Source organism: Ptychodera flava, chromosome 8 (genome assembly GCF_041260155.1).
Source record: "Ptychodera flava strain L36383 chromosome 8, AS_Pfla_20210202, whole genome shotgun sequence".
Taxonomy (NCBI): domain Eukaryota; kingdom Metazoa; phylum Hemichordata; class Enteropneusta; family Ptychoderidae; genus Ptychodera; species Ptychodera flava.
This window is the reverse complement of record NC_091935.1, coordinates 12,195,111-12,300,463: the sequence shown is the minus strand read 5'-3', so window position 1 is coordinate 12,300,463 and position 105,353 is coordinate 12,195,111. Positions and strand designations below refer to the sequence as shown.

General features: G+C 38.1%; 1 protein-coding gene across 2 annotated transcripts; it reads right to left on the bottom strand.

Moving 5' to 3' along the window:
• Positions 1-20,910: 20,910 nt before the first annotated feature.
• Positions 20,911-105,141, bottom strand: LOC139138502 (ubiquitin carboxyl-terminal hydrolase 24-like). Of its 2 annotated transcripts, none has more exons than XM_070706903.1 (51): positions 104,742-105,141; positions 98,680-98,869; positions 88,579-88,790; positions 87,631-87,792; positions 85,635-85,706; positions 85,303-85,443; positions 84,355-84,513; positions 83,221-83,335; positions 79,414-79,517; positions 75,788-75,895; positions 75,204-75,461; positions 73,379-73,459; positions 72,629-72,778; positions 71,289-71,420; positions 66,681-66,872; positions 65,720-65,860; positions 65,084-65,250; positions 60,248-60,425; positions 59,908-60,006; positions 58,768-58,884; positions 57,989-58,143; positions 56,945-57,029; positions 56,459-56,593; positions 55,493-55,683; positions 54,248-54,461; positions 53,384-53,567; positions 52,379-52,537; positions 51,661-51,895; positions 50,861-50,922; positions 50,159-50,344; positions 48,978-49,089; positions 48,153-48,297; positions 47,246-47,365; positions 46,711-46,932; positions 45,154-45,236; positions 44,784-44,922; positions 44,278-44,397; positions 43,530-43,741; positions 42,730-42,869; positions 42,098-42,260; positions 41,191-41,419; positions 40,581-40,684; positions 39,635-39,748; positions 38,657-38,876; positions 37,373-37,480; positions 35,609-35,723; positions 33,997-34,118; positions 33,368-33,481; positions 30,475-30,613; positions 24,395-24,549; positions 20,911-23,821 (listed from the first exon to the last, which is right to left on the bottom strand). In XM_070706903.1, the coding sequence occupies exons 1-51, from the start codon at positions 105,009-105,011 to the stop codon at positions 23,540-23,542; spliced, it is 7,812 nt and encodes a 2,603-aa protein (XP_070563004.1). In that variant the 5' UTR covers positions 105,012-105,141; the 3' UTR covers positions 20,911-23,539. The 2 variants fall into 2 exon arrangements, with proteins under 2 accessions (XP_070563004.1, XP_070563005.1); XM_070706904.1 differs by having other exon boundaries at positions 35,609-35,720.
• Between the last annotated feature and the right edge of the window lie 212 nt (positions 105,142-105,353).

The following is a 105,353-nucleotide window of genomic DNA, read 5'->3' as shown; positions in this document are numbered from 1 at the left end:
TTCAACTTTCACCAATCACCATCGTACTTTTTGATACAGTGTTTACATCGGTCGTATGGGTCCCATACGACCTTTGAGCGTAGTTCCTTTAAGCGACAAGAAACGTCAATATTTCGCAGCGAGGGAGAACACACGTCTATACATTTTCCTCCTGTTGCCACGCCTCTCCCGGTAAGAAGTACATCAAAACTTTGTGCATTCTGTTTTAGGAAAACAAACCGATATGACGATGCAAAAAACTAAAAATATCTCGCGCCAAACCGAAATTTGAGAAATGGTGCATGATCCTTCGCATGCAGCATAGAGTGATCTACTTTTTACCGCTACGATGTATCCAGTGACCTCTCCTCATGGACGTACCACGGGACGTCATGCTCTATTCCACGAAATGACGTCACTGTAGGTGTGAACAGAACAATGTCTGCGCACCCACAGTGACGTCCTTGCGTGGAATAGAGAAGGTCAAAGTGAACTTGACTTACATACGATAACACTTTTGCATTCATCAACAGTAATATTAGCATGTGAATAACAATTAAATTTGCATTTCAATACCCATTGATACAGTCTCAGGCTAACAATAGCATATTAAAACACGTATTTTCACCTTTATTTGTGAAACGTCGATATTAATGGGTAAGTGTTTTCCTCTACTATGCGTAAGTAATGACTTGATAATTTTCACATCATCCACACATCGATATTCATAGTTATATCGTTATTTTTTAACTCACCGTCAACAGAGCTTTTATAAAATGAGCGTCCGTAAAAACAAACAAAAATATTGACAAGAAATGTTAGGGTGTTGGTGTTTCCCAGGATGAATCCGGTGTTCTCACAGAGTTGCCTTATCTTTAAGGTTCACGGGCATTTAAAGGCCAGGGATATGGGTGAATCGATAATTTTTTTATTCAATTTGTGTTAAATCCCGCCGTGTACCTTTCTACAAATTATGTCTGTTTTCACAAGGTTGATGGTACTCATTTGGAAACCATCCAGTGGCGCGTTGCACTCAATGAAACTACATGTACTTCCTATACTTCTAGGTTATTACGATGCCAAGAACTAATACAAGTATGCCAAGTTTTGAACACAACGCGCTGTAATTCGTTACGGTGTCCATCCACTCACCCACGTGTGTGCAATTCCGAAGCACGCACAGCGATATGCCGATGTCAATGTACTTTAATACTTGAAAGGGTGAAATGAGTGCATTTGAGACATAAAAATGACTCTTCCCTCTTTTGGCCCCGACCTTGACTGCAAACGATGCTACAGCAGTAGTGCATGACTGTCATTTTTTGACTTCTAACTGACCTGCTTTTGTCTTTAATTTGTAATCGTTCTCACTGAAGTACATTCACACAGACCAAGAAATTATGACAGTCATTTTCCAATCTCTTCGAAATGCGATCCCTACTGTTTTTTTTATTAATATAGAAACACATGGTGCGTAAAACATCACCCTACGAAGTTCTGCTGAGTTGTGTTTTTTATCGTGGATAGTGAAGTAGCAAGCTTAGATTGGTTTACGGAGCTTTGCTTATCAATGCCAATATATTACGACAAAGGTGAAAGTGACGAAAGGAAAATCTCACAAACGTTTTGATGCACTAGTGTATTTACATGTATTTGAAGTAAATTAATCTTGCCAAGCACGAGGAAATTCGTGTGTCATGCATACCACTTTTAAGGAGTTGCCGGCCGTTAATTTCTCAAATTTGTGCGCTGATTGGACACAATTCAGAGCAGCAGGCGAATAAAATACAGTTGATGAACAGACATACAGTTGCACATATAAGCAGAGAGAGAGAGAGAGAGAGAGAGAGAGAGAGAGAGAGAGAGAGAGAGAGAGAGAGAGAGAGAGAGAGAGAGAGAGAGAGAGAGAGGAGAGGAGAAAGAGAGGAGAGAGAGGAGAGGGAGGAAAAGGGGAATCAATAAATAATTGCTTAAGGCTATTGTAGGGGCTATTTTAAAACACTAACCGTGTAGTACCTTGTTTTCAGAGTTTGTCATCTTTTTGTTGCAGTAGATGGTAAAATGCAGTGCAGGGGGAAAAAACCGGATATTCGGTTGCCGTGGCGACAATTTCAGGGTTAAAAATATGAGGAAATTTGTGGCCAAAGATATCTATTGAACGAAAAGTCATACAACAACCGAATTTTTTCTGTAGCATTCAGATGTATATGTATTACAATATGAACCTAAATCTATGACTGTATAAGATGTCAATATAAATTAAATCATAGTCATCTCGGTAAGATTGAAAAATTAATAAATTTCACAACTTTCCGTCAAGTTTCTACTATGACATGATTGGATGACCTTGTTTTTTGAAGTTTATTTTGTAAAGTATTTAATTTCACATATGTTGGCTGATTTTCATTGCATTCCAACCATTCTTTCAAGAGTTATTGCTGCCACAAGAAACGAATGCAGTACAAAACATAATTGTTGGGAGTATTGGATTGAAATGTTTACAACATAAAGGTGATACTCATACTTCATGCAAAGTTTACGACCTCAAAATAGGGTATTGGACAAGTTTAAATTGTCAGTTAGAATTCTATTTACAAAAGCCTGGTTGTAATTGCTTTCTAAGTGAAAAATGAACTGTTAATTATCAAAAAAACATTGATTTTATAATCAGCATGATAATGAAATTCATGTGAGATTCTTTACTTGTTATGTATATGGACACCATAACGTCTAATATGGTTTGTTTTCTGGTTTAATTGCTATACCGAATGAAAATCTTCATATGCCTTACAGTAATATCCACACAAAATATAAAACAGAATCATTTGTTGCAAATTTCTTCCCGATTACTCATTGATCTGGCTTTTTTAGACTGCAATTAGTCTCAAACTCACAATTTCCACAACGCCATATTTTTACCTCTGAAAAAGCTGCTTCAATAAGCAAGCAAATGGTCACTACTTCATACATGATGCCATAACTCAACAAAGTTTTTAGGCAACCAAAAATAGCGATTTACCTGTTTTGAATATATAATTAGACTAAATAAAATTTGACCAGGGGTCAGTGGGAAAAAAACGCGATTTTTCTCGATTTTAGTTAATATTTTTTGAAGAATGATATAGCTTATTTGAAAGTATACATGTCGAGGGTGACAATGAAGGAAGAAAATAAAATTAGATTTTTTGAGCATTTTGACCGACATTAGCCCGACGATGGCCTTAATTATTCAAAGTTTATGAGATTATCGTTTCTAACATGCAGAATAGCGAGACCTTTATTCGGTTACTGAAGTCGCTTCTAAAGGCCGTTTTGTTTCAATGGAGGATAATAGCATTACATGGTGTTCACAAAGTCACAATTAGGTGATGAGGAGGTCTGATGACGTCACTTTCAGGGTAGAGAGCAAACGTCTATTTCATCTACAGTTTTGATTGATGACAAGTCATAAAAGATTGAAGGGGCAATATACATAGAAGTACACAAGAAGTGAAGGTTATGATGTAACCCCTGACCCTTTCTTTCAGCTCGAGTACGCTTACATGTATAATGCATGGTTGAATAACAGCATTGATGGCTTGATATAATTATTGACGTTTTCGACAAACAGTGTAAAATGACGATTTGAAAATCAAATGTCGACATTATATATGCTGAAGGTAGCCAAACACCTTCTCATATTGATGAAGAGTCGATGTATGTATGTATGTATGTATGTATGTATGTATGTATGTGTATGTATGTATGTATGTATGTATGTATGTATGTATGTATGTATGTATGTATGTATGTATGTATGTATGTATGTATGTATGTATGTATGTATGTATGTATGCATGTATATATGTATGTATGTATGTATGTATGTATGTATGTATGTATGTATGTATGTATGTATGTATGTATGTATGTATGTATGTATGTATGTATGTATGTATGTATGTATGTATGTATGTATGTATGTATGTATGTATGTATGTATGTATGTTTAAGTATGGATGTATGTATAGTATGTATGTATGTGCCTGTCTGTCTGTCTACCTAGCTACCTAAAACCTATCCACCCATCCATCCATCCATCCATCTATCTATCTATCTATCTATCTATCTATCTATCCATCCATCTATCTATCTATCTATCTATCTATCTATCTATCTATCTATCTATCTAATACATAAAAATCTCTTTTGCCTAACATGGTTGCATTTTTTCCAACAATGTGACCAAAGATTTGGGAAAAACCGTAGTACGATGTAACACTATCATAGAGGGCGTATCTGTATTAATTACCTTTAACATCCTCGTACAAAAAAAGCAATGACTACCGTGAGAGGATGGTGGTTAACAGCCGTTATAGGGAAGAAATCCCTTGTACTATCAGTTCTTTGGTTTGTGTGGATTTGATATTAGTCCAAAGTGTTGCGTTATGTTATATACCTCATCCCCCTGCTTCTGGACAAGAAGCCACAGAAATGTATGCGTGTCCCAGTAGGCGTACATGTATCGTAGCTGTGGGTCCAAAGCTGTTGGTGTTTTCGGACGGGATTTCTGCCTTTTACGGGCTTGTTTTGACTTTTACGTTTTCAACCCCGCCAACGTAAAAGTCAAAACCAGCCCGTAAAAGGCAGAAATCCCGTCCGAAAACACAATGTTTTAAGAATCAAACAACACGAAAATTATGAAAATGAGTGATCACACAAGCTTATTGACTTTTTAAGTCAAAGTGAGATCTCGTAAGTTCACCACATAATTTTGTAAAAACAGGTCAGCGTGTTTCATCGGTCAGGTTCGGTCAGACTGTCAAGAACACATTCTTTTCTCCCGGTTTTCAAAATGGTCTTGTAATTGTGCAGCACTCATTGAGTAAAATCATAGAATCGGCTTTATTTTCCTGTAAGTGGGCGCACTAATTCATTGTAGCACAGTCACAAGTAAAACCTAATTTCCCATTTTTTCACTTTCATGACGGATACAGCTGTCAATCGTGATTTCCAGGACTGCAATCATCCGAGTCCGTTCAATGTCACTGCCAATTTCAGTGAACAAAGTCATCCTGTCAAGTCTGGTTTGAATAGATCGATCATCGATCATCTACCATGGTTCCAACTCTTCATAAAAGGCCAGTAGCAGAAGCCTTGGTGATTTTCCACGTTGATTGTACTATAATTTCTTGTTCTATTCCCTAAGGCATGTTACATTTCTTCTAGTTAGCTTGTCAACACAGCGTCTATACTTGTAAAATGGACTAGTCATTACGTTTTAATTCTAGTCCGGACAAGAATTCACTTGTCAAAAATAACAAAGCTGTCTGCACATGCGCATGCACAGGCTGAGTTGACAAGCTGAATACCGTGTATCTCAATATGCCTTTGGTCGTGGAAAAAAGAACTGTAGATGACATTAATCAAAAGTTATACAGCTACAGGCCATTTGTTGGTTCGCTGAGACCTAAATCTTCACGGAGTTGATTGTGTCTCAGAGGCTCTCTCGGAGGAGGCCGGAGGGGGAGGAGGGGTGGCTGCTGTTGTCAAGTCTCTCATTCACAACGCTACTTTCCCGTCTAATCTGAAGTGCATTGTGTAAGTCGATCAGTGTTAAGTTGTCACAGGGTTAGGGAAAAGTAAATTAGTGATCAAGTGGTTAATAAAAAAGGTGTTATTTAGATACAACAGCAGTGACACACACATACACACACATGCATACACACATGCAAATCATTTTCAAGGAACTCTTTTTCTCCTAACTGGTCACAAATGTATTCATGGTGTAATCCATGGGTAATCGCGTTTCTATGACACCATCCATGTTCACAAAAGAGTGGGAATCCCGCAAAAAAAATAAACGAACACGCGAACATAAAAGAAATATTATTGTTGAAATGATTCCCATGTTGAAGTATGAGTCCTCGGCTCTTTGTAGGTTGAATTGTGTGTCATCGCGCCCAGAGTGTATCGTTTTATTATTAACAAGGGGCTTTTGTCAGTTTCAATGCATTGCCGACAATGATTGATGTTGCACTGACATGACCTTGACAGAGTCTGCCATCACATGTCATGCTTGGATCAAAACTTACACAAAGCAAAGATAAGTGCAGTGAACCCTAAACAATGTTATAACCGACACACACTAGACAGTTAGAGACAGACAGAGAGGGAACAACGGAAACAGACGCTGATAGATCTGTAGACAGGAGATGGAAAAGACGTGCAGAAAATAAGGCGGGGACAGAGAGAATCTGTAAAACCCATAGGAAGCAAGGGTTTGTAAAATTAAGGCCTTCTCGGCACCAACTAACGCTTAAAAGAAGTTTTCCGATTATTCAATAAATCAAACAAATATTACATAAATAATGTACTATAAGTTGGGTTCCGTTCATATGATGCTGACTTCGCTTTGTTTGCTAAACTACACTAACAAGGAATTTGCAAGACTTAAAAAAAATACCTCTCATAGTACAGTTATTGGTTCGCAGCAACGACATCGGGTATATGTCAATCGTTACGTTAAACCTGACTGCCGAAACGATACGATAACAATAATCAGGAAATGAACGTCCATTGTCTGGTCAGTTGTTACTCTATTGTTGAATATTAAAACACGCAGTGAACGAAATAATATTATCAATTATCGATTCGATCGATTCTTAATTCTCCATTAGGTTGACGCCTTTCAGTCAAAATTTACTGTTGTGTTCAAACAGAGCTGGGAGGTAAGCTTCGTAAATCTCATTATAATTTAGAGTTTAAAATTAGTTCACTGTCATTTGCTATTTCAAAAGCATGCATGTAACTAGTTTTGAACATTTTTGGCTCCTATCAACTTTTCATGTTATTCTCTTACCGCCTGGTGTCTACGATTCGTAAACTTTGTGAAATTTCAGCTTTTACAAAGACTTGGTTCATCATGACGTCAGATTTGAGAACAGACAGAAAGACAGTGATACAGACACATGCAGAGGTTGATTTGAGGATCGACGGACAGAAAGCGAGATGGATTGACAGACAGACAGACAGACAGACAGACAGACAGATAGAAAGACAGACAGACAGACAGACAGACAGACAGACAGAAATAAATACACAAGGACTAAGTGTACGACTACCGCTGTCTGACAAAACGTACTTAGCCGACAAAACCTGCCCCATTTCGCTGTTGTGACACAACACATTCATTCGACAGGGTGAATTAGGCCTCGGCCGGTGCCGTTTTTCACGCCCGGGTCTGCTGTACGCTTGATACGTCATCGATCAATCGACCGATCTGATCGATCGCGGACGACGTATTGGTTATAAAACGGGCAAAGTACATGATGTTTCAGCTTTTCTCTTTGTCATGAAATACCTCATATACCAACGATTTACAACCATCGATTCTAATCATAAATTTAATGATACGAGCACCATCATGTGATAAAACCTTACCGTACTGTGTATGGTTCTTTACCGGTTCCATGATGCATTGGGCGCTAGGGTATACAAAGCGTGCATTACTCATAGAACTTATTCGCTGTAGGGTCAGTAAACGCAGGGTATGTTTCTCATAACACACTATAATTGCAGATTGCACCCTGACCTATATTTTTGTCGCCTATGGATACAAAATACACGAGGCATTTTTATTGCAAATTTATGTCATTCTTTACTATTCGATGTACACACAAAAACGGTATGTTTTTGTTGTTTTGAGTGTGTATAAGGTGTTTGAAGCAGCCACAGCAATGCATTGTGGGAAAATCGGGAAAAGGTCTGTACGCCTACGTTTATATTTCGTGAGAGCGCCTGCCGTAAAATAATTTGCATATATTTTGTGTAGTAGACACCGAAAGTATGTTACATGGTTTCCTTTCCCTGTTCAGTCTATAAGGAAGGTGTAAGGCATGTTTTGTGGACTAATGATCTGACCAATAAGACTGACGTGTCACATAATAACATTTGTCAAAAATGAAACACAAAACAGAGCTGCTGTCCTTTTGACGGTCAATTCAGCAAGAAAGACTGGGCTGACATGGCAAGATCACGCTAAAGAATGAGAAGCTGGGCGGTCCAGATACCATGGTGACAGAGATTGGTTCACATAGACGATCAGTTGGAATCTGCAATCAGGGATTGATCAAAAGTATCATCACATTTTATCAGCGCTGGATTGATGGAGTCGTTAGATGTGACTATTACTGATGTGAAATGTTGCAATGGTTACAGTAATGGAACGCCTATCACTCAAGTCAGCTCAACGAATTATTGACAAGAATCAGCTTATTGTTATATTGCGGAGACAACATCGCTTTGAAACACAGTGACGCGCTAAAAAAGTGATTAAAACGTCAATATCTAGAGCACGGAGCCCTTGGCCGATATGAATAAATTTTGCATGTCATGGATTTTAAATACCACCTTCGTGCGTATGTATGTATGTATGTATGTATGTATGTATGTATGTATGTATGTATGTATGTATGTATGTATGTATGTATGTATGTATGTATGTATGTATGTATGTATGTATGTATGTATGTATGTATCTATCTATCTATCTATCTATCTATCTATCTATCTATCTATCTATCTATCTATCTATCTATCTAACTATCTATCTATCTATCTATCTATCTATCTATCTATCTATCTATCTATCTATCTATCTATCTATCTGTCTATCTATCTATATATCTATCTATCGATCGATCGATCTATCTATGCAACTGTGTACGTACGTACGCAAAACTGCATGTTTCTCTCTACCTTTATTTGCCCTCAAACAAACTCCTAAAAGGCTTTATTCATCAAAGACTGTGTGGTGCCCTTCCCGACTGCCTGCCAGGTAACGACAGAGATTATATTCTCCATATGGCTTAATCAAGAGCAAGCATAGTTGCTGAGTGCTATGATTTGGATTTATGAACAAAATACTCGCGCGATATCAGACATAATTATTATTGTTATATTATAAAATAATGATGACAGTCCTGACATGGTGTTAACACGGTTGAAACTGACGCACAGTAAAAACACGAATAACACATATATTTTAGGTATATGAAAATATATTTGTAAACATTTAAAGTACCTTGGATGAACTCGAAAATTAAAGTTGTGCTTTTAAAGATAGTGCTTCTCAGTACATCCATTGCGTAAAGGAAAACATAATTAAGAACACAAATCTAATTATAGTGATTCATTATCAATGCTTCATCCATTGATATTCCTTGAATCGTGCACTATATAAAAAAGGCAGTGGAGCATCAAATTACGGTAGAGCATCCTGTTCAGATATACAGCCTGTGCGAGCTATTGTGCAATCAACCGCGCAATAATACTTCAAGAGTCGACAGGGTCGTGCCGAAATACTCGTAGGGCATTAATCATCACTGTTCGGTCGTCCCAAGGTCAATGACCCTCGTTGAAATCATCATGTGACGTCATCAGACTCGAACCAATTTTATTATCTTCATTTTTAGCGTTCAAATAATACTATAAGGTGAAATTAAAAGAAGTTTTGGGGTTTCAATTAATATGCTTTCCAAAGTTGGGTAAGTAGGTCAGGATTTTTATTCTGCCATTTTTTTATTCTATAATTCATAAAGTTTGTAGTTCAGAACAATATAACGGCGAATGGTTCCTTTATAACACGAATCTGGATGGGATATTGTTGTTATATCACAAAGTAATCAACACGAAAGTATATGTGTGTTTTAATTCCATCAAAACTGAACTGACTCATCACGATTCTTCAGATGGAGTGATGAATGCTCGGAGATCTCGGTTACAACATATGGTTGCCTTTGATATGACGTCAGAATTTTTCAAAAAGAAAAACAAACACGATCAGTGCACAGTATGCATAGTGTTTAACTTTTGAAAGTATGTATTCAAGGCATTAATCAACTAGGTATTAATTATATGCGGTGTGTGTAAGGTCTTGGCTAACTTGTGACTATTATGCAGATGTATGTTGAGATACAATAACATATACATACGTTCTTTATATTGATAATTAAAATTTTGTTGCAAGACGAATATGGCTTGTGAAAATTGCATCTTTAGTTTTCACCATGCAGCTTTCTTGTTTCGTTTTTGGTAAGAGAAATCACTTCAATTATCGACTCTACAACGTCAAAATTGCCTCTGAGTCAATATAGGATGCGTTTAGTCGTTCAGGTGAGACTCGCCGTACACTTCCCAGTCATAAAACCATTGAACGTGTCTATTTTCTTTCTATGCAGACTGTCTTCGTAATAGTCGAAGTTCAGAGCCTTATTATACCGGTGTGTTCAGAATACGTGTTAAATATCCAGCCTTTGCTCAAATGCACGGAAAGAGTTTTCATAGACAATATAATCAGCATCGCCATTCGAACGCAAATATATTGCTGATAGCTCAGAAAATGAGAGGCGGGAGTTGGAAAAATAGACAAACTGCAGCTATAGTACATGATATAGAGTACATTACAAATAAAAAAGGAAACATAATAAACAAATACATGAATGAATGCATTCTCTGCTCTGTTTTCAATTGGCCTGTGCCGACTCCACTGTGTTCGATAAATTCACCGCATGACGTGGGATTTTCAAACTCTCAAAGAGGGCGGCAAATCGCGAACGGCAATCATACTTAAATTATTGTGTTTTAATCGTCCATCTCTTGTTTCAAGTATGGCGAACACATTGGCAATTTCCACAACGGCAGCGCGTTTCCTTTGAAGTAGCCGCTGACTGCCCTATTAGATCCGTTGAGATGTTAAAAAGACTGAAACTTGAATAATTGACTTAAATTATTCTGTATTACCATGCCATGTGAAGAGGAATGCTGTAATCTACAGTTCCCAATAAAGATTGGTTTTCAAGATTCAAGGTTCCTTCCAAATCAAACATTACAGCAATTGGAATGGCCACGTCGGGGTCATTTGATTATTTCGGAATCCCCGAAGTGTGTCGATTTAATCACCAGATGAGTGCGCCGATTGTCTGTAATTTACCCATTTAATTATTCACTGTAAATCCAGGCAACTTCCTAGAAGGAGCATGTTGAAATATAATAAAAACAGGGTCTAGAAATTGGAATCTGATGAATAAATGCGGTCTTTAAAATTCCACACGGACCATCTCACATTAGTTGGTTTGAAACCAATATTACGATACCATGTTCACATTTCAACTGCGAAAATTACTCTTGGGTGTTGGAATCAGGTATCTTCTCCTGACATTTTGTGAAAACAGCGCTAGCAGGGGACAGTTAGAATGGTGCGAATAAAATTGAGGCGGATATTAGTCGATTATTAGTTCCTTGGGTACCGCGCCAATTTTGTCATACAATTAAACTCATGTCGGTCATAGCACCTGGTGTCTGTCGTACTCTTTTGCGTGACCCCCTCCCTGATGAAAAATCGATGATTGGCTACCAATGATTACAGGTGACCGAATTCCTTAGAGGTGCTTTGTAATTTTGCGCAGCGGTCAATCTTTCGACTGGCTTGCCATTTTATCGAATCTAGATCCAAATCAAAGATAGTAATTTCCTCTTTCTGGTACCTTTTATTGGCGAATAATAAACTTCACAGACAAATTACAAAATTACTCTCCTTTTCCTGGGATTTGACATTCTGTTGCTGCTTAAAACCTCGTCTCATAAGTAAGCTTACAGCCCCATGGTTTTACAATGTAAGGTAGTTGGTGCCTCGAAATTGACATACTTCAATTTTTGTCAATTTTTTACCTAAGAAACATTAAGCCATTCCCTTTCGGAGACCACTTATAAAAATCAGGGCCACCATGCAAAAATTTATACCAGAGAAACAAGTAACCAAATATTTAAAGAAAGTGAAATTCAAAATGGGCGCCATCCCTGTGTTAACTCTATGGGGGAAATTAGATTTTAGATTTTCTCAAAAATAAGACGCTAAAGTCTTTATTTTCTCAATGAACTTCAAAATGAGTTCCTACAAGTGGTAAACTAAAATGTCTTGTAATAGTTTGAGTGTCCCATACCTGTCCTTATGGCTAGGCGCATTCTACCTTAATGTAGATAGTACAATGCGATACATTAACCTAGCTTGGCCGCGAGGATAGCTTTAAACGATCAACAAGGATTAGTTGACAAGCTCTACGGCCGAAAAAATTAAGTTTTTCCGTTCAATTGCCTTAGAGATGTAGGGCAGGTCAGTCGGTAACCATTTAACTTCATTTTAATGGGGTGCGACCAATCACAAACTAGCAAACTATTGCAAAAATCATGGTCGATTTTTAAAAATGGCAAAAAAAGCGTGAGCACGTTTCGGGCCGGAGGATAGGTCGAGTTGCCGGCTGGAAACACATATTTTTTATATGGCCAAATCGGTCGTTGGAACAGACAAACGGAACGAATTCAAATAAAAGAAATAACATGTATGGGTTTTAGTTTTATGTCCCCCGTAAAGTAGTTCTCATTAAATGTTCGATCGAAAGAGCTTTTTGTTGAGATGGTTTGTGCCATGCTTTACAAATCTGTACAAGCACTATAAATCTCTGTCTCCAGCTTTCTGTCTCCACCTTGAGGATTTCTCGTTCACATTTCTTATACAAGCTTGGGTTGAAACGAGTAAAAATTTCCACAATAAAACAATTTGCAGTAACTTTCGCCCCGTCAGCGTGAAATTGTAGGGTTTCCTGGTTGCTTGGGATATACACGACCTTCGATCAAAGTGCCAATCACAGTGGCCTTTTCGATGACATGTCTTTAAGCGTATTGTGTTTAATGAAGACCTTTACGTCATAATCTGTTTATTTCAACCCCTCACATAAACCAAAAGACAAACAACAGCAAACAGAGAAACAAATAATTAAACAGAGGAACGCACAAAATGAAAGACCAGATGTCGATTCAGTTGGTGCGGTTGATGGGCAGGATGGTGCCTGTGTTTCGGGACGTCTCGGAACCGTGATTCTGAAGGCATACAAAATTGTGACGTACAAATGTAAAGTGCTGCCTGATTTATGTTTCTATATGGTATGTATGCCCTGACACCATTAAGTCAACCTTGAAACACCCGACTGAACGCTAGTGTGATCATAGTAATGACTAACACATTTTCAATGTAAACACAGTTAAGTGAAATGTGGAATTAACAAAACGACACTCGCTTATTCGGCAGAAAATTTATCACGACAAAAGTAAATATCAACGGGAAAGCGTTTAGCTGTGCTAACTATAGATTGACTAAGATCAGCTTTCATATTTTTAGGAGAAGCCCACTTTAAATCCAGACATGTGAAGACCAGGTAAAACGGACCATATTATATTTGTTATCTAGTAGTGTGATATAGAAAGCCCCCCACTGACAGTCTGCGCATGGAGACCGTGACACGTTCCTGTCTGGAGCTAAAAGTACAATTCACCTTTGCCGTGTTCAGCACGTTCTAAATCGTGTTAATGGAATGGGATATTAATCCGGTTCACACCTATCTTCCATTTCATTTACTTTTCATTTACATTCTTAACAGTGTAAATTTTTCTATGGTTTTAAAATGCGGCTTGTTCGCGATGAAAGCGAGTAAATTCGACAATCGAGTACTGCCGTGAAATATTCAGTCGAAATCTCGGAACGATGTATCTAAATTCCCGCACTTCGACCTCGCGTTAGCGTCGGGTTGTCCCGAAGCATTAACGGATTATTGTAGCATCAAAAGCTAAAGTGGATAAAATCTTTGCGGTCTTGTAAAATCTTTTGTTATCTCCGCCGCTAGATTGCTTTGATTGAGGTTTTCATTTTGTCCAAGGAGATCGAATCGGCTCCTCATTGAGAAAGAACATTGTACAACCCATGTTAAGCGACCTACTTTCGTGAGTTCGCCAGGAATTGACGTGAAACATTTTGAATGACTGCGACAAAGATAGAAATATACCAAATAATTAAGGGAAAAATGACAAAAAGGTGAACAAACTTTGGGTTGCAATGCTTTTAGCGACGTCATTCATGTGATTCACAGCAGCTTATGTGATAGCTCATTAATTGGTTCAGTTGTTGATGCGAGTATACCAACTTAGACGTACAAAATAGTCTTCGCCATTGATGTTCAATTTTGCCTCAGGCCAGAAGAACGTTGTCACAATGCTACGAGCCTAATGTGAAATTCGCTATGGCATCTGCTGTTCTCTGGAGCGCGGTGGCGTTTAAAAGCGAAAAAATTCTATTGAATTGTTTAAATGTTTAAAGTCCCATTACTCTGCTGGAATTATCGATGCGCGCCAGCCTCAGATACAATTGCCATAATTTTGCGTTTATGGTGTGGGAAAGTCAATGCATGACCCATATTCCTCCTTATGTGCAGCGTGCTCGGAAACTTTTATCTGATTGGTCGATTGTCACTATACACAGCAACTTGAGGAGTCTATTTGTATTATGTTAATTATAACAGTAAGATTCACCCACCCAATTGGATAATAGCTTCCGCTGCACACCAGCCCCATATTTTCCTAAAACGGCGGTCTGTCTCTCTGTCTCTGTCTCTCTCTATCTGTCTCTCTCTGTCTCTCTGTCTCTCTGTTCCCTGTCTCTCTGTCTCTGTCTCTCTGTCTGTCTGTCCTCTCTCTCTCTCTCTTCTTGTCTGTCTCTCTCTCTCTCTCTCTCTCTCTCTCTCTCTTATGTAATTAGCAACTTTCAGGGGGGATAGGGGATAAAACTATTTCGTCTCTTCGCGTGAACAGACTCATTCTCACTCTCAAAGAAAATGTACGGAGGTAAATGGAGATAGGTCCTTGAGAACCATGACTGCAACTAAACATGGTGAATGTGAAGACACATGTACACATATATTGGGCAGGTGGAAAATTACCATTTCTTTATCTTTGATTTGTTATAGAGATAATAAACGATGTTTACTATATTATTTCTGAACGCTTGAATCTTGTCCACTAAAAATAACTGCGCCCTCATGTGCAGACCAACCCTTCCCTATAGGTATTTCAAAAATGTCGTCGACGCAAGTTTACGCAAGAATTCACGACTTTCCGGTGTTATCCCGGTTTGGACAACTGTAAATCTTATTTATATCACAAATCTTATTTCATTGAAATATGAAGCTCTTCAAAAATAAAGTAATAAAAATCTCCGATTTAATTTGTTATGGGTTTATTTCCGTAAGATAACAAAAAAAATTCACTGAAGATTGGAGTTTGGTAACTCAGGTCATCCGTAATTGATCTCGTGTCAGCTTATACCATTACTGGAGGATTAGGAGTGTGATTAATTTTTATGGAATATGATAAAAAAAATATGTATAATTCTTGTCATCATTCGAATGTGTTCGATATGGTCGAAATCTTCACGGTGATCGCAATTGGCACGTCTGCAATGCTATCCTGTGTGCACGTAAGTACATATAATGTTATAAGAAATAATGTACCAAACGGACGCCTCGAGCGAGCGTGTTCGCCGTCGATATTTCGGCCATTCCCGAGACACACCAAATCATGACAATATTATATACCATTTTTTTATTTCATGTTACATAAAAATTAATCACGCTTCCAATTTGTTTGCAATACTGTCATATACGAATAGCACGATTCACTTTAGTTCCTTACATCTCATCCTGAACAGACTTGCGCATAGTCTCATATCTGATAAAATTAGTAAAGACAAAACACAACAAGTTTTGTCGTATATAAACGTCATGGTTATCATACTTAGCAGTTCCCCAATCTTCTTGGGTATCGGATAAGGTCCATAGATAGGGGAAGAGGTAGCTGTTATGATATATACGTAGTTTTGAAATATTTCAATGTGATATTCAGCTGGTTGGTAACCAGCGGAGAACGGAGTCTTCAAAATCGGTACAAGAGTAAGCAAGGTTTCCGCCCCAATCTCGATGACTCTGAAATCTTGAGTAATTTGTTGTTTCTCTTGTTCCAAAATTTGCACAGTGACTCCAAATTTGTATTCTTGATTTTGAAAGAGAATGATTGAAATATTCTTTGAGGAAAGTTTGAGCAAAAGATTAAGTCTTTTACTTTCGAGGCGCTTACTACCTTAAGCCAATTTGAGCCGGCTCACAGACAGTTATATAAAGTCTCTCATCAACATGTAGCACATCTTGCCGACAGTCTAGTCGAGGGGACGAAATCTGCTCGAAGATGTGAATCTAGTATCAAATATTATAACACGCCACATGCTCATTCCGTGTCGCGATTCGCCAGAATACGTCACGTGACGAGAAAATAGATACGTCTAGTCCCCACCGGATCGACAAAAGTGACGTCAGAGGGTATTTTTTGAAAAGCTATTTCCCTAGGGAAATAGTTCTGACCAAATTTGGAAAAGTGCCCGGTCACGTGACCGTCACGGGCGGAGTGTCGTCTGCAGCTTTGCAACAATGGCGGGTGACTGGAACGTGATGTGCGTCCGGGATAGGTGACGACACATTCTCTAAAACAGATTTTCCAACATTCCAACAGCGTAGGAACTTGAACAGCTCATCGACGGAAAAGATTAAAGTGCAATTGAGGATGTCGCTAGGTATGCTTCGAATATTTTTTGAAAGAAAGTAGTACCACGTACAACTGAAACCGCTGTACATCGCTCAGTAAACTTGTCACAATGGATTGTTGCGAAGATCAAATATCATTAACAAAAACACATTAAAAACTATATAACATTACAACATGACCATGTGGTGTGTTATAAAACACCTATAGCCTGGTCTTTATTCGGGCTATAGCGCTCGTCTATTACCCCTCGTGGCCGTGTGTTACCAGAAACACATCGCTATACCCCTCGGCCTACGGCCTCGGGGAATAGCGATGTGTTTCCGGTAGCACACGCCCCCTCGGGGTAATAGACGGGCGCTATAGCCCTCATGACTAGGCAATAGGTGTTTACTAGTACCTAGTCCTTGTTCGAAATTATTGTATCATCAATGCTATGCGATCGGACAAAATTCCATCCTGGCCTTCGGTACTTCAGCATGCTTTAACGGGGAGAAAAAAAATGACTGCAAATATATCTACTTATATAAAAACCATTCGCATTTTATTTATTGCCCGTGGAAAGTCAATCAAGAAAATACATGAGCGCAATCAAATCTCATTATCACCACATTGTCCGTCAATTAAATACATACGAATTCATGTACACTTTAAAAACACCTAGAAATTCTATTACACACAATTAGACGTCATAGTCACACATATTCTAGGCTATCTAAAACCTACCACGTGTAGACGTTTCTATACGTAAAAAATTGCAGTTTTCAGAGTTTTGCGAAGGTATATTGCATAATGCAACTTTTACAGTATTGGGTACTGACAGTAGTTCATGTTCTGAAATATTGAGTATTATAACTAAAGTCCCTCTACTTCGCAGACATTTGTGGGCAGTACTGGCACTACTACGCCCCTTTTCTTGAAGTAAATTAAAAAAATGATAGAAGTCTGAAAGGTCTTTATGCAAATAGTTGCCATGGTTACTCTATTAGCCAAGGAGACTAAAGGCTTCCTAGCTTCCTGATGGCGAAAAGGATGGCTGAAATCTTACTTTCACAATATTTAATCATTATCGCAACACTGAAGTTTAAGATGTATTCCTGGGAAAACATAACCAAACAATTATGGCACACTGAAAATTACCACACAATGATTGTTTTCTCGTGTTTATCACGGTGAGGGCGCACTCGCTAAAATCTCATCTGCAACTCCTTACTTTTTTGCAAGCAAACATTTTATTTTTGCAATTTTACTGTAAATGCTTTTGCTTACAAAATTATAACATTACATTTCTAGACAAAATAGTACATATGATATATCAGATATTTGTACTGATTGACAAGACACATCTACTTTATTCTCACTTGAGTCGATATATTCAGTCAATGGTCGGTACAGAGGTGAGTTTGGACTTATCCACATGTGAGTGGGGGGAACAGGTAATCTGGGTAAACAATGGAAAATGATGAGCGTCCTCCTAACAAACACACTCATATTCTGTCAAGAATGTTGAAAACTATAAAATGGATAATGAGGGAGCGGTAGTCATTTTGGGAGAACAGACGCACACAATTGTTTGGGGTTGAATCACGGTTGAAACTGAATACTGCTGCACAATTCAAACTTTTAGCACCCTGCTGTGATTCGCACCAGCGCATCATATCTACAACTGTGATATAGACCATGTACATTAAATGCTTTCACTTGACTTTGCTTGTCAACAACAAACCACTTCATAGCATTGGCACTTGACAGAATTCGCACTGTTAAGCATATAAAGGAAGTGTCCAGCACAAAAAAACTTCACATTTGTCATTCACTCAATGACATACTTTGTTTCTGAATTTTTAGTGATCCATATGTTGGTGGATATCCCCTGAATGTTGTTGAAAAAAGCAGTGAAAATAGCAAACTCAAGGATTGAATGATACAACAACTGCCTATGTTTACCATCGAAATGTTTGTCACACACTTGTATAACTATCTACACACACCCTCTCTCCCAACCAACATAATGGGAACATTCAACAATTTGTGAAAATATCAATAATTAACCTGTCAATATCACTGTCTGTTTTTTTGGAATGAAAACATAGGGCCAAAGTCCCTGAAGCTACTATAGACATGGATACAAAATTAAGTATTTCCTGACTGTATGAAATTATCTCACTAAGGTCATCCTAGGGACTTGTAAACCAAATATTAAAGCTGTCTGACCAGCGGTTTTGAAAGAACAAGCAACTCAACAGTTGACAGAGCTCTGCTGTGTTATGTAGAGAATAACCTTTTGTGACACATGTATTGATGAAGAAGGTGGATATCTTTGATTAACATTGTAAGTGAGTTCTGTTGAATAAGTGGAGACTGTACATACTCAGAGAAAGCACACTAAAGAGACAAATGCTTGAAACTTAAGAAGCTCAAGGTCATCAAAAGCATTATAAGGAATCATGTAACTTTCATTGCACTGTTTACACAGATTGCATAATTGCTACAAATAGCACATGAGGAATCTTACAGCCCAGCTTTACCATAAAAACCCTATCACTTTGACCACTCTTTTAATTGACCACTCTATTTTTTTCCTCAAAAAGTAATTTTATTTTATCCTTACCAAGTCAACCATAAATGGAAATTAGAACTTTCTCTATCTCTATCTCTATCTCTATTGACTGTTTTGAGCAATTTCTTTTAGATAACATACAGGGCACAATAAATGACGGTTCAGAATATGTCAAAGTTGGGATTCAGGAAAGTTGCCTTTACATGTTTTAATCCTCCAAGATGGTTAGCATTTCACTATGAACTGTCAAAAAAAGTTGAACTTTCTGATAATTCTACACTAAAATTATTTTGGCTTTGATGATTTCCTAATTAATTCAATTATTTAAAATCATATTAATTATTTTTTTCTGGGTGAATTGATAGGGTTTATACAGTACAAGAATTACATACGATGTAAGTCAAATTTTGACCAAAAATGACAAAAAATTCCTTAAAAATACACGTTTGCATATTTCATCACAATTTGAACAAATCTAAGTTGGGTTACCCCTAGGGACCTGTATACCAAATAACAAAGCTGTCTGACCAGCGGTTATGAAGAAGAAGATTTTTTACCAAAAACACCTTTTTTGGCATTAATTTGCCTATTTTCAACAATATCAAAAAATCAAAAAAAATTGTTTCTCAAAATCATATTTTTCATCTACACAACAAATATCAAATCAGTAAGTACTGCAGTTCTCAAGATATTTGAGTGGACGGACGCCTCACAAACGGACATACATACATACATACATACATACAGACTGACGCCGGACGCCGGACGGATACCCATCCCAATAGCTTCTATAGACTATAGTCTATAGTAGCTAAAAAAAATGCACTTCACAGAAATCACACACTCTTTTGCAATTATCTTCATTTCAAGTAAATTATTACTGGAACACAGGCATCTTGAGCAGCCAGTGTTTAACACCAAGGATTCATCAAAGAAAGGACACAAGCAGAGGACCATCTTCTAAAACGCTTCTCAAAACCAATCACTTGACCTAGACTATTTGCCAATTCTTCGAAATAACCGTGGTTCATTGTGCTTGTATTGTGTACAGGTTTTGCAGCAAAGTAAAGGATTCTATAGCCATGATGTCACTGATGAGCTGGATAGAGAACTGCCTTATCACTTGCCAGTGTTAATGTACCAGTGAAAAAACATACACAACACTGTATTTAGATCTTCTATCAAAATGCATTGAAGGAGAGGAAGGGTGGAGAGAAAAACACTCTTTACAAAAAATTGCACCTAGTGTTGAAACGGGAGAATTTTTTTTACTGTACTGGACTTATAATATAGACTTGATGTGTGCAATATTGAAAAATATGTACTCGTTGTTTTGCTACGTTGTCGATATTTTGCGGAATTTATGACTGACAGAAGATGGTTTATCAGAGAACCCTGTGAAGTACATCAACATTGAAACCCTTGCATGTTGCATGGCTATACACACACACAATGCAGTCACACGCACAAAGTACTAGTTTACATTTATAAATACATACAAACATTACACACATTCACCTACACATACATCCCAATGAATAAACACATACATACATACTTTTCCCGCACGTAGAAATGCACACACACACACACACACACACACACACACACACACACACACACATACACATTCAACACTGACCTTTAGCATCTGCAAGTTTACAGTATACTACACAATAGAAATAATGGTTTTGTTTACTGCAGTACTGTTATGTTGTTTTAGTTGGACACTTTACATCACAGAAAACTACGAAAAATGCAAGGAAACAAAACACTGGTTCGGTTCATAGAGAGATACAGTCTATACATGTAATAAAAATCAAATCTCCATGAAAATTCTGTTTTGGTTTGATGGTGCACTAGAAGTGTGCACTTGCCCCTCGTATTTAAAGAATGAAATGCCAGCGATTGTAAGATCTGTTATAAAAAGATTTCTCTTATAATTGTCATTAATCAATAAAAAACAATTACATTGACCACATACACACGGGTAAGGTTTTACATTTAAAAAAAAATAAATAATCACCAAACTTTCGCCGCAGCTAGGGAGTCATTTGATCATGGGTTCAGCACTTTCCCAGTAAGCTTTGTGGAGTTACACATCAATTCAAAGTAAAATCATAACATATCCCTGTAAGATTTCCCCCAGCCCACACAATAAGGTGTACCTGAAGAACATTCAAATTCATCTTCATTATGAAAATAGTCAAGATTCTTAGGGGGCCTCTCAAGCTTTACCAAGCAACTTGACCCTCTAGGATCATGCTTATTTGTTGAATTTTTCTTGTCCTATTTTAAAAAAACGGCATACATTTGAAAGACTTTTGACAACATTGGCCCGGGCACTCCAATCACATTTCAAAATTGGCCAAACCCATCCTACTGGCAATGCTTTCATGCAACATTTTAACCCTTTCAGCACGATGGTTTGGTCCAAACCTGATTGTTATCAATGGTGACTGTGGACCTGTTTAAAGAAAATTGGGGGGTAAACATGGTAAAAATAGCAATAATTTTTCCACCGTCCTCCTTTCCCCTGCTTTTTCACATTTCACAGCTCAATTCAGAGCCAGTATGATCGGACCAAGCGATTCTGCTTATCACAACACTGGTTATAAAAAAGGGAAAATAGTACAATTACACATGACAAGACACATAAAGATGTGGTCCCCTCCATAGCATATAACATCCAGTACTGAATAGGAAAAGTTGAAAGGGACAAAGATGAGTTAAAAATCCATGGCTAATATGACTGGCCACTTTCCAGAAGCAACATAAGTTTACCATGGTGATATTCCAGGTTCAACAATGAGGGCAGCTTTTAGAATTCACATGCATATTATTATTGATTTAAGTTTGGCCTGGGTTCAAATACTGTAATCAAATTGTCTCAAATGGGAAATAGATGGTATTGTTGTATTAGTTGCAAAAGTGTAAAGACTAAAAATAGTAATTTTTTGGCAACATGAAAGCAACCACTATATCCGTTCTTGCTGATTTTTGGCGAAGACCACTTTTACCTCCAAATAATTTCTTTTTAGTGATTGAAAAGAAAACGTTTCATACATTATGAAATACCTGTGACTCTACTTATTTTCCCGCTACTTTGAGTTGTACATGCAACGCTGGTGGTACATTTTCAGTCAATGGTTGGTACAGTTTTGGGTTGTAATCTGTACATAGCTACTGTGGCGGACGTCAAGTCTGAAATCACACAGTGATGTCACACGAGGAGGATCAATGTCTTTCGAGTGAAATATTTGAGTCACCTTGTGTGGAACATATCTGATCAAAATACAAAACAATAATTGATCACCAGCTTAATATGTGAAGACATTTCACTCACGACTTAAACTATCCTGCAGTAGCATATTTGCATAATTTTGAATGGACCGATCCACTAGTGGGAGGGTGGAGTGGCATGCACACATAATTTTGAATGACCTATCCATTTGTGGGAGGGTGGAGTCTGAACACAACGAAAACAGTTGGAATTAAAGTCTGTTGGCAAAATTATGCAGTGGAAAAACTTCACATACAGTCTACAAGGAGTAGTAATGTCCTTGACTTTCAAGTAAAAGAGCTTCAAGTTCACATTTTCCTGAAAAATTTCTCACTCACGTATCATGATAAATGGTATATTTTCAAAAGTGTCATTTCCTTGATCACATGATTACCACTTAATTCGTATAAATTGCCTCGCCTGATTATCTTATTCCGTCCAGCTTGTAAGACACCATTTGCCAATAACCCGTCTCGTGCCTTCCGTTATGCAAATTTTATCATGATCATGAAGGGAAAGTAACCAGTTTCCTGACAAGCGACAAATTCTGGATGGACTTCGAACTATCAGTACTCAGAATTCATCTTATTGCAACTATGTTACGGGGAGCATATAAAAGTTAAAAACTGTCGTCTTCAAAAAATTGCAAAACAATGAAATCGTTGACACCAAAACAAAACTCACTATCAATCTTGCAAATTACCTAAGGTTAAAGGTCACAAGGTTTACAAAAAAGGTCTGTACAATGTCAACAGGAAATTATTTACTTCTGCATTTCAGTTTTTTCACTAGATAAAAACAGAGACAGAGACATTCTAACCATATCTGCTTTTTCACTATGATTTGTTACAAATACACAAAGAGATCACCATCATTTATAAAAATTATCATTTTCACAGCATGCTTTTTTTTCTTTCCACTTCTAAACAAGGCAAATATTTTATCATTTGTGTTGACATAATATTACAATATAATTACACCTCTAAAAATTTGCATGAGACTTTCCCACCATCTGTCATTCACAGTATGCACACAGTTGAGCCGGTGTGATCCAATTAGCAGTCCCTATGCAAAGCAGGGGGACACCATCCATCGTGGCTCGATTTGAAATCTAGAAATTCACAACACAGTTGTGCACAAAATTTTTTTTTTAAAAAGTTGCTGATCAATCCTGGGTGAAGACAACATCACACGGTGAGGTCCAAAGTGCAAAATGTACACATGAATCAAGGTTTCAGTGTCTGGAGCACACAGGCTTTGGATCACGAGTCGATATCGTCAAGATCCCCTATACTCTCGTTATTGGTATCGTTTTGAACTTCCGTGTCCACATCGTCATCAATCTGCGTGTCCTCCGTCCCGTTCTCTTCCATGGTTGAGTCCGGCATGGTTCCCGCTGCTGCGTTTTCCTGTGATTCCAGCTCCGTCAGAAGTGCCGTTGCCTCGGCCAGGGTGTCCTGGGCACTCACCGTTCTCTGGAAGGATTTCCCGGACGCGGACTCGTTAGACGCCGATGAGTGGGGGCTCCAGTAGTATTCAGTCATCTGGGTGAACATCACGGGAGAGAAACTCAAAAGTTAACATCTTAGAGGATTGCTTTTATGCTTTCAATCATAACAATTAAGTTTTGAGTCAAATTTTGAGCTTGCAGTGAAAATACAGTCACATACACATCATACACATTTTCTTCTAAATACCACACATGATATGACATGAAAAGATGGTCATAAATGGTAAAAGTTCTGCACAGCATAAATGTGCAGAAAGTGATTTTTTGCAGCCATTCTGCGATTGCAACAAAATCTTCACACTGATGGAAGCTAAAACTTGAGTAAAGTTCTGTGAAATAAGGTCGCTGATTCTACTGGCTCTAAAATACGCAAAATATTTAAATGATCAAAAAGATAAGTGCTTACATGAAGAGAAATCTGTATGACCATAACCTGACCTGATATGACATGACACAACAAAACAAACAAGAAACTGATGTACAAAACATCACTTTAAATTTAGGCTGTCCAAAATTTGACTTTTCACTCAAATTTTAACATTCTCAGTTATCTCTCCAGTTCAGCACAAGTTTTCGCACCTCAAACTTAGAAATGAGAGCGATTTACCTTCTTCTTCAGCCAGTTCACCGCCCACTGCCACCTTGACGACGCGGCCATCAGATACTCCTTGGCAACAGTGCATCGGTTGGCCAGGTTGACCAGGAATTTGATGCACTGGTAGGCTCTTCTGCTGTCATTCACATTGCTGGAACGTATGATTGCTGTGTATATATGCATGGGGAGAAACAACAAGACAGATTGCATTTAAGCAGAATGTACAAAACACTGGATGTATCATATTGGCTGTCAGGAAGGAAATGGGAGCACAGTTGTTAAGATATGGAGTAAACATCTACAAGTTATCTGCTAATAAGAGCCTCTCTGTAGACTGAAAAACCTGTTCTGAAATACTTTTCTGATCAAGAAAGTCACGTAATGTATTGTTACGATATGCTGTGTCTGAATCCCTTGTCAGAGAGACCTGGAGAAAGCACTGCAACAGTAACTTTTACAATATTTGTCATAATGAGGCTATTAATGGTGCCCACAAGCATTCAATAGCAAATACAGAACCGGGGGGGGGGGGAAACATTAACAAATTAAGCACTAATAATCACCAAGCAAAGCTTAATGATTATTTTTTGCTAAATTCCCTGTAGAGGAATTATACATGTATTCACTATCAGCTACCCCTTGCTTGCTGTTTATAACCTCTTTTTACTAATGACTGGAGTAAAGTTTATGTGCCAAGAAAGAAAGAATGAGGTAATGAGCTATTTCATATTATGAGTATAGTGCGCTGCAAATAAATATGATAATGAACAACGCCCCCACCACTGTTTCTAGACACTTACATATTGCTTGTGGACAATAATAATATTGACCACAGGCCTAGGCTTGTCAAAAGAGTGCTAAATTTCTTGTTATTTCACTTTCATAAATTTCAGCTTGGCTTGAAGTGTTTTTTTATTTCTGGGTAAATTTGGTCGTCCAACTAAGCCTTAATGACAAGATTGGCAAACTACAACACAGTATCAGTAATTTCATGGAAGTAAGTACGCGCCTTGAGGACAGATATGCGGACTCTCAGTCTTCCACAAGATTTTTCTTGCTCTTTGCACTATGCCATGTTTAACCCTTTGAACACTGTAATAGCGCTGATCGCAAATGACGTCACTGTTCTCTCTCATTAATATGCATAAATAAACATTTGTCCGCATTTTCCGCATAAACGACGAAAATAAAACCTGCGAGAGTTAGAAAGGCTATTTAGCGCCACACTTATTCGTATGAATTGATGACTGAAACTACAAGCTGCGACAACAGCCGCGCATACAACGACAAAATTTGTCCGAATTTCAGCTTATTTGTCCGAAAGTCGCGAGCGTGCAGCTATATTTAGTAACAAACCCGAAATCGCGATCAACGCTATTTCCCCCCCCCCCCAAAAAAAAACATCAAGGCAACATTTTATCAATTTTTATAAATTCTTCTGTAATTTTTTCCATGATTTTGGATCAAATGAACATAAATTTTTACAGGCTGCACTTTTGGCCGACATTTTGGGAAAAATCTGAAAAAAATTGACTAGATGTGAAAGAAATTGTTGGCGTTGTATAGTATAAATGCAATAAAAATCAACTTTGGCACTCAAAGGGTTAAACCCTACGAGGGAAACTCAAATAGCACCATTTTAACCCAGAAACAAGACAATAACAAGGCTTCAAAAATCTGTGGAATAAATGAAGTTTTTATTATCTTGCTTTTTCATTAAACACTACCATCTGCTTTTTTTCCTGAGATAACATTTCAAAAGGGTACATTGTATAATTTCAAAATGTATCAGGGCTTGACAATTTTTTTTCCAGTTCACTTGTCCGTCGGACAAGTGGATTTTTAATTTCACTTGTCCTCTCAAAAATTTTACTTGTCCTCCATTTGTAATAATCAAGACCAAAATACTTGCGACGAATTCCGTAGCAGCTTTCAGGGCTTTCTTATTTTGGTAATTTTCGCCGATGTTGACGCCGATTTTTCTCAAAAGTTTACATTGAAGTAGGCCTGCGTACGGTCTGTGTGTTCCCGGCGTTATACGGCCTCCACCACAAGAGGCGGTATAACGCCGGGAACACACAGATCTGTACGCAGGGCTTACATTAAATTTGAAGGTACATATCATACATCGGCTTCCTGTGTTTGGCAAGCATAAATGCCGTCGTAAAAAGATTGGTCAGTTTCTGTCGCTGGTCGTCGTCATTCGGTTCACGCATTGCGAGTGCATGCGATTGGGGTGTTGGCAAGTGAATCCGTATCGGGCTCAGTGGAACCCACAAAATTTCCACAATCATTGTCCCCGTCACGATCTCATCTGCGATGCGCCAAACAGTCCAAATGCGGTTGACTAAACTCGTGAGACCTTATCGATTCAATGCGAAACATGTCGCATCCGTCAAGAAAAGCATTTCGCTTGGTTTGGCCATGGAGGTAGTCTCTTCCTACCTCCATGGTTTGGCAATGATGGGGTATTTGAGACACGACGTACAGAACATTTTGGAACCGTCATATTTCAACCAAGGCTACTGTGCTTTCCATTTCGGCAGATAACATCTACGGCGTTTTTCCTCATCAAAACGCTTATGTTTAGATCTTTTGTCAGAAACATCGTTCTAATCATCACATCGAGTCGTCGATTCTCAGACGATCCCACTCACGCTGGCCCTCGTGGCGCTGTCGTAAATCATTGCAACGTCGTTTCTCAGAGTTACACAATGCCCATCGTCGTAAACTACGCGCCTCTTTACGGCAACAGCTTTGCTTGGTTTTTGCGGAGGTCTGCGCAACTGCGGAGCGGAAATTACGCTCTGGCTCGCGAAAATGCACAATGCCTTGTTTGCGTTAGTGGAAATATTACCGTAAAATACTCATATTTACAGCGATCACTCCACAAACTATCTGCCAACAATGTTCGTCTACTTCGCGAGGCTGCATAAATGATTTTGAAGTACTGCACGGTCGATCGCCGATAAGCAATATGATTGGGTTTTGCAAATTTTTACCTAATTTGTTGGGGCGGAGCAGTCAGCATACAACAAAGAAATGCTGTTTACGCCAAATTTTAAGCGACTTTTTAATTGGACGATGAAACAATTTCATGTCGATCATCGAAAAATTGCAACATTGTGTGAGTCGGCAAGTGAATCGCAGAAGAACGTCACAATTGTATCTAAAAAAGTCAGTGATTGACATTTATTTTGTGTGAACGACAACGCAAATCGGGCGACACATGCACAAACCGCAACTTGGGTTCGCGTTGATTGCGCCAGAAGTTGTATAAACAACTTGTCCGGCGGGCGACCAGATTTTATTTTTGACTTGCCCGAACGTAAATTTCACTTGTCCCGGGCGTCGGGCGATAGGAATTGTCAAGCCCTGTGTATGTGCCATTTGGAATTCAAAGTATTGTAAGTTTTTATACATTCTTGTTTCCTTAATCAAAAACTTTGCATAGAAATCCCAAATTTTTAGTTTCCTTTTGGGTTTAAAGTTTCCTTAGGGAAGTTTAAGCAAAAAATTTAAGACTTTCTGTCTTTGATGTGCTAGTCAGAATGGATATACAAGGATAATTGCTTTGGGCAACTGCCATCCTCTGACAAGTGCGCATTGATATACAGTGGGGAATCAGAACTTTACTAACATACAACAACTGCAATAAGGTGAACGTGGTTGTAGCAAAGACAGCATGCGTCATGTGTAAGGTTTTTCTCAGATCATGCAAGAATTGTTATTGCAGTAATTCATCAACACCATAAATTTTTATGCTATGATATATGATAACTGCATTTTGTCGATCAGAGCTACATTTTCTTTTCGAAGGCGGTGAAAGGTGCTGCCCTCACAGGCATCAAAAAGCTCAAGCTTTTCAATACGGGACACTGGTTCTGGAGTCACATGTCATAAGGATTGGTAAATCTGCTCATAGCATCTGACACACGTGTAGTTTCATTACCCTGTGTCAATCATAGATGCGATGGCATGACCTCATTCTGTTTCAACCCATCCAATTCCTGCTCAATCATTCAATTAAAGATGCCTTGTTCTTAAAAGTCTAATTCAGGGAGCGATTATTTCTGCGGAAGTAAGTGAACAAATTGATGCGAGACCACCCAATGAAGATGAACCAAACTAATACTGGAACAACGCCATTATTACGTTAGATTTTAATGACCCATGACTACCTTCTATGATGTCAGAAACTTCCAGTGCCATATTGGATTCCTCGATATCTTGAGTGGTGCCCTATTCCAGACTGATCTTACATGTGTTCACAGTATATTTGGTACAGTACTTTTAGTACACCGTTGGACTCAAGGGCTCAAAGTTACAATCCTCTCTTTAGTGAAAACTTGCGACAAAACCCTTGCACAACAAAGGCAGTCTATGAACCTTGCTTCTCAAAATGTGTCACGTTATAGAATGAAATGAATTCCCACAGTGCTGCCCATGACCCACCTACACAAAAAAATCAATGCTCACTTGGGGAAGAACAAATGACGCCAACGGATGGCCTGACAGTGTCAACAAAACTGTGTCACAGCCAATTATATTGCTTGTACTTAAAACAGTAACACTTGACACCGCATTCACATTGTTCAACATAGTCATTTTCTCCCCTTACATATACCATGTATACAAAAGAAGTTTTGAGTTTCCCTGACTCGTGTACAGTAACAATTTTCACTGTGACAAATGAAGATCTAAATGCACCTTGTACACAATCAAGGTAAATTGTGCCTGTTCAACAGATATTTGGACTCACAAATTCTACAATACTTCGCTTGCACACTGCTTGCCCGGATTCATTTCAAAGCTGTTTGAAGTTTTCACCATCTTGCTTGTAGTGAAATCATAAAGTTAACATAAATGGACAGCCATTTTGATTTTAAAATAATATCACAATTTGTTTTCTCAAGCCCAACATTTCAATGAGTGCCACCTGATGTTCAGTCATGATTTTCAAACGGAGTGGTTTAAAGTACTACAATGACTGCAACTCAACCATCCTGGATTACTCATAGGAAACATCAATAAAATGGCGAATGACAACAAAGATTGCGAGAGCCGATACCACATCTAGTTGTACTTGAAACAACTGTAATACACACACATGCATGGAAGCATCCCGCTTTGAAAGATACATGCTGTGTAAGCTAAACATAAAACGGATGGCTCCTTTGTGCATGCATTTATGACATAGCAACTCTAATCAGTTATAACACTCGTTCACAGTGCAACTAGATGCCGTCTCATCTCTTGCAATCTCTGTTGTCTTTGACCAATTTTTTTTGGTTCTGATCAGTAATTTGCAGTCACTGTGGCCGAGCTGCAGACATTGTAGTACCTTCAGAAAAGTTTGAGCAATAGTTTAAATCTTTCAGTTTCCAGGTGCATACCACCCTAAACACTGATAAAATTCTCTTAAATTTCTCCCAACAAAAAAAAATCGCCTCAATGTTCACACTATGTATGTTTGTAATGGCATGGTACTATTACAGCACAAATTTCTCTTATCACAGGATACTTTGCATTTTTCTGCGCACAACTTTTAGTCGCCCCAATAACCTGGCAGTATAAAGACCATATTACAAATCAACATGGTCCTAGGTGGTATGTTTCTATTTGTTTATCATAAAAGGCACCCTAGCACAAGTCGATTACTGCCACTCTGTCATTGGATGAGTATTTCAATGAACTTAAAACCTTTTTATTCAGAACTATTCTGCATAGCTGTCTGCAAAACCGCTCGAAGCTTATAAAAATCTGTTATCTCTTCCCACAAACAATCATCATTCAAAGTGAGGGATAAGAATGAAAAGGCGCCTAAGACATCACTATCAAAATTGATAAAGTTCCTGTCAATTTCTTTACACAGAAGAATTACGTGATCACTCAAGGCATTTTCCTTGTACAAAGATCAAATGGAATTGTGGGTAATCTCAAAAACCTGTGATGATCCCCCTGCCTTGCCAATCTCCATTTTGGCTAGTTATTAAGACATTTTTAGAAAACTGATATTATACTGACTCAATAGAAATAAAATATGTGGGGTAAAATGTTTTTTAAACAGTTTTGTATTGAAGTTGACTTACATAAGAGGCCGTCGTTGTTGGTACCATCTATTGTCCATTTCAACCTTGTCAATTGCAGGGGATCATCCAATAGGAGCAGCTCTAGCAATAATCCCAGGACGCTCTTCAGTTCATTGGCTGGAACAACATTGACTTGGGACTGAAACAAAATACACAATCCAAGTGATGAATTAACATGACAGCAGCATCAAATCTCTAGATACAGACGAGGAGGAGGCACCATGGGGAGTGGTTAGGGTACCGGACTCACTGTCAGAGGATGGTGAGTTCGAGAACCGGTAGGTTCAGAGCAACGGACTCATTGTTGGAGGATGGTGAGTTCAAGACTCTAGCGCGGTGTTGTGCCATGAGCAAGGCACTTTTAATACTCCTCATTGCTCCACTGGGTAGTGGGTAATGTGCAGCTCATCCTGGAATTGGGTGTTCGCCTCTTGGATGATGGATTGAATAAAAAAAAGTTAGTACATTCACAGTCACACTTTCTCTGTGACATTGACACTGATGTACATCAGGATAATGGAAATGTTTTCTTAGACAAATTAAGTCAAAAATCACAGTGGATTGGCTCAATGCAGCAATGTGTATACCATGTAGGGCTGTGTCGACTGAATATTATGGTATGTATCCATTTGTACTTGAACAATGAAATCTTGGTGATTTAATGAAACAAACACTGCTAATCACGACTGGGTTTGTTACTACATACATCATTGCAGACATGACACATGCTGCTCCTGGTAGAACTTGGGACAAATGTGGTCTGTTTTGAGCCATGGTTACATCTTCACTTTGTAACCCAAATCCCCCATCAAGCAATGTTGAATAAGCAATTCCTGACAGTCTTGTCAAAAAGTTGTAAATTATATGATGGAGCTGTGATATCATTAGGAATCCACCCTTTTGCTTGTTTGGTTACGAAGTCAGCTTTATGAAATACCGGTGTTATGCTCCGACCAATGGGAAAAATCATGGTGTTAAATATATTATCTATCCTTCACCCAGTCAACTTAAAAAAATTATTATTTCAGGCAGACAAGCAACCTTAATGAAATTGAGTATGCCTTTTTATAATAACAACAACAATACTCTCTTTTCACCAGAAAAATATTACTATTTCACAACATCAAAAACTGACCATGACAGAATATTACATCCATGGATGAGGGAATTTTTGGATAGTGACAAAAAGATCTGATGAGGACTGGAAAGGTTGCTTTTCAAGAACTAGTCTAGACCCTTGCCCCTGCAAATCAGAATAAACAAACTAAAGAGTGAAAGAAAATAAGTAAAAACACCATAAAATTTCACAGAATGAAAATATAAATGCATGATGGGGTGAGGCAACGTGCTTAGAACTGCAGAGTCATTGATAATTGGGTCAGTACTCCTGACCATTGAGCAACTGGCCTTACGTGTGTTACAGGTAAATGCCTCTGACCTTTCATTGTGTAAACATTGACGTACAAAGAACGGAAGGAGAGTGAGAAGCAAGACTATAAAGTGGACACTGAGGGGGCAAGTGAATGTCCCTAAGGAAGACATCATGCATTGTATGATTTCCTCTCATCTCGCAGATGGTCATTCACCTTTCAGATCATTATAGTATTTTTTTCTCCAATGACGTCCAAACCATTTTAAATCTATTTTGGCAATCGCTGTGAAGTCCTTGCTCACCATGTCTGTTCAGGATGAATTTTCAAAAGTCTAGGGATTACAAGTAACTAGACCATCAACATATGATGACACCACTCTTTGAAAAACTCTGGCTTCAACAGCTAGTAAAATACACCTAAAAATAATATTTTGATTCTTTGGATTTTATTTTGATCATGGAATTATCTACACCAACCATCAATAATGCCAGCAGGTCCTGGTAGTGAAATAGTTACAATATACAATTTGCCTCGCATGAGATACTCCCTAAGTCAACCTCACAAAATTGGATTGTTTCTGTAACTTTTGACATCCAAAACCATGACAACTGTATTTCATTACAGAATACTTGCTAACATCAAAAGTATGGCATAAGCACTGCATACAATATTTTGTATAAAGTGAACTTGAAGGGACAAAGTCACACTTTTTTTGAGCTTTTTCTGAGAATTTTGTTTGATATGAAAAGTAGTTTGTGTTGTTTGATTTCCTGAAACATGCTGAAATACTGGTCAACTGTGCGCAACCTCAACTCTGCTTGCAGCCAGACAGGATTAAACATTCAGTGAAACATTTTGCAGGCTGTATCAAAACATCAAGGTCTGTGCACCATTCTCACCTGCATAGCTGAACATACATTGTTACATAAAGACTGGCCTCCTGCAAGCTTTTGTCATGAAATATTAAATGGTCGTGCCTTTTCATATAGATAAGGATAGAAGCTTTCCCTTACATCATGGCGATATTTATTTGTGATGGGAAATTAAGTGGTAACCGGAAAAATCCATGTTGTCTAGAGATCAAAAACAAAACCATCTATTTGCATTCAGCAAAGGGGTAATTATTGACGCATTTGCAGTTATGTATCATTGTCATTTTGTACAATGAGTGACTTCATGCAAGTATTTCATGTTTTCTTGATGTAATAAAATAAAATGGCCAAAAAAAAGGGAGTAACTTTGTCCCTTTAAGTGCCCTAGATTTGAAAATATTCAGAGCTCATGACAGCTTTCTGGGAAATATGTAGGAGAAACAACCTATTGACTGCCACAAAATATCAGATAGAGAACATCCTTCTTTCTAAAATGCAAAGAAAAAATTTGAGGACTGGCATTTCCTTTAAACAAGGTCTCCCTTACCTCTTTCAAAAATAAGTTTGCTACAGCCTTATGTCCTCTATAGAAATAATGGACCTTTACACTTGCCAGCAGGGGGTTCAAAGGGTTGGCTTGGCTCTTACCTTGATCATCATGAGTACTGCGATAGAGAAACTTTCATTACAGAAAGAGCAATAGAGAAGGACATCTTCTATGGCTGTTGTTGATCCAGAGACTTCCCGACAGGCTAGAACAGCCTAGAAATAACAGAGATGTAAAGGCTGTTTGAGGGGGATTTGTGATAGATTGTTTTGAACTCATGGGCACTAGTGAAACAATATGTGGATAAATAGTGCTGTGACAAGAAGAGTAATGCTAGCGTGAGTATGAAAAATGGGGGCTGATTTGCAGCTTCTAAGAAAGTATTATCCAATTGGATAGCTGAATCTTACCCGTTATAAATGAACAATACAAATAGTCTCCCTAAGTTGCTGTGAATAGTAATAATTGACCAATCAGAGATAACCTACCGAGCACGCTGCACATCAGCAGAAAAATGGCAAAAATGACAAAGTGAGACCATTACGAAGAGAACATAACTAATTTACACAAAGTACAATAAAATAAGTATGTACGGGACATTTCCATTTCTTATATACAAATTTCATCATGACACATTGGAACACAAGTTTTGCTTTAATTTGATGAGATTCAACATTCAGAAAAAAACTTGTCACAAATACTAACTACTGAGGGGTTAGACCAAACTCACCTCCCGGACATATCTTATCGTGTCATGCTGGAATAACCGTATTTTCACCTCCATTGGTAACGGTATGAGGGTCTGAGGTTGCCTTATGCTATGTGGACTTTTGAAAGTGCATTCACCTGCATCTGTGGAATGTACAGAAAATTTCATTGCAGAGGATGCGCAGCCTGTCTATTGTAGATATATGTAGATATCCAAAGTTAATGATGATACGAATGACTGTACATCCAGTTCTGAAATTAAGGTAGTACGCACCTCGGGGACAGACATTCGGACTCTCAAACTTTTACGATTCTCTTCTGATACACCACATGTGGGGGTTCATTTTAAAGCTCTCGGTGAAAGAAAACTTTTCACCGGCTTAGTTTTTCGAAATTCGAAAATTATTATTTTTCTCCATAGAGTTAACATAGGGATGGCGGCCATTTTGAATTTTAAATATCGGTAAATCTTGGGTAATTTGTTTCTCCAGTACCAAAATTTGCATTGTGACCCCCCTATTTTTATTCTTGATTTTGAAAGAGAATGATTGAAAGATTCCTTGAGGAAAGTTAGAGCAAAAGTTTAAGTCTTCCACTTTCGAGGTGCATACTACATTAAGGTAGTATGCGCCTCAAGATTGAAAGACTTGAACTTTTGCTCAAACTTTCCTCATTGAAACTTTCAAACATTCTCTCACCAAATAATCAAGAATCAGGGGTCTTTGTGCAAAGTTTGGCATAAGAGAAACAAATTACCTAACATTTAAAGATATTTCAAATTCAAAATGGCCATTCTCCTTGTGCTAACACTATGGAGAAAATAAAATTTTCAATTTTCAGAAAACTATGACAGCGGAAACTATTTTTATTCCATGAGCTTTAAAATGAGCCCTCACATGTGGTAGATCAGGAAAGAATTGTAAAAATTTGACAGTCCGAATATCGGTCCCTCAGGCGCTATCTACCTTAACATGTGACGTTTTAAACATTGTGTGAATGTAGAGTTAGTTCAAATAGCTCACAAATTTTCAATTCTCTCGGTGTACTCATTGCTTGTGGCTGGTACCGTTATATCGATGGATGTTATTATAAAATGGTTACTTTTATCTTTTTCCTTTTATTAACTGATACATTTCATCCTCATAGGCAACTTGTACATGTAGGGTACAAATACAATTATGGCACCAGAGGTATTGAGTAGCTGGATCTCAAAGCGTCAATCTACACACAGCTACAGACAAACTCGCAAAGATGAAAATAAATAGAACAAAATATAAGACGTTGCATGCAATGAACACCTTCACAACCTGTTTTAGATGGATGATGTTAGAATCAAGGTTAGCATTGTATTAGTCCGTTATACAGTTTTGTTATGATTTGGAGGATTCAAAACTATGATGAAATCATCCTGTTGAACTTCTGAAGAGCAGTGGAACTGTGTGTTCAACAGTTGATTTTGAAAGACTGCAATTAGCGATGTGAAATGTACAATGGGTTCCTTCAACCCGTTGAAATGACAAGTACAAGTTTGTCTGTGGGAGAGTCTTGCATTTTTGTTTTCTGAGCTTGTTTGAGTAGCAAAGCCTCATATCAATGTTGGGCTGTGTGAGGAAGCCGTGTTGGGGTTACTGTACCTGTGGTCCTTTGGGATGAGATATCACAGTGTAAGACTAATATTGCAAGAGTGGAGTGTAAAAGCCCAAAGTCCCTGGTCTGTAACGACGTCCACCTCCTCCTCATTAAATCCTGCTTGAAATGGAAACAGGAAACAGTTACAACTATTAGCATTAACAGACAATTATCTGCTTTTCAGTTTAACCTGATGCAAGTGGAGTGACATACAGTCCTGCTCCAAAACCATACAGCATGAATGTGTGTGCTATGGTAATAGTCTTTCCCGTACATGCAGTAGGGCCATACTGGCTTTCATTTCTGTTTTTTTTCTGCGTAATCTACAAATGTATTACATGGCGTGCATTGCACTTATCCATTTATTTATTTAGTTCAAACCGAAATGTAGAGTCACCTATATAAACATGAAAATCCTGTATTTATTTTGGTTTTGATTCATTGCAAAGATTTTGAGCAAATGCCCAGACTTACGTACCACGCCATGTGATTTACGTTACGACTCTCATGATATGTATGGTAAAGAAATACATACAAGCAGTAATTTTGATGATGAGAATTTATTTAATTCTCTTCTGACCAAACTGAATTTGCTTAACGTCTCCTTTGTACTCTTCATATCTCAACAAATTTGAGAAATTGAAGTTGTAAACATGAGCAAATAACAAGTTTACTTCTTATATTTCACTGAAAATTGGGTGTTATTGAGGTAAAAGTAAACCTATTGCCCTTATGGCAGCAAAAGAACGAAGACTGACATGTTTGGATTTGCCTGTCAGTAGTTGTAAATGTCAATTGGAAAAATAGTGTGTTAGTCATCAATCGTAAAATTCTACAGGGAATACCAAAGTTGCTGTTTGTCCGGAAGAAACAAGTCTTGAAGCTTACAAACACCATTGTGGCGCAAGGCAATTAGTACGATGCAGTTAAAATGTCTAAATTGCATCCCTGAAGACACAGTCCGACTCCAAAGAGGTATTAACATTTTTGTGAAATCACCCATCACACATTTATACTTGTAGAAGTGAAATGACTGTATTCCTGTGTGCTAGAACATTTACTGCAACAACGTACTGTAGTGGCGATTTGCGGTCTTAGTGAATATCAGTTGAGAGCCAAGCCTGTTAAACATTAATGAAACACAGCGAAAAACCAATCAACATTAAATTTCAAATTGGTATGTACAAGTAAATGTACCAAAGGGAAAATTCTGTGCCGTTATTAAATTTTTCATCTAATTGAGGTTTTTTAGACTTGAATAGCCATGAAAATTAACCTTTTTGTGAAGTGAGTACAAACTTTGTGAAATCATGAGAGTCTTGACAACTAAGAAGATGGTCAACACCACCAGGGGCATTATTGACTGTGACGTCTTTCAAAAACTTTGCTGTTGGCCAACACAACACGTGTCAAGAACTATATTTCTGAGTTGTGTTCTGGCATGATTCACCCACTCAAGATACCAAAAGGGGCACACCGATACATGTGACACACAGTTCACGTGTATCGACGTACCCATTGTTGACAACTACACCGTCGGGTACACAGTACCTCGACATGTGACTTTCACAAGCTAATTGTCGCATATGACTCAGTGTTCCGCTGGAACCTGTACCATTGGGAATACAGTTCATTCACATCTCGTTTTCAGACAACCGATATATGAGGCACACCATAAAAAAAGATTTGTTCTGTAAACTACACAATGGCACATCAATAGCCATGACGCAATTACATTTCGATTTCCATCTCATTCTGTTCCGTCTTACCTCATGTGACATGTCCCTCCGGGATGTCACTGGCATTGGTCCAAGGAGAAACATCAAGAGACGCTGGAAAGCATTTCTTGCAAACAAATGCTGGCAAGCCTTCAAACCCTGTCATGGACATTGGAAAAAAGACATCAGCAGGAATATTTTGAAGATCTCAAATCATACCGTATACCCACTCAATCCATCACAAAATCTCACATTTCTGAGAAGTTGACTTACAAACCAAAATTCATAATTATCGCAAATCCTTTCAGAAATCACTTTCCAATTATTTGCAATTAATCAGCATTTGCTTACAATACAAGGACACTTAGAGGTTATGACGATTATTCAAGTACGAGAATAAAATTGGGTAAAAATTTAACACTACATATGCCAGTTGTCAGATGAAAATTTGCACAAACGCAAACACAATGGCCAGGGTAACACATCAAATGTTGAACCACAGTTCTACCTGAACAGCTATCCAAAAGGCCTATAAGCTAAATCTCTTAGTAATTTGATGGCATAGAAATATCTTGCAATTTTCTTTGATATTCATTCAAGTCTACCCTGGAGTGAGATAGCTTTCTCCTCCATTAAAACAACATTCATTCATGACAGACTGGGCTGACAGAGTTAAAGCTTTCACTTCACTTTAACCCTTTCACCACCATGGTTTGTCCCAAATCCATTGTTTTCTATGGTAAAGTTGGACCTGTATACGGGAACTGGGGGTGAAAGGGTTAAAGTTCCTGCCATCCTCATAAATTGTCATACTGCAAGGAATACTGAGAACAAAATGTCACCATGGAAGAAATTCTGTGCTTTGAATTCAAATGGATGACATCGACAAAGTGTTGTGTCTGTGAGGGTTTCAATCTGTATATCAACCATGTCCATCTCCTTGTCTCATATTCTACACGGGTGGCCATATTTGAGTAGAGAACTTATTTCTTATTTCTCAAATTCAGAGTTGCACATGCACTGCCTGTCCATCAAAGCTCCATTAGCAGTAGGTAATGATGTATTTTTTCATAATTTTTTTAAAATTTGAATTCTATACAAGAACATAACCTCGCATTTGAAGAACCACACAATGTGGGGGAGGGGCGATTACCAGAATAAATGTAGGTACTGTACTACTTTAAGTTTGGAAGTAAAATGAAAATAATGCAGGAGTTTTAACTGATGTGCCTTTAACCCTTTTCACCATAATAGTTTGATCCAAACCCATTGTTATCAATGCTGAGTGTGGACCTGTTTACATGAAATTGGGGATGAACAGGCCACTGTACTTACCATATGTACATACATATCCAGCAACCAGAAGTACTGTGTGCAAGTCTTGCAATTGTCTGGAACATCTTTCTCAAGCATTGCTACCAGTATCTCCACCAGATCGTCAAAGGTCTTCACCTGAGCGTTACCGCCATGGTTGAAAAACCACTTCAGGGTGCTTTCTAAAATCTTGCTGAAGGCCTCCCGGACCTCTTTGGTTGGACATTCTAAAAGGAATGGTCTGCAGAAAGACACATAGAAATTGCTGTTACTTTCAGTTTAACTGTTTCAGCACCGAAAGTTAGTACAATCCATGCAGTTTTCTGCAAAGTTGTACTGAGATAGGAATGTGTCTCAGCTGTAAGTCATTTCTTGCAATTTTCCAGCATACTAACATGACGGATCTCAGCTTGCAATCTATACTGTATACTAGACCTTCATGGTGGAAAATGGGCCAAAATTTGCAAATTTTTTGTGCAAGTTTTATAAGTAGATTTTAAATGCAAATTTTCTAAGCAAATTTTCTATGCAAATTTGAACAATTTAGATGAAATCAGAGCAAGATACAGCTGCCTTACAATTGATTTACCCAATTATGCTGATTTACCACAGCTGTGTGTTGGAACTTGAGAACAAAATTGGCAATTCACACACTAGCAACTGTAAGTTAAAGACAAGAAGTGCCCTATCATTGCATGATGTCTTCAAAAAGTGGTATGAAATGAATAGTCTTTGGCTCAGGGTTCATCAATTTTACCATCATGAGCCCCATCCCCTGGACACGGAACAAAATCACGATCGTGCTATCATGTATTATCATTGAAATATTCACATAATCACACAACACTTAAATGGCTAAGAATACTGCCAACCAGTATATTTTTATGTCTAACAGTGGATACTTCTGCCGACAAATGCTTTTGTCTTGCGGTTTGAGTGCCACACTTTCACATTACGGAAAAAGACAACTAAAAAATGACCCAGTTCTGGTCAACTTACTTGATGTATATACTGCCCTGTTTGCTTGCAATGTAATCGATTAGCCAGAAGCAAGCTTTCTTGCTCTGTGAGACGATAGTTTCAATAGTACTGCACCACTCACCAATCTCTAACCTGATAACAGAGCAAATTAGTTTGTAAGTGAGAGCAGCGTGACGTTCCTTGCACTTTGGAATGATGTCTTTATCAAGAAAGTGTCTTTCTTTTAAAATGAGCCCTAATACAACAAGATACCAATGTTTCATTTTGGTTTGAAAGTTTGAGTTGGAATCTGCATTGTCATTTGTTACGATGTCATAGCAATGTGTGCAATTCCAATAGAACTCTATGTTAAAAGGACCTCTATAAACTCAACACCTCTCCAAATGAAAAATCTTCACATTCCCTAAATGGTTCAGTTTAGACAGGTTTTATTGTATTATGTACCATATTATGGACCGTATGTATGTATATATGTATGTATGTATGTATGTATGTATGTATGTATGTATGTATGTATGTATATATGTATGTATGAGTACATGGTATGAACGTATGTAGATACATGTATGTATGTATGAACGTATGTAGAGATATGTATGTATGTACGTATGTAGATACATGTATGTATGTATGCATGTATGTATGTATGTATGTATGTACGTCTGAATGTATATACGTATGTATGTACGTAAATATGTATGCATGTTTGTTTATGGGCATTAAATATTCTTGCATGCACATGTATATATATATATACATGTATATGACATCTGTACAATGCAATGCTTCTATGTGTTTTGTCAACTCTTTCATCTTTTTTGCCTGTCTGAGATAGTCTCAGGGAACCAAAGATCATGTTATATACTGTATATACATGTACATGTAAAATTGCAGATGTGCTTCTGTGTTTTTTCAACTCTCAGAAATCATTCCTAATCAGGGACAAGCCAAGCTGTGAAGTTACCTGAGTTTCTTCTTTGTCCTGAAGTAAGTATTAAACAAAAATTGTACCGCTATCCTGAGACTGGTGACTTCCACCTCGTCAAAATGACTCAAATGTTTGTTCCTCTGAAAGAAAGAAAGAAAGAATGAAAGTAAAATGTTCATTTTATTTCTGCCAACTCAAGTAGTGAGTGCAGTAAGTTTATTCAAAACTGGTGACCAGTATTGAAGTACAGGGTGCAGCTATGTATGAAGTGAAGTTTACAGGTATACATCTAGGTACCTACAGAGTCAGTTGCAATTTCACTGATAAGTGTCTTTCTCTGTTTTACATGTAAAATATATGTTTTACAGGCTCACTTGAATTCAATCTTCTAAAAGATGATATGATGGTTCCTTGAAAGAGTTAGTTGCAATGAGAAATTTCATCAAGAGGTATGGTGTTTTTGTCTGTTTTAAAAGTTTTATAGGCCCACTTAAATTGCATCTTCTGAAAAATTATCAAATGATCATACCATATCAATTATGACAATAATAATATCTTAAGGCATTCTCCCAAGGACATTCCATTTTAAAGTAAAAATCAACTGCTTTGAGATGAGATGTAAGCTGCATTTCAAGATGAGACTTACAGAGTTGCAAGAGACCAACTGCCGGACAAACTTGAAATATTCCACATTATGAACGCCTTTGTTTTTGACAAAACGTAGATTCTCATCCCTGATTTCCTGCTGGATGCTGGCCGGCATCTGATCCAGGAATATGCCCCTCTTCTCCCCCTTCCTGACCAATGCCGTCAGCATGGACAAGCCATCGGAATCATGCCGGGGTGATGACTCTGGTGAACTGTGTTCCGATACACTGAAATGTAAATGTGTAAATATCACACACCTTATTTTCTGCAACAGGTCTCTACCTGGACTTCATGAATATTAATTTTTGTGAAACAACGTGATTCCTTGCAAGACACTGCCACTTGCGGAAAAATATTCCACAACTATTGAGCTATTCATTAATATCAATCTTGTTCATAACTTTAATCTTGGCTCTGACACGTACCATAGTTAACAACAAAACATATAGACTGCATATGGATGAATACAAAGTTGTTGCTATAACTATCTTCTATGGTTCCATCCAGCTAGCTTGACTTTGAATCCATCAGATTTTGACATCAAGCATTGCGACATCTTCTGCACTTTTTTGAACAAACATAATTCAGTTGAGTGCCATTGGATTTGTGAATGTATAAGATTTCAAGGCACTAAAAACAGGTTCAATAATGCTTCATCGACAAAAAAATGAGTCAATATCACTATGAAAATGCATGTGTTCTGCTTGTGAGTCACATATGTTTTCATGTCCTAACTACTATATCTGAGAATCATCAATGTACATTTTATGATACTCATTTCATGAGAAAGATTTGTCAACAACAAAAATCACATACAGGACAACTTCAAAACTAACATATCTTTTCTGTGAAGATCACAGGGTATGGCAAAATGCTACACTGGAAAAACAATTTGGACCACTCACACTTGTATATCGCCCTCACTGTCGTGTTTGAGTAGGGCTGCTCTGGTAGCTCTAGAGGGCGGTCTTTTCAATGATGGCTCAGGCGTTCTGGTACCCTCGGTCTTCTCATAGAACAGCATGTAGCCATTCCAATACCTCTGTCTGGTTTCTGGATATGATGATGCTGCGGTATAAAGTACAGAAGAAGAAAGTAAATCATCGGAAACATGTCAATGCAAGTAGAGGTTTCCAATGGATATGATTCAAAAGATAATCTTTCATACCATCTGGAGACTTCAACACAGAGTGATAGAGAAATGAATAGGTAGTTTGTTGGTGATGTATTTGTAGTTCTGGCTAGATGAGGCCTGTATTCAATCTACACAAAGATACATGTATCATTTGACTTTTTTGTTTTGATTAGTTCAGCAATAGCATCTGTCACAAATTGCACACCCAAAAGTTCAGGCCAGTGATGAAATAAAAATAACACATACAGTAAGAGAAGTCTCTATCACAGTAAACGCAACCACAGCATTTCTTTGGCACATTACTTGCGTTCACACAAACCATACACAAATTTGTTTTCATACTTTCACAGACCGTGACAATCCGGGACAGAACATTGTCAGGACAAGTAGTAAGACACTTACACTGATCATACACTTTAGCTCTGTACGTGCCGCCGAAGCACTCCGCTTCCACCGAGCCGTCATTCATGTCGAACTCTTCAACTATGGTGTCGTTGAACTTGAACCACTTGCCCTTGGTCGGGTTGGTGATGGATGTACCCCTGGACGGGACGGAAGATTGAACTCAGGATGAACTCTCGCATGAAAGGGAGGTTTGAATCCCTTGCGACGCATTCAGATATCTCTACACAGCTCTCAATGCTGCAATTTGCATCTTGAGAAACAAGTGATCATTTCTTACACAGTACTACAGCATACTATAATCATTGAGCGGGAACTGTAAAATGTTCAATGCAACACTATTATATGTTGTTTGTACCTTGCAACCTTCATGTATGTCCAATATTTATGACTGTAATAAACTTGTTCCTCAGTACTTTCTGTTGACATTTGGTGGTGAGTGTTACATACGGTATATACATAGGCAATTTGTAAAACTCTTTTATGGAGAATGGAGGAATGTAAGACTTGAAGGAAAACTATGTTCCTCAAAGGCAGGACCTAAGTTTCCAGTTTTGATATGCGGGATATTTTCTCTGGGATTTAATTCACCAGATTCACCTACCAGCTAAAATGGCATGGCTAGATCCCTCAGTAAAATTAAATTGCATCATCACCTTTTCTTAAGGGGTCTGATGTGTAACCCTGACCTCAACGTGACTCCTTAAGTTTCTAACATTTAGTGTCATTTGTGGTATTCATGAACTAGTTTGAAAATCTTGCCGTTGTTTGTGAGCGCACACAATAGAATTAAAACCAACCTTCTGTCTTTGATGAAGGAGTAGTAATGGCCAGCGTTGGCCTGTCCACTGTGTACAACCACACCCACAAGCTGATACAGCTCATCGTAGTTTGAACTGCGAAAACTCTTATTGCATTTCTCTTCCACCTCGTTGTTGTTCTCCACGTTCTCAGCGTCTCTCTTGGCGACGCCCTCCACCGTGTACGGCTCCATGTCCAGTAACCATGGGAACTATGAACAGTGGCAGAGGAGGAGAATGAAAATTAGCAATGGGGAGTTGACAGAGAAAATGGATATACCACAGGCTGTAAATGCACTGGCCCTTGGAACGAAACAGTGTTGTACAATATTCAGTGAAAATTACATGTACATTTGTATAATGGCAAGGTTTATAACACCTTGAATCTCGTCACACAAGACCTAACCACTGAGGTACTGATAATAGCCATTATTTTCATATTTCAAATATTCTGAAAAAGCACTAGTGCAGTGATAGGGTGTGCCTTGCAAAACAGATGGTTCATACAGTTTCTGTGATTGGTGAGAAGGGTGGGGAAGAAAGGTTTGAATTCCTATCAAATTCACTCTGTATCTATTTGCTTTTACCATTCAGTACGGCCGATCTATTAATTGTCACTCCTGCTTTTTGCCTACTTTTGAATATTGCACATCATAAAAAAATACAGCGATGTAAGTTCAAGGTGATGAAAATGGTCTACTGATTTCTGAAGTGAAAGTGATGGGGGAGTCAAGATGGGAGTGGCTACCTGGAAATAGTCATCAAACTTGAGTGCCCTGTTAGCTTCCCAGTCATAGCCAAACCTCTTCAGCTGGATCACCAACACAGGCGGTAATGTTTTGATGCATAGTCTCTTGATGGTGTTTCTCTGTTGAAACAAGAACGGGGGGTAATTCATGAAAACTGGGCAAAAATATGCATTAAAGGGCTACACAAAACTAGAGTCGGTGTGTATCTTTGTAAATAAGATGAAAATGGGTCATCATCACCATTGAAGTGTTGCAAAGTTTAGTAAGTATGGCAGTTGATGAAATATCATGACTGCTGATCCGTATGCAGCTTCAGAAAACATTCTGTGTTGAAAACTGGCCTTCGTCCATCAGCTTTTTTTTCATGTAGGAGATTCAACACAGATGACAATTCTGACAAACCGCGGCAAAGATACGATGTATTCTGGTTCATGCACAGACTGAATGGTGACATTTTTGCAGCAAAACACATCATCTTGATTGCATTTCATTTTTGAATTCTCACCTTCTCTCCGCACTTTTCACAAAAGTAGGCATTGTCTCCTTCAAGGATTTCTCCCCTGACAAACTGCTCCAAGGAACTCTCAAGGTTGTGGCTTTTCACTGTCAAGTTCAAAGCAAAGAATGCTTCTTCCCTCTCATACCTAATAGATCAACAACAGATGACCAAATTACTACCATACTTACAGTAAAAACATTTCATGAAGCTGAATTTTTACTTTTTAAAATTATCCTGACATGTAATATAAGCAGCTGAAAAACCATTCTATCATTTTTCATCATAAAATGTATCATGTACCCGGAACAAAATACACTGAGGACCATGCGACACACTACTTAATGAAAAGTTAAGACAAAAGTTCCATCAATCTTACCTGTGAGGGCAGTCTTTACAAATTTTTTGATCAGAAAATATGCCTTGAAATTTTGGTTTGAAAAGTTCTTTGTGGTTTTGCTTCTGAAAAGGAAAAAGGGGAGACAATCTAAAATTTTGGAAGTTAAAGACAGCATGCATTGTCAAAAGTACTGCGTGACAACCTTCACGCGATGTGATTACTTTTCACCAACATTCGGCTTGAATATACCCTCTGACTATAAGACCCCACTCGAGTATAAGACCCCCCCCACTTTTGGAGGATTTTAGAAAATGCTATACATCCGTGTATAAGACCCCTCCCTAGTTTAGTTCAAAAAGCCATTAAATAACAACTCAAAAATTGACGATACTATGACATCAACGATCACTAATACAAAGTTGTTGCTGACTGGCCATCTAAAGATTTAGAAGAGCCTGAACATGCATATTTAACGACGGCTGATGTTGCTGATTGCCCATTGACACTTTCAAGGTCGTTTGGCCTTTGTTTGAGCCTATTGAAAAGCTGTGATGGAGATACTATTTGTTAGGCAGGGTGTGTAAGCATGAGCATAGTGCTGTAAATTATTTAGTGGTTAAAATTTCCTTTAAGACCTAGGAAAATCATTAAAGATGCTAAAATGATGTGACATTGACATTTGTTTACTGGAACGGCAGGCAAATCTAAATTTTATCCTTGTACTTTTCTTTCTATATCATTCCGTTGTTAACCTTCTGCGACCCCTGCTCAATATAATAGAATAGTCTACAGTGACCGCCATATTGCTTTGCTGCATGCTGCAAGCTGATCCACGATGTATGTGTTAACATTTCATGCACAGGTTTACTGTTTGTAGCTAACAATTTTTCGCCTTGGATCATGAATTCTTACCATTGACAACCATGAATTTCATTGCCATATCATTATTTTACTCGACACAGACCTTAGCTTGAAAGAAAGGTAGGTTATTTTTACGTACAGCAAATGCATGTTTTGTATATGCCATTGTTATACTGCATGATGCCAATCCCGTGAATATATGATTGACTTTTGAACTGTCTACGTCTTTCAAGAATTGTTTCAAAGTTTTGTTTCACCTCACAAGTCATTTGATCAGACAGAGATTGTTTGAACAGTTGAAATTTTAACAGCGATTAAAAAACAACAAGTCAGTTAGGTTGGGAAGTCATCGATAGATCGCTGTGTTTTATCTATGAAGGAACGGTTGCCATTTACATGTATTTTCAACTTTGTGTAGTCTCGAGAATAATTTGTCAGATGTTGCTCATATAAGTAAGCTTTAGTACGTTCTGCCAAAAAATGTGTGAAAGTCTCGAGTAATGCTGAATTGGCGTTAACAAATTAGCATAAATTAGCAGTGTTAGTTCAAAACAGGAGATGGCTCGATTATAAGACCCCCTGATAATTACAACCATTTCATGTTGCTGACCCCGGGTCTTAGAATCGGAGGAATATGGTACACAAGTTTTGTGGTAGATATCATGGGAAAGAAAGGAGCTGCAGAAGTGATACCAAATGCAAATGAAAACTAAATTGCAGTAGATGATAAATTACCTTTAAGTACTCATCTAACTGATCAGTCAGGTCTGTGAAGAATTCAAATGCATCTTGTTGCTCTCTGACATTCACAGGCTGGCCCCACAACTTGAAGCACTTCCAAAATTTTTCTGGCACATGGTACTGAAGTTTGCTTTCCCTAAGATGGCCAAACACCCTCTGGATTTGGTAGAAAACACTCTCCTCTGGATTTTCTGGCACTGCACAGCTCAATAGCTCCTGTGGCCGAGTGTAAAAACACGATCCTAAACACATGGTCTTGTTTATGCATGATGTGTAAACAAATGATTCTGACCAATAAGAGGTGTGTTAATTGATCATGTGACTAAGTTGACCAATCAATACATGGAAATGTAATTGCATGACAGTCTTTGACCAATCAGCACAACAGTATTCTAAATTTAAATATTACTGTTAAAAATCTGTTCGTGCAGTGAACTTTTTGGTGGTTATATACCAGTTTCTAAGCAGATCTAACACTAATTAAATTAAAATGCAAAACAAATGAACAAAGAAAGTGAGTTTTCATTACCTCTGCAAGTCCCGGTGTCATGAACAACTGTTGAATGACAGAATTCATGTAACACGTAGCACCTGCATTCCTGAGACCAACAAAGTGATGGTACGGTCTCCCCGCAACTGGAGGTAAATACTGAGGGACAGCAAACAAGGAAAATGTAACGTTGTTAGTAAATTATTTTCTCTCTCTTTGCAGCAACGTTACTCAGATCCAGAAAATATAGAGAAATTTGTGTGAAAAGAGAGATATCTGCAAATGAATGAAAGTTTCGTTGCACAACATTCGAAACCCATTTGGGAATACTAGAAATACATGATTTTATGAAACTGGTTGCAGTGTTTATACAGGCTTAATAGTGCGACGCAACTGAAGGATGTAATCTACCCCATAAAAATGGTTTCGTCCACAGTTCTATCCTGTTTGGCAAACACTAATGAAAGCTACAATGATATTCTTTACTTTCTGATTGTCATGATGATGTATTGATACACAGTGTATTGACCATCAATTCACATATTATTTTTCATTCAAGATACTTATAAGTAAGAGTGGGTGTTATCTGCAACATTACATGCCTGAGAAACTACATATTCCCGATAGGCTGAAGTAAGTTTGAACGACAAATTTAGTTTATTGTCTGTCAGTATATGAGATTTTGATGTGGCCTAGAGTCCATTTGTCATTGTTCACTGAAAAAACTGACTTCAATTTGAACACTTTTAGAAAGAAAGGAAAGCTCAAAACAGTCCTGTCTTGCCGTCGCACACACCCAAGTCATCATTTTTAAACACTTGCAATGCCCAAAGATGAATGCATCCACACAAAACTCACACTTAACACATGTGTCTTTTGAAAAAATACAACACTTTGTAATTTTTTGCCATAAAATCTGTAGGTGTCGAGATATACGTGTACCTACTTCCCATTCTTTAGCAGACGACGGGTCCGGCTGATGATGCATAGTTAGTAACTGATCTGAAATATCTTGTAAATTTTCTAAGCATCCATTGGCAAGCACTACAAGAATTTCAAATGCTGCGATACGAGACTCTACAGTGGAACATCTGCAAGACACAACATAATATACAACATCAATTTGGTACCATTAATCCCCTGGGAACTCTTGGAACTCCGCTGTTCTGAGTGGTACGGTTGTACTTTTCACTAGCTGAAGAAAAGCATCTAGAGATACATGTTGGATTAAGAACTTAAGCCCCAGTTTTTTTAAGCCCCAGTATTTTCTTCAAACCAACTCCAATCTTAACTTGATACATAATGTTGATCAGAGCTTTAGTACCTGAACATTGGACTCCCCTGAAAAAAAAATCAGCTTTCATCAAAGAGAACTTTTTGGGGGGTCAGAACCAATCTCTAGACACTGCCCTTAATAGACCTTCCACCCCTACTACCTTGTGACATTGGCAATGTACAGTCGAACCATACACAACAAATGGTGGTTCAAAACTAGTGTTCCCTTCAGCAAAGTTGGACCGCCACATTCAGAAATGGGGATGGAAGGGTGACCAAAGATGTGGGATTAGAAAGTGACCACTGAACATTTGAAACTACAATTTTACCCTGTGTGTATTTCTTGCTCTAATGAAAAGTATAATCCTTTTTTTCTCACAAAATATTCAAATTTAAGTCATGCAGGATGTGTCTCTATCAAATATCAGAAATTTCAAAAGCAAAAATGACAGTATAAGAATGGGTGCTCTTTTCCAAAATGTCAACATGAACTTACTTTGGTACAAAATCCAGTGTAGATGTTGGTTTTTCATTCCCTGAGCCAACAAGAATAAGTTTGGAAGCCGGAAAAAGAAACTCATTCAGCAGATTATAAAGCAAAGGTTTACCTGCAATAAAAAATTCAAACACATCAAGAAATCAATCAGCGTGAAAATATGGAAAAGCTTTCATGAATTTTGCTTAGGGCAAGAAAAATCTTACAAATAGTGCAGTCACATGGGATTTATTCAGTTATGGGAGAATGACTGGCAATGTGCAGTGTCTCGGAGCTTGTAGTTTTATACTGGTTGGCTGAATATATTTCCTGGATATCACTGACATTAATGACTTATCTCCAAACAGCCAATCAGCTACACAACAGCCTTACCATCAGACTCCTTTAAGTTGCTATAAATAACCCATCAATCAGCTACAACCTTCTGAGCAGCTGCACATTGGCTGTAGAACGACAGGATGAACTTTTGAATGGGATTGAATTTGTTGTCTACGCATATCATAGCACTGATATATGTCAAACCAAATGTCATAATGACAATCATATCCTAAGCTAAATTTATTTCAGCCACTGACTCATTTCATGTATGTAAACGCATTTATTACATGCCACTTATATTGAATGTTGCGTGTTCAATAGGATATCCAATGGTACCTTGTTGATGGTGTTGAAGGCCTCATGTCATCATCTGACTGAATGTGAACTGAAACTGTTTTCAATTTGACAATTTCCAGATTTAAGATGGATCAAATTACATGTTTTAAACAGGATATATTGTTTTTACACAATTATGCATTAAAAATTAATAAACCGCATAAATTATATCAATACCACGTTCAATGATAAAAATCGTTCTAGATTTTTGACAGATGTTCATCTAACAAGGAAATAAAGTGCATCATTTTCACATATAAGTAACCAAAAAATGAGTAGAGAAAACTCTGTAATAGAGGCATGTAATAAAAAGAACTAAGACAAAGGGCTATGTACCCCCGAGGCAAGAGGTCACTTGCCCTCCTGACATTGGGCAATTGTCACCTACCCTCAGGCCCATAGTCTCTTGATTGGCTGTAATACGGTATTCAACTCATACTTTCTAGATGTTGTTCTGTGATGTCATCGTCTATGACCTGATGTAAGATGAAGTATAAGAGACAGATTCCAAACACTCCATTACTTACTAAATTTCTTTTTATCGATTCCGTCACATGTAAATAATGTATTCAACAGCCTAAGATGACCGGTCAGGATAATTTCATCCGTCTCGATGTTCTCGTACTGTTCCGACGGATCAAAATTGTCCAGCCAAGCAGTTTCATCCTCCAACATGGAGGAACAATTAATCTGTAATGTCTTCTGGTCAGCATCTGCAGAGAGAGCCATGACACATTATTTGTCAATCTTCAACAAGCAGACATACAACACTGTTTAACAGCTTGGAGTTGTTCAGTACAGCTGTCGCCCACGGGAAATTTTTTAAACCTGATATCTTGCTACAGAACCTCTTTAAACTGTGCAGCAGTTGCAAGTACAACACACTGCAAGCTAATATAACGTATATAATATTCCAAAGTATTGAGTCAATTCTACACAGATATATCAAAATCTACTTACATTTTGATAGTAAAATTTGATTTCATGACCCAGAATGATGTTGATTCTATTTCCTATAGACAATATGTCTCCTTTTTCCAACAAGATCATTCAACAATTAGCTGTCCATTATTTTTATTTTAATTTTCTTTTAATACAAAACTGGATATTTCTTGTTCTTTGTATTGCATTCTTAGGATCAAACTCATTACCCTGTAACATACTGTTGAACCATTGCTTCTTTAATTAACATTCACATGTCTCTGCGTATAAAGTCAGACATAACTTACTTGAAAGACTATGAAGAAGTCTGCATCGAAGATCAAAGTACTGGGAACACTGACCGAGAAGCCTGATGAGATAGAAAAGGAATTCTGTTGACTTTATAGTGGCAACATTTTCATAGTATTTCTTGCAGGAATTAGTCACAATGCAATGAATGTAATTTTTGAATCTGTATGAACAAAATTTAACTAAAAAATTGTGATTCTGTACCAATGTTGAAACCACAAAGGCACATAACACAAATTTGTGAAAGAAGACAGTTCTCAGTGTTTTTGCTGAAGTTACGGTAAAGGATTTTAAAACTCCTCAAAAATTCCACTTGCCCCCTGATAGGATTGCATTGGTAAGTGGAAGGGAGCCCCCTGTAACAGGACTGAGGAACCTTGGTAAAATTTACAAGGATATAATTCTTTTACTGGTTCCATAATGCAATGTGCACAAGGGTATGAAATGCGTATGCTACGCATAGAACTTTTTAGCCATAGGGTAAACGCATGGTATGTTACTTATAGAACCCTATAGCAGATTACTTTTTGACCTCTATTTTTGTCGCCGATAGCTAGAATATACACAGGACATTATTTGGCTTGCAAAATTGTGTCACTCTTGCATAACAATCCCGTTGTACAACAAAAATCAGTATGTTTTCATTGTTTTGAGTGTATATATGGTGTTTAATGTAGCCAAAGCAATGCATTGTCGGATAACTGGGAAAAGGTCTATTTACCTTTACGCAAAACACTGGTTCTGAATAAAAACTTTTGAAAAAGATGGAAAAGAAAACGGCATTAACTATAAAGCCTACCTTTTGCTTGTACCTCTGACATTGGAACTAGCAGTCCACAGAGGTACTGCAGCCTTGAGTAAAACCTGCAGAAGGAAAAACCTGGGCTTCTGTATCTCTGTGGCCGACTTCCTGACCTGGGTATGGCTGAGGGTATCAAACTGTTCAAGCGCTGCATTTCTCACATCACAGTGAGGAGATCCTAGTAGAATATCTATGATGAAGTCATTTACACAGGGCAGGGTATAGAAGGAACCTGTAGGATAGAAATGATACAATTATGAATCTCTGTGGAAATTTTCAAGCATACTGTCCTACGCAACACAAAGCATTAACAGAACATTTACCTTGCTTCACCACGATTCAAAGTATGCAGGTTTGACAATGGTTGAGGAAAGAAAAGGCTTGTACCAGCAATGGAGTGTGAAGGGCAAGTTAGCTTGAAATCAGAGAAACTGACTGATTCAGTGCCATTGACAGCTTTATAGTGATGATTCTCAATGTGATAGAATGAGTTCATTTCATATATGAATACATTTGAAATTGACAAAAGGCTGTTGATGTGCATGTACCTGTACCAAATGTTTTGTTCACGCCTACATGCTGTTGAAGAAATGGCAATTCAGTATTGATAAAAAAGATGAGAAGACTGCACCAGAGCTTGATCACAGCATCCTATCAGCAGCGAGACAGACCTGTCCCGAGTGTTAGAAAAGCACTAGTGAACAAATATGCATACCTAGGAGATCTGTTCGGAGTTGTAGACACCTGACCAACAATTCCAGCGCTTCTCTGGCTATTCTAGAGTCTTTATTGGACACAGATTGTTGTATTGCACACACACCGGGAAATAGAGACTGGATCTCACTCTGGTCACTGCATGTACTTCCTGTACTCCCTGCAAAACAAAAATGTAAAGGATAAATATCACACTTAAGTTTTGAAGGACATCAACGGCCTGGTACATTTACCTACTGAAGCAACTCTATCGACCTATAACTGAAACTACTTGAACGTGTGGTGTGCATCTACAGGTTGACTCTGTTAACCCCTGTTTCTTTGTGTAGAGTTCCACACTCACCGCTGGCTACAGTAGACTTGGGCCGAACCATCTCTGAGAAAAGGTTGAGTCTTATAGTGCACAATCTGAGGTTAATCAATATACACTGCTGATATGAAGTCATTATCATGAGATTTGCATACTTAACCTGTTCACCCCATTTCCAAGTGAACAGGTCCACAACAATCTATGATAGCATTGGGCTTTGGTCAAACCATGGTGGTGAAAGGGTTAAGAAGATAGAATGTGCATCGGGGATGGATCTATGCAGACTTTTGAACTTTTACACTACTTTTTTTTGGGGGGGGGGGTCACTTTGAAGCTTACGCAGTGAATAAAGTTTTCACTGGCTTAGATTTTGTAAAATCAAAAATAATTTAACTTTTTTCCGATGAAGTTCATGCAGGGATTGTCGCCATTTTGAATTTGAAATGTTCACATACATTGGGTAATTTGTTTCTCTTGTACCATATTTTGCATGGTGACCCCTGATTTTTATTCTTGATTTCAAAAAGGAATGATGTGCCATTGGGAAAGTTTGAGCAAAAGTTCATTATAAGTCTTTCAATTTTGATCCACATACTCTCTTACACAATGACCAACTTCGCATAGATAAACACCAGACCTATTTGGTCTTGCATCATGCATAAGATGCCGTGTTCGGTAGAAATGAATGACTCTCACCTGTACTGCTATGTCGACTTCTCCTCTCCCCTATTGTGAACGTGTTTGCTGCGTACACTGCACCCTCCTTGAGGAGACCCATGGGTTGTGATGAACTTGCAAGGTGAATCCGACCTGCAGCCGCAGCCCAGGTCAGTCTCATGAAAGACGTGATTGTAGCGGTGAAGTCTGACACAGACATGGTCTAGTCGAAAAGAAAGCACTTCCCGTCATAAACAACACAAAACAACAATATTGAAAAACAAGAAGGCAAGCCTGTAGTTTATTTTGCAAAGCAATTCAATTATAAATTTGTGATAAACTGTATGGGGACTGTTTGTATATTTTGGTTTCCACCTAAACAATTTTGACCAAAGGATACCAGCAGAGACAAGAGTCAATATAAATCATACATGTATCATATGTTTCTAATACAATGCAGCATGTACTTGAGATAGTTTCAACAGTTTCAAAATTTCAGATCTTCTTCTTCCAAATCGTGGAGATGAGTCATTCACCTCCATGACTTTTTTCACAGAATTAAACTATTATGTTGGTTGAACATCATAATACTAAGCATTTGTTCATAATTTTAGAGTAAGTTTTGAAACTATCCTTTTCACACACAAAAAAATTTAATAATTGGATATCATTAGGTAGGTACTAGTAAACATTTGTCAGAGAGATTTTCCAAACTATCCTTCAGTGTTGAAAGAACTCACTCATTTTTGGCCATGTGTTCTATCACAGGGGATAAACATAAGTATCAACATTACAGTGAATATGGCACTGTACACAAATGGTAAAAACAAACATACCCACATACATACAAACAGAAGCAGCCTTATACAGCAATTATCTTATGATGTGACCGTGCATTCATACCTGTATTGACAATTTTGCAGCTGAAGGTATTTCGTGAGAAGAGCTTTCCAATTCTTTGTTGTTCTTTTCCACACTGGTTGGATTCTTTGATGGGGATGAGGAGTAACTCCGTGCGACTGAAGCGCTGTTATTTGTATTGGTCTCCATCGCGTCCTCATGCAGAGCCGTTTCGCTGGGACTGTGCCCCATGAGACTTTGTCCACACAGTAAAAACCTGTGTGGAAGGAGAAAAAGAGAATTCATGTCCTCGGCTGCTTGGGAACAAGATACTCAAATCATCACAATGGAGATCAACAGAGCACAAGTTCCATACTGTGAATAACAGCATTCTAAAACTGGTGGCCTGTTGTGTCCTTAAATCCATTTACAAAGTAACTACCCGTACTTTCCGACACATGATTGACCATTGTGTGTGAAAGAGTCAAGAGTCAGGCTTAGTTCACATCGACATTTATATATCTTGGCTTTGAAAACCCACTGGTTTTAACAGAAACAGATTATTGTTCATATACAGCAAGACTATAATATCACCATAGTGGGGTCTTTTGGAAACTTTGGGATGTCACCATTGAAATATCCTGGTAACTTACCTCCGCTGATTACTGAAAGCCAGTATAATCCATAAAAGTGCAATCTTACACCTAAGTGTCAACCTATTACGAGCATGGTCACTTACTATTGGCTGATTAACAGGCATACTGAAAGTTTTATCAAGAACTTGTTTTTTTCACATTAGTTTTTACGTTGCTATAGAAGTTTGGGTCACACTCACAGAGTTGGTAGCTTGTTTTGATCCCAAAATCGAAATGGTGTCTTTTGGCTATTTTTTCAGAACTTTTGTTTTGTGGTTTCCCTACACTTTCTGCATTGAATCCCTAAACTGTAATTTAATGCCAAGTATTTAGCATATCAACACAACCTATATGAGTAGAATCTACATTGTTATTGTTGAAAATTGTATTCAAGTCCGGACTAGAATTCATTTGTAAACAATAAACAATGACCACTACACACATACAAGCTGTGTTGACAAAAAGAATACTCGAAATTTCAGCATGACAAACGGATTAGGGTCAGACACGGTAGTTGATATACAGAAGCAGAATACTGAATAACTTGCCACAAGTTACAGCTTATGTGCCTTTAAACTTCAATGATTTTTTTTTACTTTTTTGATTTCATGTTATAATTAATATAATACACCATTTACAAAACAAGACAAATGTCACTGAGAAGGTTCCTTACCTAGCTAACTGCAAGCATATAGAATAACACCCTTGTCTAGTTTCATAGTCTACATCGGGAGGGATGGCATCTTTCTGCAGTACATTGACAACGAAATTAAGACCACCAGCCGTCAGAAAATTTTCACAGAAAACCTTAGAATTGAAAGACGTCATGTCTTGGACTGCAGGCATTAGTTTACCACTCAGTACCTGTAAGTCAAGAAAAGATTGCCGTGATGAGAAAATTGTTTGCAAATCAATGTTGCAATTTATCATTTTTAAGAATAAAATGTCATAATTACCCAGCTATAAAATTCACACATATATGTACGTAAATTTCCTGAGTGTTGAGTTAATGAAATGAAAAATACTATGATTGACACTGAAATCATAAATTCAATACTTGAGTTTTCGATCTAATGATCACATTTTACATTCAATGACAGAATAAAAGAATGATTTTACAAATTCCTGTAGTTTGAGTTTGTCGATGAATATTCAAAATAAAATGCCTCTAGAAGTTCTTCTTTGTAAGTTTTCTTCTTCTTGAAATACAGGGGTATCACAACACTTCATATTTTTGACAATCCTACATGTACAGCTTGTGAATCAAAAAATATACAGCAGTGTTGAACACAATATTAAATCTTGCTATGTCATACAACTACATCACTTATCCTGCAAAGTTCATTATCAACATCAGGTCAAATTTGTTAAAACCCATGAGACATACATGTCCCACATGTTGCATTTTAACAAAGACTTAAAAATTTGAGGCCCCTGAAATCAAAGATACTGTAGACACAATTTTTATTTTCTAAACCCGCTGTGTCATACCATGCCAAGTGGGCGAAAATACTTATGGTTTAGGCTCAATACAGCTTTTTACTGACTTGGCCTACTGGAAGTGATAGACCTGGCTAGTAAAGGATATTGAACAGTATGACAGCGTCATTGTGTAGTGGTTACAGCTGAGTAATCTTACCTCTAAGTTATAGAGTACTCTGAAAGCTGACATTCCCTGTACCGCTGGGTTGAATAGATTTTCCATTGCTGACTTGGATGTTGTGTCCCTCGGCGTCGAACTTCCGTCATCTGAAGTGGACGAGCTGTCGTCACCCTGGGAAGAAAAGGACACAACCTTTACCTGACATCCGTTTACAAAATATATCAATTCTCGCAAAACTGGGGCACAGTGAATCTGCTTGTAATCAAAGAAGAATAGTACATGAACCAACAGGAAGTTTTTAAAAAGGTTTGTTGACTGTATGTTTTGAAGTGCCATTCTTTTCAATACAAGATGTAACCCTTCTGGTATTTTTTTTGTGTTGAGCTTGTGAGATACAGCTTCTTCTTTTACTCCCAAAATCTTGTGGAAACATACTTTCTTATGCGTTGCCTTATACCTCTTGCAGCTTGTGAATACATCATATGCAATTTGCTCTGAGCTGGATACACAGAGAGCACTCACAGATCGGCCTACTGTTTCCAATGAATCAAGTACTGCAGGATCTGTTGGTATTAGCATAAGTAAACTTCGAACACGACTTCTTATCCTGTAAAAGACGGAATAAGCATGGAGTCAGATGTTACTGCCAGTGCTCTGACTAGAATAGTCAATGAAATCAGGGAAAGAATATTTCATTGTATTGCTGGTTGAATTATGAAGTCACTTCTGCATGCGTAATCTATTTAATTCAGGATCTGAGGATGTTGCACCACTATGGTTCAATTATATTACCATGCCCTGCCCGTCACATTTTGATTGGTCGAGCTGAACCACATGACTGACCACAAATAAACAGTAATGGTTTGTTTACATGCCCATGAATATGAATAGTAAGATTAACGACTCAAAGTATCGTAACTTTACAGCTCAAACGTAAATCATAATCAATCACAAAATAAAATGGAGCACTTGTAGGTCAAATTGAGATACTTTTTTCTGAAAATATCTCCGGATTTGCCACTTTTTTTACAGCGCGCGTGACAGTGTGTTGCGTATTGTCAGTTTATGGGTCCAGTTGTCGTTCGCCTCCTAAAATTTTCGGAAATTTTGACGGTTTTCTTGGGTCCCTGATAATATAATGGAAATAACAGACTCTGCTCTGACCATTAACGTTTATTATGGCGCGGGCTTGAGGAAAGTCAAATTAACGGGCTCGGCAAGCCTCGCCCGTTAATTGTTGGCTTTCCTCTCGCCCTTGACCACAAATAAACGTTATTTCTATATTCACATACTAATTATCATGAATGTGCAATCAACAGATGTGTTGCACTAGTGTTTATTCACAGGAGAAAAGTACCAGTTTAATATAAAGACTTTGGAATGCACTATGTCCACAAATTCTACATAGTCCTCAAAAAACAACAACGGTAAATCACACAACATATCCTGCTGCATCATACACACTTCAACCCGCTGTTGTTCTGATTGTAGCAAATTTTTAGCCACATTATGAAACATGTTCAAAAAGTCACCATCAACCATCAACTAGGTTTACTTCCCACTCACTTTGGTTCATCTAATTCTGCTAACTGGTACAGCATGTCAAAGACATGTCCACCCATCGCCATGACGACCCCTGGCAAAGTCTTCTCAGTGTCAAGTACATATGATTGTCTTCTGCTCTGTTCAATGTTGCCAGCCTCCTCTATCCTAAGTGAGTCCTGAAAGATAGCAATATCTCATCTTTAAGTCTGAACACTTCTAACAGGCCTGTGCACATGAAGCAAGCGTTTGATGATTTCGTTTGCAAATGTTGTGAAATCATTATCTTTTTCAGCATAGCAAAACACCAGTTCTTTGTGAATACTCAATAGCTTAACTGTTGTTGAAATTACAGCTTAAATGAACCACTATGGCCAGCAAGTAGACACAATGAGTCACATGACATAACAACACGTCAACATACTCAGACTGTGAACTTTCAAAGCAGTGTACAGTAACGGTAAGGGCATGTCTGAGAAATTGATCTGGACACACACACTCATCTGTGTTGGTAAGAACCCTCTGAACCATCAAATTGTGACCTACACAAACTATGCAGTGATACACAATCCTTTCCTGTTGGCATATTCTTCAGTTACACTTTTAATTGTAGAGGATCATAAACAGAAAGTTTCTAAACCCCCTTGAATGCTTTCTTTTTTGAACTTAACAAAATCTGCTTCAAGTCAACCAGTCTTTTTCTTTTTTTTATGAAAGCAGTTTCCATCTTATGTCAGAACATTTCCGTATTATATTCAGTGGTTCTGGACAATTCTTGATTTGGCAAGACACTGTGAACTCACCTCATCTGCTCTATTCTGTGGCATTGGTCCAGAGATAGTCGCTGTCTTGACGATGAGTAACTGCTCATCTTCAAAGTACAGCTGATGGAGGAGTTTCTCATCTTTTGATGGCATTAACTGTATGCATTTAAAACAAGACAGGGAGAAAGGTGTACACTGAATGACAAGTTTTGGATCACAGAATCAGTTCTGCAAGAGCTCTGATGCTGACAAATTTGCTGTGTTTGTTTACGGTGATACGCGTGCTACACATGGTGGTTTTATGCTCCTGTATACTCAATTGAGCAATCTGGATTTAATCATCTTCTGGTATATAAGATGTAGTCGACATGAAGTCATATGTATTATTGCTCTTTGAAAATATTTTGAAATTCTTTCCATTTGTTATTCTTACAGATACTTGATAGAGCACCGAAGAAAGCAAAACAGTGCATACATCTATATTGTTTCAGTTTTCCGAGGACTTCATTTTTGAACACGAGAATTGTACAATGCACCTCAGGGACTAAAATTTTTACCAAACTTTGCCACTTGTGTGGTCTCACTTTGAAGACTGGACGAAGTAAATGAAGTTTACAATGTTTTGCTTTTGTGATAATTTTATTTTCCCAACGGTGTTATTATAGAGATGTCATCCATTCAGAATTCAACAATGAATTTTACAAAACTTGTTTCTCTATTACCAAAATCTGAACAATGACCCATGCTTTTATCCTTGATTTTAAAAGAGAATGATTAAAAGTTTCCCTAAGAAAAGGCTGAGCAAAAGTTTAAATTTGGGGTACTCCTGCAAGGAAAATTTTTTGAATACAAGTCTGTAAAATTTCAACAACAAAAATTTCTCTATACATTGTCCAATTAAAAAACCCATATCTGGATGCTTCAATAGTTTTAATTTTGCATCAATGCAATGCAACGCAAGCATTGTGATTTCAGTATACCGTTATTTTTGTGATAATTCATCATCAATGTTGATGAGCTAAAATTGGAGTGATGTGGCAGATGGCTGAGGTTAGTTATAAAACACATGGAAGAAAAGTCTTCCTGCATTGTGTTCTGTGAATCAAAACCATTTGATGATGGCCCTGACAGGCTTGATAGAACTCAGAAAAGTTATTGGAGATGTACATGTACACTCACGATTTTATCATTGGTAGCTAGCTGTACATTCTCTGGTGATGTTTTCAGCTGATCCGATATCTTCTGTCGAACACTTCTCAGGGTTTCATTGGTGTGACCCTGCCATTTGAAAAAAATACACACAAAATCTCAGTGATATTCAATTTGAATCAATGAATTACAACATCTGGTGTACATAATATAGGCGTTTGACTAGGGGGAATTACAAAACTTACAATTTGAATGAAAGATTTCCAACATCTGGTGTGTAAATTAAATGGGCACATTGAGTGGGCCTTTGGCCTGACACGAATTGTATGTACAGTAAACATTACAACAAGTCCATGTTCTGAGAACTCACCATGATTGTAAAGTCCCCTTTTGGCGTCTCGCAGTTACAATGCATGACTATTGGTTGACCCTGGAATGAGGCTCCGTGCGGTAGGATGGTACGAGCTCCTGGGTGATTGTCTTCAACCATTGTCACATACCTCTCGGCCAACAGTAGCAGACGTGATATAATCAACAATTTTGCTGATCTGAGGAAGATGGAAAAGGGAACAGTTAACGGCTTGAAATACCTCATCGGTGACACAAAGTGGTAATTTGAGTGTGTACGACTGATACCATCATGTTGCGAAATAAGACAAATAGCTTCAGTCATAAGGACCTGCACCAAGCCAAAGCTTCAGGTCCTTACAGAAAACTGCCGGTCCTCAATAAATGCAGATGTTAACGACCATTAAAGTCAACTTCTCCACCAATACTAAGCTTATGCTTTTGAATGTTGTAATATTTAATTTTTCATGCCCTTTTACCAATAGAGTCAGTACGTATTCTCTGAAAAGGACTATTGTTTATATAGATTGCAGAATAGTGTAAGTAAATGATCATGAATCATTCATCTACATGATCTGGAATCTGAAAAAGATCACAGCCCTCATCTTCCTCATTTCATGCGCACACATTTATCAATGTTTTCAACCACGGGGGGGGGGGGGGGGGGGGGGGGGGGGGGGGGGGGGGGGGGGGGGGACTATGGGACTAACAGGAGAATTTGACATTTTTTTCTAGCCATGTCAAATCCCCCACTTATCGGACTATAAAATGTCAAACACCCAGGGACGTGAATACAGGCTCATGCACTGGCTACATGTGAATGATGAAAGCGAGACAGTTTGTCTCTCATGACTTTCTATGGGGGATGATGTTCTCTACATTGCTGTGTACAATTGTACACTACACCAGGGCATGTGATATTGTGATTTGAAAATGGTTGGCGAGCTGAAAATCACTTCTGAAATTAGCCAACGCGAGTGGTAGAAGAGTGAGTGAATAGCTTAGTACCCTGAAAACAGTCATGAGTAAGGGGAGTGTATGAATAATTTTTTATGCAAACATTGATCACTACGTCTTTTTATTGTAATGTAAAACAGAAGGGAGAAAATACCTGGTATGTATTTTGATATGACGTATGGATTACTTTCAAAATTTTTCAAAAAATAAATATGCTTAAATGTGGCCTCTGTTGCATTCATGAAGAAACAGATGAAGTTATACTTTTAATTAAAAGGACAAGTATCGTAACTTTTTCTCGATTATAGAAATTGCAGACAACATGAATGGCACACGTCGCCACTCGCGGAAATGAATGCATATTTTCTGATCGAAAAGTTTTGCCTGAGCGATTGCTGGGTCTCATCGCCCTTTAAAGCTTAAAGTTATTAAAATGACTCTGAAAAGTTTGACAGACACTCGATACTGCTGAAACACTATCATTAATCAGTAATCAATAATGATACCGTAAAATCTTAGAGACGTCATTTTTTGCGACATTTAGGCCTACAGCCCAGGGTGACGGTGAGTTTTGCATGCCTGTCGTAAAACGATATACATCGAAACAATTTGAAGCCCCTCAGTCTCTGAGAGTATACAGGACGGATCGTGCAACTCGACAAAACTGTTATGAAAAGGCCGCTTTGTTTTATAGAGTGTAAACTTGTTATCATGTCGATATATCGTGGTATCAGTCGCCGCCTTTGTGAAAGACCAACGAGTAAGCAGGATGTTCTAGCGATCCATAAAAAAATGCAGCGAAATGTGAATTTGACTGTCGACTGCAGGTAGCACAATAGTCGGTTTTGAGTTACCATAAGACCATGCGGTAATTCAAGGATTTTAAGCTTTCGCCACTAGGGGCGCTCTTCCTTTGACCGGAAGTGAGGGCTACTTTCTGGACCCCGGTCTGCGTACATTGCGATAACACAGACTCCGTATTCCTAACCTAAGTTTAGTCTACTTTCATCTGCTCTGTTGTCACCGTAAGCGTTTGACTATGCCAAACTTTTACTGCAAAGCCGGCAAACTCGACAAATACCCATGGATGAATAGCATGACCTTCCACCGTTTCCCCGATGTTAAGAAAGAGAAACGCCTGAGATCGACATGGATAAGGATGATACGACGTGAACTTAGCTGGGTACCTAACAGTTTCCACATGTTTGTGATCTATTCTGCTCTCAGACTATGCGCCCCATAGACGTGTGTACATATGCCTGAGAAAAAGTATGTCAGGAAACCAAATGACTATATTTCCTATATATAGGGATTATGCCACCATGTCATCTTCGACGTTCGATTTTACTGTGAAAAGTAGCAAGTTCATCTATCATGTAACCGTCGATCGTTCCCTATCATTCTCAAAATTCATACCTGGTACTTAATTTGCTTCAAAATCGCTCGTTTCGTGTGATTTCTGCCGAATTCGACGGACACATCGCCAAAACATAAGCGTGAGCGACATTATTCGACCTTATTCGAGGGCGATGATTCTTATAATACTAAACGAAACGGCAACAGTCTCGATGTCGGCGTCTTGCCAACGCATGTAAAACGGGAACTTGCCTCGCTACTCGAAGAGCAAGATCATTAAAATGCATTAAAATAAATTTTCACAAACACAAAATAAGGAAAGAATCTACACTGCGACTGATGAGAAACCACACGGGTTTCGAAACGCAAGCATCAAAGGGCCACTCTATCAACTTTGTCACACCATAGGCCCGGCTTCGTCTCGCCATAAGCTTTCCCCACACGAACAAAACATTACCGTACACACAAATCCAAACTTCCCTACAAATATCCGAAACGAAACAAACATTTTTATTAACACAAACAATCGGATAAGAATGTAGGAACACATATTCAAAACGAATCAAACACAAACTCGACAAAAAAAAAAACATTTTGGATAGTATGGTGGGGAGCCTCTTTCACATGTTTTACATTAGTTTCTAATCCAAGGTCAATGGATTTCTCAGCAAGCTCTACCAACTCAGCCTTTTTAGCTTTGGAAAGGGGAATCTTGCTTGCTTTTAAAAATTCTCGTAGCTCTTTCATGTTCATTTTGCGGACGTCTTCACGCGTGATGTTGCGACTTCCCTCCATGACTAAAATTTTAGCCCTCACTTTTGCAAAATCTCGAGCGCCCCCATGCGACCGATGTTAAAAATTCATGCGTTTTCTGACAACTCGAAACCGACGTATTGGCTGTTCACAGTTTACGTCAGTGTTCTCTCATTAAATATGCAAAAATAAATATTTGTCCGCATTTTTAGATTACGCTTTTGAAAATTACGCATATAAAACGATGAAAACACATCTTAGTAGGCGACTGCTAGTGTAACAATGAATACTAACAGGCATATTCACGACTCAGAGTACAAGCTGCCAAACGGCCATGTATGCAACATTGATAAAATTGTCCGCATTCCAGCTGCGTGTCCGATGTCGCGCGCGTACAGCTATATTTAGTAACAAACCTGTACCGTGAACAGCGCGATTGGGCTATTGTGTAACATCTAGTCCTTGTATTGGGTGTAGTTCAAAACCATAGAGGTTAAAAAATATCTCCATCTTCAAAACCAAATATGTTTAGTCAACAGCACTTTTCTCGTAGTAGGTTTTTGTCTTAAACTCATCTATGAACTGTTTATGTTTTGAACGCTTCCATTGAAAATCAAAGCAGAGAAAACGGAGTCAGTTTGATAAAATGAAGGGCTGTATTATGTACATTTGTATACATGTAAAGTCCGAACACTTAAAAGTGTGGAACAAGTGAAGTGATACTGGATGTTGTTGTCATATGACACAGATATGCTAACATTACCATGGTTACACTCACTAGACGAGTATTATTATAATATTGTGCCACATTGTTGCACCAAAATCAATCCATTCTATTGCTAGAATCTGCATGCACGGGCATAATTCATACTGATCTGAATGTAATCAGTTGCACCGTGCTATGCGCGTCGATTGGAGGGATTAGACTCTTCGTAAATGCAAAACGTCGCAAGACAAAAATTACTATGTTGTGACATTGTCGACCCCCCGGGGTCTGGCGTACTATCATATAGAGATCGAATTCCTCACCATCAGGACACGAAGTGCGATCAATATCCCCTGTTGCCCCGCACTCCCACGGTGAAAAACATTGATAGGTGCATGGCATTCAAGTCTGAATCAAATGATTCAGAGTCAGTCATCATCTGCATCTGTTACAGGTCTTGACGGAAAAATTGTCATCATATTCCAAATTTCAGTCGGTCATAAGGACCGACATGTTGCTAAAAACTTTCGGCCCGACGAGAAATCTGTCGGTCTCGGACCGTCGGACCAACGTTAATTTCGCACACTGGATACCATTCAGATCAAATGCTTTCCATCAATTGTGGTAAGATTCATTTTCCATCAAATATATAACTTTGTTCAGAAGATATGTTAAAACATATAATATACTTTGTATTAGAGCGCCCTCTATATGACCCTAAAACATCAAAATGAAATGTTACATATTACAACAATTAGGGTAGTTTTCATTTTGAAAATTTAAGTCCGTGTACAATACAAACATGCTACTGGGTTTTTTTTATGATACTCAGCAAGTACACCTGGAAAAAGTTCCATGACACAGTTCAACTTACTCCATGTAAAGTGACTTTTCCACTAAAGATCAGTTTGTGGAAAACTTAGCATATTTTGCCACACGATTATACAGCCAACAGATACTTTGTAAGTACCAGCACGGTGTGTGATTAACCCTTTCGTTTCCATGGTTTGGTCCAAAGTGATTGTTATCGACAGTAAATGTGGACCTCTTCACAGGGAATAAGGGGTGAACAGGTATCTGGCTTACCTGGATGGGCTTGGCAGTGAGGCTACTTCAGGTATGGTGGCTGCTGTCAGTGTCTTTGTAGCCCTGCTTATTGCAATAGCCAACGCTGAACCCCCTAGCGTAATCATGGCCTCCTCTAACCTCTTGTAGCATTCAGTGATGAACTTCTTGTGAAGGCTGACTGGATCCTGAGTTCAAAAGCACCAAACAGATTCAATGATAACTTGGATTCATCCCATGGTGGCACTCACATGGTGAGTACATTTGTGGAGACTTTAACAACTTGAACACAGACCATTTTGATTACAATTGGTCCTGAGGGATTTCCATACACTGATTGGTGCTTGTATCTCCGCCACTGAGGGCGCACTACTGTATGCCTCAGTTTGAAAACATGTATACTTGCAAAACAACCTAGTTTATAATGTAGTGAAGTCAAATTGTGCTGATCAAGTATTATGGATTAAAAAATTAAATAGTAAAACTTACACTGATATTTTATGACATGTCTTCTAATGAAATAGCACAGGGAAAATACATTATTTCCAAATTGTCACATAAAAATTCCATGCAAAGAAAAAATGTACAAAAAGTACACAGAGAAGGATGGAGTACCTTAAAATGACAAACAGTGAACATCCCTTCCTACAAGCTTACCTTTTTAAGCCTTGGAGATAAATTATTGTAACACATGTGAAGTAAATGCTTGATGGCGATGTTGGCAATCTCTTCATTGGGCGTCTCCAGTGCAATCTGCCACATGAACTCGATGCCATACAGATCAAGTTTCTCAACAACCTGTACCAAGAACAAATAAATTTGCGTAGAAATTACTTTCTAAAGTTTTATTGTGTCACAGCAGTCATCACATGATTACTGCAGCTATCCTGATTTCATGTTAAAAAGTGCCAGGATTGTGTCGAGCTGAGATTGGGTAGTTAATGTCTCATGATGGCTTTGCTGTATAAAACCTGAGTCCAGGTACAATTGCATCGTACCGCAATTTTGCCATAGCTATCTGTACCTATCTATAATTCTATAGTGCATTAAAAGGTATGAATGATAAATACATGAAATGAACGGGCGGATTTTACAGAAGGAACTCTGGACCACTGTCAATGAACTTGGTTTCAAAAACCACTAACTTTTCACTGGTCTCAACAGAGCGAAACTCATGCACTCCAGGCATTCCCATACATATGCAAAATAATGTACACTATGTTACAGTCAAGGGTGGACATTCAGTCAAATTTATGAAAGTTCCCCTTGGAATATCAATGCAATCATATTATGAGTTAGATGGGTTCCAAAAGTATGCACCCATTTCTCAAATTTTCTGATTCAAGGCAGTGTAAAATAAATGAATAAACAAACACACAAATAAACTGAGTGACTCTCCTAAGTTTTGAAAAAGAACAATATATTAATTTAGATAGGGTACATGAACAAACACTTGCTGATACGACAAAATCGATGCAACATGTTCCAGCACAAAAAATAAAATAATCAAAAACCAAGCACATTCACTGTGAATTCTATAACGTTCTACTGCAGGTCACTATATAGCAATGTACATTACCTCCACCCACCCCCCCCCCCCCCAAAAAAAAATACTCACATATGCTGAACCAGCACTTTTTCTAAGCTTGTGTTCATACAGGTTGACATTTTCAAAGAAGGTTCTAACACAGGCAAATCCTCTCAGGGAAAGTTTGGCCGGATCAAATTTCAGCAGTTTCTGGGTGAACAGCTGTTGTTGTGTTTCGGCCTCGAGGTCACACAGCCCCTTTGTGAACCAATCAAAACATGTCTGGAAACACAAATAATACAGTAAAAATTAAAACATGGTCATTCAAAATATGTAACATGCTATACAGAACATAAGCTGACAGTTACAAGAGAATTCTGCCATGTCTCAATAGCTTCTAAATGTCAAATTTGTCTGCAGTTAATTAGAATTGTCAAACATACAAATAATTTACTTATTTGAGAAACAAAACTGTTATGAAGTAATGTAAAATAACACATTCAACAAACAACTCATAAAAACTTTTTTCTCTGAGAAAGTCTGTACTTCTTGTTCTGTGTCCTTTATGGTCACCACATGTATTTTTGAAAGCTGGACTCTGGAAATGTGTTGCTAAATAAGCCACTGCTTGCATTATGATATTACAGTGAGGTTTACTTAAATTACAAGCTCTCTCCTACCCTCCAACATACACATCCAACTATGTACTCAACTGAGTAAAATGGGTCTTTTTTCTGAGTAAGCAGTCACAAAACTGAATGCTAAAAATCAGTGAGATTATTTGCTTACAATATTCCAAATATTATAAAACGAGAGTATCTGCCTTCACGGACTCTTTTGAGATTAACAGAAGGATACATTGTACTAAACGTTGTTGGAGCAGTCATAAAATAGTTGATCACAACAATAAAACACAGAAAACAAGGTGTACAGAATTGCAACAGCAACTCGGTATAAAGTGGAGAGAAATCTAAAAACCAGATACACTAATTTAATTATCTGATAATAAAAACAAACAAATAATGTATTAAACAAGTCATCGTTGATGACACAGTCCCACTGTTGTTAATGGGTACTTTGATTACATGTCCTCAGAGAGGATAGAGTCCTCTTCATTAATTAGGTCTGTGATAAAAATACTTTGATACAGATAGCGCTCATGGCCAAGAATGACCTACATACAAGAAAGACCTACATATGTATGACATAGGTTAATGTCCTTGTACCAACTTTGAATAAAATCGGTTGAGATATGCCTGAGTATTATGGCTCTGTACATGAAAAAATCGTAACAACCATATTGGATCGTATCACATACAAATTGACATGCATATGTATGACAGTAGTCAATCTCCTTGTACCAACTTTGAATAAATTCGCTTGATACATGTCTGAGTATTATGGCTCTGTACATGAAAACATCGTAATAAAATGGCTGCCTAGCGGCCATTTGGATCGTATCACAAACAAATATACATATGTATGACATAGGTCAATGTCCTTGTACCAACTTGGAATAAAATCGGTTGAGATATCCCTGAGTTTTGGCTCTATACATGAAAAAATTGTAATAAAATGGCCGCCTGGCGGCCATATTGGATCGTATCACAAAACAAATCGACGTGCATATCTATGACATTGGTCAATGTCCTTGTACCAACTTTGAATAAAATTGGTTGAAACATGTCTGAGTTATGGCTCTGTATATGAAAAAATTGTAATAAAATGGCCGCCTGGCGGCATACTTGGATCGTATCACAAAACAAATTGACATGCATATCTATGACATTGGTCAATGTCCTTGTACCAACTTTGAATAAAATCGGTTGAAACATGTCTGAGTTATGGCTCTGTACATGAAAAATCGTAATAAAATGGCTGCCAGGCGGCCATATTGATCGTATCACAAAACAAATAGACTTGCATATCTATGACATTGGTCAATGTCCTTGTACCAACTTTGAATAAAATTGGTTGAAACATGTCTGAGTTATGGCTCTGTACATGAAAAAATTGTAGTAACATGGCCGCCTGGCAGCCATATTGGATTGTATCACATAACAAATTGACATGCATATCTATGACATTGGTCAATGTCCTTGTACCAACTTTGAATAAAACTGGTTCAAACATGTCTGAGTTATGGCTCTGTACATGAAAATATCGTAATAAAATGGCCGCCTGGCAGCCATATTGGATCGTATCACAAAACAAATTGACATGCATATCTATGACATTGGTCAATGTCCTTGTACCAACTTTGAATAAAATTGGTTGAAACATGTCTGAGTTATGGCTCTGTACATGAAAAAATTGTAGTAACAATGCCGCCTGGCAGCCATATTGGATTGTGTCACAAAACAAATCAATGTGCATATCTATGACATTGGTCAATGTCCTTGTACCAACTTTGAATAAAATTGGTTGAAACATGTCTGAGTTATGGCTCTGTACATGAAAAAATTGTAATAAAATGGCCGCCTGGCGGCCATATTGGATCGTATCACAAAACAAATCGACATGCATATCTATGACATTGATCAATGTCCTTGTACCAACTTTGAATAAAATCGGTTGAAACATGTCTGAGTTATGGCTCTGTACATGAAAATATCGTAATAAAATGGCCGCCTGGCGGCCATATTGGATCGTATCACAAAACAAATCGACGTGCATCTGTATGACATATGAAGTAATCCTTGTACCAAGTTTGAATGAAATCGCTCCTTGCATCTCTGAGATATCTGCGTGAACGGACGGACGCACGGACGGACGGACGCACGCACGGACATGACCAAACCTATAAGTCCCCCCGGACGGTGTCCGTGGGGACTAATAAAAGTCATGGAATGGTGAATGAATGGGTGAATGAATGGATGGATGAATGGATGGATGGATGGATGGATGGGTGGATAGATGAACGGATGGTGGACAGATGAATGAATGAATGAATGAATGACTGAATGATAAAATAACTTATCAGAATGATTTATAGTGAGTACCAGGGCAAATTTAATTTCTAACATCACGAGTCTCTTGGTACATTTCTTAATCCAATGACTTTTAATAATGGAATAACTATCTGCCTAAGCTGAGCAGATTAAGAGACTAAAATTAAAAATAGATTGCCAGCAGGAGATAACTGGACAAACTCTATGTGAGTAATGACACCAGAAGAGATCTGAATTGACTGAGCTGTGAACTCATTATCCTACATGAACACTCTCTTTTGCTTCTACTGACAGATAAACCATGCAATTCGGAGGAAAGGCGGGGAAAGTGTCATCATTTTGATGCTTTTCCCCGCTACAAAATTAGATTCTGACATTTCACTGGACAACGTGAAACTTAACCACTTTCTTCAAACGGAATTTCCATCAGAAACAGTGCATGAATTTTCTATGGTTGCCATGGTGATAAGGCATAAATGAAATGACACAGCTGGTTCTAATAGATTGATGGCCTGATACAATGACTATTTCCATTCTATTGGTAGAATTCTGAAAATAGACTCTGTAAAAGAGAATTACTCTGCTTGTTTCCTGACTCTTGCTTTCCTACATGTACATGTAGTACAAATATTGTTTTATATATATGGAAGGCAGTAATGCTAAAATTTGTGAGATATTTGGTCTTTGAAGATTAATTACAGAATATTTTCACTGACATTTCCCCTACTGGTACCTTCCCAGTAATCAATTAATATCCATCCATTTTCAAAATTTGGTGAAATGTTATCTTTTCAGTTATTTATGACTGAATACTTCTCTACTATCCCTGCAAGCATTTTACCTTTTTCATAATTAATCACAGCTTTTAACTCAGTAAAAGGCAGGAATTTTGTTAAAAAGACTTTGCAAAGAATCTACATTTTTATGACATTTGGCTTCAATGGTATCTCTAGTCTTGTCTTTCTCCACTTGTATCAAATTTCAACTTTATTTTTAACTTACACAAATTGGATTTTTCAAAAATACTTGGTACTAAAATGTTGTATGCATGAAAAACAAGGTATCTAACATTAGTAGCAAGGTATCTGACATTGTAGCAGGGTGTATGTAGCAGCGTGCTTGACATTGTAGCATGGTATCAGACATAGTAACAACGTGTCTGGAGTTGTAACAAGGTGTCTGTCACAAGATGTCCAATATTGCAGCAAGGTGTATGACATTTTAACAAGGAGTCTGTAGGGAGGTGCCCAACATTGTAGCAAAGTGCCTGGCATTGTAACAAGGTGTCTGTAGCAAGGTGCCTGACACTGTAGCATGGTATCGGACATTGTAGCAAGGTGTCTCACTTTGAAGCAAGGTGTCTGTAGCAAGGTGCCTGACACTGTAAGCATGGTATCTGATGTTGCAGCAAGGTTTCTGACATTGTTGCAAGGTGTCTGACTTTGTTACAAGGTGTCTGTCACAAGGTGCATAATATTGTAGCAAGGTGTCTGTAACAAGGTGTTTGGCATTGAAGCAAGGTGTCTGACATTGTAGCAAGGTGTCTGACATTGTAGCATAGTGTCTGCAGCGAGGTGTCCGACATTGTAGCAAGGTGTCTGACATTGTAGCAAGGTGTCTGTAGCGAGGCGTCCGACATTGTAGCAAGGTGTCTGACATTGGAGCAAGGTACTTGGTGTCTGACATTGGAGTAAGATGCCTGATACTAAGGCATCATGTTTTATATTATTAAAACTGAAGTACTGACCTCTCTATCCATTTCGCACGCATCTGGATTGGCAACAAGACAGTCCCAAATATCTCGTGCCCTGTGCCAATGTAAATACAGCATACCTTCTTGAAGGATGAAGGCGAGGAATCTTAGATGGCATGACACAAACTGAAAAGGAAATAAAATTTAAACAAATGAAAGAAAGGAAAGCATGAATGTGTGACCCATATTTCTAATCAAGACACACTGCCACGTCAACTATTGTACAGAATGATTTCTAGAATACCTAATAAGATGGCCCTTTCACCCCAATATCAAGTATACAGGTATGACTATCCCACTGAAGACAATGCAGATGAACCAACGTTTGATGCAGAGGGGAAAGGATTAAAGCTGCTTTTGAAGAGACACTTTTTCATCTGACTTTTTTGAAAGCCACTTATCTCATGTGTACATAACAAAAGGCTGATGCATTTATGTCGGGAAACGTTCCTACAGTAGAGACAATGTTACAGTAAATAGTATAGAAAGGCCCAATCCTTGGGACAAACGTAGCTTCCCCCTTTGGGCGATAAAACAGGTATGACATGGAAAGGATTTTAGAATATTACTACTCCGAAGAAAGATACATGTCACATAAATAATGAATACTTGTGCACATAAAATATAAAACTTCATATCTTACTCCTTCACACAGGTTACCAGAAAAGTCTGAGAATATCAGTAAAGTTAAAATGTCAAAACAATTGGCACTTGATCATTTCAACCCTTTTACCTCAAGGGTTTGGACTACCCTATACCCATTGTTATCAAAGGTGAGTGCGGATCTGTCTACAGGGAATAAGGGGACAGGTTAACATTTCTTCTTTAGTCTCAGACTGGCACTTTGTGCAATTTTTACCTGCGTAAACATGGATGATTAAAGTAAAGAGCATTGGATTACCATGTGCCATTATTGATCCAATTTAAATTAGAGAAGATTTTCTCACTACTGTAACAGCAATAAGCAAGCCTCAATTACATTGAAAAACTGAAAGTTTTTGGTAACAATAAGTAACATACATTTGACTGCCATAGTGCCAAAGGAATGAATTTTGTACTGTGAATTTATCACTGCAACCTGGAAATTGAAACCCTGGTATCAACTTAAAAGCTGTTTTTAAGTGAAAGTAAATTGTTAATAATTCAAGCAGAATTAATTTCACTTGTTGTGTGTTATAACTTCCTGAAAATGTTAGTAGTAAAGTGCTTTAATCTTCTGTGAAATTAAAATGTGCAATTGGCAAAGCAACATCAGCAAAATCTAGTGATTTGCTATCTTGACTTAAAGTTTTTTGATAATGGTTTCTGTTTTTGTGGTCATTTTTCTTACTCACCTCGCGGTGTGTGTATCTACTATCAACTACTGTGTCTGGTGTGAGTGGGTTCTCTCCAGCTGCAGTGACTGCCATTTTGTGGGAGCGTACCAGACTCTGTGTCACCAGCTTGACAACTTCATAGTTCTTGTTCAATTCATGCAGTATCCCCTGGGGTTGGGAATGAAACAATATCAGTGGCTATTTAAACGAACATAAACATGTAGAGACCGAGTGGACAGGGTCAAAAATTTACAAAGAAAAAACCAAAGCAGCTTATATTGAGTACACAAATACAGGACGAGTTGTTCAGCAGAGCATAAAAAGTGTTACAGAAAATCTCCGTATGTGTGCTGTTGCTGTGAGCTCTAAAGATATTTGTACTGTTGCTGTGAAGGGTAAGAAATGTTTTTCAATTCCTAATTTCTCTGGTTTTTATTTTAATAATTGAAATGATTACATCGCTGTTTTTTGACAATCCCAAATATTGTCTACCATGTATCCTGTAGTTAGTACGAAAGGTATGAGAGTCAGGTTTAAACCTTGTGCATTATACAAATGAATTTTTTGTTCAAATTAAGAGTTAAAAGAGGGTTGATTTAGTATAGCGTGAAGATAGTGTTATTTAACCATTAAAATATTGGGATGAATCAAAAAGTCAGAATCAATAGTATCGGTATATGACAACTCAAATGGAAAATAGAATTGCAAAGTTCAGCTAGCTGAGACACTGCTATGTAAGAATCCAAAACAAGAAATTGATAATATTACCTTTTCTTTGTGGTATGTTTGCTTCACAATGCTTCTGGCAATGTGGTACAGCTGCCTGAAGGCTGGCACAACCCAAAAACCCTGTGTGGTAGGAAACACATGAACAGTTCCTTAATATGGTTATAGGCACACAGTGAGATAATTCTCATTCGAGAACCAAATCATAGTACTAAATGGATCTTGAAAAATTCCTTACACAATGTTGTGTTTTAATCATTCACTCTGCCCTACAGGTCTTTTGATATTTTCCAGTCAAGATGAAATATATGTGGGAGTTTGCTGCATCAGTTTCGCCTTGAAGATAAGTTATAATCACCTCTAATTACAAAGCAAAAATAATATATATTGGTGCAAATTACACCTGAAAAATCTTCCTGACAACTTTGATATTCGTTTTGTATGTTGTGCATGGGAAGAATACCAAGCCTAAGCTGCCTCATCAGGACAATCAGGGCATTCTTAGGGGGCCCTCCCTTGGTTTTGTGAAGCAACTGGACCCCTCAGGATTGTGTGACTTTTAACCTTGTCCAGTTTGGGGCCCAGTATTGGTCAGTCTTGCCATTTGAGTTCAGTAGCATTCTGAACAAAAGAATTCCTCAAAATAATAGCAATATCAAATTTCTAAAAATTTTCCATTGACTCAAATGCCACAGAAAAAAAATATTTCTAATAAAATTGCACCAAAACATAGATTATCATCTGGAGACAATATTGACAGAAGATAATTAATGTTGCCAACTATACAAATTACTTTGAGGTCAGTACTACAAAGTAATGGATGAAATGTCACAAAAGAATGTTTTGATTGGACTGTCAGGCCAATACAAATGATGAATAAATTTATATGCTATAAAAAAACTGTAAATTGATAAAATGCCTACATGTATCTCTTCTGGCTAAAATTATGAGACAGACATCAATCCCACTCAGAGTTGACATTTTAAATGAAGTAAAAACTCTGAACACTACCGTAGTACTAGAACCTAGCCAAAGTAAAAAGTTCCCGAAAATCTATGGGACCATAACATATATTTCATAGCAATGTAGAACAAATATTCATAAATCTGTGTACACTATGGGTCCATTTGAGATAACGAAGAGCCAAGCTGTTGCAGGCCGACCTGCCAGTTTGACCTTTGAGGAATGCCTGACTTGTTTCCATGGCAACATTATCACGAAAAACACAGCAGCGTTAGACACTGCTAGAATGGTCACCTATTTGTCAAAAATGATAAGTGCTATTTAGTTTACTTTGTATATTCATAATCCATCACCGTGACATAAACTGCACAACATCAAATATAGCTGTCGTAATTTGCAGAAGTCTTGGAAAAGTCAATCAGAATGTATAAGCGTACAATATTGTTTCAAATGTGGAGGCTTTTGATAAGAGAAGTGAGAGGACATGAGTTCTCTGGTCTTTACACTGCATAGGCCACACCTCCACTTGATAACAACATCAACATATCCCTCAAACTACGCTCATTGTACGGTCCTTTTATCCCTGTTGTCAGCAACATGTAGGCTACCACATTTCTTGATAACAACAGGTTGAGGCCAAAGTTTGATGATTCCCAAAATATTATACAATTTCATGGCCATATTACTGCAAGGACACTTAACACATTGCCTAACTCACAATATGAATCAGAAATACTACATAAATATAAAAGAAACCTGGTTTTACATTTCTTGGATTCTACTCATGGCATTTACAATTTATAAGCACTGCTGCATTCTAAAAGGCTCAATTTCTGAGACATTTCATTATGAGTGTGGGTGAAAAAAAGATTGGTGGATAGAAGTAGTTGACATTCCTTCTCACCTTCTTAATGTCATCGATGCTCTTGATGACGTAATTTTTCTTCACTTGCTCCTTGACAGAGAAGGAATCACTCAGGATGGTCAGGTGTTCATCCAAGGCCTGTTCTATTAGGTGTGTAGGGAGGGCAGGCAGGTGTGACAAGTCCCACAGTAATTCTAGCACCTTTGTGGTGGTTTTATTCACCCTGGCTTCCCGACCTATCTTCCCTATCAGGCTCAGTAGTTTCTCCCTCATTCTGTCGTTCTCGTCTTGCCACGACTGGAAAATATTACGGGGAAAATGTTCACTTGTAGGGCAGAAGGAAAAATGCTGAAACCCTAATCTTGCCAAGTCCATATTTCAACATCAGGTCAAGTTCATTAAAACTAGTGAAGCACAACATGTCCCATATGGTGAATTTAACTTTAACTTGAACATTTGAAAGCCCTTGAAAACATAGATACTGTAAACATGTTTTTTAGCCAAATGTTTACATACACAGACTATGGCTTTGATCACTGAGGGATTTTCTGGACAAAGATAAATCCAAATCATTTGAAATGGTTGTACAAAAAAACATGACTGGTGGAGAGAGGGTTTCTTACCTTTTGAATAAGCATAAAGAGGTGTTCCAACTGTTGTGCACTGAATTTCACGGCCGCTGCGGCCATGATGGAATGGATGTTATCAACTACAGTAGCCTGCTGACCATTCTGTATGATTAAAATGAACAAAATCATCACAATTAATCTGTTCACCCTAGTTCCCTGTAATCAGGTCCAAAATTACCATTGACAACAATGGTTTGGGGCCAAACCATGGTGGCAAAAGGGTTTAACGTTGGGGAAAATTTCAAAGTTCTCATCTCATTTCTTCAAGCAACTTTCAAATCACAAAAAAAAAAAATAGCGTCAATGACACTGTAGCTCCCATCCTGGACTATTTAGTGTATGTATATTTGAGGTCAAAGGTCACCGAGGTCACGTGACATTTTGCTAAGTTATCCCTATATACCAAAAATCAGACCTCTAGCTCTATTGGCTCGCTCAAAATTAGATATGTGCATAATTAATGAGGTACAATATGTGGCGTCATAAGCTGTCCCATCATACCATACATGAAGGGTGTAGCACTTGTGGTTACTGAGTTATGGACAAATATGTATATTTGAGGTCAAAGGTCACCGAGGTCACGTGACATTTTGTCAAAAAAATTGTACTGCTAAGTTATCCCTATATACCAAAAATCAGACCTCTAGCTCTATTGGCTCGCTCAAAATTAGATATATGCATAATTAATGAGGTACAATATGTGGCGTCATAAGGTGTCCCATCATACCATACATGAAGGCTGTAGCACTTGTGGTTACTGAGTTATGGACAAATATGTATATTTGAGGTCAAAGGTCACCGAGGTCACGTGACATTTTGTCAAAAAATTGTACTGCTAAGTTATCCCTATATACCAAAAATCAGACCTCTAGCTCTATTGGCTCGCTCAAAATTTGATATGTGCATAATTAATGAGGTACAATATGTGGCGTCATAAGCTGTCCCATCATACCATACATGAAGGCTGTAGCACTTGTGGTTACTGAGTTATGGACAAATATTATATTTAAGGTCAAAGGTCACCGAGGTCACGTGACATTTTGTCAAAAAAATTGTATGGCTAAGTTATCCCTATATACCACAAGTCATCGTTGATGACACAGTCCCCACTTGTTAATGGGTACTTTGATTACATGTCCTCAGAGAGGATAGAGTCCTCTTCTTTAGGTCTGTGATAAAAATACTTTTGAATAAATTCGCTTGATACATGTCTATGTCTGAGTTGTAGTTCGGACATGGAAAAATCGTAATAAAATGGCCACATGTCGGCCATATTGGATCGTATCACAAAGCAAATCGATGTGCATATGTATGACAGAGGTCAATGTCCTTGTACCAAGTTTGAATAAAATCGGTTAAAACATGTCTGAGTTATGGCACTGTATATGAAAAAATCGTAACAAAATGGCCGCACGGCAGCCATATTGGATCGTATCATATGAAAAATTGACGTGCATATCTATGACATTGGTCAATGTCCTTGTACCAACTTTGAATAAAATCAGTTGAAACATGCCTGAGTAATGGCTCTGTTACATGAAAAAATCGTAATAAAATGGCCGCCTGGCGGCCATATTGAATCGTATCACAAAATAAATCGACGTGAATATGTATGACATAGGTCAATGTCCTTGTACAAAGTTTGAATAAAATCAGTTGAGATATGCCTGAATTATGGCTCTGTACATGAAAAAATCGTAACAAAATGGCCGCCTGGCGGCCATATTGGATCGTATCACAAAACAAATTGATGTGCATATCTATGACATTGGTCAATGTCCTTGTACCAGCTTTGAATAAAATCAGTTGAAACATGTCTGAGTTATGGCTCTGTACATGAAAAAATCATAATAAAATGGCCGCCTGGCAGCCATATTGGATCGTATCAAAAAACAAATTGACGTGCATCTGTATGACATATGAAGTAATCCTTGTACCAAGTTTGAATGAAATCGCTCCAGGCATCTCTGAGATATCTGCGTGAACGGACGGACGGACGCACGGACGGACGGACGCACGCACGCACACACGCACGGACATGACCAAACCTATAAGTCCCCCCGGACGGTGTCCGTGGGGACTAAAAATCAGACCTCTAGCTCTATTGGCTCGCTCAAAATTAGATATGCACATAATTAATGAGGTACAATATGTGGCGTCATAAGGTGTCCCATCATACCATACATGAAGGCTGTAGCACTTGTGGTTACTGAGTTATGGACAAATATGTATATTTGAGGTCAAAGGTCACCGAGGTCACGTGACATTTTGTCAAAAAATTGTTACTGCTAAGTTATCCCTATATACCAAAAATCAGACCTCTGCTCTATTGGCTCGCTCAAAATTAGATATGTGCATAATTAATGAGGTACAATATGTGGCTTCATAAGCTGTCCCATCATACCATATATGAAGGGTGGTAGCACTTGTGGTTACTGAGTTATGGACAAATATGTATATTTGAGATCAAAGGTCATCAAGGTCACATGACATTTTGTCAAAATATCCGAGATATCTGCGTGAACGGATGGACTCACGGATGGACGAACAGACGGACATGACCCAATCTATAAGCTCACTGGACTTCATCCGTGGGGACTAAAAATTGTGTCACTGCATCCTTTTTGCAATATGAATACGAGAAACTAAATTTTTATTTTTCGTGGCCTTATACATGGGAGTCTATGGAGATCTGCCTTATACATGGGAGTCTATGGACGTGTAAACTAAAATATGCAAATTTCACCACGATTTGCCCAAATTTGGGAAAGGTCACTTCTATGCACTTCCATACCAAGTTTCAAATCAATCGGACTTGTGGTTTCAGAGCAGGAGATTTTTTGACCAAAAATGGGAGAAAATTACAAAAAAATTCATGAAAAATAGCAAGTCCAAGATACTGACCCAAGATGTGCACAATCATTTCATGTCAGCCCAAAGTACTTACATGCTAATTTTTCATGTAATCTGCTCAGTGGTTATTGAGTTTTTTCAATTTTGACTGTTTTTACATTTTTTCACTTAATTTGCATATTTTTGGCAATGACAACTTCATTTGAACAAAATCTCATCTACAGCCCATCATCCATGTACACATCAAATATCAAGATGAAATGTCAGCGGTTTTGGAGTTTTTGATGTTGACGGACACATACAGACATACAGACATACAGACATACAGACATACAGACGTACAGACATACAGACATACAGACATACATACATACAGACATTTCCCTAGCCTATAAGAATAGCTTCCATTGCCATATATACATATGGCTATGGGAGCTAAAAGTGGTTCAGCCTGCTGTTGAATTTCAGTAAACAGCTGAAATTTAGCATACTTTATTATTCATGAATTTTAAATCTAAAGATAAAAAAAATATCCAAACTATTCCGAATAAATTTATAGGGTTGACAAAAGGCACTTAAACCTCCTAATTCTCTCCCTAAAATTTTCTCAATTATCAGATGCACTTGTGTATATGCATAAAACTTTGTTCTTTGTACTTTCATGGCAAGAAATATTGTATTACTGCGCTGAAATAGCATGACTTGCTTGCTTCATTGTTTGTGACTTGTTTATTTTATGGAAAGGCAAGGAAAGCTTTAAATCTTACCTGCATTTTCCAAATTTTCGTCAGTTCATCAAGTGACAGTCTCGACCCGAGGAACTCAACAATGCCTTTGATTTTATCACAGTACTGGGATTGGTCAATGTTTCCTGCAAGACACAACCAGAAAGGCAGGAGTCAATGTTAACACTTTAAGAGGCACTCCCACTTTGTAACATTTTTAAAACACATTTTTTTAATGCCAACGGTCGATATTTGAACTGGCGGATCGCGAGATATCGATAAAACATGTCATTCCCGAGCATATTTTCACATCCCGAAGTTTTACAATCGTTCTATTTTGATTCGAAATCCCCCGAAGGTTTGTTGTTGTGCTGATTGACGATATTCTAGGGAGTCTACAATAAGTTCGAACGACGTAATTAATTTATTTCCCACTGCAAAGACTTTATATACAGCATTATGCCTTTACCTCAGGTAAGTTTTTTAAAACTTCTCCTTAGTTTTTTGTCGTTTTCATTATTCTAAATCGGTTGTATTATATTTTTAACCAATACCACATAAACATCAGTTTTTACATGTCAAATATTAGCCGCCTCCGATGACTACATTTTGTCGTCTGCCACACAGTACGCCGCGCGCGTGGTATGCGCACGTGGCATGCGTCTATGCATATCACGCGGCGGCCGCTATGTATCAACCGCACGTAACTGTGCTAGTCACCTATGCCAATTCTGGTGGAATCAGCAAAAATTGTTTTTCGTTTATACGTCAAGTCAGTAAGACTCAGCTTTCTCCCACAGGCCATGACCGATCACCGACGCCAGTGGTACTGTGGCGTACAGCAGCGTCAGCGTAGACTCGTACTCCATAGCTTAGTTGACAATGGCCCCAGTGCCGAACATTCGATGTTCGGAAGCTGAATTTAGGTGGGCCACCGGAATTCAAACTTTTACTTTTTTGAAGACATGTTTTTATCGATATCTCGCGATCCGCGCGCAGTCGCCTCGTCAAATATCGACCGTTGGCATTAAAAAATGTGCTTTAAAAATGTTACCAAGTGTGAGTGCCACTTTAACCTTGGAACAAAGTGTGGACAGTAAAAGCTCTGAAGTCCATCCATTTTTGGTCAAAATTTCAGCAACAGACTATGATACAATGTATGAGTGTGAGCCATGTATTGTAGGGCTGGTATTACTTTTTAATATAGTTTGTTCTGAAGTGACTTTGACAAAACAACTGAGACACAGAAATGATCCATTTAGGGTACAAAAATTACTCATTTAGTTTTATTTCACTTAGGCAAATTGTGAATTTTCCCCTGGCTATTAATTTTACACTGATACACTTCAATATATGTTGAGAATTTTTTCATACTTTTCTACTTGTTTCCTCTTTTCTGAAAATTCATTTCCTTCTGTTTCTATGACTGCTTTGTTGGTGAATAAATTTCACTTTCAATTTACCTTTCATGCTAATTTTATGAGAAAGCTAGTTTCCTGTCTGAGTACTTTGTTTCTACTCTCTCTGTTTTCATTATCTCCACATTTGGGATTTCACCAGCACAGCAGACCAAAATAGAAAGCCATTTAATCGTCTATATGCAGACTGATATAATATTATCTCATGCGCTGAGCAAATACTGCATTGTTAATCCAATACTGAATGGACAAGTTGCCTATACAAGTGGGGAAGTCTATAAAAGATATTTCTATAATAGAATAAATTTACCCACAAAATGAAAGGGGAAATACAAACTAAGGATAATCATATCAGTGTAACATAATGCCTTATTCCATTAACCAGCTTTCCCATTGAGAGAGTTACAGCACACATTTTACAGGTCGAGTTTATATTAAGAACATAGGGCCAAAGTCCCTGAAGCTACTATAGACATGGATACAAAATTAAGTATTTCCTGACTGTATGAAATTATCTCACTAAGGTCATCCTAGGGACCTGTAAACCAAATATTAAAGCTGTCTAGCGGTTTTGAAAAAACAAGCGACTCAACAGTTGACAGAGCTCTGCTGTGTTATGTAGAGAATAACCTTTTGTGACACATGTATTGATGAAGAAGGTGGATATCTTTGATAGCTCATTTCAGGATGGCCTGACCAAAAATGGAAAAAATTCCGTAAAAATACAGATTTGCATATTTCATCAGACTATATTAGTCTATAATAGCAAATAAACGAGAGTTAATTACATTCTAATTAAAGTAAACAAGACTTGCTTAAATCAAGATTTACGTCATAAAAAACAGCATATCTGTCAGGTTATAAAGAATCTTGAGCTGGTTATTTTTAATATCAGTATTTTCATCCTATTAACCAAGCACATTTTAACTTTCTAATTAACATTGTAAGTAAGTTCTGTTGAATAAGTTGAGACTGTACGTACTCAGAGAAAGCACACTGAAGAGACAAATGTTTGTAACTTAAGAAGTTCAAGGTCATCAAAAGCATTATAAGGAATCATGTTACACTTTCATTGCACTGTTTACACAGATTGCATAATTGCTATAAATAGCACAAGGAATCTTACAGCCAAGCTTTACCATAAAACCCTATCACTTTGACCACTCTTTTAATTGACCACTCTATTTTTTTCCTCAAAAAGTAATCTTATTTTATCCTTACCAAGTCAACCATGAATGGAAATAAGAGCTTTCTCTATCTCTATTTATTTGACCTCTCTATCATGACAAACTATTATGAGCAATTTCTTTTAGATAACATAAATGGTGGTTCCGAATATATCAAGTTGGGATTCAGGAAAGTTGCCTTTACATGTTTTAATCCTCCAAGATGGTAAGCATTTCACTATGAACTGTCAAAAAAGTTGAACTTTCTGATAATCACACACTAAAATTATTTTGGCTTTGATGATTTCCTAATTAATTCAATTATTTAAAATCATATTAATTATTTTTTTCTGGGTGAATTGATAGGGTTTATACAGTACAAGAATTACATACATTGTAAGTCAAATTTTGACCAAAAATGACAAAAAAATTCCTTAAAAATACACATTTGCATATTGCATCACAATTTGAAATAAATCTAAGTTGGGTTATCCCTGGGACCTGTATACCAAATAACAAAGCTGTCTGACCAGCGGTTATGAAGAAGAAGATTTTTTACCAAAAACACCTTTTTTGGCATTAATTTGCCTATTTTCAACAATATCAAAAAATTAAAAAAAAAAGTTTCTAAAAATCATATTTTTCATCTACACAACAAATATCAAATCAGTAAGTACTGCGGTTCTCAAGATATTTGAGTGGACGGACGCCTCACAAACGGACATACATACATACATACATACATACATACATACATACATACATACATACAGACTGACGCCGGACGGATACCCATCCCAATAGCTTCTATAGACTATAGTCTATAGTAGCTAAAAACACAAATGTTCCATGGTTTTGTAGTCGACTTTTTCCACCACAAGTTGCATTAAATTTGATATCCAATTTATCCACAGCCAGTCAGAAGACAGATTACAAGCAGATGAGTATATACATGTACAAGCCAGCCTGCATACCCAGAGCAGGTAACTTTTGGGCATTATCATGTTGACAAACACTGCATGTAAGAAAATCCAACCACAGTATAACTCCTTCATATTTGAAACTAATGAAAACATACTGTACTGTGTTCACCTCCTACCATAGAAACTTGATTTGAAATATAAAAATTTGCTTTCAGAGATGGCAAGCAGAATCAAACACTAAGATAAAGAGTTACTGTAAAATCACTGAGCAGCAACTAGTACTGAGGTGTTTTTGGAAAAAGTTTTCTCATAGTAATTTGTTCTTTGAAGAGGGATACTTACCTTCTAGTGCTATGGACAAGATTTTATGATCTACCAACCAGTCTAAAATTTTCTCTGAAGGTATTGCGTTTTTCACGGCTCTTGTTGCTGACGAATCATCAATCAGCTTGGTCAACTGTTGGAGGAAATAATTCTTTATTGTAGAATGCGCCTCAGGGACGGATATCCAGACTCTCAAAATTTTACAATTCTTTTCTGATCTACCACTTGTGGGGGCTCATTTTAAAGCTCTTGAAGTAAGAAACATTTTCACTATCTTGCTTTTTCAAAAATCAAATAATGTATTTTTCCCCATAGAGTTAACACAAGGATGGCGGCCATTTTGAATTTCATCTGTAGTTTGCTCCTCCCTTCAGTTTAATCACAGGTATTTGTATTCTGATTATACACAAATGCTTGATAATCAGCATCTGGAAACGATACTACTGAGTCTTCACAATGCTCTCATTGCCAGCATCACACGACCAACGTCAACCTTCAATTTGACTATTACAAAGGTGTAAATACTATTTCATGAATATTTTTAAATCTGTCAATTTATACTTCAAGCAAAACTGTTTTTGATATGAATACAAGTAATCTTACAGATTACAGGAAATAATGTGCCTGGTTTTAATTTTCCGTATGCTTGAACATATCTTTTGAGAATCTGCACTGTTTGAAATATTGATTTTACTAAATGGTTTGGCTTGATACTACCTTGAAAATTGTACATAGCCTGTTCTAGACATTGTAATTCAGTACGTTTCAAGGAATGCCATAATACATATATGTCACTACATGCTTTTAATTTCTCCCTAAATTGTGTATTCAAGTAGCCATCAGCAATCAAATTTCGATTAGCGGATATTTATGACATGTGTAAGCACAATTACTGGTATGTGGATTTAAACCAATGAATACAATTTTTAAGTGTTTCCTCAGACAATTAACATTCATTTTATTATGATAAGCTGATCAAGCTGGTATGTTGCCCTAATTGGCTTAATTGCAATAAAATATGTATGAATGGAAAACGTATCAAACATACGGTTTCTTTAAACAGACACGCCTAATGACATTGTATTTTCTTTCTGAATGTGTTTTTATTACTTAATTTTATTCTTGGTTGACAAACCTATGTTTCTATCCTACCTCTTTCAGACTGTTCATTTTTGCATTGAAGTGCGGCGACTTCAACATTCTCAGAGCGATGTCGAGTCGCAGATCATCGATGGCCGTGACGTCCGGCGTCCAGAGATGCATGCATAGTAACTTCATCGAGGAGAGCAAGTCTGACACACTCCCAGATTTCTAGAAGTGAAAAGAAAAAATATTCTGATATACAGCCTAACACATACAAACACATAATACATACAGCCATATAATAGGATACAACACAAACAGAAATGGTGAAAAGTTATCCTCTAAGTTTTGTATCAGATGATGGCGTACTATCAAAACAATAAACAGGAGAATTAGGAAGACCATGAGAATGCAAATATATGCAATAAGACACATTCATCAAAATTTTGATGAAATAATTTTACTTTCTTTTGAAGTATTTTTACAGTATATCTAAAAAGAGGAGAGTAATAGCAGAATTCAATATCGATGCAAATTAGATAGTTTACATTCAAGTGACTTTGAACTTGAATTCTCAAAAGCTGTATTACAATTAATCCTATGTTCCTGCAACCTGATTCTGATAAAATTATTCAACTGTACTTCATTGGTTAATTGTATACTACAGTTCATCCAGAATGTCTACATTCAACTTTCAAAAATACGAACACATCCATCTAAAGCTTTATCCCTCTGTTTTCTACACACATTGGTACACTTACACCAATGAAATCGATGGGGTCGCACTGAGGGTATTGGGGGGTCAACCCAAGGGAACTACTGGGTTGCACTAAGGCTACTATGGCATCGCATTGAGGGTCCCTGTGGGGTTGTTCTGAGGTTACTTTGGGGTCACACTAAAGTTACTGTGGGGTTGCACTTAGGGTTCTGTGGGGCAGCACTGATGGTTTCATGGGGTTGCACTGAGGGCGCTGCGGAGGAAAGACATTACACTTAAAAGTTGGCTGACTGGCCTACCTTGTGTCTGAGATCATTCTCATCCAGTCCCTGTATGTAGGTGATGGCATTCTCCATCATGGCCTGCAGGATAGGCGACACTTTCTGCGCATTCAGATACTCTGCACAGACACCAAACGGGTACAGCAAGGAAGCCATCAGCTGCAATACAAGACAAGACAAGATATGAAACTGAATACTATCACTTATACTTACATCAAGCAAACTTTTCCAAAATTAATCTTACGTTCAATCACTCTGGCTGGATAGTATCTTTATTTGAAAGTAAAAAAATTTACGTCAAAGTCAATTCCACAGAATGTCTACTTATTAGTAACCCCAACACAACTTACAGGTGCATCAAGCTCCATGGTGGACTCCAGCATTCTTGCTCTGCATGACTCAAAACCACCCTTCTCTGCAAACTAATACACCAAACATAAGCAAAAAATACAAATATTAGCAAAAAAATAGTCAAAACTGAGAATCAATACAATAAGGTAGTGAAAAATTTACAGCAAAATGAAATCTTCATATTGCTGTTGTTCATGATTCGAAGAACACGAACATTCCAGTCTCAGCAAAATATATAAATTTATATAAAATATTCACTACCAGGTTAGTAACACAACGGACAGGGAGCTGCACGTGTGAAGTAACAGGCATATTCTGAAACAAGTCATCGTTGATGACACAGTCCCCACTTGTTAATGGGTACTTTGATTACATGTCCTAAGAGGATAGAGTCCTCTTCATTAATTGAGACATGCCCAAGTTTTGGCTAAGGACACGAAAAAATTGTAACAAAATGGCTGCCATGCAGCCATATTGGATCATATCAAGAAACAAATTGACATACATATGTATGACATAGGTTAATGTCCTTGTACCAACTTTGAATAAAATCGGTTAAGATATGCCTTAGAGTATTATGGCCCTCGACAGGAAAAAATCGTAATAAAATGGCCGCAAGGCAGCCATATTGGATCATATCACATAACAAATTGACATGCGTATCTATGACATTGGTCAATGTCCTTGTACCAACGTTTGATAAAATCGGTTGAAACATGTCTGAGTTATGGCTCTGTACATGAAAAAATCGTAATAAAATGGCCGCCTGGCGGCCATATTGGATTGTATCACAAAACAAATTGATGTGCATCTGTATGACATAGGTCAATGTCCTTGTACCAACTTTGAATAAAATCGGTTGAGATATGCCTGAGTTATGCCTCTGCATATGAAAAAATCGTAAATAAAATGGCCACACAGCAGCCATATTGGATTGTATCACAAAACAAATTGACATGCATATCTATGACATTGGTCAATGTCCTTGTACCAACTTTGAATAAAATCGGTTAAAACATGTCTGAGTTATGGCACTGTATATGAAAATATTGTAATAAAATGGCCGCCTGGCGGCCATATTGGATCATATCACAAAACAAATCGACATGCATATCTATGACATTGGTCAATGTCCTTGTACCAACGTTTGATAAAATCGGTTGAAACATGTCTGAGTTATGGCTCTGTACGTGAAAAAATCGTAATAAAATGGCCGCCTGGCGGCCATATTGGATTGTATCACAAAACAAATTGATGTGCATATCTATGACATAGGTTAATGTCCTTGTACCAACTTTGAATAAAATCGGTTGAAACATGTCTGAGTTATGGCTCTGTACATGAAAAAATTGTAATAAAATGGCCGCCTGGCGGCCATATTGGATCGTATCACAAAACAAAATGACGCGCATATCTATGACATTGGTCAATGTCCTTGTACCAACTTTGAATAAAATCGGTTGAAACATGTCTGAGTTATGGCTCTGTACATGAAAAAATTATAATAAAATGGCCGCCTGGCGGCCATATTGGATCGTATCACAAAACAAATCGACGTGCATCTGTATGACATATGAAGTAATCCTTGTACCAAGTTTGAATGAAATCGCTTCTTGCATCTCTGAGATATCTGCGTGAACGGACGGACGCACGCACACACGCACGCACGGACGCACACACGCACGGACATGACCAAACCTATAAGTCCCCCCGGACGGTGTCCGTGGGGACTAATTAAAACCACTATTTACGCTTCCTTTCTCCCATGACTCACTAATGTGAAAAGAAAAATGCTGCCTTATCACATGCTATTTAGTATAAACTGTGTTACAACGTATAAGTACAGTCAAGCCATCAGGCCACAACATGTTCAGTGTGCAGTTCGCTTATCTCTTTGTATTTCTATGCATGGGAGAACAAAATTAGATATAAAAGCTAATGGTTACAGATTGCTAGGACAGTTTGGAGTCAGGCAAGAACAGCTTTTCGACTCACCCGATTGATAAGATTTACCAGCCAACCATGGGGTTCCCTGTATGTGCTGAATGGAGGACTGACTGCATAGCTTTGGTTGGCGCCAAATATGTCCTCGTATCGTATCCGGTCCCATCGCTTGGCGCGGTTCTTAAAGTGGAATTCGGTTTCCGGGTCAAATGCCTGTCGGTAGGAGAGACACATTGTGTGATAACGATGCAGATATAAATGTAGACATCTACCAGAGGAACAGCATGCATTGTTATGCTTCAAATATTTTTTTGATCAATTTAACACAAAGATCAATCTTTCTGTGGGAAAAGTAGAGGTTTGTCTGAAGGTTTTTGCCCTATACAATGTAAATGAACCTCATGTACGCTTACAATTACACCAACCATCATCAACATCATGATGATAATCATCATCATCATCATCATCATCATCATCATCATCATCATAATCATCATCATTATCATCATCATCATCATCATCATTATTGTCTTCAATAAAATCATCATTTTTTTTTATCAAAATCATTGTCCTGCATGCCATCTTCATCCTCCTCATCATCATCACCATCATCCTCATAATCATCATCATCATCATTATCATCATCATCATCATCCTCATCATCATCATCATCATCATCATTATCATCATCATCATCATCATCACATCTTCATTCAAATCACACTTATCTCTATCACTAAACTCATTGAACTAATATTCATACTGATAATCTAAACTTTCTACTGCATATCTTGATACAGACCTCCTGTTTCTAGTGATGTTGTTTGCCCACTGCACAGGGAACTAAACAATGAGTGAATGGGTCTGCACAATTACTCTGCACACGCTACAACACAAGTAACTCTGTTACATTCCCTGTCCCACACACTGGTCCAAATCTCAACTATGGAAGCACAAAAGAAATATCAGGGTAGTGATTTTTTTTAAAGAATTTCTCACCAAGCCAAGAACGCCAAGTAGTCCAATTGGAGCTGGGTCGTATTTCAATCGGGCTGCAATGAAATCTATGAGCAGCTGCAGCATGTTGTAGATTCCCTCTTGAATATCTGTGCCCCAGCGGTGTACAGCACCAGATGTCAGGAGTTTCTTGAAAGCCTCCGGCATACACCTGTCAACGAACCTCATGCAGTTCTCGTCGGTATCCATCATACCTGAGACAGGAATTGAAAGTGGTCAGTGAAAAAATCATAGGTATAAATATGCGGTACACGGCATATGTGCATAATTGTATACCACTGGGTAATCGTACACTGCAGAACATAAGTGGTTTGCAGGTAGCATTTCCATACAAAAGCTACCAGTACTTTTTCCAGTCATACACTGTCTTTCCAGATACCCACACACATACAATGTATGGCGTACACTAGATATTCATATTTCCAAACCCATATCTGTCACATCATTTTCTAAAGATGTGTGACGTGGACCATTATAGCCTCAGCTACTTTAATACTGTCTCCTGACAACCCTTTGACCACCAGGCTTCAGTAGATCACTGTTGTTTTAACCCTTTTCCTGCCAAGTCCATATTTCACCACCAGGACAAGATGATTAAAATTAATGAAACACAACGTATTCCATATGATTTATTTTAACATAATACTGTACATTTGAAGGCTGTTGAAAACATAATACTGTAAACTTAATTTTTTTTGGACAAAAGATGCTATAACATACCAAGCCAAGCGGGTGAAAATACGTCATGTTTGGCTCAATACCGCTTTTTACTGACTTGGCTGATGGGGAAGTAATACAGTTATAACTGTCTGGCAGGAAAAGGGTTAAACATGGTCCCTGTGTGATAGAGGGACCGTTGTTTCAAATAAGGTGGATAACCTACTGTACAATAGATATAGGGAAATGGACAAGAAAGGACCAACCTGCTGAATGCAGTATGAATATGTAAGGAAGGCAACCAAGTTTGATATCCCACCAGATCCCACCAGATCCCACCAATGTTTACTGGCTTCATCAAACTTTTCTCGAAAGCTTTTCCTTATTCAATGCAGGTTTTGCATGTAATATTATTGTAAACAGTCTCTCATTGGCTTGTCATTGTAAACAATCACAATCCATGACAGTCAGGGGGTTCTAGATCGTACTAAGGTTACAGCACAGCTTTAGGACATCTTTGGAAAATACTCAGTATAAATTATAATACTACACTGTAATTTAACAAGCATAATAATGAGACATGTGCAATCTGAGAATGTTTTTAGATTCATACATGTACATATCATGATTTGGTAACAAACTTGTAGACCTGGTGTTTCTATAGAAGCTATAAACATTTCAAAGTGACATGAGTCAGAAGTAAATGTAGTGTTGTGATTTTGCCATGCTGAGTCACCTGTGGCTGTATTACGAGCCTACATGTACCTTAGTAGGCATCACCACTGCGTACACTGTGAAATACAGATCGGACTAAACCATTGAGGGCGCAATTGGCCAGCAGAGAGGCTGGGAGTATGACATCATCTACATGCTTGACAGCTTTTCAACATGAAGCATTGCAATCGTGGCAATCTAAAAATGCTGAAAACCAGTCACTCAGTAATTTAAAAATTTCAGCCGTGGAGGTGACTCTGTAACGCTCAATGTTAGTTTTAATATTTGTTCTCAATCAGTTTCACAGTACAGATTATATTCTTATGAGATTAAATTCGGCAACATATGCGTACTCTTGTGATTTCTGAGAAAAACAAGTCATTGACAATGACATAGTCCCCACTTGTAATAGGAGTATTAGTCTTGAGGGGGCAGGGAAATGAGGTCATTAAGAAGTATCACTAAAGTGTATATGTTCAGATCTATGGACACATAGGTCTATGTCATTGTTCCCAATTTGAAACAAGAGGCATGTCTAAGTTATGGTTCTAAATCGGGAAAAAAGATCAAACCTCTAGCTGTATTGGCCAGCCAAGAAATACATATGTGCATAATAAATGAGGTACAAGATGTGACATCTTAAGGTCTATTATCCTATCAAAATTGAAGCGTAAAGAACTTGTGATTACTGAGTTATGCATATATATGCATATTCAAGGTCAAAGGTCATCAAGGTCACGTGACATTTTGAAAAAAAACATTGTATTGCTAATTAATCCATATATGCCAAAATTCAGACCTCTAGCTCTATTGGCTTGCCCACAATTATATATGGGCATAATTAACGAGGTAAAGCATGTGTTGTCATAAGGTCTCCCATCCTACTAAATATAAAGGACATAGCACTTGTGGTTACTTATTTATTGACATAATCGTGTATTTTAGGTAAAAGGTTATCGAGGTCACATGACATTTTGTCAAAAAATTTCTATCCTATAGTCTATCCCTATATACTAAAAATCATACATTTACCTTTATTGGCTTGCTCAAAATTAGATATGCACATAATTAATGAGGTACAACATGTGGCGTCATAAGGTGTCCCATCATACCAAATATGAAGGGTGTAGCACTTGTGGTTCCTGAGTTATGGACAAATGTGTATATTTGGGGTCAAAGGTCACCGAGGTCACGTGACATTTTGTCAAAAAAATTGTATTGCTAAGTTATCCCTACATATCAAAAATCAGACCTCTAGCTCTATTGGCTCGCTCAAAATTAGATAGGCACATAATTAATGAGGAACAATATGTGGCGTCATAAGGTGTCCCATCATACCATATATGAAGGGTGTAGCACTTGTGGTTACTGAGTTATGGACAAATATGTATATTTGAGGTCAAGGTCACCAAGGTCACGTGACATTTTGTCAAAAAATTGTATTGCTAAGTTATCCCTATATACCAAAAATCAGACCTCTAGCTCTATTCGCTCACTCAAAATTAGATATGTGCATAATTAATGAGGTACAATATGTGGCGTCATAAGGTGTCCCATCATACCAAATATGAAGGGTGTAGCACTTGTGGTTCCTGAGTTATGGACAAATGTGTATATTTGGGGTCAAAGGTCACCGAGGTCACATGACATTTTGTCAAAAAAATTGTATTGCTAAGTTATCCCTATATACCAAAAATCAGACCTCTAGCTCTTTTGGCTCGCTCAAAATTACATATGCGCATAAATAATGAGGTACAATATGTGGCGTCATAAGGTGTCCCATCATACCAAATATGAAGAGTGTAGCACTTGTGGTTACTGAGTTATGCATAAATATGTATATTTGAGGTCAAAGGTCATTGACATCACTTGACATTTTGTCAAAAAAATTGTATTGCTAAGTTATCCCTATATACCAAAAATCAGACCTCTAGCTCTATTGGCTCACTCAAAATTAGATATGCACATAATTAATGAGGTACAATATGTGGCGTCATAAGGTGTCCCATCATACCAAATATGAAGGGTGTAGCATTAGTGATTACTAAGTTATGGACAAATATGTATATTTGAGGTTAAAGGTCACCAAGGTCACGTGACATTTTGTCAAAAAAATTGTATTGCTAAGTTATCCATATATACCAAAAATCAGACCTCTAGCTCTATTGGCTCGCTCAAAATTAGATATGCACATAATTAATGAGGTACAATATGTGGCGTCATAGGGTGTCCCATCATACCATATATGAAAGGTTTACCACTTGTGGTTACTGAGTTATGGACAAATATGTATATTCGAGGTCAAAGGTCACCAAGGTCACATGACATTTTGTCAAAGTGTCTGAGATATCTGCGTGAACGGATGGACTCACGGACTGACATGACCCAATCTATGAGCCCCCTGGACTTTATCTGTGGGGACTAAAAACTCTGTCACTGCATCCTTTTTGCAATATGAATACGATGAGAAACTAAATTTTTATTTATCTTGGAGCCTATGTGCCTTATACATGGGAGTGTATGGACTGCCTTATACATGGGAGTCTATGGACTGCCTTATACATGGGAGTCTATGGACTGCCTTATACATGGGCGTCTATGGTCTGCCTTATACATGGGAGTCTATGGACTGCCTTATACATGGGAGTCTATGGTCTGCCTTATACATGGGAGTCTATGGTCTGCCTTATACATGGGAGTCTATGGTCAGCCTTATACATGGGAGTCTATGGTCTGCCTTATACATGGGAGTCTATGGAGGTGAAAACTAAAAAGTCCTCTACCACGGCCAAATTTGAGCGCATTGTGAAACAAATCGACGTGCATCTGTATGAGGTATGGTACTATCCTTGTACCAAGTTTGAACGAAATAGCTCCAGGCGTCTCTGAGATATCTGCGTGAACGGACGGACGCACGGACGGACAGACAGACGCACGGACGCACGGACATGACCAAACCTATAAGTCCCCCCGGACGGTGTCCGTGGGGACTAAAAATGATAGAGAAAACAGTGTGAAAATCTCAGTAATACTTTATGGGTCGCCTGTGCTTATACATGGGAATCTATGGACTGCCTTATACATGGGGGTCTATGGAGGTGAAAACTAGTGTGAAAATCTCAGTAATACTTTATGGGTCGCCTGTGCTTATACATGGGAATCTATGGACTGCCTTATACATGGGGGTCTATGGAGGTGAAAACTAGTGTGAAAATCTCAGTAATACTTTATGGGTCGCCTGTGCTTATACATGGGAGTCTATGGACTGCCTTATACATGGGGGTCTATGGAGGTGAAAACTAAAAAGTCCTCTAACATGGCCAAATTTGATCGCATTGTGAAACAAATCGACGTGCATCTGTATGAGGTAGGGTACTATCCTTGAACCAAGTTTGAACAAAATCGCTCCAGGCGTCTATGAGATATCTGCGTGAACGGACGGACGCACAGACGCACGCACACACGGACGCACGGACATGACCAAACCTATAAGTCCCCCCGGACGGTGTCCGTGGGGACTAATAAAAAGATTGACACACTGCTGAAATCCTCTTACCACCGAGTGACGTACACAACAGTTGCGCCCTGAGATTATCTCCCTAGCCTTTAATTATCTGAGCTGAACTAGAGACAGTCACATCAGTGGAATATCTACCATTCACTACAGCTCTTGAGGGTGAAAACTATACCTACTGAATTTCCCGACATATATATAAGATTGTTCCATTATTTTACATTTAAAAAAGATAATTTTTTTTTTAAAACTACAACTTGTACACCGAGAGCCAGGATCACGCTAGATGTAACCCTGGGGATGTATATTTGTCATATATTTTCTAATAAACCATGCACTCATATGAAACTACATGTATGTACAGGAAACAGGAAGCTGGCAATAACCCTATACTGGCAAAGCTATCAATTATCATATACAATTGACAAGTTGAATGCGGGGCAATTTTACTTGATTTTTTTTGGAGTTGACCGAGTGAATTTTACACACAGAACAGAAAATACATTTATAGTTCTAGCTTATGGAGAGTCCAATGGATGCATGTACTACTGTAGACGTACCTAGAAGAACAAAACAGAAACTAGAATTGGAAAGGACAAATGAGTGGTTTTTTTTGCAAAACATCCTGCTTCGAACTCTACCTGTAAGCTAAAATAATGAGTATCATACAAGACACTGGAGTAAAAGGAATTATTGCCAAACAAGACGTGATGAGGATTGTATTACGTTGTTACGATACAATCTAAGAACTGCCTGAAATTGTGTCATCAATTGCTTTCTCTGTTGTTATTTAGTAAGACAGGTCGAATGCTGGTTTTTGTTCTGTTGACCAAACTTCAGGTAGTATGAGCCTCGAAAGTGAAGACTTTTGCTCACACTTCCCTCAAGTAGAGTTGACTTTTCAGATCTCAGATCTCAGACTTCAGATCCTATAACTTCAGATGCAGATTCGAATTTACAAGCCTTTTACAATACCCGTATTGACAGTATGATTGCAATATTTAAAATAATAATTGAATAGGATATGTACAAGGCAGTTATGAAAACCAAAAAAGTCTACATAAACGTTTTTGCTCAACAAGTTTCAACGAACACGGGTCTACAATTACAGATTAGCTAACTTGCTTCTTCCAACCCCTGAATTCTGATTTAGCCCGGGGTCTCTGGCCTCCAACATGGATCAGTTATATTCCCTCGCCATAAATATTACGAATGATGGTAAAATACGGACTGTCGATAGCCAGCATTTACATGATCGTCGCGGTCTTGATCGTTCTATCGCGTGCGGGTGTGTTTATCTCTATGAGGGAACGTTCACGTGATATAACAAGTATAATCATTGCGCACCCTGTCTTCGACAGATGACGTTCTGATTCTGAGATCGAAGTTTTTAAGTTCAAGATTCAAGATACAAATAAAATAATTTCTAAAGCCTTTTCAAATCTAAATTATATTTTATTTATCAGTATATTACATCAAACTTTGAAAATTGTGAAATTTTAATCATGAATCTGCGTCTGAAGTTATAGGAACTGAGGTCTGATATCTGAGGATCTGAATCTGAGGATCTGAGGATCTGAATCTGAGGATCTGAATAGTCAACTCTACCCTTCCCTCAATGACATTTTCAAACCATTCTCTCAGCAAACAGAGAATCAAAATCAGGGTCACCATCCAAAGTTTAGTACCGTACTCGTCGAGTATAAGCCCCTGCTCGTGTATAAGCCCCCCTACTGATTTAAGAGGATTTTAGAAAATGCATTACATCCGTGTATAAGCCCCTACCCTAGTGTAACTCAAATACAGAAAGGTTAGGAGAGTATATTTGGTCATTTAACTTGGTAAAATTAATTTTAGATAATAAAGAAACCATTAAAAGATATTAAAACAATGGGAAACGAGTTCCCTGACAATATCGTAAGGAAAATGACACGTTTTTCCAGTACTATCTTGATTCTTTTGACCTACTCACCCCCGTCGCCTAAATAGAATAGCCTCACTCACGTCCGCCATTGTTTATTTTCATTCACGGCCACGATGTTTTCATGCTTGGAACATGCAGTTTCTTTTGTTTAAAGCAATTATCCATTCATTTGTGAAGACTGTTCCTGGTGACTATTACAATTTTCACTGCTATGTTGTTGTTTTCACAAGATGTAGACAGTTTGATATTGGAATATTGAGTTGCCTTTCCGTGTTGGGCAATGCATGCCTGTTCACATTACTGTTGATCAGTAGCTGTGGGTCCATAGCTGTGGTGTTTTCAGACGGATTCCTGCCTTTTACGGGCCGGTTTGACTTTTCCGATTTTTAACCCGCCACCACAGCTATGGGATATTCCATAGACTAGCGTCCAAATCCGCCGCAAGCACCCTTTGCGCAAGTTTGCTCGACGATATTTCGAAAAATTTTCCATCCAAATTACAAATTGCCAACACTCATCGACAGCTTGGTTATTAGGGACTCACCAGACCAGAAATCCGCTCAAAATTCACTGAAATATCGCCTTTTTTCTAAGTTTGCGCGACATGACTACACGTAGACCGCCATTTTGCTAGCGTAAAACTGTTGGTCGAGGATCCCTGCAGTATGTCACTACAGTGACGTAGGGCCGTGAACACAAACTGAGAGATTCATCGTGTGATATCGATGACCATCGTTCGTCTTATGGACATTCCCAGCCTCACAAAACTGAAACCAAACTTTTACTTGGGGGAAAAAGTTCAGTCCTAGGATCTATAATTATTCGTGGCGCGCCGCGCGGATGCTGGCCGTAAGTTAGTTTGTGTTCAGAAGTTGAGAGGTCACGGCCCTACGTCACTGTAGTGACGTACTGCAGGGATCCTCGACCAACAGTTTTACGCTAGCAAAATGGCGGTCTACGTGTAGTCATGTCGCGCAAACTTAGAAAAAAGGCGATATTTCAGTGAATTTTGAGCGGATTTCTGGTCTGGTGAGTCCCTAATAACCAAGCTGTCGATGAGTGTTGGCAATTTGTAATTTGGATGAAAAATTTTTCGAAATATCGTCGAGCAAACTTGCGCAAAGGGTGCTTGCGGCGGATTTGGACGCTAGTCTATGGAATATCCCATAGCTGTGGTGGCGGGGTTAAAATCGTAAAAGTCAAAACCAGCCCGTAAAAGGCATGAATCCCGTCTGAAAACACCACAGCTATGGACCCACAGCTAGTTGATCAGCAGCATACATGACATCTTTGTTTCAAGTTTGGGGTTTTTTTCGACGCTGAAATTTCACCAAAATGTCACTTCTGTATTCAGAGATTGTACAATCAATTTCTTTGGATGTGTAAGTCGATTTTGAAAGCGATAGAAAGATCGAGTGGTGTTGAAAAAAATCGTGCATAAAATTAGCATAAATTAAGCGTCCATGCCAGATAACATGGGGTTGCTCGAGTATAAGCCCCTCCCCTAGTTTTACCGCTGTTTAGTGTTGCCGAACCGGGGGCTTATACTCGGACGAGTACGGTATAAGAGAAACAAATCACCTAATTTTGAATATTTGAAATTCAAAATGGCCGCCATGATTGTATTAACTCTATGGGAGAAAAAGTAATTTTAGATTGTTGAAAAACTAAGATGGTGAAAATCACACATTCACCATTATCTTGTCATACTTCCGAACTTTTTAGGGAGGGGCTTTGAGGCCAAACACCATCACTTTCATTTCCAATGTGCATTTATCCATGGTCCCTACAGATCTGACCAGTCTAAACCTGACTTCTACAGACATGCAAAACTGAGAAAAATAGTGCTAGGAGACTGCGACTATGTCCATTTAACTTAAACACATAAATTATTTTAATGAACATATTCAGGTGATATAATGACATCTTTGTGGCTGAATGTACAAGTTATTAGATTGTCTCCCATCAAAACTTTACGATCATCCAGTATTATATGGAAGTTATACAATGACATGGTTTTTGGCAAGTACCTTAGAGCAAGCCGACTCTTTCAGTTGTAAATTCTTGCCCTCACGAGAATCAACATGTCTGTGGCAAGTTGTGCAACATTTTAATCTGTCGATGTTCTTGTAACTATCATTAATCATAAATCTGTTGACCCATGAACAAATGTCACACAAGACACTACGAACGCAATTTTTTCACAAAAGCGTGTCACTTGAATCCCTGTGATGTCTCTGAACTCTGTTTTGTCATTCTACCTGAGCGAATTAATATTCATTATTCATGAGAAAGCATATTGGAACTCTTTTCTTCAAGAATGAGTCATCACGAGTGACAAGCTCTTTACGAAAACAGACAAGTCACAGCACTCTGGACTTTTCAATAGAATCGTCATCGTGGAGCAGAAAGAAGCACTAGCTCATGAAAATGAAGTTACAATGTTTTCTGTTGAATCGTGACAACTAGAAACGAAATGATGTGAGTATTGTTGGATCAGTCAAAGTCAAATATCACGCAACAAATTACGCAAAAATGGCAACATTTGTTACAAGTTTGAAGCCACCGGCAACCTTCACGCATGAGACGCATATTTCACGACTTGCAATTTATTACTTTGCATTATCACAATTAAGTCTGGCTCAGCTGCAAATTTACTTTGGTCAATTCTGAACCGGAATTAATTGGAATTTATTGGCTCTGCCTTTGAAAGCAGAAAGAATTACCTCCTCTGGCTTTGAGAGCTCGGAATGAGTTCCACAGGCACCAGTGTTAAACAGAATACGTTGGTAGTCTCAGAAATTTAATTCTACTACTCTCACTCCAAAAGTGATCATTTAAAAAACAAAATTATCTTCAAACTATCGTAACTGATCAAATATATAAATGACAGCTTTCTCTAACAAAGATCTACTTTTCAGATATAGTAGGACAAATAAGCAAATACAGCATACACACTACTCAAATGCTTTTGGACACACAAAATTTTAAATCACGTAAATAATGTATATTGGCACAGGATTGGTTCACATCCATTCACCAAAATCATTTGCTGACGTGATGCACCAAGAAACTTCACTGGACAGAGAGCACACAAGACTAATTTCTTATCAGTCCTGACACATTGTAACAATGATTTTATAAAAACCAGTTAGATGGATATATCTTCAAACTGAAGTTAAATTGTTTCCTACTCAAATACTGGTGTGTGTAGATATAATTTCATGACACACATGAGATAGTTGTATCAGATGTTTGACACACAATACTTTACCTTCTTCCGCTAGTCTTGTGGCTCCGAGCAGACACTTTCCCAGTGATTCCTCCTTTTTGTACGGAATGGACCACTGTTCAGTGAACACCCTGCCTTCCAACTCATACAGGTTTGTGGTCGGGAATTCGTTGGGAACTGCAACATTGGTGTCCTCGTCTGCTTTACCCTGCCCGTTCTGTGCATGGTCCTCCTGTTACGACAAGAAAGACACCAGTCAGGTTGAATGCTATTTGTGTAGTACTGTCCTTGCCTCTCACATTAGAATTATGACATAAGTGGGAATGAATGGTGTGTCAGTCTTGGTGCATCATCCCCTGGAATAACTTTGTACAAGATCTGCTAATGTGTTTCTACAGCCAAATAATAGTGTTTAGACATCAGAGAAACCAAACAAGAAGAAACCTGACTGTCATGTGTCATGGCTTACTGGGGGGGGGGGGGGGGGGGGGGGGGATGTGTGTTTCTTAGTGGGATCGCGATGTCCTTTTGCAAAGTTTTGAAAGAAACCGGTCCATACTTCTTTGCTATCAGTGAAAAAACTTTTAAGTTCTATAATCCTTCCGCCTGGAAACATCTGTGGAGATGTCAAAGAGTAAATATTATATGCATACATAATGGCTTGCCTGTGAAACATAAAGATTAAAACAGTTCTGGTGTAATAGTCGTGCCAGCGGCTTACTGACTACGCATGCGCTTATTCATAATATACTATGCGAGTAACCGGAAGTGTACCCTTCTTTCTCATTGGGCGCCGCCATGTTTTTTTTTTGAGTACTCGTAAATAAACAAATACGAAACAAATTATTATGATAAACATGCCTTTTATAAAATATACCTCTTTTATTAGCCAGTAAATGTTATTATACACCTTGTCGCTGATACAAAGTATCGTTGATACAGATAAACGGAGAAAACTGTCGTGCATATGAACGGGGGCATACGCAAAGAATGCTGGGATTGAATTATAGAAGAGCGCCCCCTGTGTCAATAATTAGATTCAAAAATTGCAAGTTTTTAGACGGAACGCTATAGTTTTCAGCTTGCAAGTGGAAGGTGGGCAGTGCGGTTACCATTGCAATGATAATTATTGCATAATACGTCCCTTGTTTTAACGCCATAGGCTGTTATCATTGTAAAAATTGCCAATTTTTGTCCAAAATTTTACACGCTACAGAAAATCTATACCTGCCCTGCTGCAGGGTTTGACGTCGTGTAAGTACGTGAACTGCTTTCATCAGAGGGAAACTGGGCATAGTTGTCATATAAACGTTTATGAAGTAACAATTACAGTTTATCATGAATCAATACAAATAACATTGCCAATTTTAACCCCTGGCGCGACACCAAGGGCTGAGCCCTATATAATATTAGATGGCCAAGGCTGACAAATATTGGGCACATACTAAACTGTAATTACCATTTTTGCATTATTTTTATTGGGGTTACAATTTTTTTTTATTCACCATCAAAGGCATCCCTTAAGCAAGCACTGATCTCTACTAATCTACTACAGAGAGGATGTGACAAAGAGTTTTGCATGTGTGCCAAATTATGCTAAATAAGCATTTTGGACAGATAGCGAGATGTACGGTATGTAAAATTATTGGTTATACCATAATTTGTAAAAAATAAAAAGATTAGCTCATCGCTTCCATTCTGTTGCTGGAAAAAATGTGAGGAACAATATTTAGTCTCACATAAGTGATGTGTACACTTTTCATTCCGACTATAAAACGTTTCAAAAATACTCATAGATTTGAAACTTGACAGAGAATGGTGATTCAATGACCTGTTATTCATATTTCTTGGTATTTTGTGCATACTACACACAGTTCCATGTACACTACACAATTGTATCAGATTGCATAATTACTGATCTTACATGTACCACACAACATCCGTTCAATCTGAGTCAAACTGCCCGAAATCATCAATGTATTCATTATCTGTCACTCATATTTCATTCACTGTGTTTGTGGCTAGAGTCAATCAAATCCGCTGACTGATCCAATGCTAATTCTACATGCAAGTCCACTGACATGCGTATTGTACATGTACTGTAATACGAAAAAAATTTTGATTCCAAACAAGTTTCCCCGGGTCACCAATAAAACTTCTTCACTACGTGGCATGATTCGTGGAAAATGTCGCCTTTTAGGATCTATATCAATTACATCCTCATATATGCAGAAAAATAATGCTGATGTCAGATTTTTCACTTCTAAGTACATGTACCAATCACTTTCACATTTGACATTTCTACAAATTTTGGGAACGTTACTGATGAACACTAAGCTAACAGAAAGATATTTGCAAATATGAGCATAACATGATTCATAAATGTATGCATTAACTTGTAGTCAAGAAACGTGTAAAACTGCGATCAAAAGGGAGAATTTCACTTTCACGTGAGTCCTTTGAATCTTTCCATGATATTTGTCGGTTTTTATTCAATTTAGCATTTCATGTGACACTGAAGCTTTCTGCTGATTTCGGTTTTTGGAAAATCAACAACAAAATTTTCCCCTCATGAAGTTAGCATAGCATAGTTGCCATTTTTGATTATTTGACAAACTTTCAAAGTAGTTCCTCATTTTATCACTATGATATAATTCAGAAAAAGTATAGTGAAAAATTTCAGACCGTCTAAACTGTTACCCCTTTGAGTGCTGACATTTTTCCCACCAAAATTTTAGTGCAACATTTTACCAATTTTAATGAATTTTTCTGAATTTTTTTGATAATTTTGGACCAAATGGACATCACTTTTCATTGGCTACAGTTTCTTACCAAAATTTTGACAAAAAAGTGATAAAATTTGACTGAGGTATACTTTATAAAGGCAGCAAAAATTGACTTTCATGCTCAAAAGATTAACTGGATTGAGAACTAACCCCTGCCCCAACCAACGCCCCCTGCCAGACCCCAAAACAGATAAACATTAATATAGAAAGGAGGCCCAATATCCTGATGTAGAATTTTCTAATCTTGGATGTCACACGATGTACATGTGACACGACTGCAGCGACAGATTTTCTGAACAGTACGTAATATTATTGACGATTCCCTGTACACCACAGTGACTAATTGTATGATTTTCTAAGTGATATCATACCTAACAAGTGCCTTCCTAGATGATAAAGTAAACTATAGTTGTCAAGCACTGTTTTCATAGATTATAGTACATGTATAGAATTTGTGTATATACCATCATTGCCGACCAGAATTATACAATTTCATGCTCACTTGCAATATCATCATTATGAATGGCAAAGTCGAAGATACAAATTTTCTCAAATCATGAAATTCCCCGAAGGTTTTAGATTAATGAGTGAATGAAATGAATAACTAGGCAAGTATGATACAGGATAGCTTCTTTTTGTTTTCAGAAGTTGCTTCAGGCTTGTCTCTGTCACTCTCCATGCTGACTTGACGTAACCCCGAGACACCCACAGAAGCCACATGACAAGGTTTTTGGGCAAGTACGCCAGTAACAGAGGCATGGACACATAAAACATGCATCACTTTAATAAATAAAGGAAATGAAAACGCCCGACTTGGAATTCCTCATTTTTGTGTTTGCGCTTGTTTGAGAACGAAAAACTGTAATGAGCAAAGTGAAAAAAGTGCTCAAAACCAACCTGAAATTTTAACATGTACATGTGAATAAAATAATACACAAATGGCGAGTCTTATTTATTATGAAATATTTTTTGGTGTGGAAAAATACATTGCTTAGTGTGAACACACACAGTCTTCTTTGTCAGAACTGAAACTACGCAAATTCACGGTTGATGAGCAAAGTGTACTTTGATCAGTGGAGAGAGCTACCTGATCATGCCAGCAACATTTTGTCTGAAGGCTGGTATAATAGTTTAATGGACTGACCCTGTAGAGCAGATGGGCCTAGTCGCGAGAGGTTGGTAAGCCAGACAACCAAGCTCTACCAAAGGGGGCATCTGATTGATCTGTCAAGTTTTCATAATATACAGTGACGAATGAAGAGTGACCAATGTGGGACTCGAACCCACACCCCCTGAATACATTTCGGATGCTCTACCAACTGAGCTAATGGATCAGTCGGCTCAATGTGGGCGGTCCTGTCTCTTAGATGGGGCAACTCTTCATTCTGCTGTGTACGGATGGTGAGTCAGACGGCTAAACTCATCACCTAACCTTTCAGCCTAAGGATCCACCACTGAATTCAACAGGGTCTCGCGCACAAGTCACCAACTTAGGAATCGGTTTTTGGTAATGAGGATCAATCACATGAATGATGCAAAGCCAGAGAAGCGTGAATTTGAAATGACTCACCATATGAAATTTATGAAATACAGTGACAAATGAAAAACATGATAGTTATGCCTTACGCAGACTTGAGAATTGACTAAGTAATGTCTTGCATACTCCTTGAGGAAATGTCTAATGGGCGATGGAAAATTTATCATGCATGAACCATGATGAAAAGCAATTCGATGGAAGAGTCACATTATCTCATAACATGAAAACACAAAACTTGGCACTGATTACTTCTTTCTGAAAAGCGATGCACATTCAATGTTTATCAAATGAGGAAATACGGCTTGTTTAGTTGTTGTTTGTATGCCTGTCATATTCTGGTCCTAGGGGCAATGACACAGGTATGATAGAAAATGTTTGTACAAATGTGAGGGCGCTGTCTCCATTGCCTCATGTGAGCATGACTGAGGTAAATGATGATAAATTAGGTTTGAGCATGACACGACACCAATGTCAACATGGTATTTGAAACTGGCATTTTCAGTCTGGCCCACTCTACCAGGATGTACACCAACAAAAGCAAACATGGTGCAACACGCTTGACACTGATTTGCAGGTTCACATCTTGTGACAGTGAGTCAATCTGGGCTGGTCACCTGGGAAAGTCACAAATGCCACAAATGAAAAACAAAAATGACCTTTGACCTGGCCTATATCAGCAAAACAAATTTCATCACTTCATAGTACACATAACTTACATAGTAAACAGATATCAAATATTAAATCTACAGTAAGATGATCACCATAGTGGATTTGTTGCTCTACATTAGGAGGCAGACATTGGTGATGTTTCTTCCTCATTGCTGTCATACATTGTAGCCAGCAGTACAGATGAGCAATGTATGCAAATTCCCCTAAGCAGAGACAATGCACAGGATACTTGTGTGCACTGAGAAGAGCAAAGCTGTAGTTTGTAGAAGTTGGCTTGTCATGCAGTAATATGCCTTACGTTTCTGACAAGTTAAACATCTTTTACACAAACGCAGGTATATTATGGATTAGCCCTGGGGCCCTGCGTACCGTGCTGTGTGTTCCAGGCATTAGAGTATACGGCCTCCCACCACACTATAACGCCGGGAACACACAGCACTGTACGCAGGGCCAATTTTGGATACAATATTACAAACAATCGTACTGTTAAAATGAAGGCAACAGTATCGACTCACTAAGAAGAGAAACGTTCCCGAGAGATGAACACTACCGCCTATTGCGACTTGACCAAGAGACGTGGAGGGCGTAGTATAGAACCGACTGGTCCTGAGATTTGAGTGATCACTGATGGTGATGGGCTTGCTCGCCTTCCTAAAGTGATACGTTGACTACAACAGCACATTAGTCAACAGAGCAGGGTTTCGATGAAGAAAACGGAAAGTCCTTCATGGCAGGATGGATATCACAGAACAGTTTGAATGCCATAGAACTTTCCTGGTAGTTTAAAATGAAACCTTTCACTTCGCTGGCGTGACACTTGTAGCCTACGTTTTATTTTGGGCATGACAATGACACATGTGTCAATAACACATGTGAGTGGCGTCAATAAAGTTGCGAATTTTGCAAGCACTTTCACGCACAGAATAAAATTCTATATAACGTAACTGATTTTGAAATGCTGCCAATAATTGTTGATCGCACGTTAAAACCTTTAAGGTCGTTTCATTACACTGTATTGCTAAATGGGACTACCACACCCACGCTACAACGCGTCACGCACGTCGAGATCCTATCTCGCGAAAACAAGCCACGATTTGGGGTTCGATACTTACCTCTGAGACGGGCTCGACAGCTTCGTCGTAACTAGGAGGGGGTGGATCACCTCCTCCACTACTCCTGTTTGTGTTCGAAGAGCTCCCTTGTAGGTCTTTCATTTCTACATCGTCCAATGTGTCATAACTCGAACCTGGTTGTTCATTCGTTAGAATGGCAACTGCTTCGTTCACATCATTCCTACCCAGGCGCAGAGCTTTACGTATTTCGCTAACATCGGAAAATCCCATGCCAAGAAGGGTCTGGACATGTTCTTCGTTAGGTTCCATGGTCCCCCTTCCGCGAATGTGGTAGGGGTCACCGAAATTGTCAATGAAAACTACAAAACTTCCTTGCAACTTGATAAATATTCAACACTTCCCTCTCCCTGTGAGCGCCATCTTGGAAGAGGGACGAATTGTGGGTACCCTTGTTTCGCCTGTAGATGGCGCCAGGTAACACCCACTGATTGTTTTAGCATTGTAGCGCTGTGCAAGCTTGACGGGACATGTAGACTTGTTTAACACAACAATTTTCGACTGTTCGAGGACGCAAAAGTGAAGGGCATGGAAAGTAAAATTATTCAAAGTGTTTCTGGGAAACAAACGGATTCTCCGCTAATGCTAGAAGCT

What these genes read in the sequence shown, in the direction of transcription:
- LOC139138502 (XM_070706903.1), bottom strand. Translation starts at nt 105,011, where the DNA reads ATGGAACCTAACGAAGAACATGTCCAGACCCTTCTTGGCATGGGATTT. An exon ending in TACTTGGCGTTCTTGGCTTG is followed by an intron (nt 87,793 to 88,578) that starts GTGAGAAATTCT and finishes TCCTACCGACAG; the next exon opens with GCATTTGACCCGGAAACCGA. An exon ending in ACACTGGATTTTGTACCAAA is followed by an intron (nt 48,298 to 48,977) that starts GTAAGTTCATGT and finishes TGTGTCTTGCAG; the next exon opens with ATGTTCCACTGTAGAGTCTC.